The sequence below is a fragment of the Lithobates pipiens genome, unplaced genomic scaffold (assembly GCF_037356315.1).
Source record: "Lithobates pipiens isolate NorthernLeopardFrog02 unplaced genomic scaffold, aLitPip1_a1.2 Scaffold_22, whole genome shotgun sequence".
NCBI classification, from domain to species: Eukaryota; Metazoa; Chordata; class Amphibia; order Anura; family Ranidae; genus Lithobates; species Lithobates pipiens.
In genome coordinates this window covers 295,565,034-295,687,063 of record NW_027507784.1, presented here as the reverse complement: position 1 = coordinate 295,687,063, position 122,030 = coordinate 295,565,034, and the positions used below count along the sequence as shown (strand labels likewise).

At 44.2% G+C, this 122,030-nt stretch overlaps 1 protein-coding gene across 1 annotated transcript; it reads left to right on the top strand.

Annotated features, from left to right (window-relative positions):
* Window positions 1-1,158: 1,158 nt before the first annotated feature.
* On the top strand, window positions 1,159-101,787 carry LOC143924737 (heparan sulfate glucosamine 3-O-sulfotransferase 2-like). The gene is made up of 2 exons (XM_077449173.1): window positions 1,159-1,867; window positions 100,010-101,787. The coding sequence occupies exons 1-2, from the start codon at window positions 1,347-1,349 to the stop codon at window positions 100,626-100,628; spliced, it is 1,140 nt and encodes a 379-aa protein (XP_077305299.1). The 5' UTR covers window positions 1,159-1,346; the 3' UTR covers window positions 100,629-101,787.
* The last annotated feature ends 20,243 nt before the right edge of the window (window positions 101,788-122,030 follow it).

Here is a 122,030-nt window from a genome sequence, read left to right as displayed (position 1 = left end):
CCATATGACAAGCAGGGCACAGATCTGGATGGCTTCGTGTGATATGCCAGGAAGATGGCAGAACTGCCCCCCATGCTGGCAGGAGACAGATCTGGGGTTTCTCTCTGTGATATGACAAGCATGGCACATATCTGGGGTCCTCTCTTTGGTATGAAAAGCAGAGCACAGGTCTGGGGGTCCCCTCTGTGGTATGACAAGCAGGGCACAGATCTGGGGGTCCCCTCTATGATATGACAAGCTGCACAGCTCTGGATAGGCTTTGTGTGATATACCAAGTAGGTCTGTATGCGATATACCAGGCAGGGTATATATTTGGGTGCTGTGTGTGTGATATACCAGGCAGGGTATATATCTGGGGTGCTCTCTATGTGATATAGCAGACACGTTATATATCTGGGGTGCTCTCTATGTGATACACCAGGGGTGATCTCTGTGATATACCAGATAGGGTATATATCTGGGGGCTCTCTATGTAATATACAAGGCAGAGTACATATCTGGAACGCTCTGTATGTGATATAGCAGGCAGGGCATATATCTGGGGTGCTTTGTAGGTGATATACCAGCAGGGTATATATCTGGGGTGCTCTGTATGTGATATAGCAGGCAGGGGACATATCTGGGGTGCTCTATATGTATACCAGGCAGGGGACATATCTGGGGTGTTATATATGTGATATACCAGGCAGGGGACATATTTGGGTGCTCTGTATGTGATATACCAGGCAGGGGACATATCTGGGGTGCTCGCTATGTGATATACCAGGCAGGAGAAATATCTGGGGTGCTCTATGATATAACAGGCAGGGGACATATCTGGGGTGCTTGCTATGTGATATACCAGGCAGGAGAAATATCTGGGGTGCTCTGTATGTGTTATACCAGGCAGGGGACATATCTGAGGTGCTCTCTATGTGATATACCAGGCAGGAGAAATATCTGGGGTGCTCTGTATGTGATATACCAGGCAGGGGACATATCTGAGGTGCTATATATGTGATATATCAGGCAGGCAGGGGACATCTCTGGGGTGCTCTGTATGCGATATACCAGGCAGGGTATATATCTAGGGTGCGCTCTATGATATACAAGGCAGGGTAGACATCTGGGTGCGCTGTGTGCTGTGGCAGGCAGTGTCAGGGCACTGTACCCAGCTCGGTGTGTGTGCCCCGTAGTCGAAGCAGGGTGGGGGGATCCGGTGAGCCCTCCCTCCCTCCTCCAGCAGCTGATCTCAGACGGAGGGGGTGTGCCAGTCATCAGTGCCGGGCTCTGCCTGCAGCTTTACCGGGACAGTCACACATGCAGGAGCCCGGAGGGGCCACGATGTGGCCCCTGTGCATGGAGTCATGGCACCCAGAGTGAGCCCCCGAAGGGCCAGGAGATACCTCTTCCTATGTACCCTCTGCCTGTCCTGCACCCTCCTCTGCTACAACCTGCTCCTCCGGGGACACTCCAGCATGCACAGCCGAGGCTACCAGCAACTCAGCTGCCCACCTTACCCTCCGATCATGGGGGGCAAGAAACTCCTGCAGAAGATGCCCCTCTGCCAACCCTCCGGAGCTATTGCCACCTCCCCCAGCACCGATCTACCGTACACTGAGTGGACTGGCAGGAACCATACTGAACCCTCCCAAATAACGGGCACCCCTCCAAAACCCAGCCAGCACCACACTCACCCCCCTGCCAACAGCACCACTGCCCTCCGCTACGGGCACAAGAGGCTCCCCCAGGCCATCATCGTAGGGGTTAAAAAAGGTGGCACCAGGGCAGTGCTGGAATTTATTAGGGTGCACCCCGAGGTGAGAGCCATGGGCACTGAACCCCACTTCTTCGATAGGAACTACGAGAAGGGACTGGACTGGTACAGGTAAGGGCACTGCCAGGCTCCCTATTATTTCATAAACCATCCATTCATTGTAATATACAGATAGTAGCCAGGAATTACTCATTACAGTCACTGATCAGCCACTAAAAGCATTCCAGCTTGTCTATTGTATCATTTAAGGCTGCGTCTATATGATAAATGTTACATGTCTTTCAATATGTAAATATTTATTGCTTGAATTGCTACTTTGTTCATTAAACTCTGAAATCCAATGTACATTCACCTATAAATATTGTAGAAATTGCCATTTGGAAAGAAAGGAGGGAATGGGCACTGATGGCACAAGAGATAACAGATAATGTTAGGACACCAAGACTGGAGGAGTCACACATTGGCATCATAAGCCCCGTTTTTATTATAGCATGGGCAAGGGTTAGCCCAAAATGTTGCAACCAAATAGATTTCTATAGAAAGGACCAACATCTTTAGGCAAAGTGTTGGAAGCCACACCAGCCAATCAAATGTTGGTTTTCATTTTTCTCTTTGCTCTAAGCTGATTGATTTGGGTGATATGGGTTACTGCTAACTATAAGTACATCATGTTACATCCTATATAAAGAAGATCTGGTTATTATATTCTATAATTGGGCAGTGTATATAGGTCGAATATGTTATATAGGAATGCCTTACAGAGTGATATTGAAAATATCTAATTAATTATTAGGCTCTATAATTGGGCAGTATATAGGTCTAATATGTTACATAGGAAGCCTTACAGAGTGCCAATAATTAGGTCTAATAAATTATATAGATAGACTTAAAGAGTGATATAGAAAATATATAATTATGATATAACTGCCCAAGTATAAAGGTATAATATAAGAAGTCCTGAAGAGTGATATGGAAAAGATCTGATTATTATGTGCTATATCTGGCCAGTATAAAGGTATAATATATGATATAAGAAGTCCTAGAGAGTGATATGGAAAATATTTGATTGGTATGTTCTTTAATTGGCCAGCATAGGTCCACTATGTTATACAAGAAGCCTTAATGAGTAGTAAAAATCTTCAGGAATGGTCAGAACATTCTCAGCAGATTGGACAGTTTCTGACCCAGGTGAAAAAAAAGGGATGAGTTTGTTATAATATATTATATAAAAAACCTTAAAAGTGATATGGAAAATATTAGATTAGTTGGACAGCATAGGTCTAATATGTTATATAAGAAGTCTTGCAGAGTAGTGAAAATCTTTAGACTTGGTCAGAGAATTTTTAGCAGGCTGGACAGTTTCTGACCCAGGGACGAGTTTGTACTGTGGAAGAAAATACTGTCAAAAGAGAAATGTGTTTAGCAGCATGCATTCATTGCCAAACTGGTTTGAGAACAGAGTTTGCCATAATCAAGAAAATATTTTTTTTATATATAAATGGTCCATGTATGGGTACAAACACATTTTATTTTTAATATAGCACCAACATAGTCCTTCGTCTTTTACATGCTACACAGAACCATATTAATAAATCCCTGCCCCAAATGAGTTTACAGTCTAATGCAGCTATTATCAACCAAGGTTCCTCCAGAGGTTGCTTGCTAGGACTTCCTTGAGCTGTGGTTAATTGACTTTACATCTGGTGGTCCCTGCATAGTTCTGGGTACCATGTTACTTGGCAGAGTCAGCTGCATGGCTCCAATGCTTTTGAGCTGTCTATTAGCCCTTGTACACACGGTCAGACATTCCGACAACAAAATCCGTCGTATTTTTTTCAACGGATTTTGTCCGAAACTGATGTTGCATGTTGCATATACACGGTCGGACAAAGTTGCCTGAAAATCTTCTTGTTCAGAACGTGATGGCGTTCGTTCGTTACGATGGGACTAAGTTGTGGCTAGTAACCAATAGCTTTGGTCTCGTAATTTGATCTGAGCATGCGTGGCACTTTGTCCGATTGGAATTCTCTACAATCGGACAAAGTCCGATCGGATCATGTTGTTGGACAATTTTATATCCAGTTCTCAAACTTTGTTGGTCAGACATTCCGACAGAAAAAGTCAGATGGAGCCCACACACGGTCGGATTATCCGACAACATGGTCTGATCGGACCTTTTCCATCGGAATTTCCGACTGCGTGTACAGGGGCTAAGAGGTGCATTTAGACAACAACAGTAAGAGGGGGGGCATTCTTTCCATTGATCACCTATGTAAGGAATGTTTTTCCCACTCACGCCCGAATAATCAATTTTAGCAAAGATTCCTGGAGACTTGAAAATTATTTCCAGTGTTCCTCTGGTGTAAATCGGTTGAGAAGGGCTGGTCTAACAACCTTACCCAAGTGACCCCAAAAATACTTTGAGTATCCAGTCATATACCAAATCAAAATGTTGCAGTGCTTTATAGAATATATAATTTTCATCATCAAAGCTTCACTCTAATAAGCCTAGTGCTGTTTGAAGGCACACACGTCCTAGATTTAGGAAAAAACTGGTTAACCTTCCTACCTGGCTATGGAAGAAACCCATAGAACTAGGAGGCAACCTGGGCACACACAGGGAGAACATTAACACAGCATATAGAGAGTTTACCATTGCCCATTATCTACTCATAGATATCTCACTGTCCCAAAATGAGGACTACATGCTTAGGTATGCTTAGGTTGCGCAGCCTATTGCATTAGGAAGTACACCCCAAAATTTTAACACACATGCATGCATGCATGCATATTATATATATATATATATATATATATATATATATATATATATATATATATATATATATATATATAAAATTATACAGGATTTATATAGAGCCAACAGTTTACGCAGCGCTTTACAATATACAAGGGAGACAATACAGTTATAATACAATAAAATACAAGATGATTAAGAGGGCCCTACGCAGAAGAGCTTAAAATCTAATATTTATATATATATATATATATATATATATATATATATATATATATATATATATATATATATATATATATATATATATATATATATATATATATATATACATACATATATACATACACACACAGACACCTGTTAAATAAATGTAAACATTTTAAAATGTAGTAGGGTAGTGGATGGTGTCAGAAGAGCAGTAGGCATGTCAGTAGGGCAGAGGTTGCTGTCAGTAGTTATTTATTGTTATTATTTTATTTTTGTATAATTTTTTTACAATTTTATTTATATTTTATTATTATTTTTTACAATTTTTTAGTAGGAGCTTTGGGAAAATATCAGCAGGGGGAATATGCACCGTGGGTGATTAGGATGTGTCCAGGCACACCCGGCACACCCCCTGCACACACCTATGGCTACATGGTGCATGGTGCTATATATACAGTTTTATTGGGGCATCCAGTATCTCTTTTCACATTCCTCTTGTCATTTTGTTCTTTAAAGCTTTTAGGAGCTACTGAAATGTTAACCGACACATTTTACAACTCCTATTACAAATACAAATCATTTAATATGACTGCAAGTGGTTACCTAGAAGCCTTGCAATGCCGCACAAACAGCACCGATCAGCTGATAATAAATGATGAATTGCAATAATGTGGATGTGCTGGAGGATATACCTGCAGTGACTTCACCCCAAATACAATCACCATGATGTGTCCCAGCAGCAAAGTCCAGGATCACTGGAGATCTCTGTTTTATATAAATGGATAATAGACCCATGTCTTGAACAGAATAAAATAGGAAGCACTTAAAGAGGAAGTAAACCCTTCCAAACAACTTGGACCTATAGGTAAGCCTAGATTAAGGCTTACCTATAGGTCCAAGCAATATCTCCTAAACCTATATGGTTTAGGAGATATTTGCCCGAAAATGGGCACCGCTGTCTACGGCGCATGCGCCGTAGACAGCGGCGCGCATGCGCACTAAATGCGGCAAATCCAAGAATGGATTTGCCAAATTTGTCGACTCCCGTGCGCATGCGCAGGAGTGACGTCATCGCGGCCTCGCCGTATGACAGCGGCGGAGCTGCGAGGCGCGACTCCCGTGCACATGCGCGGGAGTGACGTCATCGCGGCTTCGCCGCTGTCATTGGTCGGAGCTGCGAGACGCCACCAGCAAGATGGACGCGGCGGACTACAGGGATCAGCGGCGACTTCGCTGGCTCCTGTGTCAGGTAAGTGACACATAATGAGCTACTATGCGATGCATAGTAGTCCATTATGCTTTACCTTTGCAGGGAAAAAAAGAGGAAGTAAACCCATCAGGGTTTACTTCCTCTTTAAGTACTTTGTACTGTGTGAATCCAAGCACATAATTCCTTCCTTTTCCTAAATCATCATATTCTATACAATTATTAATGACCGTGTCTATTCAGTGTGAACAATAACAATTTCTATGTCCTAGAATCACCTTTCACAATTAGAATTATGTGCTGTATAGCTGAAGTCATAATTCCACCTTTCACAGGTTGCCATCAGTTGGCAATTAATTTACACTTTAAATGAATGTATGGAAATATGCATAGGATTTTTACACTTTAGCTTAGTTCTATGTATTTGTGCACATACACAGCCACGCACATTATTATACAATACATATACACTTACCAACCACTTTATTAGGTACACCTGTTCAATTGCTTGGTAACACAAATTGCTAATCAGTCAATCACATGGCAGAAACTCAATGCATTTAGACATCTAAACGTGGTGAAGACGACTTGCTGAAGTTCAAACCGATCATCAGAATGGAGAAGAAAGGGGATTTACAGTGGATATTAAAAGTCTACACACCCCTGTTAAAATGTCAGGTTTCTGTGATGTAAAAAAATGAGAAAAAGCTAAATCATTTCAGAGCACTTTGTGACCTATAAACTGCACAACTCAATTGAAAAACTGAAATCTTTTGGATGGAGGGAAGTAAAAATAAAAAAACAAAAGTAATATGGTTGCATAAGTGTGCACACCCTCTTATAACTGGGGATGTAGCTGTGTTCATAATTAAGCAATCACATTCAAACTCATGGGAAATAGGTATATATATATATATATATATATATATATATATATATATATATATATATATATACACACATACACACACACATACATACAGTAGCTATAAAAAGTCTACACACCCCTGTTAAAATTTCAGGTTTCTTTGTAACAAACAGAACTTTTTCCACCTATAAACTGTACTACTGTACTGTACAACTTGAAAAACAAGCTGAAAACAAAGCAACCACATTCAAACTCATGTTAAATAGGAGTCAGTACACATCCATCATTTAAAGTGCCTCTGATTAACCTCAAATAAAGTTCAGCTGTTCTAGTAGGTCTTTCCTGACATTTTCTTAGTTGCATCCTACAGCAAAAGCCACGGTCCGCAGAGAGCTTCCAATGCATCAGAGGGATCTCATTGTTGAAGGGTATCAGTCAGGAGAAGGGGACAAAAGAATTTCCAAGGCATTAACTATGGTATGGAACACAGTGAAGACAGTCATCATCAAGTGGAGAAAATATGGCACAACAGTGACATTACTAAGAACTCCATATTGCTGAAAAGAAGAGAAGAAAACTAGTCAGGGAGGCTGCCAAGAGGCCTACAGCAACATTGAAGGAGCTGTAGGAATATCTGGCAAGTACTGGCTGTGTGGTACATGTGACAACAAACTCCCGTATTCATCATATGTCTGGGCTATGGGGTAGATTGTCAAGACAGAAGCCTTTTCTTGCGAAGAAAAACATCCAAGACCAGCTAAATTTTGCAAAAACACATCTGAAGTTTCCTAAAAGCATATGGGAAAATATGTTATTGGTCTGATGAAACCAAGGTTGAACTTTTTGGCCATAATTTCAAAAGATATGTTTGGCGCAAAAACAACACAGCACATTACCAAAAGAACATTATACCCACAGTGAAGCATGGTGGTGGCAGCATCATGCTTTGGGGCTGTTTTTCTTCAGCTGGAACAGGGGCCTTATTCAAGGGAGGAATTATGAACAGTTCCAAATACCAGTCAATATTGGCACAAAACCTTCAGGCTTCTGCTAGAAAGCTGAACATGAAGAGAAACTTCATCTATTAGCATGACAATAACCCAAAGCATCCATCCAAATCAACAAAGGAATGGCTTCACCAGAAGATTAAAGTTTTGGAATGGCTTAGCCAGAACCCAGACCCGAATCCTATTGAAAATCTGTGGGGTGATCTGAGGAGGGCTATGCACAGGAGATGCCCTCACAATCTGACAGATTTGGAATGTTTTTGCAAAGAAGAGTGGCCAAATATTGCCAAGTCAAGATGTGCCATGCTGATAGACTCATACCCCTAAAGACTGAGTGCTGTAATAAAATCAAAAGGTGACAAAGTATTAGTTTAAGGGTGTGCACACTTATGCAAACATATTATTAAATTTTTTTTTTATTTGTTTACTTCCCTCCACCTAAAAGATTTCAGTTTGTTGTTCAACTGAGTTGTACAGTTTATAGTTCACATTAACCACTAGCCGCCCATCGGCCGTCATTATACGGCGGCAGGTAGGCTCTCTCCTGCATATCGCCGTAGCTGTACTTTGGGCCTTTAAACAGCTATAGCAGGCGTGCGTATGCCCACTGCACGGTGGGTGACCCGATGCACGTGGCCAGAGGTCGTGAACGCAGGCACGAGAGCCAGAACGGGCATTTGTGTGTGTAGACACACAAATCCCTGTTCTGTCATGAGAGGAGAGACAGATCGTCTGCTCCTACTAAGTAGGAACAGCGATATGTCTCCTGCTCTAGTCAGTCCCTTCCCCCCCACAGTAAGAAACACAAACGAGGGAACAAATTTAACTCCTTGATTGCCCCTAGTGTTAACCCCTTCCCTGACAGTGACATTTACACAGTAATCATTTTTATAGCACTGATCACTGTATGTATCGATGGTCCCAAAAATGTGCCAAAAAAGTGTCCCAATCTGTCCGCCGCAATGTCACAATCCTAAAAACATCGCAGATCACCGCCATTACTAGTAACAAAAAATATATATATAAAAATGCCATGAATCAATCCCCTATTTTGTAGATGCTGTAACTTTTGCGCAAACCAATCGATTTTTTTTTTAGCAAAAATATGTAGAAGAATATACATCGGCCTAAACTTTTTTTTTTTTAATTTGGGGATATTTATTATAGCAAAAACTAAAAAAATAGTTGTTTTTTTTTTTCAAAATTGTTGCTTTTTTTTTTTGTTTATAGGGCAAAAAATAAAAACCGCAGTGTTGATCAAATACCACCAAAAGAAAGCTCTATTTGTGGGGAAAAAAGGACGATGATGTGCGGTTGGCAGTGCCACATGCCTCTCTGCTCTCCAGAGGCACACTGCTTAGTTTGGGGTTGTGAGTGAGAGCGAGCCAGGTGAAGGATAGCTGAGGGCTGCCTCATAAGAAGGTGGATCCAATATGCCGATAATCATCAATACCTAGACACCTCAGCCCTTGCAGTTACTGTCCCCCTCCTCAGCCTTCCCTTAAAAAATATTTCTCCCGGGCTTCCTTTGCCCTCCACTAACATCTCTCTTTGACCATCTTGCCCCCTCATTTATAAACATCCTGGCCACTTTGCCACCCTACTGACAGCACATTGCTTTATGCATACCTCCCAACCATCCCAGAATAGGTGGGATTGTCCCAAGATTTCATTTAAATCCCGGGATCCCTCAGATCCAGCCTAAATCTCAGGGCCCAGTGCCAGAAGGAGTTCTGGCACTGGGCTCCACTAATCCCCCAGATCTGATCTGGATCTGATCTCCTGCAGTGCAGCTGGCTCTCTTCCTCTGCCGACCCCCCCCCCCCCACCATGGGCTGCGTGGCAGGGGAATGCACAGTGTCTGCACCCAGTATCCCCCCCCCCCCGCACCACCACTCTAATTTCCATCCCCCTGTGTGCCTCACCCACTGTTCCAATCCCCCTGTGTGCCCCCCAACGCAGCATTGACGGCTCTCCTCCTCTCCCTCCTGCAAGCTGCAGCTGCTGCTGTGGTGCTATGGAGCACAGGAGAATTGAGTTCAGGATGGAGAGTGGAGGGATCGGTAAATATGTCATATTTACTGGCCCCTTCCTTTCTTAAATTGTTACCGACTGCCAGTGGTGGTGCATCCATAAGGGCACACGGACGCTGCCCCCTTTCTCCAGCCACCCCTCTGTCACCAATAGATAGATTCATGCATTGCGCTGCCACCCCCTATTCAGGTGCCAGCCCCTTTTCGGGTGCCGGGTGACTGAATTACAGCGGCGGGGTATTTTTTTTTAAGCACCCGATTAGAGCCATAGGCTTGAATAGGTGTAAAAAAAGGCAAAGTTCACTCAGCTGTGTTAGAAAAGGGAAGAAATATTCACCCTCCTAACACTGAACAGCCTTGCCGCCAGTCAGGTGCTCGGGTCTGTTACCCATCACCTGATTGCCTGAAAGGACAGGCGCTGTGATTAGATGCATATCAGGTGTCCATCACCGTCGTCACCCACTGCCCCACGAGACAGGGTAAGTACTGGGCAGACGAAGGGCGGGGTTGGCATAGTGGCAGTATTTGATGGCACAGTGGGAGCATTTGATGGACACAGTGGGAGCATATGATGGGCACAGTGGGAGCATATGATGGGCACAGTGGGAGCATATGATGGGCACAGTGGGAGCATGTGATGGGCACAGTGGGAGCATATGATGGGCAAAGAGGCTGCGTTTGATGGGCACAGTAGTGGCATTTGATGGGCACAGTGAATTCGTTTGATGGCACAGTGGCTGCATTTGATGGGCACAGTGGCTGCGTTTGATGGGCACAGTGGCAGAAATTTATGGGCACAGTGGCTCCATCTGATGATACAGAGAGGCTGCAATTGATGTTTTTTTTTTTGTTTGTTTGCCCCCCCAAAAAAAACATTTTGAGCACCAGCCGCCACTGCTAATTGCTCCAAAATTGTGTTTACTAGTGAATTTAATTAGTGAATGAACAAGAGTCTCTGTACAGAGAGCTTTTTATTCATTCACTGTCCAGTGAAGCTGAGGCTGCAGAGAAAAGGACTGAGGAATCTCTGTCCTCAGTCCATTTCTCTGTCTCAAAAGTGAGATGTTTAACCAAAACCCAACAGTAGGGCTGTTAAAAATGTAAAAAAAAAAAATAGATAATTAAGGGTTTGTTCACATTTTGGTCTTTGGTCACTTTTGGTCAATCAATATTCAGATTGCTCTTCAGAGAGCATTTGAAAGGTGATAAGGTGTTGTATCACCTCTTCAACCCTGCACTAGACTAGCATGCTGCAACCAAAGTTGTAGGGAGTGTGCCGAGCAGCGCCATTCACTTGAATGGGCCACGTTCAACAGAGGGTATAATGCATGCTGTAGCTGTGAAGCAAAGCATTGTGGCCACATTATGTTTACATCCCCAGGTACTGCCTCTGCTGCTAAAGAGGGTAGCGGTAGAAGCACCCAGGATATGCCCGACAGTCCCCTCCTGGCCATCATAATGTAACCACACCCACTTTTTGCCACAGCTTCCCCCATGGTCCGGTGTCGGTAATCCTCTTTAAACATCACTTTTCCCATTTACTCTGAGCTCAGAACTGACCAGAGTTAATGTCATTCAATAAGTGGCATTCAGTCCTGGTAGAATGCCCGCCACTCTGTGTAGTATAAGAGAAACCTGCCATGATGTCACTGGACCAGCTAGAAAACGTTACCCCGTTTCCCCCCAAAATAAGAACTAGCGTGACTGTTTGTAATGGCTGCAATATAAGCCCTACCCCCCAAATAAGCCCTAGTTAAAGTCCTTGTAGGTCTTATTTTCAGGGTAGGGCTTATTTTCGGGGGAAACAGGGTATATATATAGATGGAGAGGCATTTAAATGCTGGCGTTCTTTAAGAATACCAATGAGAATGTCTGTACTTATTAAATGAGGCAAAGAGAACTGTAAAAAGTGAAGCGGCCAGAAACAACCAATTAGAAATCATCTGCCATTATTTTAACTGCTATAAACTGATAAAACTGAAATTTTAAAGGCCGATTTGGGTTATTAGACTTTGGCATTGTTGCGCATTGCACAACTTTATTAGAGGAAACCTGCTGACAAAAATATGGGGGCTGCCATTGCTGACTTCTGAAAATTGTAGTTGCCTGGCCGTCATGCTGATCTAATAACTTCTGTCATTTTGTGAGTTGCTGGCCAGGAAAAGTATTCCGATCAGGAGTTCTGACTTCACCAGCTGCATGCTTGTTTCGGGCCAGTAACTAAGATGTATTAAAGTCAGAGAATTAGAGTAAGTACAAGGCCGCTAACATTTTTAGAAAGAGGAAGTACCGCTGTTATTTTTAATAAATTCACATTAATTTGTATTATTTTTATATCTGCGTGGAGTTCAGAGACTTAAGTCATCAGACCATTCACTTTTTTTAAATCTTCCCACATACAATGTTATAGACACTTTCCAAAGCCTCGTACACACGATCGGACTTTCCGATGGGAAATGTGTGGTGTCAGGCTGTTGGCGGAAAAACTGGTGTGTATGCTTCATTGGATAATTGTTGTCGGATTTTCCGCAGACAAATGTTGGATGGCAGGTTTTCAAATTTTCCGGGAGCAAATGTCTGTTGTCGGATTTTCCGAGCGTGTGTCCGTCGGACAAAAATTCAAAGTACAAACACGCTTCTTGCATGTAACAGAAAAATGTAAAGCCTCGTACACGCGATCAGATTTTCCATTGAGAAATGTGTGATGACAGGCTGTTGGTTGTTTGGAACTTAACCAAAAAGCGCATTCTATGCATCCAAAAATGTAGAAAATATACCAAATCAAATCATTATTCAATGAAAAAAATAACGTCAAAGCAATAACTCCAAGGCCAATAATAAATAACATGTTATTTCCTCCACAACACGTTATCTGATTCCACAACATGGCTGGTTGACGAACAGCCTTCTGGAAACTAACTGAAAAGCGCAAAATAAAAAGTGTGAAATGAAAAGCGCGAATCAACACTCCCCAAACTTCCACTAACAAGAAATTAGCAGAAGGAGCCCAAAAGGTGGCGCTAAAGAGCTGAAAAACAACGTAGTACGTCACTACGTTCGTATTTGTTGGCGAAAAATTGTGTGCCGTGTGTATGCAAGACAAGTTTGGGCCAACGCCCTTCGCACAAAAGTACACGGTTTTGTTGGCCAACAATCTAATCGTGTGTACGAGGCTTAAGAGATAATTCACACCAGCCACTGCATTACAATGCAATGACTGGTGGGGCAGTGCGGTCTGGTGGGACCACTGCAGTGCAGATGCACCAATCTCAGTACATTGCATTGTTCACCTTTTTTTTTTTTTTTTAAACCACTTCCATACCGGGCCAATTCTATCATTCCTCTCCTACATGTCAAAAATCATCATTTATTTGCTAGAAAATTGCTCAAAACTCCCAAACATTATATATATATATATATATATATATATATATATATATATATATATATATATATATATTTAGCATAGACCTTGGAGAATAAAATAGTGATCATTGCAATTTATTATGTCACACTGTATTTGTGCAGCAATTTTTCAAACAGTTTTTATGGAAAAAAAAAACAAAGCACAATATTTACCCCAATTTTTTTGTATAATGTGAAAGATGAAGAACTCAGACGCTTTTCGACCTTTAACAGTAGAGCTCTACTCAAAACGGGGAATCTTTCTCCTTTTTTGACACTTTTTTTTCAATTTAAACATCCCTTGTAATAGGAATAAGGCATGGAAAGTCCTCTTTATGGAGACATCTGGCATCAATGAAACCCCAGATATCTCCTCTACCCTGGAAGGCATGAGATCAAAAAAAATAAATAAAAATCGATCTCTGCTTTCTGGGTAAAAAAATTTCCGCAGATCTGCCCACGATTTGACAGGGCTGAGGTGTGAATGACAAAACGCGGGACTCGCATTCGAGTTGCCATTCATTTGCTTCTGAAGTATTTTTTGCCGACATGCGTCCTGTGATGTGGGTTGCCACAATTGCAGCACGTTTTATAGTGTGACAATCGTGGCAGACCCACACCGCGATTTGAGTCAATCAAATTATTGGCATCTCGAATGCTAGTCTATATTTTGTCATTCACACCTTGGCGCTGTCAAATCATTGGCAGATCTGCGGCAAATCTGCCTGCGATTCAAACCGCTGTAGTGTGAATGCAACCTAATACTGTTATAACTATACAGGCATTATAACTGATTTTGCTTAGTTTAAAACATATTTCTTACCTTTTTTTACAAGGTTAAAAAGTTCTGTCTTGTGACCCTGCATCTTTTGTGATAGTGGAGGACTGGGTTAGAGGACACTGTGCAGACACACAGTATGCCTGTGTTGCACAGTCTGTTTTGAATGAGGCAAGGAGCAGGTTGTACTTGAGCAGGGGGCATGTGTAAGAGGCAGGCTGCGATTGAGAGGGTGTGTGTGTCAGCGGCAGGCTGTGATTGGTCAGGGGGCATGGTCGCTGAACAAACTACCAAATACAGACATGCGGTGTGTCTGCACAGTGTCCTGTACCTCTGAAAAGCCAGTCAATGGGAGAAAACTGACGGCACAAGAATAGATCTGCTTCTGTGCATTGAGTGGTCAGTTTAAATCAAGGAAGAAAGAAAACTGGCAAGACCAGCCAGGTACTTTAGATGGAAGAAGTAAATGAAAATGATAGAAACTATGATTTATAAAATACACAAATGTGAATACTCACCTAGAAAAAATAAATATTTAGAGTAACATACTTTAACCCCTTCGCATCTATCTAAGGGTAAAACAAATGTTAATGCCTAGGCACAAAGTTTTGCAACTTTGACATGTGTTAGTAAAAACTGGGCATATCACAACTACTTTGTGCACCCAGGTGGATTATACCACGTGTTTTTCAGGACAAATTAAACTTTCATTTGGTGGTAAATGGTGATGATTTTTTTTTATTATCAAAAGGAAAACTGGCCCAAAATAGTAAAAAAAAAATTTTTTTTTTTTAAATGTAGCTGTATATTTCTTGCTACTACCATAACCTCCCACCAAAGTACAACCCAAAATTAATTCTGCTCCTGACAATCGCAGTGACACCACATATGTGTATGTCAATGGTTGTTTATACCCATAGTACAGCCCAGAAACAATAGAGCGCATTTTGCTTTTTTTTTTATCCTAATTTAAATGTACTGATACTGACACTGATACTAATTAAAAAAAAATCATGCCCCAAAAAAATACTGGCATGACCTTTACCTTTGACCCTGACCTTGACTCAAAAACTAACCCTGGCACTGACCTAGATCAAACCTTGATTTATGTATTTTTTGTATTGTATTTTATTTTATTATTATTTTTTACACACAGTTGTTTTTTTTTTCTCTCTGCAAGGACAGAGAGAGAGAGAGATACAATGTATCTCTCTACTCCATTCAGAGAGAGAAAACACAGGGGCGGCTTCACATTGACTGATCACAGTCAAGAGGCTATCACAGCGATCAGGTGACCTGAAATCAGGTGTTCCGGGTCCGATCGTTAGTATAGGGCCTGGGGCTCTTGTGAGACCCTGGTCTCTGTGCTGGGTCCTGCAGCACGTTACCAGCACAATGACAGATACGCAAATATGCGACCCCGCAGAAAAAAGCCAAACCCAGTGGGGGGCGCATATTTGCGTATGCTCGGCGCCAAGCAAATAACGTATTGTATACATTATTTATCTTTAAAAGCCTCCCTTGTGTAGATATCCAGAAGCTCTTGGTTTCGATGTCCACAGCCAGGCCCACTACTAAGGCAGTGCAGCTGCACTCCCTATACCGGGCCCAGGTCCCATCAATTCAAAAGGGGGGGGGGCAGGCTGGTACTGCCTTATTGAGAGGCGGGGCAAGGTAGCTGGGCCAGCACAGACTGATTAGAAACTCCCAGAAGAGAGGGATATGACCTTCAAGGAGGGAGGGGGCAGTGCGAGGGAATTGACTCTTCCTGGAGTAGTCCAATGTTCTAGTATGTTCAAAGGCACATTGCAAGTGAATCATTTATGGAGAGAAAAAACACTGCAAGTATGCATTTAAGAGTTTTCTGCACTTTTACTTGCAAGTCTTGGGGACTATCTACCCCTGGAGATGTGGCAGCTTATATGGTCGCAGGCCTCTAAAAGCTCTATCTGCACGCTCTACAAAGAAAACCAATACAAGATTGGTACCAATCCCCTGACCTGCTCCACTACATATACCCCTCTGCCAACCCCCGCTGTTGACACTGTTGTAAAGATGTGCGGACGCTATATTATACCTATTGGACCTGCCCTCTGATCGCCCCCTACTGGCAGACAGTGCACTCCTCACTCCACTCCATCTTTGGTTCCTGGGTGACGTTCAACCCTAAAACTTTCCTCCTGGGCCTCCCAACCCCCTTTTTTTCTAAACTGTCTAAAAGGCTCTTGGGCCTAGGTGCTAACAGCTGCGTGATGTTTGGTAGACCCTAAATGGAAAAGGAGGGAATCCCCCTCATTGTTTGAACTGTACTCCAGGATCAGAGATGTTAAACAGATGGAATATCTGACGGCTTCCCTAAATAATACCCTCGATACACACAATCGAGTGTGGGAGCTGTGAGATATGTTGGAGGCCCCTATAACCTGATATCCTGATGAACCTCAATTTAGGGAAGGTGGCATGTGGTTGGTGTCCACGGGCGGTGAAGAGGTCCTAGGGTGGGGTGGTTGTCCTCTTCTATCTTTTCTCCCCCACTACTCTCTATCTGGCCATTTCAGCTCTCTCTTGTTTTCCTGATTCTCTCTAACCCTCTCAATATATTTCCCGTCTCCTTCAATCGCAAACACGCAGTTTTGCAGTTTAGACTCTATTGTGATAGAGCAGTTCCGATTCTTACTCAATCTGATGTTACCATATACTGTCTATATGATTTGCATGTCTTAATCAAGTTTTATCGCTGGCAATAATGTATGTAGACAACTTGCCAGATCTTTGCTTTCGACAACAATAATCTTTTTATATTTTCTGTTGAAAAACCAATAAAAATAAATAAATAAATACTTTTATATTTATATTTTATAAAAACGTAAAATGTTCCTGCCCTTCTTTAGTGATTCGGCATCCCACAGTGGGCAGTTAGGGGATACAAACCATACCAGCCCATAGAAGCAGTGTGTCTGAGATTTGTAATAGGGACATTCTGACAGAGGCGCAGACGATGTTGGCACTACACAGAAATCATTTTCCTGAAACTCATGAATTCCTGTCCAAGGGTGGTAGAGAGAACACGATTTTTCTCACTTGCACTTATTAGATTAAGTCAAAAAAAAAAAAAAAAATCACAGACTAAATATAGTATGTGGATTCACAAGTCTAGTTCAGTTAGATAAAAAGAAAAGGTGAAGGTGCTAAAATTAAAAAAATACACGCTGGGTTAATGATAATGAGACTAGTATGTCACCTGACCGTCGGGAGCTCATACCGTTCTCGTACCTCTGCCAGTATTAACCACTTCCCACCCAGGCCAATTCTGACATTTCTCTCCTACATGTAAAATTCATCATTTTTTTTGCTAGAAAATTACATAGAACCCCTAAGCATTATATATGTTTTTTTTTTTTTTTTTAGCAAAGACCCTAGAGAATATAATGTTGGTCATTGCAAATTTTTATCTCGCACGGTATTTGCACAGCAATTTTTTTTCGAACATGTTTTTTATGGAAAAAAAAATGTTTTATGCATTAAAAAAACCATTAAAATTAACACAATTTTTTACATAATGTGAAAGATGAAGTCCCGCTGAGTATATAGATACCTAACATGTCACGCTTCAAAATTCCACACACTCGTGGAATGGCACCAAACTTTGGTACTTTAAAATCCCCATAGGCGAAGCTTTCAATTTTTTTACGGATTACATTTTTTTTAGTTATAGAGGAGATCTAGGGCTAGAATTATTGCTCTCGCTCTAACGTTTGCGGCGATACTTCACATGTGTGGTTTGAACACCGTTTTCATATGTGGGCGGGACTTACGTATGCGTTCGCTTCTGCGTGCAAGCACATGGGGACAGGGATGAGTGAGTTTGGGGTGGAGGTACTTGACTGGCCTGCACAGAGTCCTGACCCCAACCCGATAGAACACCTTTGCGATGAATTAGCATGGAATGAATGAATGAATGAAATACTTGTATAGCGCACAATGCGAACTGAATCGCCTCTAGGCGCATGGAGACTGCAAGCCAGGCCTTCTTGCCCAACATCAGTGTCTAACTTTACAAAATGCGTTTCTGGAAGAATGGTCAAACATTCCCATAGACACACTCCTAAACCTTGTAGAAAGCCTTCCCAAAAGTGTTGAAGCTGTTATAGCTACAAAGGGAGGGCCTACTCAGTTTTTAACCCTATGGACTGAGACTGAGATGCCATTAAAGATTAAAGCCCCCCCCCCCCCCCCGCACACACACACACACACACACACACACACGCTAAACCACATCAAATAGTGGGTGTGGTCAGATTTCACCACTAACATTGGGAGGGCCTTAAAGGGGCATCACATATCAGTAGTGCATTACAGTGTATGAGTGCAGAGTTCCAGGGGGCTCCCACAGAGTTCCCACTACCTGCAGAGTTCAGGGGGTGCTTTACGTGCAGTGTGCTGAGTTAAGGGGTGTGCTGCATATAGTGTGTCCAGTTCAGGAGTGCGCTGCATATAGAGTGCCGCGTTCACGAGTGCGCTGCATATAGAGTGCCGCGTTCACGAGTGCGCTGCATATAGAGTGCCGCGTTCACGAGTGCGCTGCATATAGAGTGCCGCGTTCACGAGTGCGCTGCATATAGAGTGTCCAGTTCAGGAGTGCGCCTCATATAGAGTGCCGAGTTCAGGAGTGCGCTGCATATAGAGTGCCGAGTTCAGGAGTGCGCTGCATATAGAGTGCCGAGTTCAGGTGTGCGCTGCATATAGAGTGCCGAGTTCAGGTGTGCGCTGCATATAGAGTGCCGAGTTCAGGTGTGCGCTGCATATAGAGTGCCGAGTTCAGGTGTGCGCTGCATATAGAGTGTCCAGTTCAGGAGTGCGCTGCATATAGAGTGCCGAGTTCAGGAGTGCGCTGCATATAGAGTGCCCAGTTCAGGAGTGCGCTGCATATAGAGTGCCCAGTTCAGGAGTGCGCCGCATATAGAGTGCCGCGTTCACGAGTGCGCTGCATATAGAGTGCCGCGTTCACGAGTGCGCTGCATATAGAGTGCCGCGTTCACGAGTGCGCTGCATATAGTGTGCCGCGTTCACGAGTGCGCTGCATATAGAGTGCCGCGTTCACGAGTGCGCTGCATATAGAGTGTCCAGTTCAGGAGTGCGCCTCATATAGAGTGCCGAGTTCAGGAGTGCGCTGCATATAGAGTGCCGAGTTCAGGTGTGCGCTGCATATAGAGTGCCGAGTTCAGGTGTGCGCTGCATATAGAGTGCCGAGTTCAGGTGTGCGCTGCATATAGAGTGCCGAGTTCAGGTGTGCGCTGCATATAGAGTGTCCAGTTCAGGAGTGCGCTGCATATAGAGTGCCGAGTTCAGGAGTGCGCTGCATATAGAGTGCCCAGTTCAGGAGTGCGCTGCATATAGAGTGCCCAGTTCAGGAGTGCGCCGCATATAGAGCGCCGAGTTCACGAGTGCGCTGCATATAGAGCGCCGAGTTCACGAGTGCGCTGCATATAGAGCGCCGAGTTCAGGTGTGCGCTGCATATAGAGCGCCGCGTTCACGAGTGCGCTGCATATAGAGTGCCGCGTTCACGAGTGCGCTGCATATAGAGTGCCGCGTTCACGAGTGCGCTGCATATAGAGTGCCGCGTTCACGAGTGCGCTGCATATAGAGTGCCGCGTTCACGAGTGCGCTGCATATAGAGTGTCCAGTTCAGGAGTGCGCCTCATATAGAGTGCCGAGTTCAGGAGTGCGCCGCATATAGAGTGCCGAGTTCAGGAGTGCGCTGCATATAGAGTGCCGAGTTCAGGAGTGCGCTGCATATAGAGTGCCGAGTTCAGGAGTGCGCTGCATATAGAGTGCCGAGTTCAGGAGTGCGCTGCATATAGAGTGCCGAGTTCAGGAGTGCGCTGCATATAGAGTGCCAAGTTCAGGAGTGCGCTGCATATAGAGTGCCGAGTTCAGGAGTGCGCTGCATATAGAGAATCGAGTTCAGGAGTGCGCTGCATATAGAGTGTCCAGTTCAGGAGTGCGCTGCATATAGAGTGCCGAGTTCAGGAGTGCGCTGCATATAGAGTGCCGAGTTCAGGAGTGCGCTGCATATAGAGTGCCGAGTTCAGGAGTGCGCTGCATATAGAGTGCCGAGTTCAGGAGTGCGCTGCATATAGAGTGCCGCGTTCACGAGTGCGCTGCATATAGAGTGCCGCGTTCACGAGTGCGCTGCATATAGAGTGCCGCGTTCACGAGTGCGCTGCATATAGAGTGCCGCGTTCACGAGTGCGCTGCATATAGAGTGCCGCGTTCACGAGTGCGCTGCATATAGAGTGCCGCGTTCACGAGTGCGCTGCATATAGAGTGCCGCGTTCACGAGTGCGCTGCATATAGAGTGCCGCGTTCACGAGTGCGCTGCATATAGAGTGCCGCGTTCACAAATGCGCTGCATATAGTGTGCCGCGTTCACGAGTGCGCCTCATATAGAGTGCCGAGTTCAGGAGTGCGCCGCATATAGAGTGCCGAGTTCAGGAGTGCGCTACATATAGAGTGCCGAGTTCAGGAGTGCGCTGCATATAGAGTGCCGAGTTCAGGAGTGCGCTGCATATAGAGTGCCGAGTTCAGGAGTGCGCTGCATATAGAGTGCCGAGTTCAGGAGTGCGCTGCATATAGAGTGCCGAGTTCAGGAGTGCGCTGCATATAGAGTGCCGAGTTCAGGAGTGCGCTGCATATAGAGAATCGAGTTCAGGAGTGCGCTGCATATAGAGTGTCCAGTTCAGGAGTGCGCTGCATATAGAGTGCCGAGTTCAGGAGTGCGCTGCATATAGAGTGCCGAGTTCAGGAGTGCGCTGCATATAGAGTGCCGAGTTCAGGAGTGCGCTGCATATAGAGTGCCGAGTTCAGGAGTGCGCTGCATATAGAGTGCCGAGTTCAGGAGTGCGCTGCATATAGAGTGCCGAGTTCAGGAGTGCGCTGCATATAGAGTGCCGAGTTCAGGAGTGCGCTGCATATAGAGTGCCGAGTTCAGGAGTGCGCTGCATATAGAGTGCCGAGTTCAGGAGTGCGCTGCATATAGAGTGCCGAGTTCAGGAGTGCGCTGCATATAGAGTGTCGCGTTCACGAGTGCGCTGCATATAGAGTGCCGCGTTCACGAGTGCGCTGCATATAGAGTGCCGCGTTCACGAGTGCGCTGCATATAGAGTGCCGCGTTCACGAGTGCGCTGCATATAGAGTGCCGCGTTCACGAGTGCGCTGCATATAGAGTGCCGCGTTCACGAGTGCGCTGCATATAGAGTGCCGCGTTCACGAGTGCGCTGCATATAGAGTGCCGCGTTCAGGAGTGCGCTGCATATAGAGTGTCCAGTTCAGGAGTGCGCCTCATATAGAGTGCCGAGTTCAGGAGTGCGCTGCATATAGAGTGCCGAGTTCAGGAGTGCGCTGCATATAGAGTGCCGAGTTCAGGAGTGCGCTGCATATAGAGTGCCGAGTTCAGGAGTGCGCTGCATATAGAAAATCGAGTTCAGGAGTGCGCTGCATATAGAGTGTGCAGTTCAGGAGTGCGCTGCATATAGAGTGCCGAGTTCAGGAGTGCGCTGCATATAGAGTGCCGAGTTCAGGAGTGCGCTGCATATAGAGTGCCGAGTTCAGGAGTGCGCTGCATATAGAGTGCCGCGTTCACGAGTGCGCTGCATATAGAGTGCCGCGTTCACGAGTGCGCTGCATATAGAGTGCCGCCTTCACGAGTGCGCTGCATATAGAGTGCCGCGTTCACGAGTGCGCTGCATATAGAGTGCCGCGTTCACGAGTGCGCTGCATATAGAGTGCCGCGTTCACGAGTGCGCTGCATATAGAGTGCCGCGTTCACGAGTGCGCTGCATATAGAGTGCCGCGTTCACAAATGCGCTGCATATAGTGTGCCGCGTTCACGAGTGCGCCTCATATAGAGTGCCGAGTTCAGGAGTGCGCCGCATATAGAGTGCCGAGTTCAGGAGTGCGCTGCATATAGAGTGCCGAGTTCAGGAGTGCGCTGCATATAGAGTGCCGAGTTCAGGAGTGCGCTGCATATAGAGTGCCGAGTTCAGGAGTGCGCTGCATATAGAGTGCCGAGTTCAGGAGTGCGCTGCATATAGAGTGCCGAGTTCAGGAGTGCGCTGCATATAGAGTGCCGAGTTCAGGAGTGCGCTGCATATAGAGAATCGAGTTCAGGAGTGCGCTGCATATAGAGTGTCCAGTTCAGGAGTGCGCTGCATATAGAGTGCCGAGTTCAGGAGTGCGCTGCATATAGAGTGCCGAGTTCAGGAGTGCGCTGCATATAGAGTGCCGAGTTCAGGAGTGCGCTGCATATAGAGTGCCGAGTTCAGGAGTGCGCTGCATATAGAGTGCCGAGTTCAGGAGTGCGCTGCATATAGAGTGCCGAGTTCAGGAGTGCGCTGCATATAGAGTGCCGAGTTCAGGAGTGCGCTGCATATAGAGTGCCGAGTTCAGGAGTGCGCTGCATATAGAGTGCCGAGTTCAGGAGTGCGCTGCATATAGAGTGCCGAGTTCAGGAGTGCGCTGCATATAGAGTGTCGCGTTCACGAGTGCGCTGCATATAGAGTGCCGCGTTCACGAGTGCGCTGCATATAGAGTGCCGCGTTCACGAGTGCGCTGCATATAGAGTGCCGCGTTCACGAGTGCGCTGCATATAGAGTGCCGCGTTCACGAGTGCGCTGCATATAGAGTGCCGAGTTCAGGAGTGCGCTGCATATAGAGTGCCGAGTTCAGGAGTGCGCCGCATATAGAGTGCCGAGTTCAGGAGTGCGCTGCATATAGAGTGCCGAGTTCAGGAGTGCGCTGCATATAGAGTGCCGAGTTCAGGAGTGCGCTGCATATAGAGTGCCGAGTTCAGGAGTGCGCTGCATATAGAGTGCCAAGTTCAGGAGTGCGCTGCATATAGAGTGCCGAGTTCAAGAGTGCGCTGCATATAGAGTGCCGAGTTCAGGAGTGCGCTGCATATAGAGTGCCGAGTTCAGGAGTGCGCTGCATATAGAGTGCCGAGTTCAGGAGTGCGCTGCATATAGAGTGTCCAGTTCAGGAGTGCGCTGCATATAGAGTGCCGAGTTCAGGAGTGCGCTGCATATAGAGTGCCGAGTTCAGGAGTGCGCTGCATATAGAGTGCCGAGTTCAGGAGTGCGCTGCATAGAGAGTGCCGAGTTCAGGAGTGCGCTGCATAGAGAGTGCCGAGTTCAGGAGTGCGCTGCATATAGAATGGCCAGTTCAGGGGTGCGCTACAGAGTGCAGCGTTCAGCCTTCTTCCACAACTGCTTCCCTCTGTGTCTCCCATCCCCATCTCACTTTCACCCCTCTTCAGCTCTGACCTGTGCATGCAACCTTCCCCTCCTTCTTATATGCAGCGCATATATATCTGAAGCACCCAGTTGGCTCTCGTACCTCCACACTGTACCAGGCACCTCCTCCCTCGCTTGCAGGTCATCCAGTAGGGGTGTCAGCATCCACAATAAACCCCCGGGTACTTGTATCTCCCTTGATCCCATCCTACACTCTGCAGATCAGTTGGAGATGAGCTATCCCTGATAAATGCAGAAGCCAAAGGTAGTGGAACTGAGTTCCACCAAGTTGCAGCTGAAAAAAATCCCTGCTACAGGTTAGAAAGCTGCATTTACTGCCATTTTAAAGGCTGAAATCCAGAAAGATATAAACAAAATTACGGATGAAAGCAGTTTAGCCATTATCAAACCATGAATAAATGTATTTTAAAGTGTAAAGTGAGACAGAGCATCTTTAAAGCCCCCTCCCAACCTACCTTTACTCTTCTACTCTTCTCTGTTGGATGATGTTGAAGTTTACATAGGGCTGATGATGCTAATTCCCCTATTCAAATAGCATGGTTTGGGCACGATGATTGGACAAGGACAGCACCACGGAAGAATGGCACGTGCTTCCCCCATGGCCAACAAAGCGACAAAGCAGTGGAGAAGTGCAGAGATGGTAATTATAGGTGGGTCAGGAGGTGAGCTTTAGGTCCCTTTCACAGTATGTTCATTGCGATCGGAAGGGATCCGTGAATAGATTTCCTGCCGAATTGGAGCTGAATGTTACAGATGTAAATCTGTGTCTGAGCAGTTTTGCCCTTCTGGAGCTTAAAGGCTAACCCCATCATTTGGACCATGTTGAGTGTTACACCTGTAACATGGTGCAAATGGGACTCCTTTTTCCCCATGACTGTGTGTGGGGTTCTTCTTTCCTGAAGCCACTGTCACTTTTGAAAAATTGTTCAGCTCCACTGTGGCAGATGAACTTGTAGTTCTCAATGGAACACAAGTGTGGTGATGATGTTGTTCACAGAAACTTTCTCCAGCTCTCTAAGGGCCGGTTCACACTGCGGGCGATGCGAGGCGACACCGACTTGCCTCGCCGCGACCTCAGCGGCGATTTGCAAATGACTTCTGTATAGAAGTCAATGCAAGTCGCCCCGAGGTCGCCCAGAAGTAGTACAGGAACCTTTTTTCTGAGTCGGAGCGACTCGAGTCGCTCCTCTCAGAACGGTTCCATTGTACAGAATGGGGGCGACTTGTCAGATTGCGGCGAGGCAAGTCGTGTCGCCTCGCATCGCCCGCAGTGTGAGAGAGCTGAAGGTAGAATCTGCATGTCATGACCCACTGATTTCAGTTACAATGCTTTTAAAAAAAAAAAAGGTAGCAAATTCTTTAGCCTCTTCCAGTCTAATGAGGACCTCCAAGGCCAAAGATAGCTCAGCCTTTTGTGCCTCCTTGTCCAGGCTCCAAGAGCAGGGTATACAAGTTTCCACACCTGATTTAAATCTTTGCAGATGGTTCATGTGGCACCCCACCCCAATAGCGAGTGATTTTATCAATACAGCGTTCCTGCCATTCTTCTGCCATCCCCCACATCACGGTCACTCCACTCCTCACTAATGAACAAGGCATCATCCCTGGGTTCAGAACATCTGGCTCTGTAATAGTGGACCATTCTTCAGCTGGTATATAGTTAGGCATGAATGCCACGTTTGCAGGCACCCCTAGAGCATCCCCTTTCATGGTCACTGGCTTATCTGGCCCCGGTATTTTCCTTTTGGGTAGCTCAGACATCAAAGCAAGCAGCTGGGCCCGACCTCAGCCTCTAAGGATGACTGGTGTGCTGGGTCCTGGGCAGGGGCGGACTGACAACTCATGGGGCCCCCAGGAATAGGAGATTATGGGGCTCCCCCGGCAATAAGTTATGGGGTGTAAACTTTGGGGATAATAGCTCCGCGGGACTAAGTGCATAAACCGTTCAAAGGTGAAACCAAAAGGCTTTTATTTATAAGTAAATCAAAAAAATAAAGAAAAACACATACAGTTCTGTAGCCGGGTCTTCGCCCCAAAGTTTTGAGAGTCCTTATCAAATCTTTTGCAGCCTCTAAAACAGCAACACAGCTCATCAGACAGGTGTAAATCACCTACTCCTCTCCTCACCACCACCTCTTCACTACTTCCTGTCTTTTATGAGCCGTTTTTCCTGGAGGCCTTTAACCCCGTGTGCTGAATCCCTGTGGTCAGGGAGGGAGGCTCTTTCCCACCCAAATATCACTTCAGAGCAGGGGCGGACTGACCATTCGGCCACTCGGCACTGCCCGAGGGCCCCAGGCCACTAGGGGGCCCTATCAAGGTTGCCAGCCTCAGTAAAACCAGGGACAGTATGTAAAAATCTGTGTTTTTTTTACATCTGTCTCTGAAATGTCCCTTACCAACATCCTTTTGGTCTAAAAATCCTGAGATTATAGCTGTCCCACCTCTCCAGTACCTTCACAGCCAATAGAAACATGTCTGTGTATACTTTGTGTACATGTATGTGTATAGTGTGTGATTGTATACTGCGTGGCCCCATAATCTCTGATTGCCTGGGGGCCCCATAATCTCCTATTGCCCGGGGGCCCCATGAGTTGTCAGTCCGCCCCTGCTTCAGAGCCCCCCAAATTCCAGGTCCAACTAACTCTCTCTTAATATAGAGAGGACTGTGAGTCAGTCCTCCCCTGATGACTACACACGGAATTCCTCACCCATTCTGGGTGACCCCCTGAAGTATACCATGACTCCAGGGACCACAACCCGAATACTGGTGCTACATAGCACCCGTCCAGGACCCAACCTTGGCATCCTGTACAGGGGCCACACAGTATACACACACATACAGTATACACACACAGACACACAATATACACACACAGTATACACACACAGAATACACATACACACACTGAAAAGGTACCAGAGAGGTGGGGCAGCTATAATCTTGAGATACATACTGTCCCTGGTTTTATTGAGACTGGCAACCCTGATGGGGCCCCTTAGTAGCATGGGGCCCTCGGGCGATGCCCGAGTGCCCGAATGGTCAGCCCGCCCCTGGTCCTGGGGTGGTCATTAATGTAATGTTGGCAGTTTTTTGCCTGATGAACGCTAGACATCATTCCCAGCCGGGACAGCAAAGCCCGGTCTTGGTCTACTTGCCAAATCCTCAGAGGCTGAGTCGTAGAGACAACCTTCAACAGGTGCTTTCCACAACATCCACATCTGATCCAAGGCCTTAGCTGTGGGGTCAGACCAGTGCACCTTTCACAGATCAGTCCCAATGCCTCATAGCCTCTGGCCATGTACAGGGCAAGTTGGCCCTCTGTTGTATATCACACTCCGGTGTCAGTCAGAACACCCTTCGACTGACTTCAGTCAAGATCAACACCAGTAGGATATATAGTCCAATCTGCCATTGTGCTCCAGAACTGACCCATCTTCTTCACCAACCCACAAACATCCTTCAAAATGTAGTGGGTTGTGAGGCATAGTGGGTGCAAAGATCATGAAAGTCATTGGGTGCCAGACACTTCTTGGATGTAAAAGAGGTTTTATTTCTCTTAACAGTCCTTTTTGTATTTTTGGAGGAAAGAGGGTTAGGGCCAGGACACCCTTAAGTAGTTGTAGATTCAATTGGCAGACTCTGTGACCTCAACAGGAGGACAGACGTGCAGGGAAAGGACCTAGCAAGGCCCCACATCTCCTATGGCAACAGTCTTTAGCAGTTCCTAATTCAAACCTAAGAGTTGATTCAGCTTCAGTACAACTGCTTCTTGGACTTCTTCAACACTGAACTCCCGGTCTCTCATTAGACCCACTAATCCACTGACTCTGAATCCTGTGAGCTCCTCCAATCTCTGCGGTGGTATCTCCCTCAAGCGTCACCCCCGTTTCTCTGCTGGGTCCCTAGCTTGGTACTCCAGATGCTCGGTTCCTGGCTTGATACACAAGGATGCTCTGCAAGCGTCACCTCTGCTGGTTGGGTCCCTGACTTGATCACCACCCGAAGCTTCCCGATTTAACCAGTTGCTGTCTGCTGCTTGCCAATATAGGTTGGCACAATGGCAGCGGTGGGCAAATGGGCGTACCTGTACATCCCCTTTAAGAGCCAGGAATAGCAGGTGTGTGCCCACTGCGTACAGCGTGCCCGTGGGACCAGTGGACTAGATGTTGACTGGTCTCCCGGCGATCGTGTCACGGAGCCTTAGAATGGGGAAGTGCCTATGTAAACAAGGCATTTCCCCATTCTGGCTTGTGTCATGACAGAGATCACTGCTCTCTGTCATAGAGAGCAGAGATTGCTGTCATGTGACTTGAAGCCCAGTCCCCTAACAGTTAGAATCACTCCCTAGGACACACTTGGCCCCTTCATCGCCCCCTAGAGGTTAACCCCTTCACTGCCAGTGTCATTTACACAGTAAGCAGTGCATTTTTATAGCACTGATCTCTGTATAAATGACAATGGTCCCAAAATAGTGTAAAAAATGTCCGATGTGTCCACCATAATGTCACAGTCCCAATAAAAATCGCAGGTCGCCACCATTACTAATAAAAAATAATAATAAAAATGCCATAAAACTATCCCCTATTTTGTAGATGATATAACTTTTGCACATATAATCAATATACACTTATTGCGTTTTTTTTTTACCAAAAAATATGTCGAAGAATACATATCGGTGTAAACTGAGGAAAAACTTTTTTATATATATTTTTGAAGGATATTAATTATAGCAAACAGTTAAAAATAATGAGTTTTTTTCAAAATTGGTGTTCTTTTTTTGTTTATAGCTCAAAAAATAAAAACCGCAGAGGTGCTCAAATACCACCAAAAGAAATCGCTATTTGTGGTAAAAAAAAGTATGTAATTTTTGCTGCAAATACATATATGTGCATGTATTATTTTTCATGGAAAAAGGTGGATTTAGTCTTTACTGGACCTCCTGTATGGTTGGTCTATGCAAAGGCGAGTCACACGGCTGTTTAAATCCAGCTACCTCTGATCTATCACATTTATGTCTGAAATAATGGAAAAGAATGCAGACCTTTTCCATTTTTTTTTTCGGACCTAGACAGACCCATGTCCATTCACATCTGCCTGCTCATAGACTAACATGGAGATTCTGTTCAGATCCACCGGAAAACCTGACAGGCAGATCTGATTAGACTGCCCTAGTGAAAGGGACCCTAAAGAGACTATTTTTTTTAAGATGGTCTCTTTAAAAAGTTCTTGTGTTATGATTCCTAAATTATCGCAGTATGCCTGAGTGAACAAGGAAGAACATCCTTAATTGTGAATGGGGAATGCTTGAGAAAATGAAGTGTTTTCCAGTGCTATTAATTACAAATCTAAATGTGTTTATAAATTAAAATTCATGGTTCTATGCAAATGAAATATTGTATCCGCCGAGCAGATTTCAAGGATAGGTTCTAGCTTTCAAATGAAATTGCTGACATAACATACTTAAAGTGCAGTACAGCAGCTGGGCCTTAAAGTGTCACTAAACCCACATCATAAAAAACTATCAATAAATGGCATATTGCATACTGTCCATACCAGGGGCGGATCCAGGGGGGGGGCAACGGGTCAATTGCCCCCTCCGAGAATACCGCCAGCTGATGACAGAACGGCCGGTTCCGCGGGTCCAATCGCGGCCGGTTCCGCGGGTACCCGCGGGCCGGTTCCGCGGGTCCAATCGCGGCCGGTTCCGCGGGTACCCGCGGCCGGTTCCGCGGCTCCAATCGCGGCCGGTTCCGCGGGTACCCGCGGGCCGGTTCCGCGGGTCCAATCGCGGCCGGTTCCGCGGGTCCAATCGCGGCCGGTTCCGCGGGTACCCGCGCGGCCGGATCCGCGGGTACCCGCGCTGAGTGGACGGGTGAGGGGGGGGGGGCAGCTGGGCGGCTTAGGAGGGCTGCTGGCCAATCAGGAAGCCAGCAGGCAGGGGAGCAGGGAGATGACATCATCTCTCACTGCCCTGCATCCCTCCAGTTCCGCCCTCACTGTGTAGGAAGCTGTGTGCAGCAGAGAGATTGCATCATCTCTCTGCTGCCTATGTTCACTCTGTAACCCAACAAAAGACCACCAGTAGGTGACAATCCGCAATGTGTGGCAGGCTACGTGGCAAGTGGCAATCCGCAATGTGTGGCAGACTACGTGGCAAGTGGCAATCCGCAATGTGTGGCAGTTGACGTGGCAAGTGACAATCCGCAATGTGTGGCAGGTGACGTGGCAAGTGACAATCCGCAATGTGTGGCAGGTGACGTGGCAAGTGACAATCCGCAATGTGTGGCAGGCTACGTGGCAATCCGCAATATGTTGCAGGCAACGTGGCAAGTGACAATCCGCAATGTGTGGCAGGTGACGTGGCAAGTGGCAATCCGCAATGTGTGGCAGGCAACGTGGCAAGTGACAATCCGCAATGTGTGGCAGGTGACGTGGCAAGTGGCAATCCGCAATGTGTGGCAGGCAACGTGGCAAGTGACAATCCGCAATGTGTGGCAGGTGACGTGGCAAGTGGCAATCCGCAATGTGTGGCAGGCAACGTGGCAAGTGACAATCCGCAATGTGTGGCAGGTGACGTGGCAAGTGACAATCCCCAATGTGTGGCAGGTGACGTGGCAAGTGGCAATCCGCAATGTGGGTCAGGCAACTTGGCAAGTGACAATCCGCAATGTGTGGCAGGTGACGTGGCAAGTGGCAATCCGCAATGTGTGGCAGGCTACGTGGCAATCCGCATCTGGTGGCAGGCGACGTGGCAAGTGACAATCCGCAATGTGTGGCAGGTGACGTGGCAAGTCACAATCCGCAATGTGTGGCAGGTGACGTGGCAAGTGACAATCCCCAATGTGTGGCAGGTGACGTGGCAAGTGGCAATCCGCAATGTGGGTCAGGCAACTTGGCAAGTGACAATCCGCAATGTGTGGCAGGTGACGTGGCAAGTGGCAATCCGCAATGTGTGGCAGGCTACGTGGCAATCCGCATCTGGTGGCAGGCGACGTGGCAAGTGACAATCCGCAATGTGTGGCAGGTGACATGGCAAGTGGCAATCTGCAATGTGTGGCAGGCTACGTGGCAAGTGACAATCCGCAATGTGTGGCAGGTGACGTGGCAAGTAACAATCCGCATTTGGTGACAAGTGACAATCCACATTTGGTGGCAGGCGACATGGCAAGTGACATCCTCAGGGCTCCCACTGATTCTGCATTATGGTGAGTTGAACCATTTAATTTTATATTACAATGTATTAATAGAAATAATGCGCTTCAATCATCCTGACACCATAACAACCATGGTGCCGTAATGATTGAAGCGCCAATACCAGCCATTTCCCATATAAATTGCCCCCCAAAAAACATATTTTATAGCAGTGCCCCTCCCGAGATTAGACTCTGGATCCGCCCCTGGTCCATACTCACTCAGTCACATTGAGATTAGTTTTCTGTATTCTGCAAAAAAACTTGGTTGATCGTGCTCTCTATCTCATCCTTCTGTTCATGTCCCCAATTCAGCTAGGGATTTTGAAGAGCAATGTTGGCAGCTCTACACATGCTCAGTTTTCAGTGAGTTTCCATGCCGAGCATTTCTTCTCTATCACATCTGAGCAGTCCAAGTGGGTGTATACACAGTGGTAAATGACAGCCCACTCCCTCCCTCCTCCTCCATACCTACTAAACAGCTAAACAGAATGGGGCAGGATATTACATGTGGATTGATGGAGGCTTCACCTCCCTCTTATTCTAAGACACAGACTGCAGGGGCATGACATAGCCTGGGTCACGAAGAACTTTACAGCAGACAGGATGGCTTTTCTAGACAGTGTCTTGCACATAGGCACAGGCTAATTCATTTTTCTGTTTATGCTAATAGAAATTGTGGACATGCTTGGGCATGTGCGCACATTTGCACGCTATTTAAACTGAGCCTGTCCTATGCTTCAGTGCTGTCTTGCCTACAGCATTCCCGTGCATAACTGCAACCTGTTACTCTGAATCTGACTACTGTTACTGACCCAGCTAGTCTTGACTTCTCCTGAACTCTGCCTGCATTGATTCTGACTTGCCTCTGACCACACTTATGACTGTTCCTGCTGCTGCTTCACTGATCTATTACCCATTCGGCCTGCATCCTGACATTGCTTCTGCCTATGCATCTGTACCTGATCAGGCTCTTCCACCAGGTACGTGACAGCCTGTGACTGGCAGAAATCCGCCCACACAATGTTATTGCCAAAAAATAATAAAGATTTGATTTCAAATATACAGTATATTTGTATGACAATTTAAAACAGTTTATTGATATAAATTAATTATTAATTTATTTTTACTCTGTATTCCAAATGCTGTTTTTATTTTTTATGTTGAACATGTGACCAGCAGCAGAGGACTGGAAGCTCCTTCTGCTTATGTTTCCCTGCAGACAGGCTGGGAAAGAGCTGGATCAGGTAACAGCTGTGTATCCATTAGAAAAAAAGGGTACTTTTTTTATTAAAACAGTTACAGTGCCATCATCCACATACAGAAACAGAAGTTATAATGCAAGTTAAACAGTGCGTTTAGTATCACTTTAAGGCCCTCCCGCCCTGCTGCCGCAAAATACGTATCACTGCCATTCTCTCCAGAACTGAGTGTTAAAGGAAAACATTTTTTGAAGTGGCTGAAAACTGAGCATGTGTAGAGCTGCCAACATTGCTCTTCAAAATCCCTAGCTGAATTGGGGACATGAACAGAAGGATGAGATAGAGAGCACGATCAACCAGGTTTTTTTGCAGAATACAGAAAACGAATCTCATAGTGACTGAGTGAGTATGGACAGTATGCAATATGCCATTTATTGATAGTTTTTTATGATGTGGGTTTAGTGACACTTTAAGGCCCAGCTGCTGTACTGCACTTTAAGTATGTTATGTCAGCAATTTCATTTGAAAGCTAGAACCTATCCTTGAAATCTGCTCGGCGGATACAATATTTCATTTGCATAGAACCATGAATTTTAATTTATAAACACATTTAGATTTGTAATTAATAGCACTGGAAAACACTTCATTTTCTCAAGCATTCCCCATTCACAATTAAGGATGTTCTTCCTTGTTCACTCAGGCATACTGCGATAATTTAGGAATCATAACACAAGAACTTTTTAAAGAGACCATCTTAAAAAAAATAGTCTCTTTAGGGTCCCTTTCACTAGGGCAGTCTAATCAGATCTGCCTGTCAGGTTTTCCGGTGGATCTGAACAGAATCTCCATGTTAGTCTATGAGCAGGCAGATGTGAATGGACATGCGTCTGTCTAGGTCCGAAAAAAAAAATGGAAAAGGTCTGCATTCTTTTCCATTATTTCAGACATAAATGTGATTGAATGAATTGTCATGTTATGAAATGTATTATATGGAGGGCTGTACTCTAAATACGCTAAGTAAACTAAAAGTGTTTTTAATTTAGCTGCCCACACTACAATTGACAAAACATTGTGATTAAATGCGTATATAAAAAAGTGCAGCACTTACAACTCAATATGTGACATAATGAAAATATTCACACAAGACCATATGTCATATGGGTAAAGTGCAAATAAATAAAGTGAAAAGTGCAGAATAACCATATCCCAATATATCAAGCAGTATATAGAGTTTCTATATATTTCATGGGAAGAAAAGTGCAAAATGTAAAGTTTCCAATGTGATTAAAAAGATGAAAGATGGTAGGAGAGACAGTCCCAGTATCACATCCCTTGTGTGTACATCCACCACCGAGAACAGGTACTGTGCTTACCGGAACAAGTGGACTCAGATACTATAGTATTGAGTCAGTAAGACGTGTAATCCAAACAATGGTTACAGATATCAGAGGGTATCCCTTCTCCGCCTCCAGTCGATGCTGCCACTCACATTATGCATTCCGTTGAAACCATATAAACATAAAAGAGCCTCCACATAGTGTAAAACCGTATTATTAAAAAATGGTAGAAAACTTACATCAAATCCAAAGATCAAAAGTCTGTCATATAAACCAGCAGAAAAACAACAGCATGTACATCACAATGGCCTGGATAGTAGACATGTGCCATTTGTTTCCTTCCAAATTAGTTTTTTAATGAATTTCGACAAGTTTATTAATTTGGAAATATCCGAATTAACGAATTTGGAGATTCTAAATTCGAAAATACAAAATTTCGTAAATTTGAAAATCTGAAAGCTCGAAAATCCGAAAATAAGAACAAAAATCTGAAAATTCAAAAATCTGAAATAACTAAGTGATAATAACTTAACTATTACGAACTATTAAATCATAGGTATTGGAATTTGCTTTCAAATTTGGCTGGTAGAGAACCTAACAAATACGAATTTATCCGAAGTTACAAATCACCTGAATACATCTGAAATAACGAATGCCGTATCTAAACGAATGGAAGTAACAAATTAATAATAAATAACAATAATAATAATAAAAGCTTATTATTATTATTATTATTATTATTATTAATAATAATAATAATTTATTCCATTCCATTTGTTTAGATGCAGTATTCGTTATTTCGGATAATTCGTAACTTTGGATAAATTCATATTCATTATGTTGACTAACAGCCAAATTTGAAAGGAAATTCCAATTCCTATCATTTAATAGTTTATTATTAGTTAGTTAGTTACTTAGTTATTATTTAGAATTTTCGCATTTTCGTTCTTTCGAATCTTAAGATTTTCTTTCTTATGTTTGAATTTTCTGAATTTTGCAACTTTCACATTTCCCAATTTCCAGATTTTTGGATTTTCTAATTTTCGGATTTTCTAATTTATGAAGTTACAAATTTATGAATTTAGATCATAACGAATGACCCAAAAAACTAAAATAAAAATACAAATGAAACTAAAACGAACACATTTTTCAGCAGTGCACATGTCTACTGGATAGAGCATGGGTCTGACGCGTTCCGTCCGCTAAGACATCATCTGAGGTGTTCATCTATACCAGTGATGGCGAACCTTGGCACCCCAGATGTTTTGGAACTACATTTCCCATGATGCTCAAGCACTCTGCAGTGTAGTGGAGCATCATGGGAAATGTAGTTCCAAAACATCTGGGGTGCCAAGGTTCGCCATCACTGATCTATACTGATCATTGCGTATTTAGAAGTTTTATATAAATTAAACATAATTAAATTGCACTTCTAAATCAGTTACCTCCTGTATGGATGCTCGCAGTAGTACGGCGACGAGGCGTGCGTTCCGTGTTTCTTTCTGGGTTGACTTATAAGCACCTCGAGCCTTGATATCATTCCAGAAAAGACGCCCGATGGACCATGCACTTTGCACTTTGTATATTCATTAGCACTTTGTTTATCCATAACACAAATGTACTTATGAGAATTTTCGTATGAATATTCCTTTAATAATCTACTAGTGTATGGCCAACTTAACACAATTTTCACCTACCTGGTCCTAGTTAGAGGACATGAAGCTTCTGAGGTTGCAAGCACTTCACCAGCCCCAATCCTTTAAGGCAACAGATATCCTTTAAAGAGCTTTTACAAATGAAACATAATAGTTACAGTAAGTAAAATATGAATGCAAATGTATTCATACCTGCATTGAATATTTGGCATTGATATAACATTGATGTGCAGTCTATTGTTCTTTGAAGAAGACAGAAACGAGCGCTTCAAGTGTTGCATAATATCTGCCCTTTCATTGTAAAGAAAGCAGGCTTAAAGAGGCAAGAGGCTTTACTGCAGATTTTTTATAGAAAAAAAAGCACTGCTAAAGAAAACCATTTATAACTGTCTATGCTAGCGCCTGTTCCTGCAGTCTTCTCTCTCCGTCAGCAGAATCTTCAGCATTTGACACTTTCTGATGTGTCAGATGATAGCGCCCCACCATGATCTGTGGTTCCATCCACTGACCCTTAAGACCAGGACCAGATAAAAGCTACTGATGCCTGAAGAACAGTGGTGCCCCCATTGGCCCTTCCATTGCAAATATCACAAGCATTTCACAGCCAACTTCTGACCGTATTTGCTTAAAGGAATTGTAAAGGTAAATAAAAAAAATAATAATAATAATAATTAACAAACATGTCTATACTTACCTATTCTGTGCAATGGAATCGCACAGAGCAGGCGGGAACCTCCTCTCCAGCACTCCTGACCCCTCCTTTCTGGCCAGTGCCCCCATGGGAAGCATCCATTGACACAGATAGCAGGACTCTGCCCCGCCCCCCGCTTCCTCGTCACTGGCTTTGATTGACAGCCAAGGGCTCCCAGTGCCCCAGCAAAGCCAGCAAGACCCAGAAGTGAGGGGAGAAAAGATCTGCAGACATGCAAGGCGCTGGATCGAATGAGGTCTCAGCTAAGTAAAGGGGGGTTGAGGGGATGATGCTGACACCTAAACATGTTTTACCTTAATGCAAGGAATGCATTAAGGTAAAAAAACTTTTAGACTTTACAACTCTTTTAATAGGTTGATTTCCTGTGATCGTCAGCTCCATATAGTGGCTATAATGTATTTTTATTCCCTGAAATATCTAAATCAGGATAAATACCGCATTATGGTCTCTAGTTGGATCTGATGATCATAGGAAATTAACATATTACACAAATTATGGTCAGAATTTGTGATGGTTGGGCTGAATGTTTGCAGCATTTGTCCAACTAATGTCATAGGGCAACAATGCTGCTGCTCCAAAGATACAGTATAGTAAGTATTACCACCCTAGTACTGGAAATGCGTTACCATAAGAATCACTAGGTGTAAAAGGAAAACTGGCCAAAAAATGAAATTAATGTTACCACCTCCAGGACTGGTTAACTATGATATATTACATTTTTGTTCTTGGATTTAGTCTTGCATATTGCATTAACTTCTCCAACTTCCATGCTAAATCTAAGCTCACTTGTCACCTCCTTGCTGGTAGGAGCACTCTATTTGGTCACTGAGGAACTCTCATCATAAAGCATTGAAAGAAAGTTTGTAATTAGGGACTTTAAATGAGGAATGGCCTAATAAGGTCTTATTCCTCCATCCCTGTATATGACGAAGAAGGGGAGGGGCAAAAGATTGGGACTTTAAATGAAGCACGTAGCTGCAAGAATGGACTTAAATGGGTGCAGCCACAGTACATCCCAACGTCACGCAACGTGCAGAGAGAGGGGGAGGAGTCCCTACCTGGATGGCGACGAACGCCCAAGAACCCCTCATGTAGCATTTACTGTACATGAAAAAAGTCTTATGGGTGCCCCAACACTTCATTCACTAGTTCCTTACTCTACCCATTTCATTGTTTATATTCGTCTCGCCTCACTTGCGGTATTATAATTGCATCTTCTAATTTTTTACTGTGGTGCATTATGTACCACGGTAGTCATATTATTATTTATCAATTTTCACAGAAGTCACTGAGAGATGGTTATTGCCAACACCCCTGAGCACCAGAAGATCCAAACACCTTGGATGCTTGTCCACCCTTGGTGGTGCTCAAGGTTGGGTTGCGGTCATGGATTACATTCCCACAGTTCCCATGAACGGTGTCCCCGGTGGGCTCCCAGCTCTTTGCAATGCACCTCAAGCACGCAGCCATACTGTTTCTAAGTAACCTCATGGGGCTTGTTCCTAGTTGATTTCTTGAAGTTTCCCCTGATGTGATATGGTCCTTGTGGGAATTTTTGTACTATATTTCAGATCACGCTCCTGAAGAGTGGTAATTACCCAGCCACGAAAAGCGTTGAGATTACTATAAGCTGTGTTTTAACATTTTATATATATATATATATATATATATATATATATATATATATATATATATATATATATATATATATACGCCAATTATGCCAATATTGATTTAATTGGTGTTTTTGTGGTTTTAGGATCTACATGCACCATACTATGGGGTTCAATTCCATTGCATGTGAAGGAGCTAATCTGGAGGTTACATATTCAACCATTTTGTAATTGCACTGTAGCATCCCATATGTGTATATGCTGTACATATATGAATTCTAACAAGATTCTTATCACTACCACAAATTTTAGTTTATTTTTGTTTATTACCCTGTTACCTACAGATCCTCACGAAGCTAAATATGATTGTGTATATAAATTATATTATGATATTTATTATCATTATGTATTATGTTTTTTATGATGTTATATACAGAATTTAATGAAATAATAAACCAGTTTTTTTAACAACTATTGTCATTCTTGCAGCTACGTCCTTCATTTAAAGTTCCGATCTTTTGCCCCTCCAGCTTTCTTCATAATCATAAAGTAGGATGGTGGTTGTTCTTGGTTCATCTGCAGGACTGATAGAGACTAGAAGTTGGGGCTGTTGTCCTTACAGTAACACAGGTTCTAGAAGCTCCTTAGCTTCATACTGAACATTGGCTAAGATGGGTATATTTAGGGATTTCAACTGCACCCCCATAAAATAATATATTGATTTCAATTTGGATTAAACGTCTTCTCAGCTTGTGAGCATTGGCACAATTATTTTTGGCTTACAAGCCATCATCACAAAGTTTTATCATCACTATATTGTACACTTTTCGAGGGACTAGGTCCGACGGACTTTCGGCGGAGTTCTGACAGAGTTCTGACAGAGTTCTGATGGACTTTCTGAATGAACGGACTTGGCCACACACAATCACACCAAAGTCCAACGGATTCGACCGTGATGACGTACGACCGGACTAGAATAAGGAAGTTCATAGCCAGTAGCCATTAGCTGCCCTCGCGTCGGTTTTTGTCCGTCGGACTAGCATACATACGAGCGGATTTCTCGGTAGGAACTGGGTCAGACGGAGTTCCGACGGAAAAATTTGAAGCATGTTCCATTTCTAAAGTCTGACGGATTTTTGAAAATCAAAAGTCCGCTGCAGCCCACACACGATCGAATGGTCTGCCAGAATCGTTCCGTCTGACCTTTGATGTCAAAAAGTCCGGTCGTGTGTACGGGCCTGCCTAGGAACACCCACTCCTCCAGACTGGCACCTACTGTACCTATTAACCATTTGCCCTCTTGAGGATTTTAGCCCCTTCATTACCAGGCCATTTTTTGCTTTTTTGGGACTAAGTGAATGTAACTGACAATTGTGCAGTCATGCAACACTGTACCAAAAATAAATTTATATCATTTATTTTTCACACAAATAGAGCTTTCTTTTGGTGGTATTTGATCACCACTGGGTTTAGATTTTTTGCGCTATAAACTAAAAAAAAAAAGACAGAAAAGTTTGAAAAAATATATATTTTTTTCTCTTTCTGCTATAAAACATATCCAATATGTACTCTGCTACAAAAAATCCTAATAAGCATGGTTTGCATAAAAGTTATAGCATCCACAAACGATGGTATATATAACAAAAAAAAAATGTGTACTAGTAATCGCAGTGACCAGTGACTCGTAGCGGGACTGCGATATTGTGGCGGCCAATCTGACACTAACACTTTGTGGGAACCAGTGACACTAATGCAGTGAGCAGTGCTAAAAATAGACAGTCGCTGTACTAATGACTCTGGCTGGGAAGGGGTTAACATCGGGGTGATCAAGGGGTTAAATGTGTGCCTGGCAGTGCTTGGTGCATTTACTGTGTGATGTTTTTACTAAGGGATGTGCCTTCTTTTATTCCCTAGTTTTCAAAGAAGCAAAAACGACACATCGCCGCTAACAGAACAGAGCTCTGTATTGTATACATTCACGGAGCTCTGTCCTGTTATTCTATTTGCCGATAAGTGGGTGCCAGCGATCAATCATTGGCCGAGACAGACTGATTGGCTTGTGCTGTGACTAATGCCCTCTACCCAGAAGTGCTGGATCACATACTAGATACCGCTGTACTCCTAAGTGAGGAAGTCAGAAAGCAGTTAAAGAGGGATTTCACTGGAATTTTTTTTTTAAAAGCCAGCAGCTATAAATACTACATCTGCTGACTTTTAATAAATGGACACTCACCTGTCCCAGGGTCCAGCAATGTCGGCAGCCTAGGCTGGCTCTCGGCTGCTGCCGCCATTCTAGGTGAGGGAATCAGGAAGTGAAGCATTGCGGCTTCACTTCCCAGTTCCCTACTGCGCATGCACAAGTCATGCAGTACAATAGGAATGGTCCGCGCTGTCTCTGGGACCCGTGTGTGTCCCAGCAGACAGCGCGCCAGGACAGGAAGAGGCATAGACTCCCATGGGAGTCTATGCCTGAAAGTGGGTGCAAATACCTGTCTTTGACAGGTATCTGCACCCCCTCCCCCCTGAAAGGTGCCAACTGTGACACCGGAGGGGGGGGGGAGGGTTCCCATGAGCGGAAGTTCCACTTTAGGGTGGAACCCCACTTTAAGGCATTTTTATATTTGCATAATTCTTCCAAAGGTCCAGCCCAGTGCTTCCATCAGGTTTGAGGGCTCTTGAGAGGAGTACTGAGGCAGGGTGCTGTGATGTTTTCAGGAAGATATGTACAGAACCCTACAGACCCCTGTTACCAACCAGGATCTGCCTGCCTTGCATAGCGATGCACAGGGAACCAATGATTACATCATTGGGTGCAAAATAGTGTATGCCATGAAACAGTGTCAATATCCAAAAATAGTTTTGTGTGCAGGGGTAGGGTATTTCAAGATCTTAACCCTTTGGCGGTACCCTCCCTGAAATGATACACATAAAGATATAGAGAATATGTGTGACTCCCCGGGTATATTACAGACACAAACAAACTGTTTATATAAAACATTTATAATATTTTATTAGGAATATCATAAATATTTAAACAGGTTTAAAACATCTACATAAGTTAGCCATCCAATGTAATACATTTTCTGGCCTTGGGATCCTTTAGTCAGGCCAACGTGTTTCGTGGCCAGTCTCACTTAATCAAGGCCTTGGATACTATTATAAAATACTGTGAATGTATACATGAATTTTTTGGTGGTAAAAGCCTGTCAGGTCTATGGGGAGACTGACCGATATCCCTTGAAAAATGCTCCACATCATCTATGATACTGTTTCTGCTATGTCAGGCATATCCCCAGGGGTTTGACATGTTCTCAAGATGGCAAACCATGATTGTTTATAGACCATGGTTCAGGGTTGATACTCTCCCTGATGACAAGTTTTTTGTAGACACAAGAGAACATATATTCAGGAAGCTTTGGAAAGACACACTATTCCCATTTTTGGACGTGGAGCTTTTAAGGGGTATCAGTCAGTCTCCCTACAGACCTGACAGACTTTCACCACCAAACAATCCATATATACGTTTACAGTACAAACATAATGAAAATAGTGGTGCTATACTAGAGAAAATCCAATGTGCTGCATCCTTACAAATATGGAGAGCCTGGATATGGCTAAGGGTGGGAGAACAAGCAATAAAAATGATGTAACTGTCCAAATGGAGGAGACATTGTCGTTCTCAAAGTCTTATAGTGGTATTATTAGTCCATCCATCCTAGTAAAGAACCTGAAGCGGATTCCAGCAGTGGCTAAAGATACAAGAGAAAAAAGCATCTAAGTGTAGGAGTAAAACCACTTTAATAGGTAGAAATATAATTGGCAACTCACATAGCAAGTAGAACAAAAGTCATATCAAGATGGAGGCATCCTGTGAAGCCTTCATCAGTGTCCGTCAACCAGGGAGCCGTCTTCCAACGTGAGGCTCTTCCATTTGTTACCCAGAAGTCGGGCGTATGATGGAATGGGTATCAGAGCGAGGATTGAGGAGCGCGTGGAGCGTGGCTCAAGGGGATGTCATTTGGTGTGAAACACATTTCCGGGCATGCGTCCTGCGAGTAGAATGGCAGTTGCACTCCTTTTTTAAGCTGTCAAGACAGCTTGTCAGACTTCAATGGCTACATGCCTAGTCCAAGAAAATGGGGGGGGGGGGGATTTACTAAAACTGGAGAGTACAAAATCTGGTGCAGCTCTGCATAGAAACCAATCGGCTTCCAGGTTTTATTGTCAAAGCTTAATTGTGTTTTAGTAAATCTTCCCCAATGATTCATTAGGTGACAGAAACCTGTGCTGTAGCTCCAGAGCATTTAAAATCAGTCAGCAATGACAGCTTTCATTTTCCTGTACAAGTTCCCTTTAAAGTGACTGTGCTGCTTCTACAAAACGAAAAAAAAAAAATCCTAAAGTAGTTTCTCAACAAAAGAATCCCCTGAATTGCAACCGAATCACCGTAAAAGCTCTATTATTTGGTTTAGCGTGCAATTATAACTGTCCCTTTAAAATGTAAATTTCTTAATGTAGCAGCATTGTGGAACAAGGTCCAACACATGTACAGAAAATGTGACAGGTGACATTGGAACTCAGTTATATGACTTGTACAGACAGAAACAGCTTTCCGAAAAATAAGTATGAATGCTAATCATTGAATTTTATAAATGCTTCCCATACCGTAGGCAGGGCCGTCTTTAATATTAGTTGGACCCTGGGTAAAACTTTTCTTGGGGGCCCACCATGCAGTTTCACTCTCCATCTGCTCCACCTGTATGCTGAGACATACAATAAATAGCAGTTAGACTCAAAATCAGTTTACTGAATCAGATCAGACAGCTATTGCAATTGGTTGCCAGAGGTTAGTGTATCATTATCGCTCACTGACTGGTTGTTAGAGGTTACAGCACATATTACAGCTCACTGATTAGTTGCTAGAGGTCACAGCACATGATTTCTGCTTGTTGACTGGTTGCTAGAGATTACTGTGGATATGGCCTCAGGGGGGCAAGATATACATATCAATGCCCCTGGCGGCCCCTATTGACGTATGAATGCAACCTTTACATATGAATGTCACCGCTATTTACATATGAATGCCGGTAATTTATATGTAAACACAGGATCTGCAGGTGAGTCATCTGTACACAACAATAGGGCAGAGCTGGGCAGCATTAGTAGCAGCACTTCACACAGATATTGGGACACAGCACAGGACTAAAACCTCAAGGGACGAGGGAATTTAAACCAGGATAGTTGGCAAGTATGAGGGAGCCGCTTTGGGCCCCAGAATGATGACAGGGCCCAGGGCAGCTGCCCCTTTTGCCCTGCCTTAAAAACGGTCCTGACCGTAGGGTACAGCATATCACTCTTGTCAAGCATTTTATCCCTAATGCTGCGTACACACGCTCGGAATTTCGGCCAGTAAAAGACCCTTGAGAGCTTTTTATCAGAAAATGCGACCATATGTATGCTCCATCGGAATTTAGCTGGCTCAATTCCCACCAGCAAAAATTTGAGAGCATGTTCTCAATTTTTCAGACGGAAATTCCGATCGTGTGTATGCAGTCCCGACACACAAAAACTCACGCATGCTCAGATTCAACTAGGAGATGGAAGCTGTTGGCTACTGGGTATCGAACTTCTTTTTTCTAGTCCCGTCGTTCGTGTTGTACGTCATCATGTTCTTGACGGTCAGAATTTAGTGTGACCATGTGTAGGCAAGACAGCTTGAGCGAAATCCCGTCAGAAAAACCATCAGAGCTTTTTCCGACCAAAATTCTGATCGTGCGTACGCGGCATTAGAAAGCTTATATGCAGCAGTAAGCAGTTTTCTATGAAAGAGATGTCCATTGTGTTTTGAAGAAGTAAGTATTGCTCAATGGTGCTCCACTAGAGCTTAGTTCCACGGGGTTTGCAGCATGCACTATATATTTGGTGGAAATAAGATGTAAGTTCAAAAAATTATTAATGAATGACTGTAAGGTCTGTTTATTATGGATATGTGCAATTATATGTTTGTCTTTGTTTAACTGTATACTCCTTCAATTTTATATGATACCACAGATTTCCTAACAAAACATTGATAAAAGCAGAACTCCATTTCACTCTTCAAAGCAAAATTGTACACATGTGCTATATATGTTCTAAATGCTCTAGAGCAGTGGTCATCAACCCTGTCCTCAGGGCCCACTAACAGGCCAGGTTTGCAAGATAACTGAAATATATCACAGGTGATATTTGCTGCTCAGTGATTGCAGTATTCTAGTCTGCATCTCCCCAAGGTAATACATAAAACCTGGCCTGTTAGTGGGCCCTGAGGACAGGGTTGATGACCATTGCTCTAGAGTGCCTATTTTTCTAAACCATATGTGAAATAAGCAGAGGGTCAATTTAGAGGTGATGCCCAGAGGTTTAACAAAATTTTGAAACACAAGATGCTTTTGCAACAAATGTATTGTATACTATAAAGTATTATTTTTAATATATTTAAAAATGAAATAGTTTTATCTTAATTGGTCTTCTTGAGCAGAAGCCGATCAGCGGGTGCCGGGCACTCAATGTCATCGGGCACCAGCCAATTATCAGCAATACACAAAGAACTGAGAATTGCCTGTAACAAGGTATGGTGATGGTTTGTTAGTATAGTGCCTATAAAGTCCCACATTTGTGGTCCTTTATTGTACACGAAACTTGCTAGGCACACAGTTAACCCTTTGAATGCCTTAGATGTTTAACCCCTTCCCAGCCAGTGTCATTAGTACAATGACAGTGCATATTTCATATTTTTTAACACCGATCAATGTATTAGTGTCACTGGTTCCCACAAAGTGTCAGTTAGTGGCCGATTGTCCGCCTCAATATCGCAGTCCCACTATAAGTCACTGATTGCCACCATTACTAGTATAAAAAATAAATCAAAACATCATAAATATATCCAATAGTTTGTAGACACTATACATTTCACATAAACCAATCAGTATACACTTATTGGCCTAAATTTATGAAGAAATTCGATTTTTTTATTTTTTTTATTGGAAGTGTTTTGTAGCATAAGGTAGAAAAAAATACGTTTTTTTTCCCCCAAAATCTTTTTTTATATATATACGCAAACAAAAAAACCCAGAGGTGATCAAATATCACTAAAAGAAAGCTCTATTTGTGGGAAAAAAATTAGGGATTTTATTTGGGTAGAGTGTTGCACGACTGCGCATTTGTCAGTTAAAGTAATGCAGTGCCGTATCGCAAAAAATCTTCCGGAGGTCAAGTGGTTAAACTTAAGTGTTATTATGCAATGTGTTGTGATGCATTGCAGTATGTCATTTGTGTACCCCAGGGGTTCTTTTAAGTTCCACATATCTTCTATTGAGTACCACAGGTCTTCCCTTGAGTGTCCCAAGTCTTCAATTGATTCAAAGAATGCATTAAAGTGGTTTTAAAGCCTTAAAGCGGGAGTAAACCCACTGACTTTTTTTATTTATTCTGACCTGCAAGGAAAAAAGTCATAATGAGCTAGTATGCGGTGCATACTAGCTCATTATGAAATACTTACCTTAGAACGAGGCCCCGACATCTGGCCCGAACCATGTCGAGGGAGCAGACATGTTCCCTCGGTGTGTCTTCCGGGTATCGCGGCTCCGGCGCCGTGAGTGGCTGGAGCAGCGATATCGTCACTCCCGCGCATGCACGTGGGAGACCTCTTTCCGGCAGGGTCCGGCGTCTGCTGGTCTTTCAGCCAAGAAGCGCCTGTGCGCATGCGCCCCTGCAGTCAGCGGCGCATTGCGAGGGGAATATCTCCTAAACCAGGGATATGCAATTAGCGGACCTCCAGCTGTTGCAAAACTACAAGTCCCATCATGCCTCTGCCTCTGGGTGTCATGCTTGTGGCTGTCAGAGTCTTGCTATGCCTCATGGGAGTTGTAGTTCTGCAACAGCTGGAGGTCCACTAATTGCATATCCCTGTCCTAAACCATATAGGTTTAGGAGATATTTTTTTTTACCTACAGGTAAACCTTATTATAGGCTTACCTGTAGGTTTACTACCGCTTTAAGGTTTTTACCTTAATGCATTCTCTGCATTTAAGTAAGAAACCAGGATCCCCCCCTCTTTTACTTACCTGAGCCCAATCTCGATCCAACGCTGTGCACTAGGGCAGTGACGTTCTCCTCTCTCTCCCTTCTCACAGGACCGACTGGTAGCAGGAGGACTCATTGGCTTCTACTGCTGTCAATCAAACCCTATATCGAGGGAGTGGGGGACGGGACAAAGCCTGTGTCTATGGAAACAGGCAGCAGGGCTCAGGAGTGAGCTTGCATGACTACCCTTTCAAGGAAGTGGCTTGCTAGGGCAGATACTGAAAAGGCCAGTGGGGGGGACTTCAAAGTGGGGTGATTGGGCTGCTCTGTGCAAAACCATTGCATAGAACAGGTAAGTATAACATGTTTGCTATTTAAAAAAATTTGTTTTTTTTAAAGTTTAGACTGACCTTAAGATAAAAAAAACTTTTTTCTTTAAAACCACTTTAATCGCTAGAGTCACTGGTGACTTTGTGCAGCATTGGGCTGTGCTGCACTACAAATCATTCTCCTTCAGCAATTTGTAGCCAAGCATAGCGATTGCTGCAACCTTTCAAAGAAAGGCATCAAGAACGATTGTGGCTAGTGATTGTGTGCCATCGAGCCAAAATGCGGATGAATCTTGATCACTGAGCTACAGAGTGAAATCAGTATAATAAAAATCATTACGATCGTTCTAATTTTCTTAGCAACAAATTGCTGTAATAAAATGGGGGAGGGTAATTGCTGAGAAAATAGCAAAATAGCCCATGTGTCATCTATGGGGTTGCCACCTTTTCTTCAAGTCTTTAGCGGCACACAGCAATTTTTTTTTATAGTATAAACTATACATATATTTTGCTATTAAATAACATTTCTAATCATACGAAGTTAATAAAACAAGAGTTCCCCTTTACATCAGAGTCCACAGAGTTCCCCTTTACATCAGAGTCCACAGAGTTCCCCTTTACATCAGAGTCCACAGAGTTCCCCTTTACATCAGAGTCCACAGAGTTCCCCTTTTGCATCTGAATACACAGAGTTACCCTTTTAGATCGGAGTTCCCTTTCACTGTAAGGGGGGACTCTGCAGACTCGGATGTAAGGGAGAACTCTGGGGACTCTAAAATAAGGGATGCTCTGGGACCCCTGATTTAAGGGGGAACACTGAGAACTCTGATGTACGGAGAGGACTCTGATGTAAGGGGGAACACTGTGCCCTTTGGTGTAAAGGGGAACTCTGATGTAAGGGGTGCTCTGAGAATCCTGATATACCTTAGTGTACTCACTCAGAGGCAAGAGAGAGAAGGGGGGAGACTTCAGTCACAGACAGGGATGGATGGTGATCTCACTCACTCCTTGGCAATCAACACCTCTCATCCAGATGTTTCTGAGGCTGCTAGACTTCAAATTTCTGGTCCCCACTTTCCTTTTCTGAGTCACACCGCCAAGAAATGGAGTGTGGGCAGACACAGAGGGGTAGGGCGGGCGGAAGAGGTGCAGATCGAGCCCTCTCTCCTCTCCCGTCTATGTGTGTGTTGAGGGAGGGGGGATTGTTAGTGCTGGCTTTGAGAAGTGTGAACGTGGGTGTAACAGACACTCTCGGCTTAGACAACTGCAGCCAGCAGCCCTGCTGGGAAGCCATAGTCCAGTCTGAATAATGTGTCCGGGTTACAGGCAGTCTGAAACCCGGACGCATGATTCCAAAACCCGAACTGTCCAGGTGAATCCCGGACAGGTGACAACCCTAGTCATCTGTAAAAAAAGAGGGGGAAGGTCACGCTACTATATAAAGTAAAAATTAGTGTAAACCTTTAAGTGAATAGTGATAATATTCATAAACACAAATTGGTAAATCTGAAAAAACAAATATCAATAATACTATGATACAAAGGCCACATAAACTTGATAAAAACTCGTACAATAAACGTGAACATATAAGTGTGCAAAGTCCACACAAAATGATCTGTGAATCCAATCCAAAGATGAAAGAGGGAAGAAAAGAAGATGAGAATATGTTCAAGATGATCCACCACCACCGAAGGGAACTTGAGATAGCCTTTTTCTTGGGATACAAACCGGAAGAATTGAAAACTCTTACCGGATATGCAGGACCTCCTACTAGAAGCAAGGTCAACAGAGCCTGCAGATATAGACCTCTGCGGGGTCTAGGATGAGTATGGAATGCCGGTCCTACGAGATCCAGACGTCCTCCTCACTCCAGAAAGGGGCCTTCCGTCCGTTATCCTCAGAGATGCAATCTCCCAGACGAGACCGTAGTGAGATCCAGACGTCCTCGCTCCAGAAAGAGGCCTTCCGTCCGTTATCCCCAGAGATGCAATCTCCCAGACGGGACCGTATTGAGATCCAGATGTCCTCCTCACTCCAGAAAGAGGCCTTCCATCCGCTATCCTCAGAGATGCAATCTCCCAGATGGGACTATAGTGAGATCCAGACGTCCTCACTCCAGAAAGAGGCCTGCCGTCCGCTATTCTCAGAGATGCAATCTCCCAGATGGGACCGTATTGAGATCCAGACGTCCTCCTCACTCCAGAAAGAGGCCTGCCGTCCACTATCCTCAGAGATGCAATCTCCCAGATGGGACTATAGTGAGATCCAGACGTCCTCCTCACTCCAGAAAGAGGCCTGCCGTCCGCTATCCTCAGAGATGCAATCTCCCAGATGGGACCATAGTGAGATCCAGACGTCCTCCTCACTCCAGAAAGAGGCCTGCCGTCCGCTATCCTCAGAGATGCAATCTCCCAGATGGGACTATAGTGAGATCCAGACGTCCTCCTCACTCCAGAAAGAGGCCTGCCATCCGCTATCCTCAGAGATGCAATCTCCCAGATGGGACTATAGTGAGATCCAGACGTCCTCACTCCAGAAAGAGGCCTGCCGTCCGCTATCCTCAGAGATGCAATCTCCCAGATGGGACCGTATTGAGATCCAGACGTCCTCCTCACTCCAGAAAGAGGCCTGCCGTCCGCTATCCTCAGAGATGCAATCTCCCAGACGGGACCCTAGTGAGATCCAGACGTCCTCCTCACTCCAAAAAGCAGCCTTCCATCCGCTGTATTTAGAGACACGGTCTCCCAAAAGGGAGAGTAGCGTATGGAAAAAGAATGAAGGCCTAAAATTGTGTATTAAAGTTTAAACACTGTTCATTTATTTCTTCATAAATCCAATGTAGCATAAAATAAATTTTAAATTTGCCTTTAATATAAAAGCAAAAACAAACACCTGCACTTCAGGGGTCACGTGGGGCGTGATGACGTCAACGCGTAGCTCTCCCTAGTCCCTACCCCCTAGCCCCTAATCATCTACCATAGTTCTTCTGAAAAGGCCAACAAATACCTGTTGATCCTGCCAGTAAGGTCATCTTAGTGCTCCTGATTAGTGCTTACTGTTCCTGAATTCAGAGCATTGTTGCCACTTCTAGGCAGGCTGTGCCTCATTGCACTACAGTGTGAAGACAACATGTTTCAGGGGACGTGGCTGTCAGCATTGTCACTGCTGATCACAACTCATGTAGCTTGTCAATCAGTACCTGGCCACACCCACTGCTTTTTTTTTTTTCAAATGGACCGCACTGCCTCTGTTGCTGAAACCCTCCCACAGTGAGCTGCAGTGTATGAGAGGCGGAGCGTGTGAGACACAAATGAAGGAGAATCAATCAATCAATGTTAAAAGAAGTTTACTTTATGAGGCTTATGCATCACATAGTAACTGGATTTGGTACTTGTTTTAGCTGTCATAGAGGAGACTTTATTTGTATTTTAATGTTAACAAAATGGCTTTATATAAAGAAAGTTGTATTGTATATTGAACTTGCCTGCAATAGCACTTGGTAGAAAATAGTGTTACGTGATTAATGCTTACAGGGCTCCACATAGTGCCATTTATAATAAGCTGTAGAGTTGTAGTGCGTATATTATGCTTGACAATAGTAGGCTGCACATTGCTGTGCACTGCAGGGACTGTATAATGTGCTGGTCACTGATGATGTGTGAAATTCCCGGAATTTATGCTGCATGTTCAGACAGTCTCTGGGGTTGTATAATATCAGAACAATCTAGGGCTGTATAATATTAGTAGCATTTAGGGCTGTATAAAATTCTTATCAATTCAGATTCTATAATACTTTGGATAACTGCAGTATAGTGTTCATCATGTAGTTTACAGTGTCTGCTTTTGATGAATACTTATGGTTTGATTTAGCACACAAGGCGCAACAATAACACAAAAAATAATAAACCATGGTAACCAGTCACAAATTATTTCTGACAGATTTTTTTATTTTATTACAGATATTTATATAATGTCGAGAATTTTTGCAGTGCTTCACATACATTACCATCAGTCCTTGCCCTCAAGGAGCTTACAATCTAAGGTTTGATTATAGAAAATTAAAACCTGAGCCATAGCTGTCATCTCTAGAGATGAGTAAATTTGTGATTTCTGCCATCTTGTCGCTTTGTAGGGTATGATATTTACAATCTTATATACTGTTACCATTTTTTATACAGTATGTGCGTATGTATATATGTATATATATATATATATATATATATATATATATATATATATATATATATATATATGTGTGTGTGTGTGTGTGTATGTATATATATATATATATATATATATATATATACACACACACACACACACACACACACACACACACACACACACAGTGCCTTGCGAAAGTATTCGGCCCCCTTGAACTTTTCAGCCTTTTGCCACATTTCAGGCTTCAAACATAAAGATATAAAAATTGTATTTTTTGTGAAGAATCACCAACAAGTGGGACACAATTGTGAAGTGGAATGAAATCTTTTGTATAATTTAAACTTTTTTAGAAAATAAAAAACTGAAAAGTAGTGCGTGCAAAATTATTCGGCCCCTTTACTTTCAGTGCAGCAAATTCACTCCAGAAGTTCAGCGAGGATCTCTGAATGATCCAATGTTGTCCTAAATGACTGATGGTGATAAATAGAATCCACCTGTGTGTAATCAAGTCTCTGTATAAATGCACCTGCTCTGTGATAGTCTCAGGGTTCTGTTGAAAGCGCAGAGAGCATCATGAAGACCAAGGAACACACCAGGCAGGTCCGTAATACTGTTGTGGAGAAGTTTAAAGCTGGATTTGGATACAAAAAGATTTCCCAAGCTTTAAACATCCCAAGGAGCACTGTGCAAGCGATCATTTTGAAATGGAAGGAGTATCAGACCACTGCAAATCTACCAAGACCTGGCCGTCCCTCTAAACTTTCAGCTCAGACAAGGAGAAGACTGATCAGAGATGCAGCCAAGAGGCCCATGATCACTCTGGATGAACTGCAGAGAACTACAGCTGAGGTGGGAGAGTCTGTCCATAGGACAACAATCAGTCATACACTGCACAAATCTGGCCTTTATGGAAGAGTGGCAAGAAGAAAGCCATTTCTCAAAGATATCCATAAAAAGTCTCGTCTAAAGTTTGCCACAAGCCTCCTGGGAGACACACCAAACATGTGGAAGAAGGTGCTCTGGTCAGATGAAACCAAAATCGAACTTTTTGCCCACAATGCAAAACGATATGTTTGGCATAAAAGCAACACAGCTCATCACCCTCAACACACCATCCCCACTGTCAAACATGGTGGTGGCAGCATCATGGTTTGGGCCTGCTTTTCTTCAGCAGGGACAGGGAAGATGGTTAAAATTGAGGGGAAGATGGATGCAGCCAAATACAGGACCATTATGGATGAAAACCTGTTGGAGTCTGCAAAAGACCTGAAACTGATACGGAGATTTATCTTCCATACAAGACAATGATCTCAAACATACAGCAAAATCTACAAAGGAATGGTTCACAAATAAACGTATCCAGGTGTTAGAATGGCCAAGTCAAAGTCCAGACCTGAATCCAATCGAGATGTGCAAAACTGATAGAGACATACCCCAAGCGACTTGCAGCTGTAATCGCAGCAAAAGGTGGCTCTACAAAGTATTAACGCAAGGGGGCCGAATAATTTTGCACGCCCCACTTTTCATTTTTTTATTAGTTAAAAAAGTTTCAAAAATCCAATAGATTTCGTTCCACTTCACAATTGTGTCCCACTTGTTGGTGATTCTTCACAAAAAATAAAAATGTTATATCTTTATGTTTGAAGCCTGAAATGTGGCAAAAGGTTGAAAAGTTCATGGAGGCCGAATACTTTCGCAAGACACTGTGTGTATATATATATATATATATATATATATATATATATATGTATGTATAATGTATATGAAGGCCCTGGAGTACCAGGACAATGAAAACGCTAAAAAATTACCCCATTTTGGAAAGCCAACACCCCAACGTATAATCTATGAGGCATAATGAGTCTTTCGATTGGTTCATTTTTTTCCAGAAGTTTTTGGAAAATGTGGAAAAAAATGAAAACGCACAAAGTTGTCCATTTATAAGATATTTCCAACACATAGCATGTATATAGCAAAAATGACACCCCAAAATACATTCTGCTACTCCTCCTGAGTATGACAATACCACGTGTGAGACTTTTACACAGCCTGGCCACATACAAGGAACACCGTCAGGTGATCTAGGGACACATAGCATGCACATACCAATAATTACACTCCAAAAAACATTCTGCTGAGCAAAGGGTAAAAAAAAAAAAAAAAAAGATTACCTGTGGTTTTAGTAGCACAGTTGTCCACAGGAGGATAGCACTGGTCCAGGCAGCAGACAGGGACTTGGTCAGCAAAAGCAAACACAATTGTCCAGGCAACAGGCAGGAACACTTTCCATAGTCGGTACAGGCAGGGATACAGTCCAGGGTCAGTGCAGGCAGAGATTGTCATCAGTGGCAAAATATTGATCCTGGTAGTAGGCAGGAACATGGTCCCTCTATGTGGTGTGGTCAAGTTCATGTGACAGGCAGAGGCATGATGGCATAGGTCCTACAGGCAGCAGGCAAAAGTAGGGCCTCGTTCAGGACAGAATGAGGATAGAGGCAGAGGCTTCTCCCACCCAAATCTCTTTGAAGCCTCCGAGTCTCCAGACCCTAATCTAGGAATGAGAAAACAAAAAAAATGTTTTTTTCATCCAGAAAAACAATTCTGGAGCCCCTCACATATGTGAGACCCCTGTGTTATGAATCCCACTAGTCCAAGAGACAAGCAAAAAGGATGGTCAAACAGTCCAGGGTCAGTTCCAGATCAGGCAGAGGTATTACCAGAATCGGTAGGCAGAAGCGTGGTCGAATAACAAGCCAGTAGAGGCATAAGGGTTGTGAAGGTAAATGGCAGGAAGTGAGGGTTATGTTTACCATACTTCACTAATAATGTAGTGAAGTATGGTAACAGCGGAAAACAGCCAACTATGCAGAGGCCTGGTTGGAAAGGACATTGGGGACAATAAAAAGTGGTGTCATCTCACTCCTCCTTTGGTGCCCACCCAGCATTTTTTCTGCCATTTTTGGCCTGTTGGTCTGGGAGGGATTTTTTTGGGGAAAGTGGCGTTCGGAGAGTCTACTAATCACATCAGATCGAATGGTTTCTGGTGGGCCATTTGGAAATACAAGGACAGTGGTGATTTCCTCTTGGTAGGCAAGGAAGGATTTGGGTCTTTCAGTGGATTTGTGATAAACGTAGCTGTTGTATATGGCCAAATTAAATAAATAAATGTTAACTTTTTTATACCACTGGTATGTTCGTCTTGTGGCAAGGTAGGGTTTGAGCATCTGGTCGTTGAAGTCGACACCCCCATGAACATATTGTATTTGTGGATACATGTTGGCTTTTGAACTTGGCCATCCCTCCTGTTGATCTCCACGAAGGTATTATTATGGATCGATGAAAGAACGTACACATCCCTTCTGTCCCTCCACTTCACAGCCAGAATATCCTCATTCCGTAAGCTCGCCCTCTACCCTCTTCTTTGCTTTTTGTTGATGAGGCTTTGAGGAAAGCCCTTCCGGTTCTTCCTTACGGTGACACATGCTGGAGTGTTCATTCTGTGAAGGTTGCAGAACAGGGGTAAACTTGTATAAAAGTTGTCCACATACAGATGGTAGCCTTTTTCCAGGAGTGGATTTATGAGTTCCCAAACGACTTTCCCACTCGATCCAATATATTCTGGGCAATTGGGGGGATGTAGCTGGGTGTCCTTCCCTTCGTATACCATGAGGGCATAGGTATACCCTGTAGCGCGTTCACACAGTTTGTACATCTTCACCCCATAGCAGGCCCTTTTGGAGGGAATAAATTGTTTTATGCCCCGCTTGCCAGTAAATTTGACAAGGGACTCATCCACGCAAATGTGTTGGTCTGGGGTAAACAACTGGGGGAAGATAACATAAAAATAATTAAGTAGTGGCAGAATTTTATAAAGCTTGTCAAAATGTGGGTAATTTCCGGAGGGCACTGGGTATTATCATTGTAGTTTAGGAATCTCATAATCATGAGATATCTGGTCCTGGGCATTACTGAGGAAAATATGGGCATGGGGTGGATGGGGAGGGTAGACCAATACGAAGGTAAAACATTTTTATTTTTTTTTGCTTAGTCCCATACAGAATGTGAGACCCAGTTCTGTGTGTATATATATATATATATATATATATATATATATATATATATATATATATATATATATATACACACACACACACACAGTAAAACCTTGGAGTAACTTGGTTTGAGAGTGTTTTGCAAGACAAGCTAATTTTTTTTATAAATTTTGACTTGATAAACAAGCAATGTCTTGATATACAAGTAGCGTCATATCAGAACTGAGCATAAAAGGTAAGAGGGGCGCCTTAAGTGTAGCGATATGGTTGATGATTAAAACAGGCACATCTAAGTATGCAGGCATCCGAGGTAAAGCTGTCAACATAGACCGTCCATCAACGTCATCCATTCCACGCTGGGCTCCACGATTGATTTAAGCCTCGCTTTCAGATTGCTCTACTGCAGGGTAGTCTTCCCGGTCATGATTGCAGACTGACAGCAGTGAGAGCTGGCAGTGCGGAGGATGGTCTATGTGGACAGCTTTACCCCGGATGCCTGCATTCTTAGATGTGCCTCTTTTCATCATCAACCATGTGAGTTGCTAAATGTTGTACCTTCATTAAATGTAATCATATTGCTACACTTAGAGGCGCCTCTCTTCTCTTTTATACTCTGAAGCTCCTGCTGGATTTTGCTTCTAATCCCCTTGTGGAGGCTTCCATTTGTAAATGGACATTTGATGGTTACACAACCTATAACATTGCTATAATCTTTATTTATATATTATACTGTCATTGTATATATAAATAACAGTACATACTGTATATATTTGGGGATTAGATGATAGTATAGTTACAGTTTAACTTGCATTTGAGGTACCAAACCTAATTAATTATGGTATTGACTTGGGTAAATTAGTGTGGATTGGACTGCCTACAGAATTGTCTTTATGTCAATGTAAGAACAATTGTATGTCTTAATTTGTGAGCTGTCTTGTTGTCTTTTGCAATGCAAGCTGTCTGTACCTTTCTTTTATAACATGCAAGCAGTCTTTAACAATTTTGCAAAAAATGCAACAGTCTGTTGTAACATGCAAAGAGTCACTTATGTCTTTTTTAACATGCAAACAATCTCTGAAAGTCTGCTGTGAAATGCAACAAGTCTGACATTCTATTTCTGCGACAGTCTTTTGTAACATGCCAGCAGGCTCTGAGAGTCTGCTTGACACGCAAACAGTCTCTTACAGTTGGTTGTTACATGCAAGTGCTGTCTAAAAATTTACCATGAAATACAAGTCTCTCACATTTTATTTCTATGACAGTCTTTTATAACACGTAAGCAGGCTCTGACAGTCCTTTGTCATACACAAACAGTCTCTTACAGTCTTTTGTAGAATGCAAGCTGTTTGTGGCAGTCAAGTTAGCAATCTCTGAGGCCGCGTACACACGGGCGGACTGTTCGCCCAACCTTGTCCGCTGAACAGTGTTTGGGCGGACAGTCCGCCCGTGTGTGGGCTTTCAGCGGACAGTTTCAGCGGACAGTTGGACGGACAAAGTCTTTCGGAAATTCCGAAAAACTGTCCGCTGAAACTGTGTTTGAGCGAACAGTCCGCCCGTGTGTAGGCTACTTTCGAAATGAGCAAACTGTTCCCGCTCGGAAAGTCCGCCCATTTCGAGCGCGTGTACAGGTAGGCGGGGCCCGCGAAGGAGACGTCGCGGGCTCCGCCGCCTGGAATGGGCTTAAAGGGGAACCCCAACGCCGAAAAAAATCGGCGTGGGGGTTCCCCCAAAGTCCACACCAGACCCTTGTCCGAGCACGCTACCCGGCCGGCCAGGAAAGGGGGGCGAGCGAGCGCGCCCCCCCCTCCTGAGCCGTACCAGGCCGCGTGCCCTCAACATGGGGGTGCCTTGGGGAAGGGGGGGCCGCGCGGCCCCCCCACCCCAAAGCACCTTGTCCCCATGTTGATGAGGACAAGGGCCTCTTCCCGACAACCCTGGCCGTTGGTTGTCGGGGTCTGCGGGCGGGGGGCTTATCGGAATCCGGGAGCCCCCTTTAAGAAGGGGGCCCCCGGATACCGGCCCCCCCCACCCTATGTGAATGAGTATGGGGTACAATGTACCCCTACCCATTCACCTGTGAAATAAAGTACAAAAAAAAACACAACACAGGGAAAAAATATTTTATTGCACAGCTCCGGGGGTCTTCCGTCTTCGGGGGTCTTCTCGCCGGACTCCTCCGCTATCTGTGTGTAGCTCTTTTACTAGCGGAGGAGTCCGGCTTTCTTCCTCCCCGCCGCCGGCCTCTTCTCCCGACTTCGGGGGTCTTGTCCCCCTCTTCGGTTCTTCTGCCGGGCCACCGCGCCTTCTTGTAGCTCTTTTGCAGGCGGTGGCCCGGTCTTCTGTCGCCGCTGCCTTCCGTTCTTCTGTCGCCGCCTTCGGTTCTTCTGCCGGGCCACCGCGCCTTCTTGTAGCTCTTTTACAGGCGGTGGCCCGGTCTTCTGTCGCCGCTGTCGCCGTCGCCGCCTTCCGTTCTTGTTCTTCTTCTTGTTCTTCTTGTTCTTCTCCAGGAGATGTTGACACGTCGCTCTCTCCGGCCGGAATGCCAGAGCCGCGCTGTGCGGTCACTTATATAGTGACAATGGGGCGGTGTCACATGGTATATGTCACATGGGTTGGTCACATGGGTTGATGTCACATGGGGACTATGACATCGTAAGGGGGCGGGGTCACCATGTGACCAACCCATGTGACATATACCATGTGACACCGCCCCATTGTCACTATATAAGTGGCAGCGGAGCGTGTCCCTGGCATTCCGGCCGGAGAGCTCGTCGAGTCAACATCTCCAGGAGAAGAAGAACAAGAAGAAGAACAAGAACGGAAGGCGGCGACGGCGACAGCGGCGACAGAAGACCGGGCCACCGCCTGTAAAAGAGCTACAAGAAGGCGCGGTGGCCCGGCAGAAGAACCGAAGGCGGCGACAGAAGAACGGAAGGCAGCGGCGACAGAAGACCGGGCCACCGCCTGCAAAAGAGCTACAAGAAGGCGCGGTGGCCCGGCAGAAGAACCGAAGAGGGGGACAAGACCCCCGAAGTCGGGAGAAGAGGCCGGCGGCGGGGAGGAAGAAAGCCGGACTCCTCCGCTAGTAAAAGAGCTACACACAGATAGCGGAGGAGTCCGGCGAGAAGACCCCCGAAGACGGAAGACCCCCGGAGCTGTGCAATAAAATATTTTTTCCCTGTGTTGTGTTTTTTTTTGTACTTTATTTCACAGGTGAATGGGTAGGGGTACATTGTACCCCATACTCATTCACATAGGGTGGGGGGGGCCGGTATCCGGGGGCCCCCTTCTTAAAGGGGGCTCCCGGATTCCGATAAGCCCCCCGCCCGCAGACCCCGACAACCAACGGCCAGGGTTGTCGGGAAGAGGCCCTTGTCCTCATCAACATGGGGACAAGGTGCTTTGGGGTGGGGGGGCCGCGCGTCCCCCCCTTCCCCAAGGCACCCCCATGTTGAGGGCACGCGGCCTGGTACGGCTCAGGAGGGGGGGCGCGCTCGCTCGTCCCCCTTTCCTGGCCGGCCGGGTAGCGTGCTCGGACAAGGGTCTGGTGTGGACTTTGGGGGAACCCCCACGCCGATTTTTTTCGGCGTTGGGGTTCCCCTTTAAGCCCATTCCAGGCGGCGGAGCCCGCGACGTCTCCTTCGCGGGCCCCGCCTACCTGTACACGCGCTCGAAATGGGCGGATTTGCCTCCGCCTTACGTGGGCGAGTCCGTTCATTTCAAAAGTTGAGCGGACTGTTTGGCAAACAGTTCGCTGAAACAGTCCGCTCGTGTGTGGGCATGTCCGCTCATGCAAATTTTGAGCGGACTGTTTGCCAAAACTGTTTGACGAACAAGGTTGGGCAAACAGTCCGCGCGTGTGTACGCGGCCTGACAGTTTGGTGTGACATGCAAGAAGTCTGTAGCATGCATACAGTCAATGACAGATATTTTCTACTTATGAGCAGTCTTGGGCAGTCCACTGTGAACAGTAATGCCCCATACACACGGTTGGATTTTCCGACAGAAAACGTTTGATGGGAGCTTTTTGACGGAAATTCTGACCATGTGTAGGCTCCATCGGACATTTTCCATCGGGAATTTCTGTCACACAAAATTTGAGATCTGGATCTCAAATTTTCCAACAACAAAATCCGTTGTCGGAAATTCCGATCGTGTGTGCACAATTCCGATGCACAAAATTCCAAGCATGCTCGGAATCAAGCAGAAGAGCCGCACTGGCTATTGAACTTCATTCTTCTCGGCTCGTAGTATGTGTTGTATGTCACCGCGACATTCACAATTTCCGACCAACTTTGTGTGACCATGTGTAATTGTGTATGCAAGACAAGTTTGAGCCAGCATCCGTCGAAAAAAATCCATGGATTTTGTTTTCGGAATGTCCGATCATGTGTACAGGGCATACAGTGGAAGGCAGTAAAAACCTAATAAAACTTGCTGAAAACATTTTTTTATAAACTGGTCTTACCTTTCTGTGCCATCTAGGAACAATCCGTTGCTGGTAACAACAATGAACACCCATCAGGAATTGGAATTTGTATAGTAGTGCAGTCATATATCTGGTATAGCATGCACCTCTGCAACCTGCCTCGGTAATCTATCTTCAATGTAGATGTCCTTTATCTGAAAACTAATATAAAAAAGTCAGACTCATGACAAGGATTGTAGGTTTACTTACGAGCAGCTTTGAAAAATGGAGGATCCAACAGGGGTCGGTTTGAATCTCCTCTGAAAAGCCTCTTATACTACCTGTAAATTAGTAAAGACTTTGAACTATGCAGAGCACATTTGGTTCTGGCCAAGATCTTGCTTGTCCATGTTTTGTTGGTATTCATTGTCCCATTCAGAGAAATCCAGACTGGTACTGTGGGAAGGCAGTCATTTGTCAAAGGGCTACCATGTCTACTAGTATTACCTTTGGTATGAGTTCCTGTGAGCTTCTCACAATGCCTGTTTTATTTTATAAAAAGGCTAAAAATAAGCCACGCCCACTTTAATGTCTTTAAATATTATTAAAATCGTCCACTTTGTGGTGAGTGATTACCATCAATCTATAAATCACATTTATATAGTGTAACCACACCAAAAACAAGACTTATGCCCCGTACACACGACCAGACTTTTCAACGGTCTTCCCGACGGACTTTCGGCGGAGGTCCGACGGACTTTCTGATTGAACGGACTTGGCTACACACGACCGAACTAAGTCCTTTCAAAAGTCAGTTCGTTATGAATATGGTGACGTAAACGGGACTAAACAAGGAAGTTCAATAGCCAGTAGCCAATAGCTGCCCTTGCGTCGTATTTGGTCCATCGGACTAGCACACAGATGAACGGTTTTTCCCGATTTCTAGGTCTGTCTGATTTTTTTTTTTTTTAAAGCGGGACTAGCCCACACATGATCGGATTGTCCGATGGACTGATCCCGTCGGACCTAGTCTGCCAGAAAGTCCGGTCGTGTGTATGCGACATAACGGTATAAATGCCCATCAGTGTTCATTCACCATTGACTTCTTATCTTCCAATCCATGCTCAGCATGCATATACACCATAGGTAAAAAGTGCTTATCCTCCACCATACGGAAAGTGCACTCACCAGATAACAATCAATTCAATTGAAAGCGTTATCAATCTCCTCTATGCTCTCCAGTTCACTAGGGATTCTTGGTTAGGAGGATAATCCACTCCTCTAGTTCAATCATGCAATTGAAAAAGGTCATGATTGTGCAACATATTTATTATGTACTAAAACCAACATCCAAATGTCAAGTGCTTACTCACATGTTACTGTGCTTTTAGACCGTCATGCTTTCCAGCAATCCACTACGATTCTTTGACACGCCACTCCACGTATCCAAGCCAGCATGCGTTCCAGTCACCGAATATGCCTCAAACCAGGGAACGGATATCAAATGTGTGGCGCCCGCTATGCCTCAATGCGTTTCAGATAAATAATGCATCATCAGGAAGCTTCCTAAGCTGGGCACTGATTGGAAGATAAGAAGTCAATGGTGTATGGACACTGATGGACATTGATGGACTTTTAAAGTTATACCATTAATATTGTTTTTGGTGTGGTTAAACTATATGCATTTGATTTATAGATTGATGGTAATCACTTACCATATAGTGGTTTTGATAATATTTAAAGGTATTAAGGTGGGTGCGGCTTATTTTTAGCAGTTTTATATCACAGAGTATTCATTTTAAGTGGAATCACATAACTACAGCTTGAGAATTGTGCAATAGGGGACACATACAGTATATTGTATTTTTTGCCGGTGACATACACTATATTACCAAAAGCATTGGGACGCATGCCTTTGCACTCACATGAACTTTAATGGCATCCCAGTCCTAGGCTGGATTCACACCTATGCATTTTTAGTGCTTTTTGCATTTTGCAGATTTGCACCAGACTGTGTTCCATAGGAAACCATGTTACATGGACTGTAGTGCAAATCTGCAAAATGCGAAAAAAGCACTAAAAATGCATAGGTGCGAGTCAAGCCTTAGTCCGTAGGGTTCAGTATTGAGTTGGCCCACCCTTTGCAGCTATAACAGCTTCAACTCTTCTGAGAAGGTTGTCCACAAGGTTTAGAAGTGTGTCTATGGGAATGTTTGGCCATTCTTCCAGAAGCGCATTTGTGATGTCAGGCACTGATGTGTATGAGAAGGCCTGGCTCGCAGTCTTTGCTCTAAATCTTACCAAATGTTCTCTATCGGGTGGAGGTCAGGACTCTGTGCAGTCCAGTTGAGTTTGTTCACCCCAAACTTGCTCATCCATGTCTTTATGGACCTTGCTTTGTGCTCTGGTGCGCAGTCATGTTGGAACAGGAAGGGGCCATCCCCAAACTGTTCCCACAAAGTTGGGCGCATGAAATTGTCCAAAATGTCTTGGTATGCTGACACCTTAAGAGTTCCCTTCACTGGAACTAAGGGGCCAAGCCCAACCCCTGAAGAACACCCCCACACCATAATCCCCCCTCCACCAAATGATTTGGACCAGTGCACCAAAGGTGGCCTTGTGCTCGCCCCCAGCTCTCTTCTCATAGGCTGTGATTGACAGCAGCAGAAGCCAATGACTCCCGCTGATGCCTCCATGCCCAGTGAGGACAAAGAGTGGAGAGAGCTGCTGCTTTTGGGCATAGTGCTGAATCAATATTGGGCTCAGGTAAGTATAAGGGGGGGGGGGGGAGCTGCACACAGATAATTCATATAGGTTAAAAAAAACTTCTGCCTTTCCAACTTTTTTAAGCTTCAGAGTTATTTATCACAATTCCATATGTAGTGAATAAACAAATAAACAACCTACCAACTATAAGTACAGTATTACATACACTCGCCAGCCACTTTATTAGGTACACCTGTTCAATTGTTTGATAACACTAATTGCTAATCAGCCAATCACATGGCAGCAACTCAATGCATTTAGGCATCTAGATGTGGTGAAGACGATTTGCTGAAGTTCAAACCAAGCATCAGAATGGGTAAGAAAGGGGATTTAAAGCGAAGGTTCACACAAAAAACCCCCGTTGTCATATTTGGGGGAGGGGGGTGCAGATACCTGTATTCCGGGCATAGACTCCCGTGGGAGTCACGCCCCCCCCCCCCGCTGTGTTCTGGGAAACAAACAGGTCCCAGAACACAAATTAGGACGCGCAGTGCGACTTGCGCACGCACAGTAGGGAACCGGGAAGTAAAGCCGCAAGGCTTCACTTCCTGATTCCCTCACCAAGGATGGCGTCGGCAGCAGCCAAGAGCCGAGCGATTGATCGGCTTCGGCTACCAACATCGCGGGCACCCTGGACAGATAAGTGTCCATTTATTAAAGCGGTTCTGCACTGGCTCTGCACTTTTTTATGGTTATGCTTTAACATTGATGTTTTTATATAAAAAGGCTTACTTGTCTTAGTTTTCTGACTGCTGCATGTCCGTTTTTTGTGCAAAATGTTCGTTTATATTCACAATGTTCGGCCGTTGTCATTTTTGTTGTGGGCAAGTGAAGCCCACAAGCAAAACTTCCTCCTTATTTCCTGGGTTTCTAACCAGCATGCTTTGCCGGTTCTCGCACATGCTCTGTAGCTACAGAGCAGAGCTGTGTCATGTTTACCTGTTTGCCCTGGAGAACAATGGCGAAATTCAAATCGCCCTCCAAACGTGGCCGGCGTGAAGACGTCACGTCCTCGAAATCTCGTGAGATGTATTAGCCGAAATCTCATGAGATTTCGGCTGTATTAGCCGCAATGTCTCCTGGGATTACTTGGACGAGATCCGAGGAGACAGTGCGGGGTTCAGCAGGAAGTGATGCTGATTCCCGCAAGAGACCGCCCATCGCCGCAGGGGATGAAAATCAAATATTACTAATTACATAAGGTAGGTTAACCAAAAATATAAAACTGTGGCATTATCAAATGTACGGTCTAGAGGGAACAGAATGGGAAAATGTTATTAATATGTGTGCAGAACCGCTTCCGGTCAGCAGCTGCAGTATTTGTAGCTGCTGGCTTTTAATATTTTTTTTTTTGAGTGGACCCCCACTTTAACTTCCCTGGCGGTATGATTCAGTCTGGTTTTAGGTGCTGAAAGCGGTACAATTATTTTGCATGGAAATTTGGCATTTTATATTGTAGTCCTGTAATTCTTAGGAATAACTCTCTTAAATCTGTTCAAACCAGAGTCTAGCAGACATCTCGGGTATGATAAAGTTTATAATATAATAATAATATAATATATATATATATATATATATATATATATATATATATATATATTCAATAATGTAATCAAATCCTAAAACACTGAAAAAGGGACACTTTTTGGTTGCTATGGACAATCTCCAAATTCCAGCCATAAAAAACAGTATTTATAATATAAAAGTGCATGCAGGGCATTGCACAGACCACTAGGGACAAAGGGGGTGTGTCATTTTTTAATACAGTACTGTAATCTGTAAGATTACAGTACTGTGTGTGTTTTGTGTGTTTTTTGAATTTGCCGCCGTTCTCCGCTCCCGTGCGCCATAACGTCGCAGGGAACGGAGCTCGGCGGCATTCGGCACTGTGAATCGAGCGGAGGACAGCTCGATCACACAGCACGGAGGACATCGCTGGATCCAGGGGACAAGGTAAGTAACTCTCCCTGTGTCCTCCCCTGCATCCAGCGATGCGATCCCAAGTCTGGCTCGGGGTTACCGCTCCTGTTATTAAAATCCCAACCCGAGCCAGAGTCGGGATTACCGCTAGGGGGGTTAAGCGGCTTTGAAGGTGGCATAGTTGGTCACAGACAAGCTGGTCTGAGCATTTCAAAAATTGCTGATCTACTGGGATTTGCACGCACAACCATCTCTAAGGTTTACAGAGAATGATAGAAAGGCAACAGTAACTCAAATAACCACATGTTACAATCAAGGTATGCAGAATACCATCTCTGAAGGCACAACAAATCGAACCTTGAAGCAGATGGGCTACAGCAGCAGTAGACCACATCCGGTATAATTTCTGTCAGCTAAAAACAGGAAACTGAGGCTTCAACCGAAATTGAACAATAGAAGATTGGGAAAACGTTGCCTGGTCTGATGAGTCTCAATTTCAGCTGCGACATTCAGATGGTAGGGTCAGAATTTGTCAGAACGACATGAAAGCATGGATCCATCCTGCCTTGTATCAACGGTTCAGGCTGGAGGTGGTGATGTAATGGTTAGGGGGATATTTTCTTGGTACACTTTGGGCCCCTTAGTACCAAATAAGCATTGTTTAAATGCCACGGCCTACTTGAGTATTGTTGCTGAGTCCATCCCTTTATGACTACAGTGTCCCCACCTTCTGATGGCTCCTTCCAGCAGGATAATGCACCATGTCACAAGGCTCAAATCATCTCACCACTGGGTTTCCTGAACATGAAAATGAGGTCACTGTACTCCAGTGTCCCCCACAGTCACCAGATGTCAATCCAATAGAGCACCTTTGGGAATGCGGTGGAACGGGAGATTCACATCATGGATGTGCAGCCAACAAATATGCAGCAACTACGTGATGCTATCATGTCACTATGGACCAAAATCTCTGAGGAATGTTTCCAACATCTTGGTGAATCTATGCCAAGAAGAGTTCTGAAAGCAAAGGGGGACCCAACCCGATACTAGCAAGGTGTACCTAATAAAGTGGCCGGTGAGTGTATATTGGTGCTTGGGTCATTACTGTTAGGGTGTTAATGTTGAAATATATCGAAATAATATTGTATGTAGAAAGTTACTATTCATACATGATAAGACTATCCTTACTAATATACTGTATAACCCCCCTTGGATCAATACCCTCCCCCAGGTTTTTCTGGTGCAAAGTCTATAGACTTCCCAATGTGAGTGACACCTGTTTTTGGGGGAACCGCCTTGTGAAGTGCCACCAAGCTCAAACCATCTGGCTTTATTAAGGACTTCTTAGACTTAGACTAGTAGGGATATATATCCATTATCCTTGCTTACTTACGTCTTATTTCTGTCTTTGTCCCTGCTGGGGAAATCTTTCCTCACATCTCTTCTGGTGATATTATTGTGCCTTGTCACATAGGGCATTATTGAAAGGACCGGAAGTAGGGGAATGACTTCCTACAGGAGACACAAAAAAATCGGACAGAGGTTCACTTGACCATCTCTTGCTCTAATTAAATAGTCATTTAATCTCCATGGGAGAGAATTCTCTATATTTCCTAAAAACAGTGACAAGTGGAGGAAAATGTCCCCAATGAAGAGATCCACAAAAAATAAAATCTGATGCAGTGGCGGCCATAATTTTGTTTTAAAAAAGGCCCTTTAAAAAAAAAAATCCTTTAAGTGCCGGACACAGTGCACTATGGGAAGCACCACATCAAGGCAATCACGAGATTGCAGACAAGGTGCTTCATTTGTAGGACTTTTACCTGCTTTGTGGCGCATTCCAAAGCACAGAGCAACATCCGCCCGTAGTATCACTACGGGCGGGTGTTTTGTTCTTTGAGTTAAGACGTTACTTCCGGTTTCCCTGTATCAGAGGGAAACCGGAAAAACACACATCAGAAGCTCCATGGAACGCATGGCCCGAGTGGAGCTGGTAAGTATGGCTCTAAGGCTGCAAAATAGGTTAACTGTGTGCACCATGCTTGGCACTCACAGTCCACTCAGCTGTGTTAGGAAAGCGAATGACTATTCGCTTTCCTAACACTGAACCGCCTCTCCACCAATCAGGTGCTTGGGTCTGTTACCTGTCACCTGATTGGCTGAAACGACAGGTGCTGCTATTGGACGCCTATCAGGAGGCAGGAGACGCATGGAGGACTCCGTTCGTTGCTGTCACACACTGCCCCATAGACACAGGGTAAGTGCCGGGCAGACGGCGAGCGGGCAGGCGGGGCACACTGGCGGCATTTAATGGGCACACTGGCAGCATTTGATGGACACACTGGCAGCATATGATAGGCAGTTGGGCACACTGGCAGCATTTAATGGGCACACTGGCAGCATTTAACCACTTGCCGACCAGCGCACGCCGATGTACGTCAACAGAATGGCACGGGCAGGCAAAATGGGCGTACATGTACGGCCCTTTAAATTTGCCGCCCTGCCATCGGGGGCGCGCCGCCGGCGGCGCGCTCCCACGCTGGTCGGGACCCCCGTGAGTCCGGTCGGGCATACCCGCGATCGTCTCACGGAGCGGCCAAATGAAGAAATGCCGTTGTATTCTGCATTCTGCCTAGCAACTAGTGACGCTGATCTCTGCTCCATGTGATTGGAGCAGAGATCAGTGTTCACTAAATGAAAGCCCAACCCCCCCACAGTTAGTAACACACCCCTAGGAACACTTAACCCCTACACTGCCACCCACTGGTTAACCTCTTCACTGCCAGTGTCATTTACACAGGAATCACTGCATTTATATAGCAGTGATTACTGTATAAATGACAATGGTCCCAAAAATGTGTCAAACATGTCCGATGGGTCCCCCACAATGTCGCAGTCACAATAAAAATCGCTGATCGCCGCCATTACTAGTAAAAAAAAATAATAAAAAATTATTAATAAAAATGCTATAAAACTATCCCTATTTTGTAAACGCTATAACTTTTGCGCAAACCAATCAATAATCGCTTATTGCAATTTTTTTTTACCAAAAATATGTAGAAGAATACGTATCGGCCTAAACTGAGGGATAAAAATGTTTTTTTATATATTTTTGGGGGATATTTATTATAACAAAAAGTAAAAAATAATGCGTTTTTTTCAAAATTGTCGCTCTATTTTTGTTTATAGCGCAAAAAATAAAAACCGCAGAGGTGATCAAATACCACCAAAAGAAAGCTCTATTTGTGGGAAAAAAAGGACGTCAATTTTGTTTGGGAGCCACGTCGCACGACCGCGCAATTGTCAGTTAAAGCGACGCAGTGCCGAATCGCAAAAAGTGGTCTGGTCTTTGACCAGCAAATTGGTCCGGTCTGAAAGTGGTTAATGGGCACACTTGTTTGCACCCCCCCAGAAAATTTTGAGCACCAACCACCACCGCCTGATGGAGTTTCCAACCCTTCCTCAGTCTACTAAACCAAAAAAAAAGAATGAGCTTTAATTAGTCAGCTACATTTGTTTAACACAACTCATTAGAAATGAAAATCTTTGAGTGACTCGCCTTAAAGGTCTTTTCCATTTGTTGCCGCCAGTGGCCCTGAACGTCTACCCCTCCTCCAATATTAGAACCAGCAAGTGAAAGTACATTTAAATAGCTCAAGAGATGGGTTTATCAGTAGCAAAATTAAAACTAAAGAAACCGATCTATGTGGATTGTAATTAATAGACTGTCCTGCAGATAGATCAATAATTCTGATTAGAGGTGTAATGGGAAAATCTATGGAAGGCTGTGATTAGTTTCTGGCAAAGGCTGGAATTTCTCTCTGTCACAAGTTTGTTGTTTGATTTATACCTCTTGAATGATGGCTGGGTGCGCAGCAGGCCTTAGCGCTGTATGTGATGGGTCAGCCGAGAGCTGTGTCAGCTAGCAGCGGGGTGCATGAAAGGTAGGCTTAGCAGGAGAGGGAGCTGACTTAGGCCGCTAAAGGAAAAGACATATTAGCATACCTGGGGGAAAACATGCTGCCAGCGCTCTGTCTGGAATTTGTGCTGCTCTCAGCCTTCCCGAACAAGTGTGCTTTTACCATACATAACTCTGCCACCTTTCCAAACTTCCCTGGTCACAGCAGCTGGCAGTTCTTTTCTACAAAGAAAAGGAAAAGCAATAGCGTGATGAATATGACTGCTTCAGTCATTTGGGGTAATTCAGAGACAATCAATAAAACACAAAACCAAAAAAAAGGAACACGTAGGCACAAGATTTAGGGTATTTATTAAAAAATCATCCCTTTTTCCTCCCCATCCCGTGCCCCTCATCATTTATTCTTTTTGATTCCATTCATTAGTTACCACTTTGCGACATCTTACTCTCACTTATGATGTTGGTATCATTTATATGTGTGATGTTGACATTTGTTTATTGCTTTTCCCCTCCCCCTTTTTTGCTTTTGTACCCCTTATTGTTTTATTGGAAACAAAATTATATTATTTTATTATTATACACGATTTATATAGCGCCAACAGTTTACGCAGCTCTTTACAATGCATAGAGGGGACAACACAATTACAGTACAGTTCAATATAAAAGGTACAGGAGGGCCCTGCTCGTAGAGCTTCGATTCTAAAGGGAGGGGGTGGGACAAAAGGTAATAGCTGCAGAGAATGATTTGATGATTTGATATAAAAATAACAGAATAAAAATATTTTCAAACTAAAAAATATGCATCGCAACTTGCCCAGAGAAAGTGCATCTACATTTTTACTCTATAAATATTGTAAAAAAAAAAAAAAACAACAATTTTTATTAGGCTGTTTCCAGTGCTGGTCAAATGTTGTTCATTTATTTAAATAAAAAATAATTGCATTTGAAAACTAGGTGGCGCTAGATATCAAAGAAATTTCCGATGATGCTTAGTACCATCTAGTGGCTGCACAATTATTTTTTATAAATATACCACAAGGCATACCTCCCAACATTTTGAGATGGGAATGAGTGACACCTACTAACAAATGTATGTAGGCATAGGACACGCCCCCTGCGATACCCCCTTAAAGGAAAATTAACCAAAAAAAAAGTTCATTAAATCCACAAGGACTTTTTTTTACCACTATGATTCCTTTATATTGGCTTTTAAAATGTACAAATGCAGTAATTTAGAAACTGGATGAAAGGTTTAGCACTGAGAAACACTTTTTGAAAGATAAAAAGTGCATTTTATATACATCTATATAGATCAGACCAAAATGAGGGACAAATGAGGGGGAACGAGGGACAGAGGGACATTGCTCCAAGTCAGGGACAGTTGGGAGCTATGTACAAGGTCATCTTCTTGATCCTGACTTTAAGGGCTACTAAGTAACTAATCTTTAACAATCATGCAGTCAGTGAAGTCTGAGAAGTGTGAACTGGGAATGAGATGAACATACCTGGCTTTGGTTCACAGGTGGATTGCTAAACTGTGCTGAAGGTTAATCCAAACCTCATTTAAGTCAATGGTAGCCAAGTCTTTAAAATTCATTTTTGCCATTTTCAAAGCTAACAGTAATAGGTAAGGGATTATCAAACAAAGGGAATGGGGAGCTGGGTAGAGCCCTGGGAGACATGTTCCAGAGCATTTTTTGTAAATACCAACTGGAGGGTAGCAGCAATTTTAGGTCAAGTTCAACTAAAAAGAAAAATGCCCAATACTTTTAATTAACATGCCTGGGGGTGCCCTAAAAATGCCTGTGAAGTGGCAGGTCTGTATATCTGTATGATGTATAAATTGTACACAATGGAAAACTGACATTTACAGAAAAAGTTAAATACCATTTAAATGCCCTATAAATTACATAATTATATAAAAAATACTCCAGCACTAACAAGTATGTGCCCAGTGAAAGTATATGACCATATATATCTATCTATATATATATATATACAGTGGCGTAACTAGAACCTTCAGGGCCCCGATGCAAGAAACCATGAAGGGCCCCCTGAACCCCAGTCAGGGCCCTTTCCTCCGATTCCGGCGGTGGAACTCCAGGGCGTGGTCACAGGTATGACCTTTGTGAGCCATGTAGTTCCACCACTGGTATCAGTAGTTATTTTTTATTTTTTATTTTTAGGTGCCCCATTAGGGGACTGTCCCTAGGCAGGATGGGGTCCCCGTCCCCAGAAGAGATGAGGTCCTTTTCTCCAGGGCAGATGAAGTTACTGCCCCCAGGTGAGAAGGGGTCCCTGTCCCCAGGGGAGGTGGGGGTCCCTGTCCCCACATGAGAAGGGGTCCCTGTCCCCAGGGGGAGATGGAGGGGGTATGTAATGCATGGAACAGGGGAGGGGTACTCTGAGGAGCCGGCCGAAGACACAGGTCATGCGGGGAATGCACAACTAAAGAGCAGCCAGTGCAATAGTCGAGCATGGAGCTCTGCTAGTCACCCTCCACCTCCAGCCACCCGTGTGCATGGTGCACTGGTACCCCTAGCTACCTATGCTGCTGCCGGCCATATGTAGAGGGGGCTGCATGGGCCCCCTGCATCACAGGGCCCAGTTGCGGTCGCGACTGCTGCACCCCCTATAGTTACGCCCCTGTATATATATATATATATATATATATATATATATGTATATATATATGGCACAATGACAGGATTCACACCTCACCCTTATAATACAACATAAGAATAAAAACTGTGCCTGCGCAAAAAACTATTTACTATAATCCTCAAGGTGTGTAGTGCAATTAGAATACAATGCCCACAATTTTAAAATGCTCAGTAAAGTGCTTTCTGTGCCATAGATAAAGTATGTGCAATTCATAATAAATTTGTATCAAATCAAAATCATTTAAAAATATAAACAGTCCATGCGAAAAAATTCCATAAAAAAATTCTCATTAATGTGCTATATTGTAGCAGCAAGAAAATTAACAATAAAAAATGTGTGCATGTATAACATTTTCTCCACCAGTGGGCAATGTAGCCTTGTTGCTTGTATTTGTAGTGCGCTTATCCCTCCACCAGTATAATACTGCTCTCATTTCACAAGATGGCCCTAATGCCGCGTACACACGATCAAACAATCGGGTGGAAAAGTCCGGCAAACTCAAGTCCGCCGGACAATACCCCCGTGTGTAGCCTCCGGCGGACTTTTTTTACCCGAAAGTAAGGTGGACCTAGAAAGTATTTTTGCACTCCAATCTCCCCGCCGGACTCGCATTTCGGCGGACAATCCGGCCGTTGGTATGCCAGTCCGCCGTACTTTTGAAATGAGCGGACTTTTCCCGCGTGGAGAAAGGTCCGCTCATTTTGAGCGCATCTCCAGGTAGACGGGGCCAGCGAAGGAGGCGTCGCTGGCCCCGTCACCTGGTATGGACTTAAAGGGGAACCCCCCAGGTCCACATCAGACCCTTGTCTGAGCACGCTACCCGGCTGGCCAGGAAAGGGGGGGACGAGCGAGCGCCCCCCCCCTCCTGAGCCATACCAGGCCGCGTGCCCTCAACATGGGGGGGCCTTGTCCCTATGTTGATGAGGACAAGGGCCTCTTCCCGACAACCCTGGCTGTTGCGGGCGGGGGGCTTATTGGAAACCGGGAGCCCCCTTTAATAAGGGGGCCCCCAGATACCAGCCACAATGTACCCCTACCCATTCACCTGTAAAAAAAAAAGTTAAAAAAAACACAACACACAAGGGTTAAAATAGTTTATTGCACAGCTCCGGGGGTCTTCCGTCTTCGGGGGTCTTCTCGCCGGACTCCGCTAGTAAAAGAGCTAGGAGAAGATAGCGGAGGAGCCCGGCTTTCTTCTTAGCCGCCCTCTTCTTCCGACTTCAGGGGTCTTGTCCCCTTCTTCGGTTCTTCTTGCCGGGCCACCGCGCCTTCTTCTAGCTCTTTTACAGGCGGTGGCCCGGTCTTCTGTCGCCGCTTTCGCCGTCTTCTGTTCTTCTCTTCTTCTCTTCATATGTTGCCTCGTCTCATCCTCCGCTCCGCTGGGACTGTGACATCATAATAGGCGGGGACATCATCCGGTGATGTCCCTATATAAATCGCCGCGTGCCTTGTCCCCGTCATTGTGAGCAGGGAGAGCGAGGAGGCAACATCTGAAGAGAAGAAGAGAAGAACAGAAGGCGGCGACAGCAGACCGGGCCACCACCTGTAAAAGAGCTAGAAGAAGGCGCAGTGGCCCGGCAAGAAGAACCAAAGGGGGGGACAAGACCCCCGAAGTCGGAAGAAGAGGGCGGCGGCGGCGAAGAAGAAAGCCGGGCTCCTCCGCTAGTAAAAGAGCTAGCAGAAGATAGCGGAGGAGTCCGGCGAGAAGACCCCCGAAGACGGAAGACCCCCGGAGCTGTGCAATAAACTACTTTAACCCTTGTGTGTTGGGTTTTATTTTTACTTTTTTCCACAGGTGAATGGGTAGGGGTACATTGTACCCCATACTCATTCACATAGGGTGGGGGGCCGGTATCCGGGGGCCCCCTTATTAAAGGGGGCTCCCGGATTCTGATAAGCCCCCTGCCCGCAGACCCCGACAACCAACGGTCAGGGTTGTTGGGAAGAGGCCCTTGTCCTCATCAACATGGGGACAAGGTGCTTTGGGGCCCCCCCTTCCCCAATGCACCCCCCCATGTTGAGGGCACGTGGCCTGGTACGGCTCAGGAGAGGGGGTGCTCGCTTGTCCCCCCCCTTTCCTGGCCGGCCGGGTAGCGTGCTCGGACAAGGGTCTGATGTGGACCTGGGGGGACCCCCACGCCATTTTTTTGGGCGTTGGGGTTCCCCTTTAAGTCCATACCAGGTGGCGGGGCCAGCGACATCTCCTTCGCGGGCCCTGCCTACCTGGAGACGCGCTCAAAATAAGCGGACTTTCCTCCGCGTGTGTGGGCGAGTCCGTTCATTTCAAAAGTGAGGCGGATAGTCCGGCGGACTTAGTACGCCATATTGGTCCGCTGAAAAAGTGCCATGTGTGGGCAAGTAGCCCGTTCGGAAAGTCCGGAGGACAGTCCGGCGGGAAGTCCGCCGGATAGTCCGCTACGTGTGTACGCGGCATAATATACACTACTCAAAAAAAATGAAGGAACACTGAAAACAGATCAGATCTCAAATGGGAAAAATATCATGCTGGATATCTATACTGAGGAACGTAAGGATGCCACATCATTTGATGGAAATGAAAATTATCAACCTACAGAGGGATAATTTCAGACACCCCAAAACTGAAAGTGAAAAAATGATGCAGCAGGCTAATCCATTTTGCTGAAGTTTCATTGCAGCAAATCAAAATGGTACTCAGTATTTTGTATGGCCCCCATGTGCTTTATGCATGCCTGACAACGTTGGGGTTTGCTCCTAATGAGACGACAGATGGTGTCCTGGGGTATTTCCTCCCAGATCTGGAGCAGGGCATCACTGAGCTCCTGAACAAACTGAGGTGCAACCTAGCGTATGGACCGAAACATAATCCTAGACGTGTTCTATTGGATTTAGGTCAGGCGAGCGTGAGGGCCATTCATACATGCATACTCTCACCACATGAGGCCGGGCATTGTCGTGCACCAGGAGGAACCCAGGACCCACTGCACCAGCATAGGGTCTGACAATGGGTGCAAGGATTTCATCCTGATACCTAATGACAGTCAGAGTGTCGTTGTCTAGCCTGTAGAGGTATATGCATCCCTCCATTGCTATACTTCCCCAGACCATCACTGACCCACTACCAAACCAGCCATGCTAAAAGATGTTACAGACAGCATAACATTCTCTTTGGCTTCTCCAGACCCTTTCACATTTTTCACATGTGCTCAGAGTGAACCTGCTCTCATCTGTCAAAAGCACAGAGCACCAGTGGCGGACCTGCCAATTCTAGTGTTCAATAGCAAATGTCAATGGAGCTCCACAGTGCCGGGCAGTGAGCACAGGGACCACTAGAGGAGGTTAGGTCCTCAGGCCACCCTCATGAAGTCTGTTTCTTAATTGTTTGGTCACACATTCACACCAGCGGCCTGCTGGAGGTCATTTTGTAGGGCTATGGCAGTGCTCATCCTGTTCCTCTTTGCACAAAAGGAGCAGATATTGGTCCACAGTGGTGGCCTATCCATAGGGGGCACATGGGCACCGCCCTCCAAAGCTAAAAAATAAATACATTTTCTTTTAAAAATGGCCCTTTAAGAGTGTCCAGGCGCCGGACGCACAGCAGTCTATGGGAAGCTTCCCAGCTAGCAATTAGCTGATTGCAAGCCGGGAAGCTGATTTGCCCATGTTAAAGAGGAAGTAAACCCTGATGGGTTTACTTCCTCTTTCATTCCCTGCAAAGGTAAAGCATAATGGGCTACTATGCATCGCATAGTAGCCCATTATGTGTCACTTACCTGACACAGGAGCCAGCGAAGTCACCGCTGTCCCCTGTAGTCCGGCGCATCCATCTTCTCGGTGGGGTCTCGCAGCTCCGCCGCTGTCATTCGGCAAAGCCGCGATGACGTCACTCCCGCGCATGCACACGGGAGCCGACACGCGCGGCAGCTTCGTTGTTGACGATGCCGCGCTCAGTGCGCCTGCGCGCCGTAGACAGCGGTGCCTGTCTTCGGGCAAATATCTCCTAAACCGTATAGGTTTAGGAGATATTTCTTGGACCTACAGGTAAGCCTTAATCTAGGCTTACCTGTAGGTCAAAGTGTGTTGTAAGGGTTTACAACCACTTCAAGAGAGGGTTCGGGGTGAAAGCGGTGCGCCCCCAAGCACTCCCACTCTTCACTGATTTGTACGTGGCCTCCTTTCCGATTTTTAATTAGCGGGAACAGAGGAAGACTGGGCGGTGCTTTTTGCGGCTACTGCCGCGTCACTTCCGGTTTCCCGCCTCACTACTTTGTGGAGAGCAGTGGCGTCACTCACTATGGTGGTACGGAGCAGCTTTCCCTCCTCCTAGCCTTCCTCCTCCCTGTCCTCCAGCTCCTACACATAGGCGTGCTCCAGGTGGATGTCTCTCGCGCTGTTTCTGCCCCCAGGGAAGAATCAGACCTTTCTCTGGGAAGCCTGCAATCAGCACATAGTACTCTGGCTTAAGTGATTTGTTATGGGACTTTTCTCAGCTCTGCTGTCCTTGCCATGTACTCTGGGGAACTGACAGGTCGGCAGATTAGGGATCTCAAGAATATGAGGAGAGAATGTGAGTCAGCGAGAGACAGCATCAGCTTTAACCCCTGCCAGGCTGAGCAGTAAATACTGCAACATCTCAGCCATATTTTTGAAGACAGTGAACAAGTGCAAGAAGATGTGTAGTGGGATGGGGGCCAATGTGTACACAGAGGATGCAATGCATGGGAAGATGTGTAAAAGGAAGGGGGCTAAATGTGTGCAAGAGTGGTTATTGTGTACAGGGAGGGTGTACAAATATGTACAGGAGGAGGTAATATGTACAGGGGGGTAATATGTACGGGGCTAATATGTACAGGATGGGGATAATATTTACAGGGGGTAATATGTACAGGAGGGGGATGTAATGTGTACAGGAGGGGGTAATATGTACAGGGAGGGGGTTTAATATGTACAGGTGGGTGTAATATGTACAGGTGGGTGTAATATGTACAGGAGGGGGTAATATGTAGAGGGAGGGAGTTAATATGCACAGGGAGGGGTAATATGTACAGGTGGGTGTAATATGTAGAGGGAGGGAGTGACTAAGGCTGCACTATATAACCTGATCTCTGACTGAGTCTGCACTATCATTGCTATCCTGGTTCCTCTTAGCTTTTTCTCCCATATAGGACCAAAAAAAAAATAATTCTTATAGTGCGTACTGTTATTTTAGCTTTATTTATTTTTTTTAAATATAAGGATGCACTCACAATGTATGAAAAATGAATTTGCCTGTATAGATTCCAATGGATGCAGCCTCTGTGTACCTATGTATCTCCAACAAAATGGCACTCCACTCAATTGCGGTTGTGGCGTGATGTCGCCGGCTCCTCCTCTTCATGCGTTACATACCATACCACGTGACTTTGGCAGGGGATCTCCTGAGAACACACTTTGACTATCTCAAGGTCTGGTTGGCTCACCACTCTGATAGACATTAGGCAGGGAAGGCTGTAGTTCGTCAATAATTAAATGTGAAAAAAAGATTGAGATGATCCACAGGAGACTTGTTTTTGCTCACAGATTATTCAGTCTCTGGCATTTGCTTGTAAGTCTATCAGTGACTCTAAAATCTTTAGAAGCACATCAAGGAAATTGTAACTTGCAGTAGTAGAAGAGCATTCAGCTTGTTACGGAGATGCAGATAGCTATAGAAAGGTTCTCTAAAGCCCCATACACACTATCGGTTTTTCTGCTGAGTTTTTCCTTCAGATTTACCAAAACCATGTAGTGTAAGGGCCTGCCTGATTGCATACAAATTGAAACTCCTAAGGTTTGACCCCATATTATATGGTTTTGGTAAATCTGAAGGAAAAACTCAGCAGAAAAACTCATAGTGTGTATGGGGCTTAACACCAAATGCAAATTATTAAGTGGAATACTTAAAAGATAAATTTACCTTAAAAAAAAAATAAAAAAAACTCCACGCGTCTACCTCCAAAAAGAAAAATGCAAGTATTTGTTTTGATGTAAAAACCATTTGGTATCAGCTCAACATTTATCATTTTATAGATGGTTGTACAGAACTGCTCATCCTGAAAGTTAAGAATGCCATCTGGCCGTAGAGAACATTAACAGTTTGATGGGGGCATTCTAGGGGTTACAGGATAATTAAACCCAAAAACAAAAATTGCATATACTGCAGCTTAGCCATACATAGAGGTGGTGACTGTATTTGTTTTCTTTTTTTTTTTTAAAAAGCATTTTTAGCAAGTGCAGAATAAAGCCTGGTAAATTTGCCAGAATTTCAATTTTTTTCTAGATTTACGTGCAAAAGATATTGGATTTATGTATATAAACCTTATCAATTTTTTGTTAAATTTATATTTTGGTTAATGATTTGTAAATATATATGTAAATTAGGACATCCATACTTGTGAATTCCTGTGAGCTGAACTGAAAGCAAAAAAACAATGTTATCTTCCTTCTGTAAACCACTAATCTCCCCATCCTTCATGTAATGGTAATGTACCAATCCAGACCTGTTTGTAGTCCAGCCTGGGTGACAACCATGGCTCCCTCCGTAGATATAGTGGATGGGTGAGCTAGCTGTCCAGGGACAAGAAGTGGGTTACTGGCAGGATCATCGGGTCACTAGGTGAAAATAATGGAAAGAAAGCCATAAGAAAAAGAAAACTACTGCATTCACCTAATCTATGGATGAGTAGACTTCAATTTGCAATATTTTTGTTTTTGGATTTAGATACACTTTAATGGTGGGGAGACCATTTTATTCTTTGAAATACATGCATTTGTTAAATGGGATGTAGAGTATTTCAATGTTTTTTTAGATTCACATGTAAAAGATATTAGCTTGATGTATATAATCCTATCTCTTCTTTTTTCTGGACTGCAGAGTGGGAGGGTCTTTCTATTGACATAGACAACTTTCAATAGGGCCTTAAGCGGAGTCCTCACAAGTTCCAAAAGACTTAGGCCGCGTACACACGGGCGGACTGTCTGACGTGTTTCAGCGGACAATCCGCTCGTGTGTGGGCTTCAGCGGACTTTTTCAGCGGACAGTCTGGCGGACTAAGTCTTTCGGAATTTCCGTAATATTGTCCGTCCAAACTTGGTTTCAGCGGACAGTCCGCTCGTGAGTAGGCTAGTTGGACGGACTAAGTATGGCGCATGCTCAGAAAGGATTTACACGGCCGAAGGTTGCATTGCAGTGTATTGGACGTCGTATTTCTAGTCCCGTCGTACGTGCTGTACACGTCATCGCGCAAGCTTTCAGCGGACTGTCTGTTCGTCGTGTGTGGTTAAGTCCGTTCATTCAAAAGTAGGACGGACTGTCTGTCGGATTGTCTGACGGACTTAGTTGGACGGATAGTCCGCCCGTGTGTACGCGGCCTTAGGCAGAGGTATAATGACATCAGAGTGGTGGTGGATCACCCTTCTTCACTCCAGGAGGGATCGGCTGAATTTTGATCTGTTGGTCGACTTCTGTACAAGTAGCCTGTTGGGTTTTTGCTGAACGATCAGTGCCCCTGGCTATAGTCCACAACGCGGGGAAGTGTCCCCGCTGTCAGCATACAATCACTCAGCAGGAATGATTCCCCCATCCACAACAAATTTTTTTTCCTTTAGCTTTCTGGCTGAAGTAAAAAATTATGAATCATATATGGCCAGCTATAAAGTCTCTTGAGTCATAAAAATTCTAAATGTCAGCATTAAAAAATAAAACACTTCAGTTACATTTTCAGCTCTTGGAATAAAAGAAAATCATTGTAAACACCCCAGGCAATGCCCCAACTCCTGACACACTCACTTTTGCTGGACCGCTCGGCCTACATATTTATAGGAAAAAAAAATTGTATAAAAGTATGTGAAATAAAAAATATAACATGCTGAATATTTTAATCTATATGGTTTTCCCAATGCAGTTATAAAATACATTTTTGTGATAGTGGGCATTTAATAAAGCATACAAGAAAAGCTGACCCAAAGCAGATTTATGAGGTTTCGAAGCCAACCAAATATAATATTTAATTCCTGCAGTGAGAGAGTTAATGGTAAAAATTGAACCTTAAAGTCCATCATTGGTTTGTGAGATGGTACCAGAACATCACTATAATCCTCATGTTGTCCAATTTACAGTAACAATATAGTGTGTTCTATTTCTAGGTTTGTTGTTCCATTTTACCTATTCCCCTAAGCATGCACAGTACTGTACCGCGCTTGTCTTCATTTTAAGGGCCATAGTAGTTTCATGTTTCATGGCACCCTATTAAATACATATTAAACATATAACATTTAAAATTGTTAAAATCTATTAAAAGCTAAAAACCTATGTCAGGTCTTTATAGCAGTCCCTGTTTTTCGATAGGGAGATGAATCATCTGTATTTGTCCTGTGGCCACCATGATCAAATTTGTGAAGGAAAATCCAAAATGTTTAATTAATCACCAGAACACAAATAAAGGGGACATCTTTCAAAGGGGACATTTTTTCCAGTGACAACTCTCTCAGGGTGGATTTCTTTTATTGGAGAGATTTCCTCTCACTTCCTGTTATAGCTACACAACAAGAAGTGAAGGTAAATCTCTGCAATGGGACAGCGTTAAACAAAAAAGTAAATCATAGACGTTTTACCATTCTATAATCTATCCAAAATGGAAAAGAAAGTTTTGATTTTTACATATAATTTACGAAAATTTGTATTAGCTAGAACATTTATTAAAATCAGGGGTCTCCAAACCTTTCAGTAAGACGGCCACATCGTATATTTTACAAAAATGTGCAGCCCAAAAAAAATCTGTTTTATAAGTGAATAAATACAGTGTAAATGAATGAATAGGTTTTAATTGGAGCTTTTTTTGTAATAATTTCTAACTACATAGTTTTTTAGTAAAACTTTAGTACAGCTTTAGTAAAACAAAACAAAGACATTCCAAATAAACTTGAGTAAATAACAGTCCCCAACTTACATCAGGGTCCCCATGAGGACCCCACTTACATCAAAGTCCCCATTAAAGTCTACCCTTACATCAGAGTCCCCTCTTTCATCAGTGTCCTCTTCAGTGTACCCTGAGCTAAGTGGCTGTGGATGTTGGGGAGAAACGGAGACCATAGGCCAATCTGAAGATCTGTGTGAGAGGCCAGTGTCCCTAGCTGTTGGCTAGATAGAATCTTGCAGTGGGCCAGATTTGGCCCATGGGTCATAGTTTGGAAACTCAATCTAGATCTAAATGTGATAAATCACAATTGTTTCCAGTTGCCCCCCCGCAGGTGATTTTAACTTAGGTGCCAGTCTTGGCCCCAGGACAATCTTCTGACAACTTCTCCAGAATTGATTGATAGGCACGTGGAACTGCACTTGTCCAAATAATGTACAGGTATCATATAAATAAAGTCCAGCGCTGAATGTGCAAATACATAAATTAAAGTGCAAAAAGTGCTATAAAGTGCATAAGTCAATATGATCAATATATTCAAAAGTAAACACTCCGTAATGCTCAACACCAAGCCACTTACTAAATTCCTTGAAAGTCGTTTCCTGATCTGTTCTAGAGTTCTCCATTGCATACTGCTCGTGGCTATCCTAGGGGATGCACAGGTCGTACAGGCTCCTATTGAGTGGATCTGAGTAAGGGTGGTCGCTGGTTTTCTGGTAAGCTTTCATTTGTTTTATGTGGAGGGTGACACGATGGTGGCTTCTTTGTTTAAAACTTACCACATGGATCCTTTATCCTCGGCGGATTCTTGGGACCTTTTTCCCCAAAAAACTTATTCTTCTACATATTTTTGGTAAAATAACAAAAAACGCAATAGGTGTTTGATTGGTTTGCACAAAAGTTATAGTGTCTACAAAATAGGGGATAGTTTTATGGCATTTTTATTTATAATTTTTCTTTTACTAGTAATGGCGGCGATCAGTGATTTTTATCGTGACTGGAACATTATGGCGGACAGTTTGGACACTTTTGGCGCTATTTTGGGACCACATTTCACATTTATACAGTGATCGATGCGATTAAAAATGCATTGATTACTGTGTAAATGTGACTGGCAGTGAAGGGATTAACCACTAGGTAGCGCTGTAGGGGTTAAGTGTGTCCTAGGGAGTGATTCTAAATGTGGGGGGAGGGGCTATGTGTGACATGACACTGATCACCACTCCCTGTGATCAGTGTCCTGTCACTAGGCAGAATGGAGAAATGGTTGTTTACATCAGCATTTCCCCATTCTTCCTCTCTGTGAGACGATCGTGGGTAACCCCGCGGACATCGAGTTTGCGGGACCCACGATCACACTCAAGGAAGTCGAGGCGGGTGTGCGCCCGCAAACTGCTTTTTAAAGGGCAACATACAGGTATGTTAATCTGCCTGTACGTGCCCTTCTGCGGACGTATATCAGCAAGCGGTTAAGTAGTGACCCATACTGTTTCATTAAACAGTAATAAGCCTGTTTTCACCAGCAGATAAAAATAGGCCAGTAGTTTGCTGAGACTGCCCCTGTTCTCACTGATACAAACCTGTCCTGCTGATGGCCAATTTCTACAATTTCATTAGGAATTAAGAGACTGAAGATGATACAGTTGAGTAAAATTGGCAAGCAGGAGGACAGCTTTATTCGGGGATAATAGGTCATAACTGGTGTATGCCTAACCTTTATTTTTACTATGGGAATATGGGGGATGTGGTGAATGTGATTATATAGGTGGTTTAGATGCACACTGTTCTTGTAGGCTTTTTTTTTACCTTTCCAATAATGCTGCAGCATGAGATGAACTAAAGGCAGTCCCAAAAGATCACCCCTGAAACAAAAGCCCATTTTTATTTCAAAGGGAAGCCTTCCAGCTAAACAAAAAAAGTTTGCAATGGCATAGCAGCTTAAAGTGACTCTTGACCTAGAAAAAAAACAAAAAAACCTCAAGAGCTAGCAATTAGGATTAAAGTGCCATCACCTATCTCCTAACTGACTCTAATCTCTCTATGCAGTTTGTCAGCTTCCCCTATTCATTCTCCAATTCATGTGTGTATTAAAGACAATGTGCACCCAATTGTCCTAAATGGACTAAAAAGTAACATTGGAGGTTACTAAAGGCAAATCCACTTTGCACTACAAGCGCACTTGGAATTGCAGTCGCTGTAAATCTGAGGGGGACTTGCAAGGAAAATACAAAACAGCATTTTAGCTTGCACATGATTGGATGATAAAATCAGCAGAGCTTTCACTCATTTCAGATCTACCCCTTAGATTTAGAGCGACTAGACGTCCAAGTGCACTTTTAAGGCCTCATGCACACGAGACGCAGATGAAACCTCTGTTAAAAAAAAGCTGAAACGCGCGTTTAGAAACGCGCGTTTTGCCGCGTTTGCATGTCGCGTTTAGACGCGTTTAGACGCGTTTAGACGCGTTTGCGTTTAGACGCGTTTATAAAGATAACATCATGTAGACCCTCCCCAAGCTCTCAAAGCATTTTTTTTAACTATTTCTGCTATTTTGATCAGAGTGAGCAGCAGCAGCATAGAGAGCAGTTGTACACTTGCATTTGCCGTGTCACTTGCCACGGCACCTGCCACAAGTTGTGGATTGTCCACTTGCCACGTCACTTGCCACAAGTTGGGGATTGTCCACTTGCCACATCACCTGCCACGTCACCTGCCACAAATTGTGGATTGTCCACTTGCCACGTCACTTGCCACATCACCTGCCACGTCACTTGCCACGAGATGTGGATTGTCCACTTTCCACGTCATCTGCCATGCCACCTGCCACAAGCTGTGGATTGTCCACTTGCCACGTCACCAGCCACATCACCTGCCACAAGTTGTGGATTGTCTACTTGCCGCGTCACTTGCCACATCACCTGCCACATCACTTGCCACGTCACCTGCCACAAGTTGTGGATTGTTCACTTGCCACGTCACCTGCCACGTCACCTGCCACAAGTTGTGGATTGTCCACTTGCCACGTCACTTGCCACAAGCTGTGGATTGTCCACTTGCCACATCACTTGCCACGTCACCTGCCACATCACTTGCCACGTCACCTGCCACAAGTTTTGGATTGTCCACTTGCCACGTCACTTGCCACGTCAGCTGCCACGTCACTTGCCACGAGATGTGGATTGTCCACTTTCCACGTCATCTGCCATGCCACCTGCCACAAGCTGTGGATTGTCCACTTGCCACGTCACTTGCCACAAGCTGTGGATTGTCCACTTGCCACATCACTTGCCACGTCACCTGCCACATCACTTGCCACGTCACCTGCCACAAGTTTTGGATTGTCCACTTGCCACGTCACTTGCCACGTCAGCTGCCACGTCACTTGCCACGAGATGTGGATTGTCCACTTTCCACGTCATCTGCCATGCCACCTGCCACAAGCTGTGGATTGTCCACTTGACACGTCACCAGCCACATCACCTGCCACAAGTTGTGGATTGTCCACTTGCCACGTGACTTGCCACATCACCTGCCACGTCATTTGCCACATCACCTGCCACAAGTTGTGGATTGTCTACTTGCCGCGTCACTTGCCACTTCACCTGCCACGTCACTTGCCACGTCACCTGCCACAAGTTGTGGATTGTTCACTTGCCACGTCACCTGCCACGTCACCTGCCACAAGTTGTGGATTGTCCACTTGCCACGTCACTTGCCACATGCTGTGGATTGTCCACTTGCCACATCACTTGCCACGTCACCTGCCACGTCACTTGCCACGTCACCTGCCACAAGTTTTGGATTGTCCACTTGCCACGTCAGCTGCCACATCACCTGCCACGTCACCTGCCACAAGTTGTGGATTGTCCACTTGCCACGTCACTTGCCACATCACCTGCCACGTCACTTGCCACGAGATGTGGATTGTCCACTTGCCATGTCACTTGCCACGTCACCTGCCACGTCACTTGCCACGTCAGCTGCCACGTCACTTGCCACAAGATGTGGATTGTCCACTTGTCACATCACCTGCCACATCACTTGCCACATCACCTGCCACAAGTTGTGGATTGTCCACTTGCCACGTCACTTGCCACATCACCTGCCACGTCACTTGCCACAAGATGTGGATTGTCCACTTTCCACGTCACCTGCCATGCCATCTGCCACAAGTTGTGGATTGTCCACTTACCACGTCACCAGCCACATCACCTGCCACAAGTTGTGGATTGTCCACTTGCCACACCACTTTCCACGTCACCTGCCACGTCACCTGCCACAAGATGTGGATTGTCCACTTGCCACGTCACCAGCCACATCACCTGCCACAAGTTGTGGATTGTCCACTTGCCACGTCCCTTGCCACGTCCCCTGCCACGTCACCTGCCACAAGTGGATTGTCCACTTGCCACATCACTTGCCACATCACCTGCCACAAGTTGTGGATTGTCCACTTGCCACGTCACCTGACACAAGTTGTGGATTGTCCACTCGCCACGTCACTTGCCACATCCCCTGCCACAAGTGGATTGTCCACTTGCCACATCACTTGCCCCATCACCTGCCACAAGTTGTGGATTGTCCACTTGCCACGTCACCTGACACAAGTTGTGGATTGTCCACTCGCCACGTCACTTGCCACATCACCTTCCACAAGTGGATTGTCCACTTGCCACGTCACTTGCCACGTCCCCTGCCACAAGTGGATTGTCCACTTGCCACGTCACTTGCCACGTCACCTGCCACAAGTTATGGATTGTCCACTTGCCACGTCACATGCCAGTCACCTGCCACAAGTTGTTGATTTTCCACTTGCCACGTCACCTGCCAAGTCACTTGCCGCGTCACCTGCCAGGTCACTTGCCACGTCACCTGCCACAAGTTGTCTATTGTCCACTTGCCACGTCACATGCCAGTCACCTGCCACAAGTTGTTGATTTTCCACTTGCCACGTCACCTGCCAAGTCACTTGCCGCGTCACCTGCCAGGTCACTTGCCACGTCACTTGCCACAAGTTGTGGATTGTCCACTTGCCACATCACTTGCCACCTGCCATGTCACTTGCCACAAGTTGTGGATTGTCCACTTGCCACGTCACTTGCCACAAGTTGTGGATTGTCCACTTGCAATTGCAATTGTTTAAAATATTTTTCTAATGGTTTTTCATCATTTGCAATCATTTTTGAGATTTTTAATGTAAAAAAAAAGGTCACCTTTAAAAACGCATATAAACGCAAACGCGGCTAAACGCGGTAGCGGCGTTTTGCCGCGTTTTACCGCGTTTTGCCGCGTTTTGCGTCTGAAACGCAGAAATTTTTGTTTCTGAACGCATTTTTTTGCTTCTGGAAAAACGAGATTAAACGCAACTGCATATAAACGGAAAAAAACGAGACTGTGTGCATGGACACATAGGATAACATTGAATGAGTTCAGGTGCAGTTGAAAAAACTGTCCAACTGCATCTGAACGCGCGTTTAACTGCGTCTCGTGTGCATGAGGCTTAAGATGCACCTTCAGAAATAGAGCTTGTTGTTTGCAATTCCCTGCTTACAAAACCTATACCCTTCTCTGAAGAATGGAGATATACACGGAGGACTCATAGGAAAAGCCTTCTTCAGCTAATCAAGCACCAGGAAGAGCTATGGCCATTCAAAAGGAACTTTGAGCACAATATTGATTAGTGTGATTTTAAGGCCTCATGCACACGAGACGCAGTTAAACGCGCGTTCAGATGCAGTTGGACAGTTTTTTCAACTGCACCTGAACTCATTCAATGTTATCCTATGTGTCCATGCACACAGTCTCGTTTTTTTCCGTTTATATGCAGTTGCGTTTAATCTCGTTTTTCCAGAAGCAAAAAATGCGTTCAGAAACAAAAATTTCTGCGTTTCAGACGCAAAACGCGGCTAAACGCGGCACCCGCGTTTAGCCGCGTTTGCGTTTATATGCGTTTTTAAAGGTGACCTTTTTTTTTACATTAAAAATCTCAAAAATGATTGCAAATTATGAAAAACCATTAGAAAAATATTTTAAACAATTGCAATTGCAAGTGGACAATCCACAACTTGTGGCAAGTGACGTGGCAAGTGGACAATCCACAACTTGTGGCAAGTGACATGGCAGGTGGCAAGTGATGTGGCAAGTGGACAATCCACAACTTGTGGCAAGTGACGTGGCAGGTGAAGGGGCAAGTGACGTGGAAAGTGGACAATCCACAACTTGTGGCAGGTGACGTGGCAAGTGACCTGGCAGGTGACGCGGCAAGTGACTTGGCAGGTGACGTGGCAAGTGGAAAATCAACAACTTGTGGCAGGTGACTGGCATGTGACGTGGCAAGTGGACAATCCATAACTTGTGGCAGGTGACGTGGCAAGTGACGTGGCAAGTGGACAATCCACTTGTGGCAGGGGACGTGGCAAGTGACGTGGCAAGTGGACAATCCACTTGTGGCAGGTGATGTGGCAAGTGACGTGGCGAGTGGACAATCCACAACTTGTGGCAGGTGATGTGGCAAGTGATGTGGCAAGTGGACAATCCACTTGTGGCAGGTGACGTGGCAGGGGACGTGGCAAGAGACGTGGCAAGTGGACAATCCACAACTTGTGGCAGGTGATGTGGCTGGTGACGTGGCAAGTGGACAATCCACATCGTGTGGCAGGTGGCGTGGCAGGTGACGTGGAAAGTGGTGTGGCAAGTGGACAATCCACAACTTGTGGCAGGTGATGTGGCTGGTGACGTGGTAAGTGGACAATCCACATCGTGTGTCAGGTGGCGTGGCAGGTGACGTGGAAAGTGGTGTGGCAAGTGGACAATCCACAACTTGTGGCAGGTGATGTGGCTGGTGACGTGGTAAGTGGACAATCCACAACTTGTGGCAGATGGCATGGCAGGTGACGTGGAAAGTGGACAATCCACATCTTGTGGCAAGTGACGTGGCAGGTGATGTGGCAAGTGACGTGGCAAGTGGACAATCCACAACTTGTGGCAGGTGACGTGGCAGGTGATGTGGCAAGTGATGTGGCAGGTGATGTGACAAGTGGACAATCCACATCTTGTGGCAAGTGACGTGGCAGCTGACGTGGCAAGTGATGTGGCAGGTGACGTGGCAAGTGACATGGCAAGTGGACAATCCACATCTCGTGGCAAGTGACGTGGCAGGTGATGTGGCAAGTGACATGGCAATTGGACAATCCACAACTTGTGGCAGGTGACGTGGCAGGTGATGTGGCAAGTGACGTGGCAGCTGACGTGGCAAGTGACGTGGCAAGTGGACAATCCAAAACTTGTGGCAGGTGACGTGGCAAGTGACGTGGCAGGTGACGTGGCAAGTGATGTGGCAAGTGGACAATCCACAGCTTGTGGCAAGTGACGTGGCAAGTGGACAATCCACAACTTGTGGCAGGTGACGTGGCAGGTGACGTGGCAAGTGAACAATCCACAACTTGTGGCAGGTGACGTGGCAAGTGACGTGGCAGGTGATGTGGCAAGTGACGCGGCAAGTAGACAATCCACAACTTGTGGCAGGTGATGTGGCAAGTGAAGTGGCAGGTGATGTGGCAAGTCACGTGGCAAGTGGACAATCCACAACTTGTGGCAGGTGATGTGGCTGGTGACGTGGCAAGTGGACAATCCACAGCTTGTGGCAGGTGGCATGGCAGATGACGTGGAAAGTGGACAATCCACATCTCGTGGCAAGTGACGTGGCAAGTGACGTGGCAAGTGGACAATCCAAAACTTGTGGCAGGTGACGTGGCAAGTGACGTGGCAGGTGACGTGGCAAGTGATGTGGCAAGTGGACAATCCACAGCTTGTGGCAAGTGACGTGGCAAGTGGACAATCCACAACTTGTGGCAGGTGACGTGGCAAGTGACGTGGCAGGTGACGTGGCAAGTGATGTGGCAAGTGGACAATCCACAGCTTGTGGCAAGTGACGTGGCAAGTGAACAATCCACAACTTGTGGCAGGTGACGTGGCAGGTGACGTGGCAAGTGAACAATCCACAACTTGTGGCAGGTGACGTGGCAAGTGACGTGGCAGGTGATGTGGCAAGTGACGCGGCAAGTAGACAATCCACAACTTGTGGCAGGTGATGTGGCAAGTGACGTGGCAGGTGATGTGGCAAGTCACGTGGCAAGTGGACAATCCACAACTTGTGGCAGGTGATGTGGCTGGTGACGTGGCAAGTGGACAATCCACAGCTTGTGGCAGGTGGCATGGCAGATGACGTGGAAAGTGGACAATCCACATCTCGTGGCAAGTGACGTGGCAGGTGATGTGGCAAGTGACGTGGCAAGTGGACAATCCGCAATTTGTGGCAGGTGACGTGGCAGGTGATGTGGCAAGTGGACAATCCCCAACTTGTGGCAAGTGACGTGGCAAGTGGACAATCCACAACTTGTGGCAGGTGCCGTGGCAAGTGACATGGCAAATGCAAGTGTACAACTGCTCTCTATGCTGCTGCTGCTCACTCTGATCAAAATAGCAGAAATAGTTTAAAAAAATGCTTTGAGAGCTTGGGGAGGGTCTACATGATGTTATCTTTATAAACGCGTTTAAACGCAAACGCGTCTAAACGCGTCTAAACGCGTCTAAACACGGCATGCAAACGCGGCAAAACGCGCGTTTCAGCTTTTTTTAACAGAGGTTTCATCTGCGTCTCGTGTGCATGAGGCCTAAGTGCCTGGATTATACACTTGATTTATCAACGCAATTTTTTTTTAACAAACTGTGTGGCAAACATGCAACAACCACATACCTAAATACTGAGAGGTAAACAAAGCTTCTTTTTCAAGATTGGGGGGTATATATATCAGCCTTTAAAACAAAGCAGGTTAGTGGTGGTACAGATAAGGGAAATTAAATGGAAGATCACAGCAACATCAGTAAAATGTTACATTACATTGATGTTTCCAATGGTAGGATTATGCAAGAATAGGAAAAAACTATTTTCTCTCTATCCGTGGATTTCAACCAACAGAGTTGCCCCTATTGGAGAGTTTAGATATTATTTAGGCCAATCAAATGTTTCAGCTGCAGTGGCGGAGAAAGGTACAGGCATACCCCACTTTTAAGTACACAATGGGGTTTATTTACTAAAGCTGGAAAGTGCAAAATCAGGCTCACTGCTGCATAGAAACCAATCAGCTTCCAGATTTTATTACCAAAGCTTAATTGAACAAGCTGGGGTTAGACGCTCATTGGTTTCTATGCAGAAGGGAGCCTGATTTTGCACTTTCCAGCTTTAGTAACTAAACCCCATTGTGTACTTAAAAGTGGGGTATGCCTGTATAATAAAATATATGTTTTATGGAAAAATAGGAAAATCTGTACTTTTGGCAGGTGGCTGCGAAGGAGCATTAGGGCTTGTGATAATGCCCTTTCTTTCACTTTCATAGAAAACTATGAGAGAGCAGACTGCGCATGCATGGGTAGGGAACAAAGCCTAGAGCTTTTTCGTGAGTTTCCCAGGCCGCGCATCCAATTTTTGGTACATGCTGACATCTGGAGGGTGGTGAGGAAAGGGCAAAGAAATGAGTATCTAAAAAATGAAGTGTTCTTTTACAAAACGGAGCACTGCATGTTAAAATATAGAGTACACTGTAATGCATTAGAAGGTTTTTGGCAAAAACAGGTAAGGATGAACTAACATTTTAATTGACAGGTGTTTTAGAATTGCAGTTGAAATGCTTCTATGTTGCATCAACCTGCTTCTGCTCTCTTATTGACTTCTTTATAGGAAGAACCAGTTTACTGCCCCAGTACAGTATGACCTTTTGTAACGTAGTCAGACTTACTGAAGTTGAGTTTTTAAATTGTTTTTAAAAATTCCATCGTTCAGTACAAGCAGGGGAAATGCAATAGGTATTGTTTAGATGTGCCTTATGGCATGTTTGAAGTAGACATGAGAATGCGTCCCGAATTCCTTGTCTACTGCTCGAATTTATTAAAAGCAGCAAAGTATTTTAGGACAGGTAGGCTTTAAAAATGCAGTGATCTCACTTGAAAAAATTGTAGGAGTCATTTTGGAAACCACACAGGGTAACATGCCAAACAGACTTACAAGTACAGCAACAAGGCTGCAAAAATACCATATTTCTTTCTCTCTATAGATTTCATTTCTGTTATAAAGTATGCTGTAGTTAGCCTAATGCCCCGCACACAGGATCAGAATTTCGTACAGAAAATGCCGCTTTCGAAACGATCGTATGATAATCGGATCATTAGTACAGATTTTTTGAGAGCCGATCATGACAGTTCATCCGATATTATTCTATGGTACAAGCACGAAAATGTTTTGGCTTACGATGCCAGATCGTATGATTTTCATTTAATCAGTACAGATATCGTTCGAAAATGCAATACAAATCATGACATCACTTCCAAATTATTTTTGTGTCGTACAGGAATTTTCATGACTCATCAGATTCAATCTGAGATTAGCATGCAAAAAAACAAACAAACGGATGATCATTCGTTCGATAATCTCATCGCGTGTACAGGGCATAAGAGATGGCAATTAGAGGGTAAAATATATATTATATATAATGTTTTATTTCAGGGATGGTCAACTTTGAAGCATCCCAACAAACTGCAGGATGGCAGAGAGGCTAACTTTTTATCATTCTCAGAATAAAAAAATAAGCGTTATTTAACCACTTGCTTACTGGCCACTTAAACCCCCCTCCTGTCCAGACCAATTTTCAGCTTTCAGCGCTGACGCACGATGAATGACAATTGCGCGGTCATACAACATTGTACCCAAATGAAATTTTTTCATTTTTTCACACAAATAGAGCTCTCTTTTGGTGGTATTTAATCACAGCGTTTTTTTATTTTTTGCTAAACAAAAAAAGATGGAAAATTTTGAAATCATGTTTAATAGTTTGTTATAAAACTTGTGAAACAGGTAATTTTTCTCCTTCATTGAAATGCGCTGATGAGGCGGCACTGTTGGGCACTGATAGACACAGTTAGGCGGCACTGATGGGGACAGATAAGGTGGTACTGATGGACACAGATAAGAAGGCACTGATGGGCTCTGATGGGTGGCACTGATGGGCACTGGTAGGTGGCACTGATGGGCACTGGTAGGTGACACTGATGGGCAGCACTGTTGATGAGGCACTGTGGGCATTGATAGTTTTTTTTTCTCCTCACGCTGTCAGCGCGAGGAGAAAAAATAGCCAATTACTGGATCTGTTTACATCACATGATCAGCTGTCATTGACTGACAGCTGATCACGTGGTGAGGAGTCAGGATCTACCCCTTACTCCAATCTATTATCAGCGGAGTCTCAGACTCGCTGATCACAGAGTGCACCGTGCGCACCCTGCAGAGGGTGCGCAGGCTGCTCGGGCACAGGAGGAAGTCTATTGACGCCCTCCTGGCAAAGTAGGTCCGCACTGTAGCCATCATTCGGCTATAGAGCGGATCTGAAGAAGTTAAAGTAGACATAGCATTATATATTTTTTAATGTTAAGTGCATGCAAGTAATAATTAGTGTAACATATTTACTACCAATCAGAGGTCATAGTACTTCCTTCCTTCTTCTGCCTTTCTCTCCAGAAGAATGGTGTCATCCTTTCTCAGGTTTCCAAGGCAAGCATCTATTCTCTGCACCGAGATGCTTTTGTTCACAAAAATCGGACCCAGATAAGCATCTGCTGCAACCTTTTATTTTGTGATTTTCTACAAAGTTACTATATTGCAGTCTGATCACTGGAGGAGAGTAGGTGATTTCTTCTGCCTGCAGCAGACTAATGACATCATCTTAACAAATAAAGGTATTGGAATGGACCAGAAAAACCACTTCCAACCAGGGTTCCCCTAAAGCAGCCCTCAAATTTTCTACTTGCCTACTCACGAGCTGAGGGCAAGTGTGGAGCTGCATTGGAGGGGGAAGGGGGACGGGGCAGCCAGCAGGTAGGGGTTTAGCACTAGCCTTCTCCCAGCCTCTGCCCTCTGCCATTCTCTTAGCAGGGCCTGGCATACAGTGGGAGTGGGCAAAGAACTAGATAAGGTGGGGGCAGGGTGGGGAGAGGGATTGGGCGGGAGCTGCCAAAGTTTACTTTATTTATTTCAGGTACTTATATAGCGCTGTCAAATTACTCGGTGCTTTACATATACATTGAACATTCACATCAGTCCCTGCCCTCAAGGAGCTTACAACCTAAGGTCCCTAACACACATTCACACATACTAGGGCCAATTTAGACAGGATCCGATTAAACTACCAGCATGTCTATAGAGTGTTGGAGGAAACCGGAGTACCCGGAGGAAACACACACAGGCACAGGGAGAACATGCAAACTCCAGGCAAATGGTGTCATTGCCTATTAACAAGCTGGTAATTGGTTGCTCGGACTACTTAGCAATCAATCACCAGCTTGTTAATATGAAACGTTAAAGCGGACCTCCCCTCTAAAGTGGAAGGTCTGCTCATCGGAAACCCTCCCCCCCTCCAGTGCCACAATTGGCACCTTTCAGGGGGGAGGGGGGTGCAGCTACCTGTATAATCCAGGTATCTGCACCCACTTCCGGGACAAGCTAGTCACAGCTAGCCGCAGATGCCCCGCCCCCCCATTGTGTTCTGGGAAACACACAGTTCCCAGGACACAACGAGGACCAGTTAGGACGCGCAGCACGACTCGCGTATGTGCAGTAGGGAACCAGGCAGTGAAGCTGCAACGCTTTACTTCCCAATTCCCTGACAGAGGATGGCGGCAGGGGCAGCCAAGAGACGAGCGATTGCTCGTCATCTGCTGTAGACATCGCTGGACCCTGGGACAGGTAAGTGTCCATTTATTAAAAGTCAGCAGCTGCAGTATTTTTAGCTGCTGACTTTTAATATTTATTTTTTTAGGGTGCAGCTCCTCTTTAACTTTGGCAGCTCCCACTCCCCTGTCCAGTGATGTGCGCTGCTATAAGTCTCTCTGCATCCTAAATCAGTGAAAATGTCATTCATTGGTTGGGTATTATAGCATTAAAATATTTACTTAAAGTGGAGTTCCGACTAAAAAAATAAAATAAATAAAAGTCAGTAGCTACAAATACTGTAGCTGCTTACTTTTAATAATCAGACACTTACCTGTCCAGGGTATAGCTCACTCGTCTACCCCTCCTCTTTGCAGTGACGGCATTGACACTGTGGGTGCCCAGCTGTGGCTTCACAGCCGGGCACGCAGTGCGCATGCGGGAGCTGGGCTGCATGCGGTGACTGCCGGGGCAATCATCTGGCACCTTCTCTTAAAGCGGAAGTTCCATTTTTGGGTGAAACTCCGCTTTAACAAGGCAGTAATGATATGATAAAATCATATTTTATCCTTATTTTGTTTAGCACAGTCAGATTAATAAATATTAATATTGTTAAAGCTGTTGTTGTTAATATTTATTTTTGTAATTTAATTAAGCGTTGGGTGGGGCAACTGGTGGCGAGTAACTCTTAAGCCCTGCTCTAGAGGTTCTTAGGGGTTCCTTGAACTTGGCTGACAGACCTCCAATCTGATGAATCTACATAGTTCTTGGTCCAATGCCACTTGCCAGAGCCACCTGTATGACACTAGATCTTTTTAACTATCTGTGTGGGTAGCAATCTGATCACCAATGTATGGGATGAAGAAGGTATTCTTCCCACTGATCATCAATGAAATTAGCATTTTTCCTAATGACCACAAATAAATGGGGTTTAGCTGGGGTTCCCTAACACTTGAACATTAGCCCCCCCAACAGTTGCCTGAGCCTGTTCTTTATCCAGCGAATTGCCAAAAAGCAGTGGCTTTCTCCACTCACAGGTCAGAGAGGCAACAGTGGGAGGCATTGCTTCCTGCTACTGTCAATTAAATCATGTGATGAGGAATTGGGGGGCCAGGCCGAGCCACATGGTCTGTGTCTATGGACACAGGCAACATGACTCAGGATCGAGCCCACATGCCCCCATAGGAAGCAGCTTCCTCTTGGGGCACTTTCCGAAAATGAGGCACCAGGTACACCAGCTGGAGACCCAAGAAGAGGCGGTTGGAGGCTTCTCTGTACAAAACCATTGCACAGAGCAGGTAAATATGACATGTTTATTTTTTTTAAGAAGGTTTACAATCACTTTATAAGCTGATTTTTAGTGATAAAGGGAACAGTCTTTGGAAGTATACTATTGCTATAAATTGTAATACGTCAAATATTTCTACATCTAAACATTTGAAGTTACTGAGAGGTTACTTCAACAAGTGTTAACTTTGCTGACAAATACAAAAAATACAAAAAAGAACATTTGCAGTATGCTTTGTTGGCAGTTTGGACTTGTATTACACAAAATGCCACAGTTGAACAAATTTCAGCTTTGCTTGTGATTACAAAAGAAAAGCAGGCTGGCAGGGTCTTCTGTTAGCAACAGGAAAAGTGCACTGGAACTGAATTTGTACTATTAGAGAATGCTAGAGGCATTCAGCACAGCAGTCTTCCCCCTCTCCTAAATGTACGCATTGCTTAAAGCAGAACTTCCCCCAAAAGAGGAAGTTCTGCTCTCCTGGTTTTGACAGGTACCCGCTCCCCACTTTCAGTTGGATTGCTGCAGCGATCCAAGCAGACGTTCGGTCCCCCTCCTTCTGGGACATGTCACAGATCTCAGCTGCAGGACCATGCAGATAGCACAGCACTGCTTTTGTATGCCGAGTGAGCAGTCAGCCGTGAAGTTGCAAGCAGTCACAGCCATCTTCCCACAGTTAGTATGCCAGAGCCAGGGACCGAAGCTCGGTGAAGAAACCAGCTGGGTGAGGACAGAGCTGGATCCCTGGACAGGTAAGTGTCCTATTATTAAAAGTCAGCAGCTACAGTTTTTGGAGCTGTTGGCTTTTCATTTTTCAAAAGATGACTGAAGAACCGCTTTAAAGCCTAAATAAAGTATTCAGTCAGATAGACATTGCTGTAACAACATGCATGTCTATCTGACTACCTCCATTTCCCATTACAACATGTATCTAAATATGTTCGTGCATTTAATAGACACCAAAGCTTGGCCTTGCTACCCCTGGTACTTTGTAATCTAACAGCCCTGGTCAGACACCCCCCCCCCCCTCTCCTGTAATACAAGCCTGGACAATTGTGATGAGGGGTGTGGCTAGCACTCAGCTCTGCCAGCACAGAGCAGAGGAAGACAGGAAGCTGCATTTTCACTTAGTAAAAAGAAAATATTTTAAAGAGTAGGCCCACTTTTGTTGCGATAAAGACATTCCCCTCTGGGTAATCTATGTACATTGCAAGGATTTGATCAAACTTTGTTGCAAGATTCCTACCTTTTGTTATTCTGAAGAAATAGCTGTTTGTTTGTCTGTGTCCTTGTGAGAATGGGAGTGACTTTATGATTATCAATCAGATGCTGCACTTGTAGTGTTCCAATGAGACAGTGGTAAGCTTTGAATACCTTTGGATGTGATTTCTCTTTGAAAGTATCCCACCAAAAATGACATTTTTCGTTGCAGAGGATACTCAAAATCTGACTTGTATCTTAGTGCAGACTTCTGGAAAAATAAGTGAGACAATCACACAAGCAGGAAATTACATTTCAAGGAAGCATTCCATACACAGAAGTTATCCAGCAGGTCCGGGGATGTCATGTCAGCTCCTATCCCCTAAACGATGCATTTCATCATAAGGCGATGTTTTCAAGGGGATTGGAAATGTCTCCTTATGATGAAATACATCGGGTGGGGCTAAAAGCTGACATTATCATGACACCAGACTCCCTGGTGGTCTGTTTTGTATTACTGCTCTGTTTTTACCATATAATGTGGGTACCTTTCTTTTAAAAAAAAAACATACAGATGATTGCAGTTTTACGATATAGGTCCTTTGTGATTTATATTCGTTCTGGGATTTGCATCACTTTACCTGCTGGTGAGGCCTGTGGTTCCCAGTACCCAGTCCATCATCTCTTGCTTTGCCAAGCACTTGACAGACCTCCTATAACCTGGAGTCTTAGATTTTGGTAAGAAGCTGAGGTGTGATGGTGGATCACATGGGGTCACTAAGAAGCCCATGATCAACACTAATGAACTGTATGCATTGATTAGCTAGTCACATGTTTGCACGTTGCGGTGTTTGCACTTTGTTCTGCTGATTTTTATGGTTAACAGAGATGAATTATAATTATTAATTATTTATTTGCACATAGTCATAGTGGTGTTTGATTTTTTTAAAGGAATGGTGCAACAATATTTGATATAGATTGACCATATATAGCCATGACCATATATGGTCAATGACTTTGCCCCAAATCCCTGTTGGCTTGCTTCCAATTTAAACATACTGGAGGGCAGCAGGTAGCAGTCATCATGTAGTAGAAGTAGAGAACAGGCCCGGAGCAAAAAGGGAACCTGGGAGAAGGGCCCGCATGACGGGGGGGGGGGGGGGCGGTACAGCTGTGGAGGTAGCACAGGTTAATTTCTAGTTAAACGTGGTACAGGTCAAAAGGGCCAAGGGGGAGGGAGCTACGGTCAGTGGGGAGGGGATAGGTGTGGCATTAGATCATTTTGTCCATGGTGTGAGGAGGGGTCAGCTCAGTCTGTGGGCACCAAGAGAAGTGGCAGCAGGATTTTTTCCCACCCTCCCTGATTTTAGCAGTATGTTTTTGTAATGTTGTGTGTATTGTGTTGGGTTTATGGTAGCAGGGGACACTGGTTGGTGAAGGTTGGAATGGTGGAAGGTAAACAGGATATGGTGTGGGGATGGGTTGGACCTATCTCGGTATGGGTACCCTCCCTATCTGGAAATAATGGGCTATCGGTCATTTGGCTGCATTGGCAAGAAGGTGGCAATAGTTTGTCTCTGAGCTAGGAGCCTGGATTTCCGAGGTGGTGGTGGTACAACCGATGCGATAGAAATCCTTCCTTCATGAACCTCAGACATACAGTAGCAGTCAGTTTAAAAAGTTGGGGTTATATATGTTATATATATATATATATATATATATATATATTTAAAATGGAGTTATTTTTATGGAAATTTGTTATATGTTAATAAATCGGCCGGACGGCCATTTAATCCAGATGGAGTGGTGTTCTTATTTGTTTAGGTAAGTCAAGGTAAAATGGTTGGGTTATGTTTTTTTTTAGGTGGGCAGACAGGACATCCGCTATACACCAGTCATGATAATGAATGCCTTCCAGCTGTAGCAGCCAGGGGTTAGGGTGGACAGACGAACTGGCCAAATCTGGTCATTTAGTTTGGACGTTTGGCAAACTGTGAACAGCTTGGGATTGGTTCGCTAGATATAAAGAGTTAATGAGAATTTTCTTGTCGGTTTTGCAATCTGGACGAAGTTTTCTTAGATTGAAGTGATGTACATAAAAAAAACCTCTAAAAGGTGACACAAGCTGCTGCAGTCAACAGGGAAAACCTATGGGGAATGGATCCATCTATTCCACACTTCAGTGCAGTAGGAGGATCACCACAGTCCTTGCTTTTTTTTTATAACACCATTCAAGCAGAGAGAGCGAAAATCAGTCTAGCTAATCTCTTCACGTGAACGGCTGCTGTAATTTCCAGGCCGTTTCTGCCGCGCTTTCTGGATACGCAGTACATGGATAAATCTACATCCCGACAAGCTTTTGATTAGGAAATAATTGCAGCAGCTGTAGCTTATTATGAGCTTTTTTAATGAATGTAGCTTGCTTTATCTAGGCTGGAATTTCACCTCAGATTAATTACTTTGAGACAAATTAACTGCACTTAACCGTCTGCCTAAATAAAACGGAGACTTGAGGGTTCAGCAGTGGGGGGTGCACACATGTATGACGGGGATGATGCCTGTTCGGAATAATTTCAGGCTCCACAAAGTGTGTGAAAAGGGCATTATTATTTACTGATCTGTTTCAATTAAATCTCTCCTGGGAGGATAGGGCAGAATTTCCTTTCTTATTACAGTTGTTTTTTTTTTTTTAAAAAGAGGCAATTAAGACTAGCAGGTCATTGTTGTTCCAAGCCCTTGTGCAGGAGTGACACGAGCTAGAGAATGTCTATTTATACACTTACTGGCCACTTTATTAGGTACACCTTGCCAGTACCCCTTTGCCTCCAAAGCTGCCTTAACTCTTCATGGCATAGGTTCAACACGTTAGGAACATTCTTCAGAGATTTTGGTCCATATTCACATGATAGCATCACGCAGTTGCTGCAGATTTGTCAGCTGCACGCCCAGTAGCGGCTGGTCGGCAGCACCTCAATCACCCCCCCCCCTTACTGTCTGCCAGTCGGTATGCCACTTACCCCATCTAGGCAGCAGGCATCAGGCAGCGGACATCAGGCAGCGGCCCCTGTATCCTTTCCTCCATTGGCCGTGTGTCTCCTCCCCTCCCCCAGGCGCCCAATAGAATCGCCTTTCCTTTCAACCAATCAGATGACAAGTTGCAGACCCTCTTCCTGATCGGCTGGGAGGAGGATCAGAGTTACAATATTCATTCGCTATTGTAACACACCTGGGTGGGCTCGGATCGCATTCTCTGTGCCCCAAGCCCACCCTATTTTTAAGCCTATTAGAGCCTCTTGCTCTAATCAGTGCTTCAAAAAAAAAAACAACAACCCCGTATTGGAATTGCATATAGGGGGGTATATATAAGGGGGGCGTCCATGCGGATGGGCAGCCCCTGTGCAATCCATGATGAATCCATAAATTTCCTGTTCCACCACATCCCAAAGGTGATCAATTGGATTGAGATCTGGTGACTGTGGAGGCCATTGGAGTACAGTGACCTCATTGTCATGTTCAAGAAACCAGTGGTGAGATGATCTGAGCTTTGTGACATGGTGCATTATCCTGCTGGAAGGAGCCATCAGAAGATGGGTACACTGTAGTCATAAAGGGATGGACATGGTCAGCAACACTACTCAGGTAGGCTGTGGCATTTAAACAATGCTCAATTGGTACTAACGGGCCCAAAGTGTGCCAAGAAAAAATCCCCCCACACAATTACACCACCGCCACTAGCCTGGATCATTGATACAAGGCAGGATGGATCCATGGTTGCATGCTGTTTACATTAAATTCTGACATTACCATCTGAATTTTGCAGCTGAAATGGAGACTCATCAGACCAGGCAACATTTTTCTAATCTTCTATTGTCCAATCTTGGTGAACCTGTATGAATTGTAGCCTCAGTTTCCTCTTCTTAGGTGATAAGAGTGGCATCCGGAGTGGTCTTCTGCTGCTGTAGCCCATTTGTTTCAAGGTTCGATGTGTTGTGCATACAGAGATAGTATTTTGCATACCTTGGTTGTAACGAGTTATAAGTTGGTTATTTGAGTTACTGTTGCCTTTCCATCATCTGGAACCAGTCTACCCATTCTCCTCTGACATCAACAAGGCATTTTCCTTCACACAACTGTCGCTCACTCAATATTTTCTTTTTCGGACCAGTCTTTGTAAACCATAAAAGGATCCCAAAAGGTTGGCTTTGCGCCCCACCCACACTGTGACACATCAAGTGAGGCTTTTTTGTCAAATTTCTGCTGTCACTTTGATCAGCAGCGAATGTAGAGCACAGTTACCTGTGTTGGCCTTTATTCTACTGTAATCCACTTCAGCTGCTAAAACTAGAAAACACAAAACTCAAAATGTCATGTATATGAACTAGGTGGGATGGGTCAGCTTATTAAAACCCTGAGGAGCTATAAAGCCCAAGCAGGGTCTCATTTCACTCAAAGCTGGAAAAATCTATTTTGGGTGATGTCCTTTAAAATCAAGTTGCACAATTGGAGGTAACATGATATGCTTTGATCTGTATAGTCCACTAGTCAAGAGTAGAAGGCAGGGCTGCATGTTATTAGAGCTACAGGGAGTCTTGTAACTCAGTGGATATGGTACCTCTTTCTCCAGTTTGTTTGTTAAATATATAAACAGCTTCCCACAAGTGGCTATGCAATGCAAACATAAAAGGAAAACTCAACACCAACTGTAAGGCCTCATGCACACGGACGTTTTTACAGCCACTTTTTTGAGCTTTTTTTGCAGCTTAAAAACGGCTGTCCATGTTAGTCTATGGCTTCATGCCCACCTAGGCGTTTTTGAGCTGCAAATGGCATAGGCGTTTTTAAGCTGTAAAAAAAAACCCAGGACCAGTGCGTTCCGTGGCGTGGAGCTAGAGCTGTAAAAACGCGAATCGCGGGAAAACGCGCAAAAACGCGCATAAACGCGCAACATATTTTCTTTGTTTTCTGAGTGCTATAGCCAAGAGATGTGTTTCTTAAAAAACGCTACTTAACGCTAACGCTAAAAAACGCGCAAAAACGCCAATGCAAAACGCGGTAAAAATCATGTTTTTAACAACGATTTTTCCAGGCATCGGAGCTAGCTTTGCAGCCAGTTTTTTAAAACGTCCGTGTGCATGAGCACTAACAGTTTTGTTTGGAGTCACCTCTTTTTAATATGCTCCTTCACGTGCCTTATAATAAACACAGCCCAACGACCCCAACTGCCTTTAATGTAAAATCTACAAATCTACAAGATCTACTATAAATAGAATTATCTTATATTATTTATTTTTATACATTAAAATGCAAAGTCTACCCATTCGTGGACCAGCACAGGTCTAAGCCCTTGTACACACGCTCGGAGATTCCGTCGGAAACTTTCCTATCGGACTGTTTTGTCAGATATTCTGACTGTGTGTGGCCTGCATCGGACTGTTTCCGTCGGAATATCCGACGGACCAACTTTTCCAACTTGCTGGTAAAATTTTCAGACAAAATGCTCCGATCGGACATACTCCGATCATGTGTAGCCTACTCCGACGGACAAAGTGCCACGCATGCTCAGATCAAATTCCTAGACCAAAGCTATTGGCTACTAGCCTGAATGTAGTCCCGTCGTAACGAAATAACGTCATCACATTATGTACAATCGGATTTTCTGACAACTTGGTCCGACCGTGTGTATGCAACATCACTTCCGGACCTCTTCCGGAATTAATCCGTCGGAATAACTCCGACGGATTTGGTTGTCGGAATCTCCGACCGTGTGTACAAGGGCTAATAGATATTCATCCCAGGGTACTCTTGAATTCACATCTGGACCGTGTGATCACACTTTTTTCTTGTCTAATTTATAACCCTGAGTTCTAAAAATTACTGGAGATAGAGGATAAAATAAAATGCTATTTTGCCTATATCAATTAGATTCCTCATTACCTGTCTCTTTTTTGCCCTTGGGTTCTTAGCAATGTCGGTACAAGGTTCTCTGGCACCCAAGACATCTAAGAATATCTACCTATCTGGCATCTTAATCATCAGTTAGGGGAGTTTCCAATGTTCTGGCTTAAATTACAGAGTTTTCTGAGTTTACACATTGAAACCGTTGACACTGTAGGCTATATAATTCATTATTTCTTTCTATTACTTGAACGTTCAGATTTGAGGCACTTGGGTATTATTAGGGATTCTTTTGGTGGCCTACACATGTGAGCACAAAGTTCTGGTAGTATTTTAGCTGTGAGCTCACTTTACAAAGTGCCTCTGGCTTTTTTCCCTAGAGCATTCATTTTGTAAACTGTATAGATAGTTGATATAAAGCACATAGAATAAAATAACACATTAGAAGAGGAGCATATGATTATAGGTTATCAAGCATCATTTTTACAGAGTATAAAAAGACCTGTAGGGCCTAATAGCATTCTTTACAGCTTTCTAATCATTTGCTTGCAATGTTTTTCCTTACTTTGAATTTCATGTTTTAATATTTAATGCATCATATTCAATGTCACTGATCTTTCCTGTTTCCAAATACAGAAATTTGATGCCTCGATCCCTGGACAGACAGATCACTGTAGAGAAGACCCCCAGCTATTTTGTGACAAGGGAGGCTCCCCGGAGAATCTCACATATGTCCCCTCGGGTCAAACTGATAGTGGTGGTCCGTAACCCTGTGACCCGTGCAATCTCAGACTATACACAGACTCTATCCAAGAAACCAGACATCCCTAGCTTCAGTGAGCTGGCTTTCCACAACAGGACAACCTGGGAGGTGGACACATCATGGAATGCCATTCGGATTGGACTTTATGCTCTGCACCTGCAGCCCTGGCTTAACCATTTCCCAATTTCCCAAATGCACTTTGTAAGTGGAGAGCGATTGATCACAGATCCAGCAGGAGAAATGGCTAGAGTACAAGACTTCCTTGGCCTAAAACGTCTGGTCACAGACAAGCACTTTTATTTCAACAAGACCAAGGGCTTCCCCTGCCTCAAGAAACCTGGGGGTGGGGGAGCACCTCGCTGTTTGGGCAAATCTAAGGGTCGGACTCATGTACAGATCAACACTGAGGATATAGAACAGTTAAGAGAGTTCTACAGACCTCATAACATCAAGTTCTATGAGACGGTGGGCCAGGACTTCCACTGGGAGTAGTCTCAAGACCGAACTAGATAAGCTGATAGAAAGAGGGAGATAAGTGCGTGAAAGATCAAACGGGTTAAAAACTAAAGACATAAATAGGAAATCAGACTGTGAAGCCCATTATCGGAATATAAAAGAAATAATTTAGGGAATTTTAAAGGTCCTTGTAAACAGAGAAGACAGAAAGTGCTGGGATAAAGGGATGACTATGATGATAACATAAATAGATGACGAAATGACCATGATGGTACTTTAAAGAGAAAACTCAAGGTGGTAGTACAGAAGTCTTTACTCTTACAAACCACTATACAAAGGGTCTGTTCTAAACACTGAGTGGACAAGAAGGAAGCACGTTGCACTTTGCTTTTCCATTACAGGTTCCAGAGAAGATATCAAAGATCTGTAGATGGAGCCCAAAGCATGACATACAACTACAAGCTGGTCTTATGTAAAAGACACAGCAACCAGCACATACTGGCTACCAGCACTAACATAACGTGGAAAAAGAGGAAGATTCAAAGGACACGAAACATCTGGAGATCATAGGGCATGTCTCCCTTGATGTTCATAATGATTGAAACTAAGCACCAAAATTTACTTTTTATATGAAAAAAATACATATACTTGTAAGATGCCCAATTTATAGCAGGTTTGTTTCACCAAATGGCTACTCTGTATATAACAGAAGTACCCTTTTAAAAATCAAAATGATGAGTTAATGAGGGGTTCTAAACCACATGCGTTTTGGAAGGAGGAGGAATTATACAATGTATTCTTGGTTTGCATAGAAGAAAATTTGAGCCAAAAATACCTATACACTGATCCCACTTTACTCACCTTTACCCACTGCATACAACAACCACAATGGGGCTAAAAAAAAACACAGATGTCAAATAACTAGAATACCTATATTAAAAAGCTGCCAAAAATCCACAAGCACTCTCCCTGCTGAGCTAGTTGAACATATCTGTCCAGTCAAATTTTTTTTTTTACTATTTATTTATTCGTTTTTAGATTTATTTTTTTCGTTTTGGATACAGTGGGAATAGTCCCACAGTGGGAAGATCCCCCCGCCTTTTACGGTTATCATATTATTTTTACAGCAATTTTCCCTCAATTAATAAAATGCTGGTTTAAATAGACTGAGAGTGAGATGGCCCGCCCCCCCCCCCCCCCCCAAAAACATAGACAACAATAAACATTTTTTTTTACTCGTCAGGGAGGGCAAGAACCTTTCCATTTCTATGTCCCTGTTGTACATTTCTCCAGACTTCTGTTTTGGTGAAATCATTTCCGCTGTGGCAAAGAGAGGGGGAATTGCCCTAAGATAGCCCCAGATAAACACTTTATTGGGATTTTAACTTTATGCAAAACTAAAAAAAGTTTTGGCTGGTCAAATACATTAAACTTGGACCAACCGCTGTATAGGGACTGCTGCTCTCACACAAAGCACATCAGCATTTGGCTCTAGACCAGCATTGTGCGATGAATTTGAAGAGAAAAATGTTGTTTCATGCAACCCAAATGTACTGGTCACATTTTCTTTAAGTACAATTTGGCTTTAAAATTTCCCAGTTACACCATTTAGCATGCTAAGCAACAAGTATTCTGTTACCTTTTGCATTAAACATGAGATTTAGTGATGTATGAGTAATGATGCAGCTCCATATCATATCTATCCATCCACCTATCTATCTATCTATGGCTTTTTTCTCAGCGAATAGGTGCAGGAACCCCCCCTATTAAGCCACCCCTTGTCTCCGGCCCTTACCCGCAAAGTTTCGTCCCTTGGTTCCACCAACTACCCAACCCCCAGGCACCACCTCCTACAGAACTAAGTAATATTTTGTGGTGTTAAGTAATTTGTAAGTAATTTGTTAGTTAATAAAACCAAAAAAAGCAGCAAAATAGATCCCCTGCAGCCAGCAACAATAGATTCCCCCAGCAACAATAGACCCCCATCCCAGGCACACTAGATCCCCCCAGCAATAACAGATCCACCCAGCAACAATATATCTTAGCCAGCAACAATAGACTCCACCCCAGCAACAATAAATTCCCCCCAGCAACAATACATTTCCCCCAGAAACAATAGACCCCACCCCAGCAACAACAGATCCCACACAAGCAACAATAGATCCCCCAGCAACATAACACCCCACTCCAGCAACAACATATCCCACACAAGCAACAATAGATCCCCCAGCAACAATAGACCCCACCCAAGCAACAACATATCCCACACAAGCAACAATACCGTGTTTCCCCGAAAGTAAGACAGTGTCTTACTTTCTTTTTATCCCCAAAAGCCCCCAAAAGAATTTTTTGTTTTAACCATAAAATTAACATTTATTAACAACCTGAACAGTATTGTATGCATCTTGGGTTACATAATAAGAGCTGCAGAGAATCTCTTCACACCCCCCTCCCCCTCCCCGGTCTCTCTCTGTATGACCAGCACTGACCTGTAGCGGGAGGACACAGAGCCAGTGACACCTGTCGGCAGTGATCCGGGACCTAGCGCAATAATCCCCTTCTCTGTGGTTGCGTCGCGCCGTTCTGATCAGTCTCGGGCAGCGGCTGTCACTCACAGCCGAGCAGAGTGAAGCCACCTCCCCCTCCTCTTGTATGGCTACACAGTGCTGTGTATGGAGGAGGAGGAGGAGGGGGAGGCGGCTTCAGTGAAGCCGCCTCCCCCTCCTTCATGGACAGCACTGTGTAGCCATACAAGAGGAGGGGGAGGCGGCTTCACTCTGCTCGGCTGTGAGTGACAGCCGCTGCCCAAGACTGATCAGAACGGCGTTTTCTCTTCAGTCGGAGGGGGAGGGCGCTGGCCTGGCACCCCCCCCCAGGGTGTGGCACCCGGTGCGGCCCGCACCCCCCGCCCCACTCTTAGTACGCCACTGGAGGCGGCAATACCCCCGTGTTTCCCCGAAAGTAAGACATATGTCTTACTTTCGGGGTACGGCTTATATTAGCCGACCCCTCTGAAACTCCCGATACGTCTTACAATCGGGGGTGTCTTACTATCGGGGAAACACGGTAGATCCCCCGCAACAATAGACCCCCATCCCAGGCACACTAGATCCCCTATCAATAACAGTTCCACTCAGTAACAATGAATCTCAGCCAGCAACAATAGACCGCACCCCAGCAACAACAGATTCCACCCAAGCAACAGTAGATCCCCCAGCAACAATAAACTCCCATCCCAGACACACTAGATCCCCCCAGCAATAAAAGATTCCCCTAGCAACATCAGACCCCCCACCAGCAACAATAATTCTCCTCCAGCAACAACAGACCTAACCCCAGCAAAAATAGATCCCCGGGAGCAATATACCCCCATTCCAGGCACACTGGATCCCCTCAGAAATAACAGATCCATCCAGCAAAAATAGATCTCCTCCCAGCAACAATAGACCCAACCCCAGCAACAATAGATCCCTTATACATCATCATAACCCCCCCACCCCCAGGAAGAACAGTCCCCTGTTAAAAAGTACCACCTCCGCAACAATGGATTCCTCCCAGCAACATGAACCCTAGCAACAATAGACCATAGACCTCCCATGCAAAAATAGATCCCCACCAGTTACTATAGATTCCCCAACAGCCAGCATTATACACCCTCCAGCACCCTTTGCCATTACATACATTCAGTACTAGAGGTACCAGAACTGAGTTTCCCCACATTCCCACTGATAAAAATCTATCTATCACATTTTAAATGATACATGTTGGGCTGGATTTACCTTTAGGCCCACCTATAGGTGGCAGAGGGAAGTAGACAAACTTTCCCAGTATAGTTTCAGCCATGCCATGCGTTTTTCCCATCGTCAAAAAAGATATGTTAATCTAATATTACATGTTTTTTTTCCAAGTTAATTTGTATTGTTACACAGTTGTCACAGTACTCCAAGTCAGGCTGGAACCAGTAAAATAACAGTCTGTGTAAAAGAGGCCTTCCTAATTGTTACATGCACCATTGATGGAAATCCTACCCTTGTGATAGATACGTGCAAAGACCAGAAAGGTTTTAGACTCCCCTGGCAGCAGTCTTTGTGATAAAACCGGTGTGTACAGAGGTGTGTCACAGGTAGATAGATACAGTTGATACAGCAAGAAATATAATTGGCCCTGATTCATCAAGCTGTAATGCTGCTGAAGCGGACCTTCATTCTGTCTCTCAGGTGCCACCTTTATGGCGCATGTGCAAATGTGCCCATGGGCATTGCCTGGCCTTCAAGTCCTTGCAAAGCAAGTCAGCACATCTGCACATGCACAGGTAATTTTGTGCATACGTGCAAAGACAGGAACGGTTTTGGACATCCTCGGTATGCAAACACGGAGGGCAGGGAGACATTCTTGCCTAGGTGAGAAATGCAGAAGTGCTGCTTTGCAGCGCTAATAAAATACTTAAATATTTAAAAATATATATATATTAATATTAAAAAAAAATTCCATTTGTAGGAGAGAGAAGGTGGAGGAGGCAAGGCAGCACAACATGGACTTTAGGTTTAAGGTCTACTTTAATGTGTACTAAATAACTCTTTTGCACTCTTTAAAGTGTTAGTAAGCCCATGGCCATGCATTCACTATATCAGGTCTCCCACAGTACACAGAACATGGAAATACAATTATTTTAGTAAATACAAACTGCTAAATACCTTTCTCACAAGCAGTAAATAGCACTTCTATCAGTGTCAAGTTAAAGCTTGCAGGTGGAGTTTTCATACTGCACTGATCTGCCCTATCAGGATCAAGGACCCCTGACCCTCTGTCTGGACAGTGCTAATTGGCCCTGTGCTGATAACATGCACTCTCCCAAGAAAAAAAACAAAAAACTCTCTAGCAATACATACCAAACTGAGCATGTGCAGTCTGACTCCAGTAACTCTGTATTATCCGGGCATATTCTGGATTCAGATGAAAAAGACAGGATCAGAGAAGACAGGACCAAACAGCCTTTTTATACAATGCGGAGGATTAAAGAAGTATAGCCAAAGTATGTTGGGCTGTACTTCTCCTATGGATTACAGAAGCAGAAATTGATTTGCACTCCTGTGACCTGTTTTCAGCAGAGAGTGGGCCAGGCACCGCGTCATGCCGACCACAGGGTGTGTATCCACCAGGTGGCCTGGACTGACACCTGGGTCAGCCTCTCAGTGAGCCGCTGAGAGTCTGAGCCAACCACTCCGCTCTCTCCATGCCCAGCACTTCAGCGAGCAAGGAGGGAGAAGAGTAGAGAGCTGTGACTGACAGTCCACAGCACTCTGCTCACGGAGCTCTGAAAACCGAGCGATCGGTGGTGTTCAATCGGTCGGTTCTCAGTGCAGAAGAACGGGGGGACCCATGCTGCATCCCCCTAGGTAAGTATAAATGTGCAAAAAAAAATTTTTTTTTCAATCTTTACTTATCTTTTAACCCCTTAGGTTCCTCAGTGAGTGTAAAAAGCTTTACTGCATATACAGACTGATTTCACTGTTGTGGGTTTAGTAACACTTTTTAGGATCCTTTAAGTGCCGTTTTAAGCTTCATAAATCAGGGCCATTATATGATATCATACTGTACATAATAAGTGAAACAAACAATAGGAAGTGTCCCTTAAAGTGGCTGTAGCCATCTATATAATGGTGGTGATGGTGAAACATAGGGATTGATTTACTAAAGGCAAATAGACTGGGCACCAGTGGCGTAACTTGAACCTTCAGGGCCCCGATGCAAGAAACCATGAAGGGCCCCCCTAAACCCCAGCCAGGGCCCTTCCCTCCGAGTCCGGCGGTGGAACTCCATGGCGTGGTCACAGGTATGACCTTTGTGAGCCCTGTAGTTCCACCACTGGCATCAGTAGTTTTTTTTTATTATTATTTTTTTTTAATTTTTAGGTGCCCCATCTGGCTGGTGAGAACAGACATCGGACTGAGTGGCAATGCATGGAGCAGGAGAGGGGTACTCCGAGGAGCCGGCCGAGGACACAGGTCATGCGGGGAATGCACAACTAAAGAGCAGCCAGTGCGATAGTCGAGCATGGAGCTCTGCTAGTCACTCTCCACCTCCGGCCACCCGTGTGCATGGTGCACTGTTACTCCTAGCTGCCTATGCTGCTGCCTGCCATATGTAGAGGGGGCTGCATGGGCCCCTTGCAGCACAGGGCCCAGTTGCGGTCGCAACTGCTGCACCCCCTATAGTTACACCCCTGCTGGGCACTTTGCAACATGCAGTTGAGCTCTGCAAGTGCAATTGCTCCAGAGCTTAGTAAATGAGGTAAAGCTTCACTTTGCAAAAATAGCAAATCATGTACAAGGAAAATAAACAAAAAAAAAAAATGCATTTTTGCTTGCACGTGATTGGATGATGGAAGTCTTCTGCTCATTTACTAAGCTCTGGAGCAACTGCACTTGCAGAGGACAACTACACTTTGCAAAGTGCACAATCTTATTGACTTTAGTAAATCAACCCTGTAATCTTTATTTTCCATCCGTGGCTTCTAGAAACTCACTATTGCCTGATACTACAATGGTCTTTTTTACTATAAAAAATATCTGATCATTGCTATAGCCCTATAACCCCATTTCTTGATTTATTACGTGTTTAAAGGAAACAAAATGGTTTTAAAGGAAACAGAAACGATAACTCAAAATGGTATGTCTCTGAAGTAGAATGATGTTAGAAATATGTCCTCCAGTGTATAGAAAACATTTGAGATGGCTTCAGTACCTGATGCAGCCACCTTGAACATCATAGTACTTCCAAGTATATGGATGATCATGTGACTTTCCTCTTACCTTCATACAATATAGCAGTTGGTACCTGAGCAGTCAATCATCGCACATGAGACAGAGGGACAAGGCTAGAAGCATGAAACAGAGCAGAAGACAGGCAATTAAAAAGAAAGTCAAGGCACCAAAGAGTGACCGTAATACACTGAGGATAGGTTCATCTTTTTAACACGTTAAGATAATTTTATGACCAAATGATTGAACTTGGTGGCTTATATTTGCCCTCCGGTAACATGCATTAAACTTTACATTCTCTGTCTAGTTTCCTTTTTTTTTTCATTTTAGCAAAGTTGTTATACGATTGAGCAGTTATTCAAAGAATCATTGCACACAAGCCTGGCGTTTCATTTATGGGTAGATGATAAATGGTTGAATCAGTCCCTGGGTTATTATGTCTCTGAGATTTTATAAGACCTCTGATTTTCCCAGTTCCAGCCTCAAATCCAACATACTTGCTCATTAGTCCTTTTGCAATGCATCCAATTGAAGAGCAATATAAAATCTAACAGACATCTGATGTGAGCCCTCTGCCTGGCTACATGGTGTAGATAAAGCTGGGGACAAAGGTTTAGAGAATTTAGCAGTATATTCTCAAATAGATATAAGAAGATATAACATGTCATAACTTTTTTTTTTAATTAGCGTAAAAAATGGGTAGTTTTTTTTTTCCACCTTTATTGTAATGGGGAGATTTTCTATCACTTCCTATCTGCGAAACACACCAGGAAGTAAGAGGATAGACCTACAAAGAAGCTAATTTTCTTGTGCCTCTATGGCAGCATAGGCATGGTTGGTTGCTTTGCCCCCATGCCTATGCTGCCATGGATAGGCACCAGGAAAGGAAAATTACAGAAGGGTAAGTATTCAATTTTCCATTATAGCTTCTGTGAATGAAAAACGATCTATGATTTGAGGAGGCAGACCTTTCATTCACCCCCCCATCTTCCATTTATAGATCATATTGCATTCATAGAAGGTATAATACGGCTTCTATGAATGGAGGAGAATGGAAAATGCAGGCAGAGTTGGCACACTTGTCGAGTGAATATGACAGGTCATTTGGCTCTAATAACCCCTGCCGTGCCGGAAAATGATGGTGGTGAGGGTGGGTGGTGATCGATGGAGGAACATTTCAACCAAATCAGGTAAAAGCATGACAGGGGACACATCATATTGATCGTAAGTAATGTCCCTTGTGCTGATTTTTTTCTTTTTCCTTTTTGTCTAAACTTAATGTGTTGCATTGTTTGACACATCTACAGTATGTCACAAAAGTCAGTACACCCCTCAAATTCTTGTAAATATTTTATTCTATCTTTTCATGTGACAACACTGAAGAAATGACACTTTACTACAATGTAAAGTAGTGAGTGTACAGCTTGTATAACAGTGTAAATTTGCTGTCCCCTCAAAATAACTCAACACACAGACATTAATGTCTTAACTTCTGGCAACAAAAGTGAGTACACCCCTAAGTGAAAATGTCCAAATTGGGCCCAATTAAGAATCATTCACTACTTTAAGAATTTTGGCTATAAAAAACAACTTTACCCCCTATATTACTATAGTTGCTTAAATCCACACCCACCTTAATGAGCCCTACCCACTTTCGGTACAAAAATGTGTACTGCCATAATAGATCCATTTACATGTTATCTATGAACCAGCTGCCTTTTACACTGGAGATACCACTGACAACCCACAGTCAATTGAAAGGTCTGCCACAGCTGGGCTGAATACTTTTCACTCAGTTATAAAGAGATTAGTCTTGATTGATCCAGATTATTTACAACAGTCTTTGGAGTTATTTTGTAACACATCTGGATACTAAAGCTCTAAACCCAGATGAAATTACATTTTGTAGAGCCTCTTGTCTGTGAAGAGTTTTGGGGACTCATGTGCAGCAAATAATATCTGGTTTTGCCATTTTATAACTGTACAGAGAAATATATAATTCAATTACAAAATGCATACATGCTAAATTTTATCTAAACCCAAGAACAAAATTGTAATATATTTCAGCTCACCCATCAGATATGGTGGCTTCATTCGTTTTCTTTTTTCAGTTTTTCTTTCTTTATTTTCACCTGGTGATCCTGCCAGCAACACACTTCCTGTCTTAGGGTGACAACACTTACTCGTCATATTGTATCTATGAAGGAACAGTTTTGTAAACTTAGGCAGCTCTCTACTGATTCACACTAGAGAATTTTTGCCCCTCTCCTCATTTCTATAAAGGGGAAGTGTTGTGGTGGATGTGTTATGGTGTAAGTGACCTGGATGGGACTTCTGTGTGTGCCAAGCTCTCCCAGGTCCCACCCCCGCTTTTTCTACAGATAGGTTAGTCGCCTACCCAGGGCTCAAGTCCTGCGGGAACGCATGGGAACGGAGTTCCTGTACTTTTTCCACAACAGGAACTCAGTTCCCGTTAGCAGCCGCGTCCTGCAAGACTTTGAAGTATGTGTGTTGTGCGACAGGTGCTACACCAGCAGCCACCGACACAGCTCACAATAGTACATGCCGCACACCTGACCATTCAGGCATTGCCAGTAGGAGACCCCATGACAGCTTCCGCTTCGATCCAACTGTCAATCACAGCTAGCTGACGGGTAGATCAGGTCCCTGCTGCTAATTGTATTTAGTCAGACCTCTCTTGATGCTCCTCCCTGCCGGCCCCTCCTGATTTTCTGTCTCCTCATCCCCCCCCCCCAACTCCTGCATACTTGCTCTGTGTGTCCCGCTGAATCCCCCCCTCCTCTATCTTCAGTGCCATATGATGAGAGAACCCAAAGGAGGAGCACAGCTATTCTGCTCACAGGACATGCAGGGAGAGAGGTGAGCTGAGGGAGGAACATCAGTTTGGGGTGGTAAGCTGAGCACAATACCTGGCAAAGTTTAATGCCAGGAGGGAAGTTTATGTGGAAATATGTGAAGGGTTGGAATAGCAGCGAGTGTGTGTTGGAGCCCCTGCAGAGTTTGCACCCCCCCCAAGCTAACATACATCTCCTAAGCAGGAACACATCACTATCTCCCCAAGCATTCTGTCCAGATAATGTGCACTTCATTTATGACCTTTCCGTTTAACCCTGTGTTATCCAAACTCTGTTCAATGAAAAGTGTAACCTCCCCACATAAACACTCTATATACAAAATAACATTCCCCAATAAAGATCAGAACATGATGTTCACATTTGCATGGAAGCACAATTGAATGAATGCTGATTATTCAGAGAATTACCGTATTTATGTTTATTGAGGATTTTTTTTATGTACTAACAGTTAAGCTTCATACACACAATACGAAAATTGGATGAAAAATATCACTTTTGAAGCGTTCGTGCATATGAGCGTATCATTTTTTTTTTGTTGTGCAAGTGGATCTTGGGTGGGAGTTCCCACACTTTTTTCCCTAGGACTTGACCCCTACGCCTACCTGTAGATTTGCAGACACTCTGCCATCTTGTGCCACTCACTCCTCTTGCCTGAGGCCCACCTCCACACATATTTCTGGCCCGAGGCCTGTTACACAGAATAACAAATGTCCAGTTCAAAAGTATTTTGAATGCTTTAGTGCATCAACACAGGCACATTCAAAGAAACTATATTACCAAAAGTCATCCTCTATGAAGTAGCTCTTATCATGATATACTCAATGTGTGAAAAAGAAAACAGTATAAAATGAAAAAGGAAAAGTCCATATAGTGACAATATCCATCCAAAAACGTATATACCATCTGTCACCAGGTAAGGTCAATCTCGCCTGTGGCACATAACCCAGCCAGGGCCCTTGTATGTCCATAAAACGAATGGCCATAGTATCATAATCCTCTACTCTACAGGTATTCATTCTTATAGGTTCTCCAAGAAAACATGCCAGGGCATAAAATCCTTTAAAAGTTTATTGCTTAACAAAAAACAACTACACTTACATCAAGTACTATGAGTATGAGTATTATTGATAAAAAGTTGTCCGGCTCTAAAATACAGCCCGTCCTTCTGGGAATTGTGTATGCGGTGATGTCACCACGTACGTAGTTCCCGGGTAAGGAAAAAAATAGAGGAACCATGGTTGGATATGGCTGGTTAAATTACAAAGTTAAAAATATGGACAGATATCCATTACGGTTATTATACTATGCACTTCAATAAATTGAACAAAATAACTGATCACATATGGGCAGTAATTGCTTACAATAGACTGATGTGCAAAAAAAAAATATATATATATATATATATTTTTTTTTACAATGTGTATAATGGATATATCAGCACAACTTTCTTTACCTGAATATCTGTTGAATTTATACAAATCAAAAAGAGGGGGAAAACACTGCGCTCCCTGTATAAGTGACAAAAAATTGTGATATAACAAACTAAGTCAAAATAACGAATGATAACAAACAATGTAGCGCTATAATGTCAAAAAATGTAAAAAACCTAGATATAAATCACCAAATGATCTGGTAGTGAAATCAAACTTAAAAGGTCAGCGCACATAACACATGTTGTGCAGTCCAGTAAGGAATACAGAAAATGTGCTACAGTGAACTAACAGTATGAGCATAAAAAAGTCCAGCTATGACAGAATAATGTGAAACGTGAGTCCACATATTCCGTTGGTATGAACTATGTATAGCCTTCCGTTCACAGCCAGAAATTATTATAGAAAACGGTGGATACCCTTACCGAAAATGGTGGACACAAACTACTATATAGTAAATGTGTCATGCAGGCTTATGTGCGTCACACACCATTCGTATACATCAGGTCATGGATCACCATCCGAATAGTCGCTGCCCACTTCAGGATCGATACACCTCAGATCTCCAGCGTTTTCAACTCTCTCTTGAAGGTGCGGGTTCACCATAAACAAAAGGTAAGGACACAATGCCTCTCATAGTGAAATTCCACCATTAAAGGTTTTATTTGAAAAAAAAAAATTCCAAATGACATATAAAAAATGACATAAAAAATATCCAAAAAGAATCACGTGATCCAATAAAAATTAACGATAAAAAGAGCAATATGGGGAGCAGGAAACGCTAGCCCAGGAGAATTAACCTAGGGAATAGGAAGTATAAATCTGGCCCTGATGACAACAAGCTGCACTCTCCACACCCAAGAAGCATGGCCTGCCTGTTACATCCTTCAATAGGTCATGTAAAACGCAGATTAATTGAACAGACTTTCTGACAAAAACAGTTCACCAATTCATGTTAACAGTCTCATGGCATTGCTTTTTAAGTTTATTTTTTGCATATTTTTTTCTTAAAATAAATGCACAACATACAGTCAGCAAAGATGATGGCATATCCATTTCCAGTGAAGAGGCAAAATAGATGGATTTAATATTGTACGTGACAAATGAACCCGCTCAGCGACCTCGAATACAACTATCAAGTCAATGTTCTGTCAGGTACTCGCTTCCAGATTAAAATGTGATTGTGATGTATCTATTTTTTTGCCAGATAAACTCTTATTACTCCGAGCTTCTTCCTGCTGATCTTCAAACGCTGCTCAGGAAAAAAGTGAATCTGTATCGCCCATTACCACTTATCAGCTATGGGGCTGCTTAATAATGGGCTTCCTGGATAATGAGTTTTGCCTGCTGTGACTGTCACAAGAAATTCTGTTATTAGAAATGAGCAACCGGGATTGGGTAACCTTGTTTCCCTGAAAAGACACCAGCTTGGCGGGCATGAAAGACATGAAAATAGACCGTCCACAACCGATTCGCAATCTATTGCCTTACTTAACATTTAGACAAACGCTAGACCATTTACGGCTGCCCTAGTGGGAGATCATGAGCACTTGTTGACCATGCTGGAAATCTCTAGAAGACTTATGAGATCATTCCGTGCTTCTCTAGTTAATATTTCAACTCTTCTCTGATCAGGGTTTTTTTGCGCTTTCGAGAATAGTAAGGGGCAGACTTTTTTTATGATCAGTCACTAAAGGACAAAAAGCTTTTTACGTCTTAGGTGCCAATCACTTTTTCTAAGGGGATTGTAGCCCATAACACTGGGCGTAGACTAGAAGATGTTTTTTTGAGGATATCAGGTGGGTAGAAAAAAGCCAGTTTTCCGTAGTCCTGGCATTTGACACTGATTATAATGAAAATTAACTCAACAGACAAAGATGGTTGGCTACATCCGTTTTCCTAAGAAAGCAAAAGGATTCGTATCCAGCTATTCACATAAATGCTTTAACACATTTGGAAAACACTTTTTTTTTTTTTTACGCCCAGCTTTTATCAAATTTAAAATAAACAAATAAGAATATGTTATAGCATAGTGTATTTCTACCTTGCTCCCTTATAGGTGTGCACACTTTTAAAAGGATAAATTTACTTTCATAAAATTAGCCTTTAAATCTCTATCCCAAGGTTTTATACTCAAAAGGGGTGGGGAAGGGGCGAGTTGGTGACAGCATAATAAAAATATACCTATAATTTAAAGGTTAACTATATTTTCATATGAATAATCTTTACAATTACTTCCCTATCCCCTCCAAGGCACTTATCTGCCAGGAATCTAGCAAGATCCACACTGTAAAGCCCACTGCTGGAAGTTGACTCGGCTTGGTTGGGTCACATAATAGATGGTCTCTCGATAGTAATAAATTAGATTTTTCTGCGCATACCCAGAATACTTCAGAACTATGAGAGTTTCCAGCTGTAGCTGCACTGTTCTTGTGGTTACATAGCATGGATCTGCCGGAATCATGGACAAATACTTTGAGATCTGTGAATCTGGTGACATTATGTGCAGATTTGCCTGGAAGATTGTTTCTAAAAATAATGTACTGCATGGTCTTTGAACTAAGATAGGCAAGATTATAAGGGCCAATATGTGGGCATTTGGTTAGACCAGCTCTTTTCACTGTAAAAATGACATTGAGTGTACATTGAAATGAAAGGGGGCCACATATAGAGATCAATGATCCTTGGAATATGGCTTCCCTGTAGGCACAGGCTGCAACTCGGCCACAGCACAGTCTAGCTGAGTCACTGCTTGCAGATCCAGGCCATGGTCCCAAGAGGACTATTCGGTTCCCACCCAGGCTTATTACCTCTCCCAGAATTCTGTTCGCTTCTCCAGCCAGCTGGTACTTGCAGTCACTAACAGTCTGACTTGAGTGCAAAACCTGGCTCTTTGAACTACATGTCCCAAGATGCTTTTCTTCAATCTTAGGTCTCAGTTACTCTGCCTTCAGGATGTGATGACATAGAGTCCAGGCTGAGTACTAAGAGAGAACAGTCTCACTGTACAATCACTATAAAGTGTCTCCTGACAATGCAGGCAATATTAGCCAGCTCCTGGCTACACATACACATACTAGGGCCAATTAACCTAAAAGCATGTCTGGTATATGAAAGGAAAGCAGAGTACCTGGAGGAAACCCACACAGGTACAGGGAGAACATGCAAAGTTCATGCAGGTAGTTTAACAGTTGGGATTCGAACTGAAGAACATGGGGTGCTTTCACTCTATAATGCTATGATGAAAATTTTAGGGACATTGATGTTTTCTTTGGTGTCCAATCAGAACACAGTCTTGTACAGAATTTTGCCCTAATGCTCTCTCCCTGGGCTGTGTCAGGGGTAATAAGGCAGGAATTCAGGAACAATTACACTAATATTTTGCAACCAATTGAGTTACATTTAAAAGGTTGTCTCTTGTGAATCCTAATTCTGAAATACAGCAATCCTCTTCCTATGAGGACATATAGATATTGCACAGTCTTGGTGTATCACGTCTGACCCACATTCTGCTGTCTGAACTACATCAGTATGATAATCATCACCTGCACATCTTACAAATCATCAAACGTTATGTGAACCCGTGCCTTGCTCATGAAGTGCAAGTGACAATTCTACCTAAAAATCAGTACCTGCAGCATCTAACACCAAGCCCCATCCATAGTCAGATATAAAAAACAAAGTTGGCAGGCGCAGGATTGGTAAAGCATCATCACATTTATTTATGAAAACTATCCACACTTACATCTGAGAAGAGGGTGTGCAGCTTTGAACACAGAGGGAGATTTCATAAGGATACAATGCAACACTGACCGCTGCTGATAGCACAAAGCAACAGCCGGGACACATAACGCTGGACACACCAAAGCAACAAAGGGAAGCATCTCTCCGTCATCCTCCACATTCAACTGCAACACAAGTATGAATAGTGGACGGGCGCTACACATTTCATGGGCCTTGCCCCTTTGTCAAGTCACGCAATGGTGACCATGGAACCGGCTTTTAAGCTGCCAGATACCGTTAAAAAGCTCCAAGGACTAGCAGGATGTATTAACAAAGATTAACAAAAAAAATTATAGAAATCACTGTTTATGCAAAAGTTACAAAACAAAATGATAAAAAGATGTACTAAATACCAATTTAATAAGTTATATCTATACACATGAATATCTATTATTAACCATTAAAGTGGTGTTCCACAGAAATTTTTTTTTTTATATTTTTAGGAATTTAAATATTTGGAATTTTTTTTAACTCACCTCTAAATGCCTTTTGCTAGGGGGTCCCTCGTAGTCTGACTCCTTCAGTGCCTGGGCTGGTGACATCACTTCCTCTCGGCACAGGAAGGGCTCAGCTCTGCCCCCTCCCTCCTGTCAGTCATCTGGGACACGTGATAGGTCCCAGATGACTGCACAGCCAATCACAGAAAGCGGCGCCACTCGCGCATGCGCAGTGGGTGCCTGGCTGTGGCTTCACATCCGGGTGTCCACAGTTAGAATGCCAGCACCGCTGAGCAGAGGGGGGAATGAGTGGTGCTTCGGTCCCCCTGCATCGCTGGACCCTGGGACAGGTAAGTGTTTGATTATTAAAAGTCAGCAGCTGCAGTATTTGTAGCTGCTGACTTTTATTTATTTTTTAAGGGGTACTCCTCTTTAATATAGATTAGGAGTATAAATTAGATCAAATAAATTGAAAATACCGTAATAAAAATAATGATTAATAGATAATAAAATGATGAGAATAATATTGATAATATATGTATAAATTCACAAAATCCATTGATTAATAATGTAATAATAATAATGTAATAAAAAAACATCATTGATTACTAGAACTCATAAAACGTGCCAGTGTCAGAAATCATGAATCAGACAGACAGAAGTACAGTTAAATCACACTTGTTTAATAATAATAAAAAAAGGTAAACCGGGTAAATGTAGTCAAAACATAGAGTTCAGGAATAGGAAGGGATAGTCAGACAAGCCAAAACATCAGGGAGCCAGAGATGAGCATAGTAGAACAGCAAACAGTATCTGGAGCCAGAAGGAATGTCAGCCAAGCAAGTCTTCAACAGGTACAAGGGAGAGCGTCTCTAGAGATGTGACCAATGTGAAGGCAGAGATCATCTGGGCTGGACGGCTTAAAGCGGGAGTAAACCCAAAAAAAACACTTACATTCCCGGCATGCCAGAAATGTTAACTTTCACATTGGTTGTGCTTTCAACCAAACTTTCAAACCATCCAATGACTGGAGTCATAACTGATCACATGTACAGAATTTTGGCAGTTGAAGAAATATTAGAGGCCAAGATGGCCGATTCCTTGACTGAAAATGATAGGAGGGTTTACTTCCACTTTAAGTAGGCAGGACTGACTAGCAGGATATCAACAGGTGAGTCACTGTGGAGAGATAGGAGCTGGCAATTAGCTGACAGCTGAGCGGCCAGCTCAGAGAAGGAAGGCCTGAGCCCAGCCCTGACAGCCAGTAAAACTTATGCTGGCCATACACTATACGAAAAATCCTTCAAACCCATTTTCGAAAAACAAACATTCGGCCGTGAGAGCAAACGATAGTGCCATCATGTAATGTCCGATAACTCGATCAATGGACATAAATGAATACATTTTTTGTTCATTTTTTCACATATACCTAGTGCAAGCAGTTTGGACAAGAAACACATTAGCCTTTCAATTTATTGTTCACTCCGCAGAAAATTTCCAAACTTGTCCTTCGTTTTTTTTGGCTCAAAAACGTCCCAACTGATTACCGATTTGTGCCCATTAACTGCCCGAAAAACATACAAACTGTCTAAATGACTGAATTTCGGTGGATTTTTTGTATAGTGTATGGCCAGCATAACACTCAGCATAATTCAATCATGGAATGAACCTCAATATGTCATCAGATAGACATAATTAAATAGTGGTGTGAACCTCTACTAATCAATTAATGTGTAGACATGACTAAATAATGGTGTGAACGTATGGCTCCTCATTCAGCCCTTTGGTAGCCAGAGTATTAAGTGTGAAGATCCAGAAAGTTTCATGCCTGCAAAGCCTCTGGAATCTCTCTGCAAACTAAAAAGTATTGGGGGTAGATTCAATCACCCAAACCTTAAAGGGGTTTTAAACCCTTGTGTTTTTTCACCTTAATGCATCCTATGCCTTAAGGTAAAAACACCTGACAGTGACTGGCCCCCCCAGCCCTCCCTCTGTTTTACTTACCTGATCCCTGGAATTTCTAATGGTGGAGACGCGCTCTTCCTTTGCCCGGGGTTCTCGGCTCTTGATTGGATAGATTGATAGCGCAGGCACTGGCTCCAGCTGCTGTCAATCAAATCCAATGATGCGGGCACCAGGGGGTGGGGCTGAGTCCTACATTCGGCGTCTATGGACGCCAATTGATGGACTCGGGGGTGCAACCACAAGGCAACCCCCCCCCCCTCTCCTCCAGGAGAGCACTTCTCCTAGGGGGTTATATGATGCAGGGAGGAGCCATGAGAGCCGTTGAGGGACCCCAGAATTCGAGGATCAGGGCCACTCTGTGCAAAATGAACTGTACAGTGGAGGTAAGTATGACATGTGTGTTATGTTCAAAAAAAAAACTCAAAGCTTTACAATCACTTCAAGCCCTTTTGTAGAATTATTGTGTTTAAGAGTGAAGTGTCTTTGGGCACTATTGTATGTTTGACATCCCCCTCCTCAATAAACCTTCTATGCTCTTCGATCCTGGCTCTAACTGTGAACATAAAGCCACATGGGCAAGACAGGCAATAGACTGCAACGGTTGTAGAACACAAAGAACGTATCGATTCCCTTGTCTTTGGCCATTGGGCAATTACTTACAATGTAGCTTTTGCGCATGCATCTAAGCATCCAACCCCATTTTGAGATTGAAGTGTACACTGCACTGTGTATGTACTGCAGTATACAGTATTTAAATATGTGTTGAGAAACAGTGGAAAAAGAGACATGCAAGTCTATTCGTTTTTTCTTTAAATAAAATTGAGCTTTAGGGAAAAGAAGTCACTATCTTTATAATTAGGATTCCCAGCAGGGGCGTAACTATAGGAGGTGCAGCAGTCGCGACCGCAACTGGGCCCTGTGCTGCAGGGGGCCCATGCAGCCCCCTCTACATATGGCCGGCAGCAGCATAGGCAGCTAGGGGTACCAGTGCACCATGCACATGGGTGGCTGGAGGTGGAGGGTGACTAGCAGAGCTCCATGCTCGACTATTGCACTAGCTGCTCTTTAGTTGTGCATTCCCCGCATGACCTGTGTCCTCGGATGGCTCCTCAGAGTACCCCTCTCCTGCTCCATGCATTGCCGCTCAGTCCGATGTCTGTTCTCCCCAGCCAGAGTCCCCCCCCGTGTCCGGCCCACACTGCACTGCATACTTCTCCTGGGTAAACAAACTTTAAGCACACAGATGCGGTGCAGCCCTATGAGAGCCAGCTCCCTGGAGGACACTGCCAGCCCCCCTTCTCCCCCGTCATACACAGATGATGAAAGGTCTTTCTGGCAGATATGCTAAACACCTGTCCAGCACACTGGATGGAGCCCAGGCCAACATGGATGAGTGTGCGACATGCAGCTTAGTCATGGTGAGTGAGAGGACCCCATCCCCCACACACCATTACTCACCCCCTCCATCTCCCCCTGGGGACAGGGGCCCCTTCTCACGTGGGGCCAGGGACCCCCATCTCCCCTGGGGACAGGGACCCCTTCTCACCTGGGGGCAGTAACTTCATCTACCCTGGAGAAAAGGACCTCATCTCTTCTGGGGACGGGGACCCCATCCTGCCTAGGGATAGTCCCCCAATGGGGCACCTAAAAATAAAAAATAAAACTAGTAAAAAAAAAAAAATACTGATGCCAGTGGTGGAAATACAGGGCTCACAAAGGTCATACCTGTGACCACGCCCTGGAGTTCCACCGCCGGACTCGGAGGGAAGGGCCCTGGCTGGGGTTCAGGGGGGCCCTTCATGGTTTCTTGCCTCGGGGCCCTGAAGGTTCTAGTTACGGCACTGATTCCCAGATTTCATGGCTCCAAGGGTGCCACACTGCTAAAGCTGGCCATAGATGGTGCGAAATTCTTTTCTGCAACCACGTGTTGCAGAAAAAAAAAAATGGATTCCTGCATCAATACAGCCAGTTTTGATGGGGGAATCCCTCCCGAAGAGCTAATGTGTTCTCCCAGTGGGGGGGCTGCCAAGAGAACATACAGTTATTATTGTTATCAGCTACACTGTAGCTGCAATAATTGCATAAACAAAATCAGAAAGGCTAGTTGTACCCAAGTGGATCAATTGTTCCACTTGGGTACAATCAGCTTGCCCATATATGGTTCGAATTTGACTGGTCCCTGTTGAACCGGGTGAGATTGAAACTCTCTAGGGCCGGCTGTAGTGTCCACCTTATATGCATGCTGATATTTTGCTGCTTGTAACCAATTTAAGAAATGTCATGTAAAAAAGCACACAAACATAAGTAACAAGTATTACGCTTACTGCAGTATTTTTCCACACCATAATTTTTTTTTTTAATTGATTTGTTATGTGCCTCAGGATCTTGCTAAAGAATTGACATTCACAAAGTGTAAATTCCCTACACAGCCCCCTCCCTCCTTGAACGTTACAACTCTCTCTATATCTGGGAGTGTCTAATTATTCTATATAGCTGCCAAGAAGTAGTGAAGAGCAATACTATAGAGTTTTACTTGAGTGACAGGTCCGAGTCTGCTGGGGCTTGGATGAAGTCGGTCCCCTGACATAACGCATAGGGCGGAGCCTCAATGTGTGTGCTAGAGCAGGGGGTTTCCTTTGGCTTCAGCAGCTGAAATCTGCTTTGCTGGCTTCTGAGCTGTCAGCTGGAGATTGCCTTATCAGCCGTGAGCCACGAGTTTATCCCACTCTGTTCATTCATTTATGCACACTTGTTCATTTAATGTGAAGAGTTGTTTTTACTCATTGTAGTGTTTATAACTCTTCAATAAAGTGACTGTTAATCTTTAATTGGAGAGCACTATTGAATCCCTGGTATATATTTGGGCTGTATACATTTATCCAAAGAGGAGGGAGAGAGATCTGCACTGAATCGCTGCTACAGAGAGCTGATCCTGGCTTGTTAAAGGGAGAAGGGAAAAAGATTAGCACTGATCACTGAATTAGTGCACTGGTTCTCAGAAAGTGTCAGAAGTATTAGTTAGTGTCAGATTGTCCACCACACTATCTATCAAAGTCATCACCACCATTACTAGTATAAATAAATTAAAATTCTAGTATATATATACCATAGTTCAGGGATATGCAATTAGCGGACCTCTGGCTGTTGCAAAACTACAAGTCCCATCATGCTTCTGCCTCTGGGTGTCATGCTTGTGACTGTCAGAGTCTTGCTATGCCTCATGGCACTTCTTTAGTTCTGAAACAGCTGGAGGTCTGCTAATTGCAAATCCCTGCCATAGTTTGTAGACGCTAAAACTTTCACGCAAACCAATCAATATACTGCACGCTTATTGGGTTCTTTTTCCCAAAAATCCCATGTAGAAATTTGGATTTTTTAAGTTTTTTTTATTGGATATGTTTTATAGCAGAAAGTAAAAAATATATTCAATAGTCTTATTTTTGTTTATAGCGCAAAAAAATAAAAAACCCAATTGTGATCAAATACCACCAAAAGAAAGCTCAATTTGTGGGGAAAAAATTATAAACATTTCATTTGGGTACAGCGTTGCATGACTGCGCAATTGTCAGTTAAAATAACGCAGTGCCAAAAAAGCAAAAAATGGTCTGATCGGGAAGGGGGGGGGGGGGTAAATCTTCGGTATGGCAAGTTGGTAAATGTCCATAAAACCTTATGGAAAGATTATTGTTGAAAAAAATGGTCTGGTGACAGGGTCTCTTTAATGGATTTGAAGAGTTGATGCAATAGTCTTATAATATATTATTATTATACTGTATATACAGAATATTATACTTTATAGTCTTTTGTGATCACATTTTTCCGATTGAATGTCCATTTTGACCAGGGCCAGAGTATTCATTTGTGTATTTGTAGCTTGGTTTCTGAGCAAAAATACCTTAAATTAGGCTCTGGCGTTGTTTTTTTCTACCTTTCCTTACCATATACCTCTCTTTGGGCCTCCGATTCATATGTTTTTTCACAACCTCTAAACGAGATTATTAAATGTGCTCCCCAGGTCCTCTGCAAAATCAATTCTTATTGATCCACTTCTTGAGTTTCCAGATGCCTCTAAACAGCTGCTGAAAGAATCCTCACAAAGCGTCCACACAAACCAATAAAACTAGATCTGTTTAACAAGAGACGAGTCCATTACATGCATGATCCTCAGTCCGCAGAGACATACTCC

Coding starts and splice junctions, on each gene's coding strand:
- LOC143924737 (XM_077449173.1), top strand. CDS start 1,347: ATGGCACCCAGAGTGAGCCCCCGAAGGGCCAGGAGATACCTCTTCCTA. Junction 1,868..100,009: donor AAGGGACTGGACTGGTACAG/GTAAGGGCACTG, acceptor TTCCAAATACAG/AAATTTGATGCCTCGATCCC.